This window comes from Paramormyrops kingsleyae, chromosome 3 (genome assembly GCF_048594095.1).
Source record: "Paramormyrops kingsleyae isolate MSU_618 chromosome 3, PKINGS_0.4, whole genome shotgun sequence".
Lineage (NCBI taxonomy): Eukaryota > Metazoa > Chordata > Actinopteri > Osteoglossiformes > Mormyridae > Paramormyrops > Paramormyrops kingsleyae.
Genome location: NC_132799.1, coordinates 13,619,468 through 13,724,357, shown reverse-complemented (window position 1 = coordinate 13,724,357; position 104,890 = coordinate 13,619,468). Strand labels below are relative to the sequence as shown.

The 104,890-nt window shown below is 45.9% G+C and overlaps 6 protein-coding genes and 6 long non-coding RNA genes across 23 annotated transcripts in view; 3 read left to right on the top strand and 9 right to left on the bottom strand.

The window, feature by feature from the left end:
* Positions 1–979: 979 nt before the first annotated feature.
* Positions 980–10,107, bottom strand: LOC111849569 (protein O-GlcNAcase-like). 4 transcript variants are annotated; one of them, XM_023822554.2, is made up of 17 exons: positions 9,680–10,107; positions 8,471–8,522; positions 8,277–8,374; positions 7,937–8,067; positions 7,638–7,809; positions 7,194–7,292; positions 6,718–7,002; positions 6,381–6,539; positions 5,870–6,303; positions 5,422–5,596; positions 4,620–4,673; positions 4,212–4,297; positions 3,708–3,812; positions 3,539–3,630; positions 2,684–2,876; positions 2,411–2,570; positions 980–2,312 (listed from the first exon to the last, which is right to left on the bottom strand). In XM_023822554.2, exons 1-17 carry the CDS (start codon positions 9,768–9,770, stop codon positions 2,176–2,178), a joined length of 2,523 nt encoding a protein of 840 aa, XP_023678322.2. In that variant the 5' UTR covers positions 9,771–10,107; the 3' UTR covers positions 980–2,175. The 4 variants fall into 4 exon arrangements, with proteins under 4 accessions (XP_023678322.2, XP_023678323.2, XP_023678324.2 ...); XM_023822555.2 differs by having other exon boundaries at positions 6,381–6,536; XM_023822556.2 differs by having other exon boundaries at positions 9,645–9,767.
* A 2,441-nt stretch (positions 10,108–12,548) lies between these two features.
* On the top strand, positions 12,549–25,442 carry LOC111849570 (LIM domain-binding protein 1-like). Of its 5 annotated transcripts, none has more exons than XM_072709655.1 (12): positions 12,549–12,719; positions 13,608–13,708; positions 17,580–17,682; positions 18,094–18,138; positions 18,259–18,334; positions 18,413–18,515; positions 18,600–18,772; positions 20,526–20,648; positions 20,735–20,818; positions 21,853–21,976; positions 22,080–22,228; positions 22,832–25,442. In XM_072709655.1, exons 2-12 carry the CDS (start codon positions 13,681–13,683, stop codon positions 23,060–23,062), a joined length of 1,239 nt encoding a protein of 412 aa, XP_072565756.1. In that variant the 5' UTR covers positions 12,549–12,719; positions 13,608–13,680; the 3' UTR covers positions 23,063–25,442. The 5 variants fall into 5 exon arrangements, with proteins under 5 accessions (XP_072565756.1, XP_072565757.1, XP_072565759.1 ...); XM_072709656.1 differs by having other exon boundaries at positions 12,550–12,719; positions 22,080–22,222; XM_072709658.1 differs by having other exon boundaries at positions 12,550–12,719; positions 23,709–25,442.
* Positions 25,443–26,655: 1,213 nt separating this feature from the next.
* On the top strand, positions 26,656–36,799 carry prom2 (prominin 2). 2 transcript variants are annotated; one of them, XM_023822605.2, is made up of 24 exons: positions 26,657–26,922; positions 28,057–28,298; positions 30,216–30,277; positions 30,421–30,626; positions 30,734–30,854; positions 30,948–31,011; positions 31,107–31,196; positions 31,449–31,636; positions 32,055–32,129; positions 32,202–32,265; positions 32,348–32,504; positions 32,586–32,738; positions 32,911–33,034; positions 33,165–33,253; positions 33,372–33,456; positions 33,534–33,677; positions 33,969–34,034; positions 34,115–34,207; positions 35,191–35,244; positions 35,412–35,492; positions 35,609–35,677; positions 35,842–35,931; positions 36,035–36,147; positions 36,241–36,799. In XM_023822605.2, exons 2-24 carry the CDS (start codon positions 28,076–28,078, stop codon positions 36,284–36,286), a joined length of 2,457 nt encoding a protein of 818 aa, XP_023678373.2. In that variant the 5' UTR covers positions 26,657–26,922; positions 28,057–28,075; the 3' UTR covers positions 36,287–36,799. The 2 variants fall into 2 exon arrangements, 1 of the variants encoding a protein (XP_023678373.2); XR_011989486.1 differs by having other exon boundaries at positions 26,656–26,922; positions 35,609–35,931; positions 36,241–36,268.
* Positions 36,800–36,951: 152 nt separating this feature from the next.
* hps6 (HPS6 biogenesis of lysosomal organelles complex 2 subunit 3) lies at positions 36,952–41,532 on the bottom strand. The gene has a single exon (XM_023822606.2). The coding sequence runs from the start codon at positions 41,036–41,038 to the stop codon at positions 38,513–38,515; it is 2,526 nt and encodes an 841-aa protein (XP_023678374.2). The 5' UTR covers positions 41,039–41,532; the 3' UTR covers positions 36,952–38,512.
* Positions 41,533–46,700: 5,168 nt separating this feature from the next.
* Positions 46,701–76,294, top strand: LOC111849548 (A-type potassium channel modulatory protein KCNIP2). 4 transcript variants are annotated; one of them, XM_023822514.2, is made up of 9 exons: positions 46,701–46,794; positions 47,324–47,379; positions 73,784–73,908; positions 74,014–74,083; positions 74,342–74,412; positions 74,530–74,637; positions 74,739–74,843; positions 75,061–75,123; positions 75,242–76,294. In XM_023822514.2, exons 2-9 carry the CDS (start codon positions 47,352–47,354, stop codon positions 75,287–75,289), a joined length of 618 nt encoding a protein of 205 aa, XP_023678282.1. In that variant the 5' UTR covers positions 46,701–46,794; positions 47,324–47,351; the 3' UTR covers positions 75,290–76,294. The 4 variants fall into 4 exon arrangements, with proteins under 4 accessions (XP_023678282.1, XP_072565755.1, XP_023678281.1 ...); XM_072709654.1 differs by lacking the exons at positions 46,701–46,794; positions 47,324–47,379 and adding exons at positions 47,979–48,642; positions 72,536–72,638 and having other exon boundaries at positions 73,788–73,908; XM_023822513.2 differs by lacking the exons at positions 46,701–46,794; positions 47,324–47,379 and adding an exon at positions 47,984–48,642.
* Positions 76,295–76,817: 523 nt separating this feature from the next.
* On the bottom strand, positions 76,818–81,156 carry cox15 (cytochrome c oxidase assembly homolog 15 (yeast)). The gene is made up of 9 exons (XM_023822521.2): positions 79,919–81,156; positions 79,488–79,642; positions 79,221–79,343; positions 78,703–78,889; positions 78,279–78,446; positions 78,100–78,181; positions 77,698–77,852; positions 77,504–77,617; positions 76,818–77,397 (listed from the first exon to the last, which is right to left on the bottom strand). Exons 1-9 carry the CDS (start codon positions 79,991–79,993, stop codon positions 77,266–77,268), a joined length of 1,191 nt encoding a protein of 396 aa, XP_023678289.1. The 5' UTR covers positions 79,994–81,156; the 3' UTR covers positions 76,818–77,265.
* A 3,419-nt stretch (positions 81,157–84,575) lies between these two features.
* Positions 84,576–86,111, bottom strand: LOC140588360 (uncharacterized). The gene is made up of 3 exons (XR_011989714.1): positions 85,955–86,111; positions 85,070–85,647; positions 84,576–84,754 (listed from the first exon to the last, which is right to left on the bottom strand). It is a non-coding gene; the product is annotated as an uncharacterized lncRNA (long non-coding RNA).
* Positions 86,112–88,428: 2,317 nt separating this feature from the next.
* On the bottom strand, positions 88,429–89,113 carry LOC140588359 (uncharacterized). Its single transcript, XR_011989713.1, has 3 exons — positions 89,075–89,113; positions 88,760–88,918; positions 88,429–88,474 (listed from the first exon to the last, which is right to left on the bottom strand). It is a non-coding gene; the product is annotated as an uncharacterized lncRNA (long non-coding RNA).
* A 2,169-nt stretch (positions 89,114–91,282) lies between these two features.
* Positions 91,283–92,861, bottom strand: LOC140588358 (uncharacterized). The gene is made up of 3 exons (XR_011989712.1): positions 92,661–92,861; positions 91,776–92,353; positions 91,283–91,461 (listed from the first exon to the last, which is right to left on the bottom strand). It is a non-coding gene; the product is annotated as an uncharacterized lncRNA (long non-coding RNA).
* A 2,209-nt stretch (positions 92,862–95,070) lies between these two features.
* On the bottom strand, positions 95,071–95,831 carry LOC140588357 (uncharacterized). Its single transcript, XR_011989711.1, has 3 exons — positions 95,780–95,831; positions 95,465–95,623; positions 95,071–95,179 (listed from the first exon to the last, which is right to left on the bottom strand). It is a non-coding gene; the product is annotated as an uncharacterized lncRNA (long non-coding RNA).
* Positions 95,832–97,987: 2,156 nt separating this feature from the next.
* Positions 97,988–99,569, bottom strand: LOC140588356 (uncharacterized). The gene is made up of 3 exons (XR_011989710.1): positions 99,366–99,569; positions 98,481–99,058; positions 97,988–98,166 (listed from the first exon to the last, which is right to left on the bottom strand). It is a non-coding gene; the product is annotated as an uncharacterized lncRNA (long non-coding RNA).
* A 5,125-nt stretch (positions 99,570–104,694) lies between these two features.
* The window catches only part of LOC140588355 (uncharacterized), a 1,085-nt gene continuing 889 nt past the window's right edge, over positions 104,695–104,890 (bottom strand). Inside the window, exon 2 of the long non-coding RNA XR_011989709.1 lies at positions 104,695–104,873. This is a non-coding gene — a long non-coding RNA (uncharacterized lncRNA). The remainder of the gene's footprint in view (positions 104,874–104,890) is intronic.

Sequence of the window (104,890 nt, the reverse complement as noted above, 5' to 3'; positions counted from 1 at the left end):
GCCCATTACATGGGTAACTAATTTTGATAAGCAGTGGGGGACTGGTAGGGAACCGCAAATGCTTCAGGCCGCTTTGTGAAGCAGTCCGTGGCCATGAGTGTGTAGTGATTCCCAGCCTAAGTACAGGTAAACGGGCCCAGGATGTCCACCCCCACGCGCTCCATGGGGGCGCCCACCAGGTTTGGCTGCAGGGCAGCCTGAGTTTTGCTGGCTAGGAGCCTGTAGAGCTCTGCTGGCATCACAGCAGTGCGAGTGTCTTTTTTGCTCCAACACTCTGTGCTCCAACCTCAGCATGACGGGGTTCCGGCTCCAGAACAGCAGCAGGTCCCCTGTGCCATCTTCCAATTTCCAGCGCCTGAACAGCAGACTCTCGTTCTCCTCCAGGGTGGCCCAATGGGAGTTGTAGGCCTTGGTCTTCGAGCCAGAAGCTAAGATTACCCGCCAGTCTGGTTATAGCATCAAGCTAAATGTAAACTTTTTTTTTATAATTAAATAAACACAATTAAAAAAAAAAAAAAAAAAACATTCATGAACAGATGTTATTGGTGTGAACGCCTGCTGCAGCAGTGTGGGTGAAATTGAACCGTAAGGGGTAACTTAAAAATGCATCATCACGATTGCGTCATCAACCAAACACCTCCGGTATGTCACGGGGAAGAGATTTGGCATGACGGCTGTCCGTGAGATGAGCCTTGGGGTGATCTGTAACTTAAGCCCACTTGCCTTACCCGGTTTCACTTGTTGCCTAGCAATAGATACTGGACTACGTCACAATGGTGCTGCTTTTTAGAACCAGAACCTAGGTGTCTCTCGAACGCTTTTCGTTCCGGCATACATTGCTAAAACCCTCTTCTGGATCCGGACCCAGCTCTGCTCCTGAACCAAACTCTGGCCCCTGGCTGAGCTCTGCCCCTGGACCCAGCTGTGCCTTTCACCCCAGCCTGGCCCATGGCCATGCCCTGGTTACAGACCTTCACAGTAGGCTTTACCATTTATTACGTAATTTACCATTAAATTATACAACCCAAAAGGCAAGAAGTACTGGGGATTTCTGACAATACAGTGGATTCTTATTTCTTTATCTTGAAATCAATGGTATGTTTAAGGTAATGCTAAGTAAATGAATGTATTCACTTTCTGTGTGGCTGCAGCATAAGAATACCATTGTACTATACAGACATGGACACAGTGAAAGTCAAGCGCTTCATTACAAGTGTAAAAAAAATATGAATGTTTTACAATACAAACACTGGATTCTGCACACTTACTTAAATCTTTAATTTCATCAAAATATTCACAAAAACCTCATCTTTATACTGTGCAACATTTGTTTTCCAAAACCGAGCTGTATTTTAAATTTAAGGATATTTTTGGGGAAAAAAAGTCTTTCCAAAGAGGGACAAAGTCTTCGACACAGATGTCCTGCTTTACATTGTCTGTTCAGAAGAACAATTGAATCAAGCTCTTAAATCATAACTTTGAAGGCGTTTTCATGGCATCCCTAATCGGACAGTGCAGTTTGAGGGCAGTGCAGTTTGAGGGCAGTGCAGTTTGAGGGCAGTGCTGCACAGATGTGCGGAAAGACCGACCTGCAGCAGCAGCTGGACAAAGGTAGCGTGTGGTAATACAGCTTAAATTTATTATTTATGTGAGGTGATGAATCAACCACTAAATTAAGAAATGAGACTGTTTTAACTGATTTGCACAAAGAGATCCACCTCAGGACTGAATTCTGGATTGATTCCGCCCCTTTGCCATATATGAGAACAGCTGGTGAGCTGCAGGATGCATGCTGCAGTGTCTCCCTGGCAGCTATATCCTTTAGCATATGCATCCAGGGCAGGCCAGGCCTTCCCGAGTCTGGACGCATGGCTGTAGGCACCATGAGGGGCAGAGGTAGCTGCCCAGCTGGCCCTGCTCCAGTAGAGGGCAGCAGTGTGCATCTCTCATTACCCCAGGCCACAAGACCAGTGGCCTGAAGCCGTACTCCAACTGTTGAAGCAGGGAAGGTATACAGGGGATTGAAACGACTCTCCAGCTATCCTAAAAGGCTACAGCAGCGAACCCAAAGGCAGTGAAGATGGATACATGTTCTCCTGGCTCTTATAAGGTAATAAACACGTTCGGCGGGCATCTACTGTATGAGCACATCACTCCTCCTGAGTTCCACCATATTCACAGTGTCCGACCCATGATGATCACATCTTTTGGAAATCCCTCCATGCTGGCCACTTCAAAGAAGCCCAGTTTGCTGTAGAAGCTCACCATTTTTGTTTCCGCCTCTCTCACCTCACAAAAGGCACCGTGGGAGCCTGGGGGCGGGAGAGATATTGTAATGAATTTTTCATTGACGGCCTGCGAGGCTGCAACCCCCATCCCCATCCCCAGTGAGTGACAGGGTGCTCCCTACCATTAGCTTTTAGTGAGGAGAGCAGACATCCCATCATGCATTTGGCCACGCTGGGGTCAGTCACTTTGGAGTGGACAACCAGCTTGATGAGAGAGGGGAAACTGCTGAGGAAGGACTCTGGCATGCTCTCCCCTTCCTCATGGAAGCTCAGCTTCATTTTCTATAGGGCGGGGAGGAGAAGCATTATTTACTGTCCAGTCACTAGCAGAAACCACACAAACCGGCAATGTAGGTCACAGGCTTCCGGCACTGGACCCGCCTGCTGTCACTCGCCTGCGCCTCTGACAGCTGCTCCTCACAGTTGGGTTTGCTGTACTTCTCCTGCATGCTGGGAATCCAGCACATCTTGTACTTCTTAATGAAGGGTTTGATGTGCACGGCGCCCAGGGCATAGCCCCAGATGCCTTCCTTATCCTCCAGCACAAAGCAGTATTCTGGGCTCAGGGACAAGAAGCCTCCTACCAGCCTTGGGGATTGGCAAGCATGTTTCCCGGAAAAACATTCAATTAAAAAATGAGAAGGTAACCCACTTACTAACAGAATATTACACTGGAGCAGGACTATGGATCAAACTTGTCACCACCAGGTCTGTGTTATGGCTCCCCCTGCAGGCCGGTGACAGGTGTAGATGGGGTGTTTCTGAGTGTGTGCCCTTGTGATCAATTAGCATCCTGTCCCTAGTGTCTGCTGCCTCAAGATGTAGACACATCTGCCTAATGCTGAACAGTGACTGAGCCACCAGATGAACCACTGCCTGTCACACATATATAATGCTTTCATTTCTATTTGATCATACAGAACTTCCTGTATTTTTCTTGTCAGTTTTGCAGTCCAGCAGTGGAGCTCATGGGAGTTTTACTTACACAAAATTGTTTTGAGGGCAGAACAAAAAGCGAGAGAGAACCAATCGGATTGTACAGCAGGTGGATCTAAGCAACTAGAAGAAGCGGGACCAAGACATCTGACTGGTTGGTCCCACCCACTCTAAAATCTGATTGGTTATCTCTAAACCAATATTTTTTATTTTTTTGTAAGTAAAACTCCCACGAGCACCAGTGGACCAGGCCTCATAGTGTATGCGCAGGGTGATCATACCTGCGTGCTAAGTGTGTCATACCTGTGTCATACCTGTCACCGATGAGATCTGGCTCGTGCTCTGAGAAAGCCTGGTCCCCCGCTGCTTCTCTGTACACCTCACTGCAGATCCGGTACACCACAGGCTGAAAGAGAGCCCAGGGAGACAACGTCACGGCACCACCAGCTGCATCAGCAGAGCGGCCAGCAGAGCACAGCTCACCTCGTCCCTGGGAGCATAGGGCCTGATGCTGTACGTCTTGGAGATGGGCACAGGGGGTGGCGGCTGATAAAACAGGTCAATTGCCCCATCGATCGGCAACAGCCTCTGCAAAGATAAAGCCTTCACTCCCTCACACTGCTGGATGTAATAACACTGTATTGGGTACAGAGGGCGCTCTGCTGTCAGTGACTGGCATAGGGAGCGACACGTGACCAGGTGCGGAGCTCTGGACTGAGCATGAGCACCCAAATGGCAAGCAGGGTCTGTGTAACAGGATGAGCCTCTCTCTCCTGAACAGGGTGGGGGGACACTAGCTTGAGGGGTAGACAACTGCTGACAGAGGGCTGGGAGTCAACTCCAAGCATCCTGTAGCTTCCTTTATAGAGCGACTGCTTTGATTAACATATTGACACAGGGGGATACTCAGGGGTATAAGCAGCTTCTGACTGTAACCAACACCAGGCAGCTTCTTAATGAGATCACACATGTGCCTGGATGTGATACCTGGAACTCCCCCGCCAGGCCGCCACTGAAGGCCCAGGTCTCCTGGTCTCCCCCTAAAAGAACTTCAGGTGGCTGATTGTGACACCCTGCAGGAAACAGAAGTGAGCAGAGATTTACTGAATATCCACCGATATAACCGGCAGGTAAAGCACCCTGATATACTGCCCATCCAGCTCGATGTGGGGGATGTCCTGAATTAACTTGGCTAGTTTATTCATGGGACAGCAGGGCGGCGCTCTGTTTACAACCCGGGAGTTTGAAGTATGAAGATGAATGATTAGGGGTCGGTTTCACTGAGCCTGATGAAGGATATTTATGGTAGACAAGCTGCCAGAGACAAGTGAGTGTTACCGCCATGGTAACCATGTAAGGAAAAACAGGAGTAAAAAAGGCCTGGATGGGGCTTACATCGGCCATGGTCCATCCAGTAGCAGTAGAAACTTGTGCTGAGGATTCTCCCATCTGTACACAGTGGAGAAGGAGAGTCATCAGTAAGCCGTTCTCTGCGTTCAGAATCGCCCTTCAGAAGCTGGTAGCTTCCTGTGGGCCCATGTACAATCCAGCTGCCCAGCCTTCAAACCAGTCGAGCCAGCAGTCAGTAGACACCAGAGCAACAGGCATCAGGGCCCAAGGTGATTGATGGCAAGCTCTTTGGGCAGCAGAGGTTTATGTGGGATTTGGGTCTGGTGCTAATGGCTAACAAAGACAGCACACGGGTGATTAAGTAAGGGATAAACCACGGCAAGGTATACAAAAATAATCGACGACATCTTGGTGTAATTCGATCCGATGCAAACCAAGTTGGAGTTTATTTTCCTATAACCGCACACCTCCGAGTGATTAACCAAACCATACTACTGTTAACCAAAAATACTAATAATAGAATAACCTAGTCAATTTTTCAGAATAAAATTATTCCAAGTGGAATTTAATAATGTTCCAATGTGCTGTTAAAAATATAGTCCCTATAAGGATAGAACATCCGGTCGGGCTACTCACTGGAAGCGGCAAGTCTGTTAAGTTACCATAGAAACCATCAACAGACAGGCGCTTACGGTTTTAAAACCAAGGAAAATTATGCTTATAAGAGTGACTGCTTATTTATAACTAAAAAGTCACACAGGTTTTTATATTAACATGTTTAATAAAACATTGACTTGCGTTAATACGGAACATAGCAGCTTTGGGGGAAAAAAGAACCTTCACCTACCTAACCATAGAACAAAAGCTTTCACCACAGATATGATGTTCTTTATGTCCCAGATGTAGGGATACAGATCATAGAGGATTGTCCTGCTGGCACAGCTGGATAGCCTGGTAAACATCTGGATGACAGAGCTGCACATACCCTCGAACATCTTCGCTCGAGTCCTCCACTCTGCCACCTGCCCAGATGACACCCGTAAGATGACCTTGCAGTCCTCACAGCAGCTGCCTTAGCAGCACAGTGGTGAGAATACAACAGTATCTACCATCTACCATTCAGCACTTATGCGCTTCAGTGAAAGTTTATGGTGCCACCTAGTGGCTATAAGAGAAGCACATATGGTTTGACAGGCAGAATGACACGAAGTGTATGAGGTAATCAGTATTGTGTGTGATGTGTACTTTAGAGGCTGTACGCCCTGTGCTGAGCACGCACCGCTGCTGTGGCTGACCTTGTGGGGCTCCTTGCACTTTGAGCTGACGCTGACCACACTACAGTTGGCTCTCAGCCAGTTGAACTCCCTGAGCATTCGCATGGCCTGGGGTCCATGCTCATAAGGCAGGTAGAAGAGATCCACAAGAAGCTGCAGGTCTTCCAGGGTGGGTGGGTCGGCCAGGGACATCGCCTGCTCCGTGGGACCCAGCTGCATGTCCACCAGGTCACCCTCCGTCTCCCGGGGCACAGGGCCAACCTCCACTGCCATCAAGACTCTGTCCATCTCCTCCTGTTTCTCCTCTACCATCTCCATGGGCTCCTCGTCAGACTCCTTCTTCTGGCTGGCCAGTGGCCCCAGGCTCATGATGGGCTGCTGGAAGATGGTAGTGACAATGGTGGAGGCAGCGTGAGCCCCGGAGGGCTTTGTGTCGCTCTGGGGTCCATGGCACCCTGAAACACGGGGCATGGGATTTCAGACAAAGCAGATCCACCAGCTGCCACCACCGTGGAAAGTACAGCCTGCTTACCGTAGTATTTGTGAGGCTGTGCAAACTCTGTAAGCCACGCAGTGAGGGCCAGCTGCAGGGCCAGCTCTGGGCTATAGGGAATGTCTGTCTCTAGGCTCTCATCTCCACCCTGCTTCTCCAGCTGAACCGGGACCGATGCAGCACTGTCCTCACCCTCTGCTGGAGCCCAAGGGGAAAGAGAGGGAATGGAAACTGCAAGGTAAGCTGAGGTAGATTCTATCCAGTGGTGTCTACACCAGAACCATCCTCCTGTGCTGTTCACCTGTAACTGTCCTGATGATCTCAGGACAGGTGAGTCAAACTCAATTAAACACACACAGTACGTATCAAGACTTACCCATGACGACATCTCTGTGACCATCATCTGTCCTCGATTTATACCACGTGGCCAGTGTATGGATGGCTATAAAATTGCACTCGAATTCACAGTTGGGGTTAGTGAGCACGCCCTGCAGATGGGGTATGAGCTCCGTAGGGCGGCCCTTAAAAGGGCCCAGGAAGAGACGCTTCTGGTCATAGTCGTTAGCATGGATGTTGTCCCAGAGCACTGGGGGTCTCTTCAGGACCTGGGAAACCTCCTCGATGGAGTGCAATGAGATATCTTTCGAGACGACCTCGGGACCTTCCAGAGAGACACCAAGAAGCACATAGAACATGGTGAGCAGAAACTGAAAACCCACATTCTAAACTGGGGTCAGAAAAACCCATATGTGTCTCACCCATGTTGCTCTGAAACTCAGCTGAATGGCCACAACCTTGCAGGAGGTCTTCTGTACCTCACACTTCCCAAAAATAAACCCAAGAGAAGCGTACCTGTCCAGAGCACCTGGATGCCTGCGTGCAGGTTCTCTCCAATGCTGCGCAGGTATGGGGACTGAGAGACACTGGGGTAGCACAGAGTTCCACAGTACTCTGGGACAGGCACGCAACAACAAGATCGAATCATTATGGCAACACAGATGCAAATATGTATCCATGATAAGAACGACATATAATTACATGTAATCCCAATACTGTCACAACAACGTTGCTGAGTAAGTATCAGCTTTACTAATGAAGTCATTCAACGTTTGAATAGTTTCACTTTAAAAACATGCTGTAGCATGATATGTCAAGATGCTCTTTAGTGAGTTTGGGATCTGAGTGGAGGAGGTCCTTCACCAGTTGTTGGGTTATGGTGGCACTGGTACTGAACGCTAGCCTGGCACACAGAGCGTCCTATTATGGTAAAACGTGGCGCCCATCACAGTAGCCCACCTGTAGGGCAGAAGAGAAAGGGGCGTGGCTTGCCCAGGAAGTGGAAGACCTCATTGGTGATGGACGCCTGAGCCTGTGCAATGGAGCTGAATGCGTCCTTGTCTGCTGGACACATGTTGTGGTCGATATCATCGAAGAGGAGGGCGAAGGATGTGCAGCCAAAGTGAGACACCTGGAGCAGAGACGCAGATGGCTCTAAGAAAAGCTTGATAACCATACTGCGTCTATCCTTCACGACTGGGATTGAGCAAAACCTGCAGCTTCTGCACATAACAGCCCACAGTACAGACTTTATTTACCTGATCTAGCTTTCGCTTCAAACTGGAAACATCCTTCTGGCTAGAAAAGGTGATGTCCAGCCCAGGAGAGATGGCGTAGATGAACTCGATGCCATGCTCTTTTGCAGACGAGATCAGAGTCACGAGTTGTTCTGGAAAAAGATGAATATGAAGGGTGACCACAGTACACATTAAATGAAACTGATATTCCCATCTGTGTCCTGCAGAGACATCCTTTGGGACAGATACTGTTCCTTGTGATGCGTTCAGAAAATGAGAAAAGGAGCTAAATGACACAGCTAACCTGATTCCACCACTTAAGTGACAAAAGCCTCAGGGATAGGGGCCCATTTACACTCACCAGCTTCTTCTACAGAATACAGCTCTCTCCAGAAGACCCTGTGCTTGTAGTCATCTTTTGGTGCATAGAGGTATGTTTTTAATCCCCATTTCCTTTGTCTAAGAAATAAACATATTTGACAGCCATGTAGTGGCTGTGATCCACATTCAAAGCACACTTATGTCAACTTGAAGGAAGGGGGAGCAATCCGTTACCTCCTGAAAAGGCCTTCCCGTTGTGCCATCATCCACGGTCGCCCATAGAAGCCTGAGCAAAACAATGGCACAGTTCACACAGTGAGCAAGGAGGACAACTACATCGCAGATCATGAATTGTGATATCGGACAAGGTCCACTTTTAGGACCTTTCAAAGACGACTTAAAGCCCATGATATTCCTTTTTCTTAATCCAGGTGTAGAGTGCATGTTTGGTGTTGAGGCCAGCTAATACCTAAATAAATGAATTAACATCTATCTGGTGGCAGGTTGTAAAAAAACTGCACCACATGGACTTGCATTCATACACATCTACATGCCCTATTTTACCTGCTTATATAGTATATATAGTATGATTGGTTAATGTATTGTCTTTCACTAAAAGTACCAGAATTAGCTGCCTTGATCAGTACAGGCAGTTCTCCACTGACGTGAGTAATCTGCTCCACGAACCTTACGTAAGTCGGATTTAATTTCCAATACCATTCAGGACATCTTATAGCCAAAAGCACAAACCAAAAGTATAGCAGTAATACGTACCAAAGAAATACATTAAGTAAATGAAAAAGTATATTTACATACAGGCGTATGTCGTCTTTTGCGTTAGCGCTTCCGTGAACCGTATCTCAAATATATTACTGTTTCACGTAAATCGAGAGCTACCTGTAATGCCTAATACACAACTGTTTGTACTGTATGCTAATTCATATAACATTTTATTCAGCAGACTACTGACATGAAGTGAGGATCACGCCTCAGGGTGAGTCCTGGAGCATTTGGGCTTAAGGGCCCTGCTCAAGGGCTCAACGATAATACAGAGAACTAACTCACAAAGCCTCTCTTCGCAAAGGCTTTATATTTACGAGATTTTGCTTGGCAAAGAATAAGTGAATCAGTTGATGTAGGCTGGAAATACGGATTTCTGTAGCATTATGGGACCCAAGTAACAGCGTAGTTTAACGCGTTGGTAAGAACTATAAACCACCGTTGCAAGCTCTGATCGTCCTACACATTAAGTCTATATCTTAGAATTGAATTTCTGTATTTTCATTGTACATGTACATCTTAGGTTAAGAAATAACCTGTGTATGAAGATAGAATGTGCATTAAAATGATCCGATGACATCCTAGGTAGCGAACAACGGCCGTGGATCAATGATGCTGGTCCCACTACCTGCTCATGCACCAGTAAAGCCACCGCTCCGTTACCTTCCACAACACCGATGATGAAGCCGCCGCCAGCGCCCGGTTCCGGGGACACGACGGTTTCGCCCGGGGGCTGCGCACTGTTCTCAACCATTGCACTGAAAAGCCAAGACAGTCCGAGAGTCCTGTTCGGACCCAGTCACACCGGTCCCCTCTCCAGGCTTGCCGAGGCGCCGAGATTAAGCAGCGCAAATAAGTTAAACTTTTTTAATAAACCCAAATACAAAGTGACTTAACTTCGCGTAGCCGAGCCAGAAAAGAAACATAACAAGACGAACAACTTTCTTTTTTGGCTCAGTGCAATTTTCAGGCAGCAAAAATCAAAAGCAATGCGTGGAGTTGCGTATGGATGTTTATTGTATTTCTGATTTTAAACGGTGCTTGTTTACACCGGCAGCCCTGCCCACATGCAGCACCTTCTTCCTGTTTACTCGCACTGCGCAGACTCCGCAGACCAGCTGGAACCGGCCACAACCGGCGCCGCTCGCACACGGCGGCTGCGACCGCCCCTATCGGGGCATGTTCTGCACGTTAAGCGTGTGCACGATTCCACGGAATCACGTTCCGTAGGAATGGTGCTAGTTGGTTTCCTGCAGCTTTTATAAATCACAGGCTGATCTCTAGTCACTGATACAACTGCAAGCACTTTAGCATTAATAGCAGCTACTGACTAAATACGTCAGTCACGCTATTTACTATTTACACCTTCAGACTATGACAGTTTATGCATTTTGGAGGGGTGTCTTACTTAAGAGTACAAAGTAAGATAATTAAGCAGCAAAGGTTATTAATTATCTCTTGCAAAATATTCATACTAGTGATACAAAGCATCTACGGTGTTAGGGCTCTGCAGGTTGTGAGCCATTATGAATGCAGGATAACATTTTGAGGGACCCAAGTGGATCCAAATGGATCAGAAGTATCAAAGACTAAGAAGGAAGATGTAGTAATCAGGAACTTTGGAGCGCTGTACTTCAGGTGTGCATGCTCTGATAGTACCCCAAGCTGTCACAGAGCCACCCACATAAGGCACTGATGCACTGATACACTCCACCGGTGCCCCTACCAAAGAAATTATGAAGTGGTCACCCAACAAACTGCACTTTACTTAAGCTTTGCACATATATCTTATGCTGGGCTGATAACCACCGGCCACTGTACACTGCACATTCCCTGTGAATATCATTTCATGTGTGTTTATCATATATACACCTCTGGAAAAAAATGACACCACAGCGCCGTATTTTGTTTCACTCATTTCTCAATTTATGGGTGTGCATGAGTGAAATTAAAATATATATTTGCAAACTGCTTCCTGGTTCTTTTCTGTTTCTCATTAATGAGGGGCTTCTTTTTTGCTTTTTGGGACTTCAGTCCTGTTTCTAGAAGCCTGTTACAAACTGTCCTAGCAGTGCACTTCACACCTGCACTTAATGTTTCCTACTCCTTTTGAAGGTCACTTGATGTCATCCTATGATTCATGCGGCACTGTCGGAGACATGAACAGTCATCTCTGGCATTGCAAAGTTGCTACCGCTCTTTACCCAGCTGGTTTCTGGTCGTTCCCAGTGTCTCCTGCTTCACCTTATTCTTGTGTGCTGCTGTCTTTGAAATGTTGAACCTAGAAGCAAACTGCCTCGCACTGTCACCTTATATATATATATATATATATATGTGTGTGTGTGTGTGTATATATACAGTATATTTATATATATATATATATGTTTCTGCATTATATATAAGCATTGTCAACTAAAAATTTTACGTAAATATTTTTCATTATGGTGGATATGTATATGTCATTATATATATATAAAAAATTATATCCTTATCAACTTACATATATCCTTGTCTGCTGTGCTATATGTTTTCTGTTATTGTTTTTTGCAGCAGCAGTAATAAGGATTAAGAATTTCATTTTGTAGACACTGCACCTATGACACTATAAACTGCTTGAATCTGTGGATGACAAGCCTTGGGACGGGCAGAGATTCATCGTTAAGGAGGACCTCATTAAGGCAGGCCTGCAAGCTATGTCAGGCAGACTTGGGCTGACATTCAAAGCGTTCACTGCCTTTTTGCTTCTTTGGAAAGTCCTGGGTTTGTTATTTTTGCACACAGACTCAAGATGGACTGTCAGTTCAGAGCATTACGATGCTGCTGGGCTCTTCATATTCGCTCCTCCCCAGGCCACCTGCCAAGCATACCCAGAAACCTACATTATATTAGCCTAGTTTTGCTGTCATCTGGAGAAGAATCTGGTTGATTCATCAGTTTGTGTACTTTTTTTTTTTTTTAAAGAAAAAAAAAAACAATAGAATAAAAGAAAAGGAGAAGACTTGTTATCCAGAATTTTTGAGTATACCTGTATACAGATGATCGCCAAACAGCAGCAGCCTTGTGCTACAGTTGTTGCCATCATCGCTAGATATAGGTCACATTTAGAATATGGGTCAGTTTTCCTCAGGAAGCTGCAGATAGATATTTTTGATCCCCTATGAGGTATCAGAGATGATGTGTTCATCTACCCCAGAACCTTCAGGTTCACCGGCAGACCCGACCTCACACAGGAGGCTGGTCCACTATGCAGGGAAACTTTCATTCCTTCAGTGCTGTAGCCTCTTCTCTGGGAGCAGTAACCACAACAGGGGCATTTACGGTTAGCCAGACCCCTGGGGGCGCCCATCCCCCCCCCCCCCCCCCCCCCCCCCGCCGCCCCCAGGCCTGGTCTAGGCGACCCTGGGGACCTGCGGAGCGAAGCCCTCTGCTGTCGCTAGCTCAGACAGCATAATGCCCTGCCTTGTGTGCCCTGCGCCCTGGCTGCTCTGCCGTTACCATGGCGACAGTGCCCTCTCTGGGTACGTTGGCTGAGAAGTTGCTCTATTGCTGCGTCATATCTGTTCCAGTGGGTCTGGGAGCCATCTCCCTCTCATCCTCTATTTCTTGCCTTGTGAAGGGTTTCATCACTCTGCTCGACGGGAGCAACCGGACCACTGGAGATACAGGAGCACCGGGGACAGAGGGGTCCTGACATCACTCCGAGGTTTGTAGCTATCACGCATTTAAATGACACTTATTTTGTGTGCTTTGTATATAGTGAACTGCTTTGTCTGATGCGTGGAGGTGTGTGCGTAAGAGAGAGAGAGAAAGAGAGAGAGATAAATCTCTCATCCCTCGGACCCCGCTGATGAACGGTGTAGGTAAAAGGCAGAGGGTGTGTGGCCGTGTTTATGTACGTGTGTGTGAGCCCGGGAAAGCGAGCGGGAACGCTATTCAGCCTGACGGTGAGCGAGAGTAGGGCCATCTTTGTTGTCAGAGGTGCACTTACATGCTTGAGCGTGTGAGAGAATCTGCGAGGCATCTTACTGGAGTCTCAGTGATGACACGCTCCCTTCCTCCAAGCACAATTCTCTTCCTCCTGCTTTTAGCAGGCAGGCAGAAGCACCAAAGATAGTAACAGATAGTCGCTGGGTATAAGGGTTTCCCTAGACACTACAGAGAGGACATTCCCCCTTTCCTGGAGAGCCTTTTGTCTTCCTTTCTTGCTGATGAGCAGCAGGCAGAGGCACTAATGAGAGGCTAGAGCCTGGCCTTGCAGAGAGAAGGCGGTGACAGAAGATCCCAGGTGTGACTGGAGTAGAGACGTGAGCCGCACTGGGACTTTGAGTTCAACGTGAAAACACTGCTGGGATTTCACAAGCTGAACATTGTGTGTAATCTCCCTGTGCATGCTCTGTCTTTCCCTGTTTACATCTGTCAGCTCTCCCTCTCTTCTTATTTCATCCTTCTATCATTGTCACATTTTTCATATTAATGGGTCAGACAACAGAAACACAAATCCTTCTGTGGAATTCTCAGATGGTTTCCATTTCCTAACCCTGTCTTCATGTTTTAGTGACTGCCCTGCCTCCTGTCTGACTCTGTCCCTCAGAGCAAGTTCATGCTAACGGATCGAGGGGGGGGAGCCGCTATTCCATTCTGACCAGGGCCCATCATGTGAGAAGATGTCAGGAGGTAGCTGCTCATGCCCCGGTGAGTGTCTCTCCCCTACACTGCGCATCAGTGCACCAGCTATCTACTGCCCTCTGGAAATGCCCGGGACTCAGGGGGGCTGTGGGGTAGCGTGACTGCCCAGCAGAACATCGAATGCATCCCCTGCATTAGCTTTTATGGCTCTTGCAGACAGTGCTCCATTCAGAAAGCAAACAGAAAGCTGAAGTCCAGAACAAAGAGGGAGGAATGTGAGCTTATGTGAGAACTGGTGCAGCGTCAGAGGGGGAGGGGATCTCTGGCTAGGGAGAGTGCTAAGACCACCTTTTGACAGTTTAGTGTTGACCTTGTGGGTTTGATCCTCTACATACAGCCTTTGTGAACAGGCTGGTATATTTTTGTATGTTTTCATGCTTTTATTTCACTTAGTTTAGTCACAGTGTTTACCTTGGGTGTATGATGTGTGTACACAGGTATCCTGTGTCCTTCTGTGTCCGACATAGACTGTGTTTAGGAGGGATGCCTCAAATGCTGCCATGCAAAGCAGTTAGGGTTGGGGTTAGCCCAGTGAGCTGGGTAAGGGCATGAAGGTTATCCCAAGACTTGATTTACTAACTCTGATCTGCCTGAAGTCTGTGTACCAAGTATAGTCAGCATGAGAACAGGACATATTCATTCTCCCATAACAATAACAACACAGCTAATTCGGTAGTGTCTTCATTTTCCCTTTTGTCTGTAACTAGTAACAGGTCTTCCCAGCTATCAGCTACAGGTCCTCACTATGATACTGAGAACTCCCGAAGAAGATGCTTGTTTTAACAAAACTGGTGGGGCAGGTTCACTGACCGTGACTTGATATTACAAGCAGCCAGAAGGTGGAACTGCTGCTGCAACCGGCGCAGGTCTGAAAAGCTGCCTCTGTAACTTTCATTTGGCATAGAGTTAGCGCTGCAGCCCTGGACTCCACTTGGGGCCTTGTTGCCCCCCCCCCCAAATGCTTTTGGGAATCCAGGAATGGGGGGAGGACTGGGGCAGTAACAGAATATGTCCCAGCTGATTAATTGGGTTGCACGTTGGTGGACAGTGGTGCATGTGTGGCCCCATAGGCACATTTTACAGAACGGCACCAGGTTTTCTGTACATGTCCTGCCTCCGGAAAGGCTTGAAGATGATGCACTTTTGAACACTTGAGCACCAGAGCCTTAGCAGCTGTTTGCTTTTCTGATTTTTGGACTCTAGTGATTGTCTGAGGAGACATGATATTATCTATCTCTAGGAATAAATTGCTTCAGTGCCAGGGATACCAGAAATGTGAGGACCAGATCGGAAACGGAGATTTGCATGAAGACTTTGAGCAAAACTTCACTGTACTTTATAAACCTAGTTTTTATGTGCCAGCTGGATCAGTCTGCGTGAAGATGCTGTGATAGTTTCAATGTGTGTCAGCCAGGATTGCCAACTTTGGTCAGCTGGCCGGAATTAAATTTTCAATTCGATTCAAGTCTGCACTTATGCAGTCCTATTTACATTTGTGCAACAGTATTATTACCTTGCAATAGTCTGTTGGGTTTGCAAACTACTAAACACTTTGATGTAGCTAATTTTAGGTTTAAAATGGAATAATATAGATTTGCCATAAGATGTCTTGCCTGAGCCTGATAATCTGAAAGCATGAGATGTGAGTGCGTTGGCAACCCAGGCATTACACACACATAGGTGTGCGTTTGACACAAATAATGGCTGTGAGGGGCAGCTCTAAATACCAGTAAATATTTTCCATGTTTTCCAGAAAACACTTTTCATTTGTGAAACACTGATCGCGAGTAGTTTGACGGCGAGTAGGCAGCACGCCACCGGCCTCTCTGTGCCTTTGGCTGTAATGTAAGCCGCCCGTCCCGCTGGGTTAGTGTGGAAGGGCTGGCGGCCGTCTCCTGTCTCCGGAACACGGGGGAGGGTAGGGGCTCCGAGCGACTGGTGAGAGAGGGGAGCAGGGAGCTGCAGCGGCTTTCAGAGAGGGGAGCCACTGAGAGCAGCAGGGACAGGAGGAGGGCCTACCGCCATTGTTCATGTCTGTCCGGGAACAAAGAGCTGGCCGAGCTGCGCACCGCTGTACGCCGTGGCTTCGGGCTGGGAGGACGGACCGCGGACTGCGAGCACGCGTCGGCGTCCCTGCAGCTTCATAAATAAATACTTACATAGAAAGTAAAACAGAGAAGGGAGGTTTCGGGTGGACGCCGCTGGACCAGGCTGGGAACCGAGCGCCGTAATCCCGCTTCTCCACAGGTACCGCGTCCGGTTCGCCGTCCCGTCTGTCGGCCTCACGCTGTTCCTGTGTTTATAATTATAAATGGCCTATTATGAATTTCTGCAATGAGAAGCGGCGATTTTTTGTTAGCACGGTAGCTAAACGACATATTTATAGATGAAGCCTTGGATTGTATCAGGCCTAAGTCGGGTTTGGACTTGATTATTGTCGCTTCCCCCCGCGATCTGAGCCACAGTCCGGTGTTATAGGTACTTCGGTTACTCTGTTATCCGTATTACAGTCCCTGTGTTATCTGCATCTTGGTCCCCTCTATCGCTGTTATAGTCCCCGTTTCATCGGTCCCTCGGTACCCCGCTATCCGTGCCAAAACTCCAGTTTTACTTCTGTCCAGCTATCGGTACATACCCTCCGAATTAACTGTATCGGTTCATACACCTCATGTTACCTGTATTTCAGTCCCTCGCTATCGGTTCATACACCCCGTGTTACCTGTATCTCAGCCCCTCGCTATCGGTTCATACACCCCATGTTACCTGTATCTCAGTCCCCAGCTATCAGTGCATACACCTCACGTTACCTGTACCTCGCCCCCCCCCTCTCGGTGCATACACCCCACATTACTTATATCTCAGTCCCCCACTGTTGGTTCATACACCCTGTGTTACCTGTATCTCAGTCCCCCCCTGTCGGTTCATACACCCCACATTACCTGTATCTCAGTCCCTCGCTATCGGTTCATACACCCCATGTTAGCAGTATCTCAGTCCCCAGCTATCAGTGCATACACCTCACGTTACCTGTATCTCAGTCCCCAGCTATCAGTGCATACACCTCACGTTACCTGTATCTCAGTCCCCAGCTATCAGTGCATACACTCCACATTACCTGTATCTCAGTCCTCCGCTATCAGTGCATACACTCCACATCACCTGTATCTCAGTCCCCAGCTATCAGTGCATACACCTCACATTACCTGTATCTCAGTCCCCAGCTATCGGTGCATACACCTCACGTTACCTGTATCTCAGTCCCCAGCTATCAGTGCATACACCTCACGTTACCTGTACCTTGGCACCCACTATCGGTGCATACACCTCACGTTACCTGTATCTCAGTCCCCAGCTATCAGTGCATACACCTCACGTTACCTGTACCTTGGCACCCACTATCGGTGCATACACCCCACGTTACCTATATCTCAGTCCCCCGCTATCGGTGCAGGCACCCTATGTTACCTGTATCTCGCCCCCCCAGCTATTGGTGCATACACCCCACGTTACACGTCACGTTACCTTTATCTTGGTCCGCCCACTATCGGTGCTACAGTCCCCGTTTTATCTGTACCTCAGTTTTACTTGTACCCCGCAATCAGTGAATACAAGGAGTGACAGTCCCTGTGTTGTTAACAAGTACTTCTCTGTATTGTCCCTGGTGTGGCTTCGGTATGATTATTGTTGCTACTGTACTATACTATAATAATCAGAATGCTATCATTATTCACTAATTGCGCTTGAGACTGCCTATGATACCCTGTGCCGTGGTGGTGTGGATGACTGAAGGCCCTGTGGTGAATGTGGCACACAGTCCTCATCAGTCAAGCATCCCCCTAACTCAATGTCCTGTTTCTCTGTCACACTTTGACTACAGGCTGTTCCTCAAAGTCATTCAAGCTGTACTCTCCAAAGGAGCCCCCGAACGGCACTGCCTTTCCACCCTTTCACCCAGGCAGCATGCTGGACCGGGACGTGGGGTATGTCTCCTCTTCCACTGGGATACTGGAAAGCAGCAGAGCCAGAGCACAGGCTTGTCTGCAATATAACCATGAGCAGCAGGTGGCCTAGAGCAGTGTTTCCCAACCTGGTCCTTAGGGACCCCCAGACAGTCCCGTGAGCTGGGAGGGAGCAAAAATATGAACTTCCAGGCCAGGGAGCTGGGAGGGAGCAAAAATATGGGGGTCCCCGAGGAGCAGGTTGGGAAACACGGGGATCGAGATTCAGGTGGTTCTAAAGATGTTAGTTAAATGCATGGCATGCAATGCTGGATGAGTTCATGAAAAGAAACACATCCCAGCAGACATGGACATGAGACAGTGATCCTGTGCTGGAGATACGATGTATGGCTTCTCATGCCTGCTAATGACTGTGGTTGCTTCTCTTTGCAGTCCCACCCCAATGTACCCTCCCGCATACCTGGAACCGGGCTTAGGGTGAGTTTGCTACCTATGAAATGATGGCCGTGAACTGCTGGCTGCTCATATTGTTACTGTGCTTGTAGTCATTGACACAGTGCAGGTCCTGAGTGATGACCAAGACCTATTCTCCCATAGGAGGCACACGCCTTATGGCAACCAGACAGACTGCAGGATGTTCGAGCTCAACAAGAGGCTCCAGAACTGGACAGAGGTGAGGATTCGGGCCCTGCTTTGGTCTCCCTGAGCTCCACTGCTAGGGGACTTCATGGCTGTCTGCTTCTTACTGCAGGAATGTGATAACCTGTGGTGGGACGCCTTCACGACAGAGTTCTTTGAGGACGATGCCATGCTGACCATCACCTTCTGCTTGGAGGATGGCCTAAAACGATACAGTAAGATCCCTCGCCTCATCTCCCCGTCCTTGGATCTGGTCCCCGCAGCTCATGGGTCACAGCTGTCCTCTCTTTCCCCCTCAGCCATCGGCAGGACGCTGATCCCGCGTTATTTCCGCAGCATTTTCGAAGGCGGTGCCACTGAGCTCTACTATGTCCTGAAACACCCCAAGGAGTCATTTCACAACAGTTTTGTGTCTCTGGACTGTGACCAGTGCACCATGGTGACACAGAATGGCAAGCCTATGTTCACGCAGGTGAGGCATTCACAGCCGGTTTGACTGGCTCCCTGTGTGCAGGGCGAGTTTGTTGTTTCTGGAGCCCAACTTAAAAAGTCACCCACCCCCCCAGTTTAGTCACTGTTTGTGGCCAACAGGGGGGCCCCAAACCCCGGGGACTCCATGCACACATTGATTGATGGTAAACATCGTTGCAGCGCGTATGATTGGCCAGTAATCAATCATCCTCCAGCTTAGCACAGGCCTCCCTTACGTGTACCTACATCTTTTAGATTTTAAGCACAAATATGTTAGGTCAATATAAGCACAGCAGGCAGGATTGCATATGGAAGAATGTAGAGGAGTCACAATTACTCGATTATTAAAAAGCCTTGACTAAAATGTTCATTCTCGATTACTTGGCAATACGAGGGAAGGAAGACGGAGCATATAGGATGAGGGACCAAATAAAGAGCAAAAGCATCATTTGTGTGCAAGCACCTTACATTAATAGTGAATGATGCAGTGGTTTGTCAGCATTGCAAAGCAGAACTTAAATATCACCTCACACAGGACTGCAATGCAAATACATCTTAAAAGAAATTCAGGTTTGATGGACTCACCCAATAATACAGGGTTAGCCATGGGTATGTCTAGCCTCTTGAAGTAGCCTAGCCTGTCTTGTCATCACTTTGACTTAAATTATTTTGCTTATTGTGATTCCTGTATGTAAAAATAATCGCTGCTAAAATGAAGGTTAGCCTTGTCGCTTAGCCACATCATTTTACATAATCCATAATAACCATTTAATTATTTTTGATAACATTTTGTTTTGAATAGTGCTGACCAATACTAGAAAAAAATTACATTGCGATATTTAGAAGTTGAAAATTAACTATATAGCCAAATAGATCTTATCTACCAATGGTTAGTCAAATAGGTTGGTGGCTTTGCCGTGAGTTGTGCCAACAGACACAAAGCAGAGCCGACAGATTTGCTTTTGTTCAATATTGTCTCTATGGAATTCAAAATATTTAAGAATAATGTATAAGAAGAATTGTCTTTTTGTGTCCAGTTCTTGTTTGCTTTTTTCCTCTTTACTCAATTTTGTTTAATTTCTCACAAATGCACTGTACAGTCTGTGAGCGGTTCAAACAGCAAGGACGGGAACGGCTATGACTGTCTCGGAGATTGCGTGCAGTGCTCAAGCGAAAGCAGCGGCGATTAACTTTAGACTGTTTTTCTGTAAACTTATGCTAGATAATGCTGAAAAGGAACCATCATTAAAATTGCAAAGCTTGCCAAGTTTGGTTTCCTCAGACCAAGTAGAAATATTTTAGTGGAGCTTATTTATGGCTTGAACCCACAGATCATCGTGGTCCTTGCAGTGTGATGATTGCATGTGCATGAAATGCCATGTTGATATAAACATCGCATATCATTCAAGCCTAGTGGTAGAGTGGCGCACTGGGTAGTACTGTCGCCGCACCCCACCGCTTTGTGTGTGTGGAGTTTGCATGTTCACCCTGCGTGTGGCTGCCTTTTCAGCAGATCCACTGATTTCCTTATACTGTCTAAAAGCATTACACTTAAGTGAACTGGAGCGTGTGACTGAGTGTGCACCCTGCAATGTGCGGTCGGTTCCTGCTTTGTGCCAGTTGCAATGTCTAATATTATACTTAAATGATTATTTAATGAATTGTCAGCTTAATCTGTAGATTACCTGATTATTGATATAATCGGCAGTGACAGTCCAAGATGTATGTTAATCTTTGTGTGGCGCCCCCTGCAGGTGTGTGTGGAGGGCCGCCTCTACCTGGAGTTCATGTTTGACGACATGATGAGGATCAAGACGTGGCACTTCAGCATCCGCCAGCACAGAGAGATAGTGCCCCGCAGTGTCCTGGCCATGCACGTGAGAGAGGCCGCCCCTGCCACCACACACTCGGACACTGTGAGGCCCGGCACACCCCCGTAACCCGGCTGTGATCTTTGCCACAGGCCCAGGACCCTCAGATGCTGGACCAGCTGTCTAAAAACATCACGCGCTGCGGCTTGTCCAACTCCACGCTCAATTACCTCCGGGTGAGTTTAAACCTACAGGAGAAGACCCACCTGTATGTCTCACATGCAGAAATCTTTCATCTGTTAGACACTTTTTATTCAATTATCATTCTTTTAACTCTCTTAGGCAAAGATGCCATTTTACTGATTCTTTAAAAGATGTTTTTAATAAAGCTTAGCCGGAAGCTTTAGACTTTTTATCAAAAGCTACTCTTAAGAATCTTATTTGCACTGTAATATTTTGTAGTTATTTATGTAGTAAGTACTTTTTGGGTTATTTAATCTGTTGTAATATTCCTATACACTCACCATGAATATAGCCCTAGTTGCTGGCACGGTGTTAAAAGTCAATAAGTAACCTGTAGGGGAGTTGGTCCTGCTTCTGTCCACACCGAGTGATGAATGGTCCTTACATTGCCCATTTGAATAATGTCACATGTTCATTACATCTGAACCTGAGACCTGGAAGCGTGCTGGGTATCTACTGTTGTGTTGCTCTAGTTAAGGTGAAACATTTAGTTCACAGTGCTGCCATTATCCTTCCACACTGTGGTAATACTGTGAAACTCTATCTGTGTGTGTCTGCGTACATCTGCATACATTTCTATGTGTTCGTTTTTGGATGTTGCATCTTGTGTCTGCATTTGTCTGTGTGCATTTGCGTCCAATTGCCTTTCTGTCTGCTTGTCTTCATTTGCATTCATCTGCATCCGTTTCTGTTTGTCTGCTATTGGATGTCTGTATGTGCATCTGTGTGTTTGTTGGCATGCATCTTCATTCCCATGTGTCTGTGTCTGCACATGTCTGCATATATCTGTGCACTTATGCATCTGCATTTGTATGTGTGTATGTGCGCATCTGCATTTGTATTGCTTTTCTGGCTACGTGTCTGCGTATGTCTTCATTTGCATTCACCTGCGTGTGCATATGTCTTTATATGTCTGCGTCTGCATTCGCCTTGGCTGTGTATGCATACATTTGCGTCCGTGTGCTTTCCGTGTCGGTATTTCGCTTTGTGCGTGCGTGTGTCTGCGTGTGCATGCGTGTCCCCGCAGCTCTGTGTGATCCTGGAGCCCATGCAGGAGCTGATGTCTCGACACAAGACGTACAGCCTGAGCCCCCGGGATTGTTTGAAGACCTGCCTGTTCCAGAAGTGGCAGAGGATGGTGGCCCCCCCAGGTGAGAGAGGCAGGTGGGCGAGCAAGAAGAAGGGAGGAGGGAGGCCCGGCATAGAGCTCCGTGAGAATGAGCGAGGGTCCTGACGGCTGTATTGTGCCCGCAGCGGAGCCGGCCAGGCAGCCCCCCAGCAAGCGCAGGAAGCGTAAGATGTCCGGGGGCAGCACTGTCAGTGGAGGAGGGGCAGCCAACAGCAACAGCGGCGGCAAGAAGAAGAGCCCAGGAGGGGGCTTTCCGCTGTCCAGCCAGGTACCTGTAAGCATCGCCTTCCCCCATCTTGGCCGGCAGGGCCACACACGGCATGGCGGGGGGGCGCGGGAGGGGGGGGGGCGGTCTGGCCCGAGCTCTGAGCATCATGGCGACCTGATGGCTTCTTGCCTCGACTCAGTGATGCGTCCTTAGGGATGATGTCAGGATATCAGCCGTTGATGGGTGACCGCTGGTCACATGACTACCGTGGTGGGGCTGCTGCTTCCATCCGGTGAGGGTGAGCCTGCTCCCGTGGCAGCTCGGGGGGAGGGGGGCTCAGAGGCACAGGGGTGACCCAGTGGGAGTCACCCTGCAGAGGCACCCGACCAGGCTGTGAAATACGCGTTTGGATGTGAGCGTGTTGGACGGACCGGCCAAGAACTGTGGCAATGCGTTGGGGGTGGGGGGGGGGGGTGCCCCCTAGTGGAAGTAGGGCCTTACTTCTCCTTGAAGGGTCTCTGATGGGCTGTAGCTCCATCCTACAGCCAGGCCATCATTTCCTAACACGGAGACTCAGGTGCGGGTAGCTATAGCTAGCAGCCGCGCCTGGCCCCAGCTCCCCCCCCCCGGAGGGGTAATGTGTGCGGCCCTTCCTGTGCCCTCCTGCAGGACGTGATGGTGGTGGGGGAGCCCACTCTGATGGGGGGGGAGTTCGGGGACGAGGACGAGCGTCTGATCACTCGGCTGGAGAACACGCAGTTTGACGCAGCCAACGGCATCGACGACGAGGACAGTTTCAACAGCTCCCCCGCGCTGGGTGTCGGCAGCCCCTGGAACAGCAAGAACCCGTCCAGCCAGGAAAGCAAGAGTGACAAGCCCACGTCACAGGCGTCCCAGTAACTGGGAGCGCAGGGCCATGTAGGGACAGCTCGGTATATTCTATGACCTTCAGAATCCTACTCGAGAAGTGGTGCTCAACTCCGCCTCCCCCCGCGTTCTGTCCAGTGGTCTCTCCCTAGTCGGTATCGGGAAGTGTGATGGGGACACGGGTGGCTTCCCCGCGAAATGGTGTTCTTAGGTCTCTCCTCCAGTGGGTTTCGGCTGTTGATTCTGGTCGTTAATATCTTCTGGCTGCGTGTGATGAATTCTTACTGCAGGTTCCTTCTGACTCTGGGCTCATAGTAGTTTCGTATAGAGCGGCCCCCCCCCAGGCTGATCTCAGACCTGTGATTGGGCCTCTTTTATGGAGCTGGCTCCCATCGGGCTGATCTCAGACCTGAGATCGGGGCCTCTTGTATGGAGCTGGCTCCCATTAGGCTGATCTCAGACCTGTGATCGGGTCTCTCATACGGAGCTGGCTCCCATCAGCCTGATCTCAGAGCTGTGGCAGGTTCTTGTTCCAACCCTGAGTGTTTGCTTCCTGTTGTCACCATGGGGCTGATGCCTGCCCTCCCCCCCACCTGTTTTCTTGTGCATTTGAAAGAATTGTGTGCAACTTTAGGGTACAGACGTTCAGTTTTTAAAAATCCAATTATTTGTTTTGTAGGACCTGGTTGGAACAAAAACCTGTACAGGGGCGGAGCTTGAGGACCGGAGTTGAGCAGCACTGCCTTAAATGTTAGAAATTGGCGTGAGCAGTAGCGTGTTCAGGTGCCGGTTCGCTACCTGCCTCCACTCCATTCCGGACGCGTTACACACGGCGTGCAGGGAAGTGGGTTCATTCCTTATGTCTTATTGCTTTCTTATTTTTGTAACTCTTTTTAAAAGAATCCAACAAGCGGACAAAAAAATACCCCTTAATATTCTTTGCACTGTTTTGCTGTATCATTAATCTATTTTCCTATGAATTTTTTTTTTTCCATTTTAGTCCCGATTGTCAAATCGTGGAACGTTAGCGACTTCTAACTGGAAAATAAAACTATATAAATATGTAACTCTTAATGCGAGGATTTTGTATCATGATTATGTTGTCGTTCCTGTTATTGTTGTTATCATTTTGCAGTAACTGTCATTACTCAGATGTAAATGTGCCCCCCCTCCCCCCTCCCACCTCCCAGTTGGGATTTCCTGCTGCTTCAGTTCGGCTCCGGTTTGGACCGGCTGACGTTGCCATAGCTACGGACAGCCTGGTGTCGGGGTGGGCTGTCTCTCTGGTCTGTGTAGCAGAATGATGGCCAGGCATCGCTACCGTGTTGGTGGAATTTTAGTGTGCTGCAGTAGCCGGTAAGCTCATGGGAGTTTTACTTACGCAAAAATGTTCTGAGGGCTGAAGGAACAATAATTGGTTCAAAGAGAGATCCAATTAAATTGTAAAGGAGGTGGGTCCAAGCAACTACAGGAGGAGGGACCAGGACATCTGATTGGTTGGTCCCACCTCCTCTAGTAGCTTCTACCCACCTCCTTTACAATTTAATTGGATCTCTCTTTCTGAACCACTCATTGTTCCTTCTGCCCTCAGAACATTTATGTGTAAGTAAAACTCCCATGAGCAGCCTGTAAGTGCAGCCTACACACAGCAGCATAAATGGCTGTCTAGTTGCCACCTTCATGACACTTTCCTGTTATCCTGTTTGTTTCTTCAGTCTCCTCAGAGAGCCCCTTACATTACTTAGGACTTCCTGATGCTGTGTGTGTATATTTATTGTTTTTTTTTTTAGTACTGTAACTCACTGTGTTTCTGCATAGAGCGCCGTGGCCCCCCCTGTACCACCAGGAAGGCGCCACACAGTCGCAAGGGTACAGCCCCTGTTCATGTTGTACGTTTAACATCCGTTTAATCAGCCCTTTACATGTGTCGTTCTGTATGTATCTGGGTTTTGTGTGTCACTGGTTTAGCAATTTCTCCTTATTAGGGACCTTGTCTGCTACTTGGCCCAGAGTATTTGAATATCATGTCCATGTAAGCATCGATGTACATTAGCATTTTTATGGTTGAGTTTTTGCAATAATTAACTCAAGTCTTTGTTCACTTCTTTGTAAGTTAATTGTATGCGGGCGGTGCACTGTTCAGCCTGGTGAGTACTGCCGCAGGACACCAGAGGGCACATAAAACCCAGCCTGCGGATACAAATATTTATGGGTCACTGAATTCAGAGGAATAATCTCACCTGTGTTTGAGACTCTTTTACAGAGTGCTGAGTTTCCCTTTTACAAATGTGTAGGTATTATTGTACCACATTTTAAGCTCAAACTGCCCTTTGCTATAGTCTATATTATTTTGCTTAGGTTCTGCCATTGGTAATTTATGTATGGTACCAATAAATATTTCCCTTTTACTACACATATTCTCTGCAGTTTGATTCTTTTTGTGTTAATACTTTTGCCTAAGGTGTGTGCGTGTGCGTGTGTGTGTGTGTCTGTCTGGTGGGATACGATGCAGGTGAGTTACCTGGTGTCTGGATGTGTGTAGATCACTGTTTCCCAATCTGGTCCTCTGGGACCCACAGCCGATCCACATTTTTGCTCCCTCCAAGCTCCTGGTAGGTGGAATGTCTGTGGGTCCCCGAGGTTTATGAAACACTGGTGTAGAAGACAGACAGCCACAGATGGTATAGTTCACAGTTTACTTCAGTATTGGATGGAGTCGGAACTGAGACTGACACACTGCTGTGTGCGGAGATGGCCGGATTATTCCACGTTTTACTGCTTAGAGTTTAGGCCTGTTCTTTTAGGTAAACCTCACATTAGAAATTGAGGCCCTACGTCACTGTGGGGAGGAAGCTGAGTAGTGGAAGTTTCAGCATGGCCCAGTCTCTGCTAAGGTGACTAACCTTCATCATGGTGAGGAGACTCTACCAGGAACTCCAACTGGGATCAGAACCTTGTGACCCTGAATCATTCATTAACTTTTTGTATAAGGCCGGTTAAACCGCTACTGCTCGTCAGGAAATATGCTTCAAGAAATGCATGCCTAACATACCCAAACACTGATCGTCTGGGTGTGCTGTGGGGGTGGATCATTGGTGTTTGGGGAAGTACTCTGGGACTGATTAGATGACCCTGAGCTGGCCTGGCCCTGGTCCAGTGCTACAAAACAATTGTGATACGGAGCGATGTGTGGCTGAGCCGGCTTGGACCTTGTGCGAGACCATGATCAGAAGGTCCATCAGAAGGCCCGTGAGTTTAACCCTCAGCCCCAGTTGCTCCTAGGCCTGGGCGACCTTGCTCTATGAATTGTATGTTGCTTTAAGCAAAAGCATCTGCTCAATAAATGTAAATAGATTTTTTAAATCACAGCGTACACATAGAAAGGCCGAACCCTCCCACACTTCTCACATCCACATATATGTGCCATGTCAGTGCATGTTTACCAAGTCCTTGCATCCAGGTAAAATGGTAAAATAACACAAATGTTGACTCAAGAAGCAGGATCTGGGGCTCATACATCAGTTTTACAGCTTGTGCTTTGGGCAGAGCGGTACGTCTCCATGCTTGGTTTGGGAGGGTCCCATGGAGGCTGTGGGAGGCGCCTGCCTTGGGACGAGGTGACTGCCACTATTTAGGTCTGTCACCGACTCTGCTGCCTGCATCCACGTCTCTCCCTTTCCAGCCCCTGCCCAACCCTCACCCCCCTGCTTCTCTCTTTCATACAGCTGTGACCCTCCCTCTATCCCTCCCTTCAGTTAATCCACGCTGGTCTAAAAAGAGGCGAATTACACTTCTCTTAATACTGTCTCAGATTTCTGGTAGGCAGAGCACGCACACCTGTGGGATCCCGGACACCCTTCTCCTCCAACCGGTCTCCTCGCAAGGGGAAGCAGGTAAGACGCTGTGCGGAGCCGGGTTTGCATAGCGAGTTAGCGGTCTCTCTTTTAAACTGTCCTGCGGTCGTGTGTGGTTCTGTTGTGGCCCAGGGCAGTCGCCGTCTGGCTGGCAATAAGGGTATAAATTTCCCAGGCTTCAGGGAAAATTTTTCCAATAAACAACATGCGTCGTTCCAGGTTATGAAGTAAATATTTTAACTGATTAGTCACTTTTTATGGCCCTATGTATAATTTTGTGTTAGATGGTCTGATTATGATTCTGAAGTAGTAAAAATGTAAACTGTAATGCAGGCACTCAGGTTTACAGTATTACGACTATCCCGGTTTGTGTGGTGAGTAGCGCACATTTTTATGGTTCTTATGCCTCTGGTAATTCATGGGAATGAAGGACCTACCGTGACTAGAAATGTTGTAGAAAAAATTCAGATTAAATGATTTCTGAACAACTAAATCAAGCACATTCATTCATTGTATTTAGTGAAAAATCATCATGAGAAGTGAAGGTGTATAAACATGTTTAAACATTCCAGCTAATCCTGTTTAATTAGCCAACAGTGTCAGGAAAAGTACCCTGGAAGGTCCTTTCTGTCCAGAAACAAACACAGCCTGCTTCAGTTGGTGTCTCGACATCTCCCGTGTGGCCTTCAGGGGGCAATGTTTGCACAGCTGCTTGCGCGTGTAGACAGTGATCATTGGCAGCCGTTGATGTGCCCATCCATCCACCTCTGACCTGCGCCTCGTCCACTCAGGGGCTCATTAAGGGTCGCCTTGGAGATCTAGCTCACCCCCCCGCTGGTTTACCAAGTCATCTGAATGACTCTTGGGGCGACAAGTGTGGCTGATGAGAGTAACCAGACGGTCATCTCGTCCCAGTACCAATTTCATGTTTTCTGACTACTTTTGAGGGCTCATGTAAGCTTAGATGAAAGGGCAGCATACGTTTGTATTGTTAAACCAACATGAGGCCAAATCAATAAAGATAAATAAAATAAATACAGGCGTGAGTGTCCCTGAAGCCTGGGAACGTATCATTAATGGGAGCAGAGTGTAGCTGATTAGCTGAGAATCAGGGCTGCATGCTGCTGACTGTGTGTGTGTGTGTGTGTGTGTGTGTGTGTGTGTGTCACAAAGGCCCAGATCAGTGTCCCTGATGGCACCGACACCAAGTGTGCTGTGGTGTCTGCTGGGAGTTCTCATCCCACAGCAATGCCTGGCACAGTGGCTCCCCGCCAGTTGCCCCACCGTGCCCAGGCACAGGACGCTAGATGGTGTCCAATACCTGCCGGAGGTCAGGCCAGACCCCCGCATCAGCTTCATGGATGGATTCGTCCACAGCTTCCTTGGCACGGTCCAGCCAAACCGCTTCCCCACAGGTGAGCTCTGGGCCGCATCGCTTCATAGAGTCTCCAAAGCGAAACGTGGGTCAAAAGGGTCTCTCTCCTGCCTCCAGACCCTGTGAGGGGGGGCATGGACAGGCAGGACGCGTGTGTCAGCTCTGAGGACAGCGCGACCTCGCAGTTGGCCTGCCAGCATAATCCAGAAAGGCAGTACGTGCAGGTGCATCCTGACACGCAGCTTTCTGTGACACGTCACGGCTGGATGGTTTTCACACTGCTTTCGGTGGTTAGGTTCTGCTGCCAACGAAACACAAGCACCTGAACCACGCTGAGCACATCACGGCAGGGAGCCTGCCAAAGCGAGCCCAGCGTCCGGCTCTCTGACGAAAATCAGGCCATTGCTTCGTCTCCCTCTCTGACGTGCAGAGAACCTGCTTCCTGCATCACACAGGCCGCTGCTTTGCCAGAACTTCCACACCCTCCTTCAATATCACAGCTGAGGGATTTAGGGCTCTTCACTCATTTGTGAAATTAAGTTTAGCATTTCATTGTGCTGCTTTGCAGGCCAAAAACATGCTGAGGTTGATTGGAGTTACCAAATTGCCCTTAGGTGTGATTGTGTGGGTGCGCGGTGTGTGAATGTGCCCTGTGATGGGCGGGGGCCCCATCCTGAGGTGTCTCCTCCCTTGCGCCCGTAGCCTGTGGAATAGGCTCCGGACCACCGGCAACCTGGAATAGGACATATGGTCTCAGAAAATGGATGGATGGATAGATAGATGTGCTGCTTACAATTCTTTACTGTCTATCGAAAGCTTCAGCCTGTTTTAAGTTTAATGCCCATAGGCCAATTTGCAAGCAGATTGAAATGCTTTTCCATCCATCTTCCAGCTGTTCATCTTAGTTCCTCATAGGCCACATGGTATCATTCGTGTTGTGGGTTTTATGATTGTATTTGTATTTTTAAATTGGCAATGCAAAATAAAATAGGGGAGGGCTGGGGGGGCTGCCAGTGATGTGTGTGACCCTGCCAGCCACGATTCTGCATGCAGGCCTCAGATGCGGCTCCAAGGAAGCCCAGCACTGCCAATAACAGCTGTGTACAGGTAGCTGGGATCATAGAACTTCCTCATGTAAATGGACACCCAGGAATGTCGAGCTTGGACACAATAGGGCATTGTGCATACTGTGGTAACACCCAGACCCATGCATAGAGCCCTCTTTGCCCTCTGGGTCAGATGCTGGCCCGGTTTGCCTCAGATCCATTAGACAGGGTGGAATGAACAGTGACCAGTATATACCGGGAGGCTGTTGGCGATGTCATGTGATGTGATGTCATGTGATGTGACGTCATGTGATCACAGTGATGTCATGTGATGCCTGAAGACTGAAATGTATCTGGACAATGGGGAAAAGATCATGTTTGAAGCTGGGCTTGCGCTGCGTGTGAAGTATCTGTAGCTGACAAAAGGGTTTCTCACCATCAGCTGTGGAGTGAAATTGAGTCTGTTCAGGCCTATGACTGGGGTAGCTCGATGGGAATCCACCATGCTTTTATGGATGGAGGAGAATCCTGGGGCCACCAGCTGTACTGACGTGTATAAAGAGATGTTGGGTGGGATCTCCAGCGCAGAGCTGCTCCGTACAGGATGGCTCATGGGAATCTTACTTACACAAAAATGTTCTGAGGGCAGAGCAATAAAAATGATTGGTTCAAAGAGATAACCAATCAGATTGTAGAGGAGGAGGGTCCAAGCAACTAGAGGGGGCGGGACCAAGCAATCAGATAATTTTTCTTTCTGTCCTCAGAACATTTTTGTGTAAGTAAAATTCCCATGAGTTGCATGATACCTTCATAGTCATCTTGCTGAGGCAGATAAGTCTCCATTTCTATAGTGATGTCAAGGAGGGGGAATTGGGCTGCTGGACGCTGACACTGTATCTTCCTGTTCTCAGAACTGCTCCGGATCGCGCTGAACGATCACAGCAAGTTGCAGAATCAGGAGACCATCAGACAGGTGGGTCTGGCTGGACCCATCTTGGGGGCGCCCGTTGTCAAACACATACGACACTCTCAGGGTCGCCCTCAGTCAGGCATCACGGGACTGGCGAGGGCCAGGGTGAGGGTGTGATGCTCACTGTCGTGGGTCTCAACCCCCAGGTTCTACGCTACGAGGCAGGCTTCCTCATCTGCGTCGCCATTGGCCTCCTCTACGTCTTCCTGATGCCTCTGGCCGGCTTGTGCTTGGCCTGCTGCCGTTGCTATGGTAACTGTGGAGGTCACATGTATCAAGAGCAGAGTCCGGACATCAACAAATGGAGGAGGGGCCTGTACAGGGCCACACTGTTCACTACTGTCATCATCCTGTGAGCATTACACTGATGAGTATGTGCGTGCGTGTGTGTGTATGAGAGACGGAGAGAGAGAGCGATACTGCCCCCTGCTGGCTCTCTGACGACCTGTTTCTGCTCAGGGCAGGAAACGTCTGCATGTTCTACAGTAACCATTCCATGTCCGTTGCCATGAGCCGTGCTCCGTCAGGCATCAAGGGTGCCATGAGCAACGTCCAGACCTACCTGTCTGCTCTCCTGCAGGTTCTTCCATTGTCTCGCCGAAACAGCAGGGGGCGGTAAGCAGCACGCAGGTAAGTGATACTTTACTCACCTGTCTCTGTCTTTGTGAACCAGCAAATTAACACCGTGGTGAATGAGAGCCTCGCAACCCTGGACGAGATGGGGGCCAACCTGACCGGTATGTGTGCTGGGCTGCTGAAGGACCCATGACCGCCTTGGGGTGGCGCTGTGTCACCCCTCATCACCTCTCTTCATTTGATCCCCAAAACCCAGACCTTGGTCCGTCACTGGGAACAGATATCCAGCAGAGCTTCAGGGAGCATCTGTCCGGCGCTCTGCTCTCTGTGCGCCAGATGTCTCAAGGTACCGGCATGAGAAAGCTGCCTTATTGGGTGTTCTTGGTACAATCTATGTATATATCTATATATATATGTGTGTGTGTGTAAATTCTGTTTCTAAAAACACTGAACATCTTATGTGTATCACAAGCAGCATCCGTAACAGACAGGAACTGTCTACCATCACGTTCAGAGGAACTGTGATCTCGGTGACACACACTCCCTGGTGTCACCGCCAGTCTTTGTCTGTCCCCTCTCTCTGGCCCTGTTGTCACAGCGGTGAACGTGACCAGCCACAGCTTGGCCCGACTCAGCGGCACACTGCAGGAGCTCCAGCCCAAAGTGCGCCACCTGCAGGCCAGCCTGCGGACTGTGGGGAGCAGCATCAACTTGACTCTGCACAACGCCAACTTCACCGGCCTGCTGCCCCGGCTGGGCGCCATCAGCGTGGACGTCAGCTTCGCGGTGAGCCCTGCTGCCGCCCCCATTTCAGGAAGCCCCCCTCCCCTGAACACACACACAAAACAGGAAACGCCTGCAGTGGTGATCTGCCCCGGTTGGATGGGCTCTGCTGGGCTATTCTTTGTGGCACAGGGGGGGGGGTCCGTGTCCTCTGGGCCACAAAGCCTCTGAGGCAGTAATTAAAGGCCCAGGGAGCCCCCGGGGACCATGGGGGGTGGGGCACAGTGTCATGCGCGCTCGTCTATTTGCTTTCGACAAACTCAGATATAACCTTTTCTTTAAAATCATTTTGTCTTATAAAAGTTTTAGTGGTTTGCATTAAATTAATTGTAGGTTTTTTTGTTTAGTGACCGATCATCACTTCATTCCTAATGATGCTCAATGCTCTGCTTCTCTGACCCCCGGTCTGCATCTTCTCCAGACGCCGAACCTGACAAAGCTCCAGTCTGTCATGGACCACTTGCTCAGCATGAACATGGATGCCGGGTTTAACGCTGTAAGTACATCATGCGCCCTCAGTAATGGCCGCCGTGTTACGCCCTAAACGGTATGCTGCTCCATGTCTCAGGGAGAGGACTTCCTGCGAGGGATTCCCCAGCGGGTGTCCAATGTGACCAGAACCTCAGTTCAGAGTGAGTCGAGCCACCTCCCCTCGCCCCCCCTCCCCACCCACCCAGCCTGGTCACCTGACACGGGCTCCATCACTTCACATAGGTGTGAAGCGCCAGTTGGAGAACATCAAAGATCAGATCTCCCAGATGTCCAAGAGGTTCCCCACGCAGGTCTTGTCGGACGTGTCCGTGCTGCTACAGGCCACCACCCACTCCATCGAGACCGCCACCCCTGTCGTGCAGACGGCAGATAAATACAGGTCCATGCTCGGTCACGTGGCGCCCCGAGTCTCCCTGCCGCTGGCTTCAGCTGTTGACCCCTGCTGTGGCCTTGTCTGCAGGTGGATCACATGCCTGGTTCTCTGCTGTGTGGTTCTGCTGGTGGTGGTGTGTAACGCACTCGGGCTGCTGCTGGGTCCGCTGGGACTGCGGCCTAAAGTGGACCCGACTGAACGCTCCAGTACGGCCAACTGTGCGGGGCTCTTCTTCATGGCGTGAGTGGCTGACATCTCCACAAATCCACAAAGCTCTCTGCCTCAAGCATAGCCACTGGCACTGGGAGGCCCACAGAGGGCAGGCTGATGGATGGGCGATGGAGGAGTGATGGACGGGTGATGGGTGGATGATGGGTGGGTGACAGGACTGACAGGTTCCTTGCTGTTGCAGAGGTGCGGGCCTCAGCTTCCTGTTTGGCTGGATCCTAATGCTGGTGGTCACCATCCCCTTCCTGATAGGGGGGAATGTGTACGCATTGCTGTGTGTTCCCATCCACAACCAGGAGCTGTTCCAGGTAACACCCCGTCTATGTGTGTGACCCTCAGTCTGTGCCTATAACCCTCCTGTGCATGTCACCCTCCCCAATCTGTGTGTGTGACTCCCCCAGTCTTTGTATAGGTAATTCCCCCATCTTTTTTACACAGATCATTGAGACTCCAGGGCTGATTCCAAGGGTCCCCCTATCTCAGCTGCAAGACCTAAAAACCAACGTCTCCCTCAGTGACGTCTACAGGTGAGACCGGGCATCTGGGCAGGTTCTGCATCTCAGTGAGGCCTTTTGTGGATTAATAAGATCCCTTCAGATTGCCGGGTGAAGCTGTGTAGCTGAACCCTCGTCTTCCTGCTTCCAGCGACTGCCATCAGAACAGCTCCCTGTGGAACGCCTTGCGCCTACAGGACGTGTTCGATCTCGACGATATCTTCAACGTGACCGAGGTGAGAGCCTGAGTCCTAACCCATGCCCGGGACGCCTGCTGCCCATGTCACATGGCTGTGCCCCCCCTCCCTGACAGTACGCCGAGCAAATCAAGAGGCAGTTTTTCGAAAGGAACATCACCTTGAACAGTGTCAGCTTCCTGAAGCCGGATCTGCGGAAGCAGCTGTTTGGCTTGTCCACTGTGTCAGAGGCTGTGGACCCGGGGGCCATCTCCCAGCAGGTGCGCCGTGGTCACAGGGAGCACCCCCCCCCCCCCCTTCCCCCCCCCCCCGAATAGGCTGACACTATATCCCAGTCTCCCAATGGCTCTTGGGAGCTTTACTTATACAAAAAGCAACTAGAGGAGGCAGAACCAACCAATCAGATGTCTTGGTCCCACCTTCTGTACAATCTGATTGGTTATCTCTCTCTAAACCAATCATTTTGCGGTCTGCTGTTAGAACATTTTTGCATAGGTAAAAGTTCCATGAGCCTCCTAGTGACCAACTTCCTCAACATGTTTCCTTTGCAGATTGATTTCCTTTCCAACATATCCCTGAACAAGATTGCAGACATGCTGGATCAGTTACGTAACACTGTGAGTGATATGCATCTTGCCTCCTAGGAGCAGGGGGGCCAGCCCTGATCCTAACACCCCCTCCTTCTCTCTCCCTGCAGTCAGGCAGCACTGTGAGCATGGAGCTGCTGGAAGAGGCCTCTAGGCTGAGAGAGATCCAGTTCAGCATCAGCGAGGACATCATGCCAGACGCGGTGTGTTGATGGGTCTAGAAGGGCAGCACATGGTTGCCTGTCCTCTGACAATGCCTGGGGACTGTTTGGTGATATGACCACACCCATACGGACATGGCCGCCCCCACATGCATGTGACCACACCCATACGGACATGGCCGCCCCCACATGCATGTGACCACACCCATACGGACATGGCCGCCCCCACATGCATGTGACCACACCCATACGGACATGGCCGCCCCCACATGCATGTGACCACACCCATACGGACATGGCCGCCCCCACATGCATGTGACCACACCCATACGGACATGGCCGCCCCCACATGGATGTGACCACACCCATACGGACATGGCCGCCCCCACATGGATGTGACCACACCCATACGGACATGGCCGCCCCCACATGGATGTGACCACACCCATACGGACATGGCCGCCCCCACATGGATGTGACCACACCCATACGGACATGGCCGCCCCCACATGGATGTGACCACACCCATACGGACATGACCGCCCCGACATGCATGTGACCACACCCATACGGACATGGCCGCCCCCACATGGATGTGACCACACCCATACGGACATGGCTGCCCCTACATGGATTTGACCACACCCATACGGACATGGCTGCCCCTACATGGATGTGACCACACCCATACGGACATGGCTGCCCCTACATGGATGTGACCACACCCATACGGACATGGCTGCCCCGACATGCTTGTGACCACACCCATGCATGCCCCCAGATGGGCACCATTTCTATTATTGTTTATCAGTTAATACTTTGGGAAACTAAAGCAGGGTGTATCTTAATATGGCTCTGGGTCTAAAGCTGCCTATCAGGACACAGCAATCAGAAAGCCTGGCACCAGATTGGGCCTTTATATCAGGAGCAGCCTGGAGGTTATTAGGATGCAGATTCCCCAGAGACTCTGCTTCTGTGTTAAAAGTCTGAAGACCATGACCAGTCCATGCATTTCTACCTTCCAGAGGGATCTCAACTCCACCCTCCATGGTCTCTTGGCCACCTGTGCACAAGTAAATGTGAGTGTGACCCTCCATCTTTGTTCTACTTCTGTGGGCTATATGAACAATGTGACAGGTGTGAGATGTTCTTTGCTTAGCTGTACCTACAGGGGTCGGCCATCAGGGGGCAGACTGCTTTTCCCCAGAGGGTTCACGCCTGCCCCTTTCTCGCCCATTTCCCTAAGAGCACCATGGAAACTGGTCTGGTTGAACTGGAAAATGCTCAGAAATTCCTGGACATCAACGCCTCAGTGATAGTAAACGCTGTGAGTGTGCTAAGACGCTAAAAATAAACTCCTTCAGGAGTTGATCGGGTAATAGATCAGCTTTATTTATGATGGTCAACAGGCTGAATTTTGACTTGATTTTTTTTTTTGTGAAGAACTGCCGCAGATTCCTGGATTGTCAGATGCAATATTTTACAGCATTTGCTGACTGGGCAAAAACAACAGTAGGTCACCCCTCTCTAACCTGGATCTGTCATGTTAAGGCCTTTCTCTGCTCCAGAACCGCCACCTGGCTTATTTGGATCGTAGGTAATCCAGCTTGTACCAGGAGCACTTCATGGTGCAGTCTGGAGGTGGAATTGCTGTCCCTGGGTCGTTTTGTCCTCAGGTCACCCAGGAAGTGGGCTGCTGTGGGCCAGTGGCTGGGGCTCTGGACTCCTTGGAGGTGGTGGCTTGTTCCTACCTGGTGGATTCTCTGGTAAGAGCACATGGGGTGACCTCTGGAGAACCGGGACATGCTGTTAGCTGTGGCAAATCCTTCTGTGCTCAGATAAACGTCTACCTGACCCCCCCCCCCCCAGAATGCCTTCTGGTTTAGCCTGGGCTGGTGCCTGATCTTCCTCATTTCCAGCATCATCTTCTCTATAAAGCTGGCCAAGTTCTACAGGAGGATGAAATACACCGACACATTTGAGTGAGTATCAGGGTCTGCACCTTCAGGTCTGTAGGCCGGTGTCTGCATCTCGGTTCTCACAGCCGCCCCACCCCATATTCCCTGTGCCCCCAGGGATGACATCCAGCTGACACAAATCCCCCAGGCCCCGTACAGCTGATGGGCCCACCTGATGCTGCAGGGGTCCAGTCATGGTCTGGGACCACAGGCACCACCTGGTGAATACTGCCTAAGACCAGGAGACTCACAAGCACTGATATGTTGCCACAGCCCCCAGGCTCCCAGACCTCTGTACACGTTTCTTATGGCTCCCTGCAAGGCCAGTAGACAGACCTCATTATGGGTTAATTCTAGCGTTGAGGTTGGCCCAGTCCCCAATTTTACCTTGTTTACTTGTGCAATATCTTGCTAGGGTTAGCATTCTCTATAAGAAGATTTGTATCAAACAGGAGTAGAATATTAGAAAATGATTAAAGCATTTCTGTGGTTTTTCCATGGTGTATGCAATATTTTTTATAAATACCAGAAATAAAAATGCAACCACCCTTTTTCTTACCTTTAATTAAATACGATTTGTTTTAGAGTGACCATGTTTGCACAGCCAGCTAAAATCACGGCCATTGTTTTGTATAGCATTAAAATGCTGCGCTATTAAAGTGAGATGTGAAAGGTGTGCCCCTAGTGGAGATCCGAGGTATTTACAACACTGGTCTGATTGGTCCGTCACCGGTGAAGTACGGGACCTGTCTGGTGTCACTTCCCGAGCCCCTCCTATTATATACAATCATGTGCACCATGCAATTTTCACAAGCATTGACCAGCAGCGAGAGCACAAACAACACTTTAATTAGCAGTCATATGTTATATTTGTACAAAAATCATGCTGGAGTCTTATTTGCCCATTACTCTAATCGCACACCTACGTGCAGCTTTCATTGACCTGTTGGGCTGAGCGAATTGGCATTCATGACTTCTGAAAGACTACAAACTTAGGACAGTAAAGTATGATCTCACTGGATTCGGCCACAGTTTAGTGTTTACACAGCTTGATGCTATTCTCCATTTCAGGATGCTATTCTCCATTTCAGGATTTTTTACTGTGCTTTCAGTAAAATTCAAACTTCCATAAAGAGACTTTTATATTAAAATGTTTGTAAAAAAAAAAAAAAATCATGGACTAAAGAGAAGTTAGTCAGGAATGTTACATAAATATCTCACTCAGTTACTTTTAGGCACTGAAATAAAACAGGAAAATACTCAAATGAGGTTTCTCCAAAAAGCTCAAACTATCATCTTACTTTTATGCGGGATGGAGTGATATTGCCATATGTTAATGAATCTGCATTTTTTTTTCACCATCACACTGGGAGAAGCAGCTGGACGTTCATCCTCTAAGGATGGGAGGTGGAGGCGGAGCCTACACCCTTCAGGGAGGCCCCTCCCCCCAGGAAGCACAAGCAGGGTGTACGGTAGGAGCCAGGTGTGCAGTGTCCAGAGGGCCTTACGACTGCACTGTTCCCCCAGTGAGACACAGGAAGCTGAGGGCAGGCTCACGTACACCAGAAAAACAGAACTGAAAGCTCTTCTGCGCACATCTCAGGCGAACAACATTTACTACACAGCACCATCTGTCATACTGCCCGATTTCTCCTGTATCCTACTATCACAGTTCATTAAGGCTGGCTAATGGCTGAGCTTGCAGAGTCAGGGCTGTCGATGGTACAGAGGGCCTGTCCCTTTAAAAGGCCGTGCTGAGGATGAGAGCAGAGCAGCCTCAGTCCACAAAACCACCTGGACAGAGAACCCCTTTAGTGCGAGACACGTCTGCTGCACCATCCCATGCGAACATGTAGAACCTGTACACCTCAGTGCCCCGTCTATATAACTACAAGTATTCCAATTACAGCTGCAATGATACCAATATATACGTGAGGAAAGGAAATGTATTTTCAGCAGGACACGTATGTTAGTTAATGATTAGGCAGCCGTCCGGCTAATTGCTAGCAAATGTCTCCTTGCATTTTCAGTCTCAGGCAAATGCAGAATGGCTTTGCTTATAAAATGACTAACATGATTGTATCAACATGCACAGCTTACTGCATTGTGACCTAATATACAGGCAGGACAATGGAATGTCTACAGATTTACATACATCGGGCAATTACAGAAGCGCCCCCCCCCCCCCCCCCCCTATTTTCCAAGGGTCATGCAGCCTCATATAGTGTTATACACCCTTGACTGTATGTTAAAATGTGTCCCAGCTTTGCAGTCCCTCTTGCCTACTCCAGGAAGCATGTTTTGGATGCCTAACCTTTGGTTGTTATGGGGAGAATGTCCACAGAGGTGCTGACCGCTCCCACGTTCCTCCTCGGTAGCGCATGGGAGGTCACATGTGATGGGGCGGTGATGTCATCCTGACCACACAGGCGGCCGTCTGGCCGTGGTCTAGGTGGCTGACGCCGCTGTCTGTGGCGGACCTGGGGAGCCCCCTGGCCTGCCGGGGGGGTGTCGGGGGAGGGAAGGAAGGGGACTGCAGGATGTCTGCGTACCGGTGGCTGGGCTTGGTGTCCCTCTGGAGAACGCGGCTGAGCAGAGGGCGGAGGAGCCCGATGGTGAGCTGGGCACCGTGAGTCTGGAAGGGGTCAGTTCCGGGGTCTGTAGGGGGGAGGCTCTTCAGCACTGTGTTCAGGATGCTGGTCGCTGACATATCCTCAGGACAGAGGGCCCACAGCAGCTCCAGGTAGGGATCCAGCTCACGGTGCTGGGATACTTCGCACAGCAGACTGATGAAGATCTCCTTGTTGAGCAGCGGACTCTGCTGGCTGAAGCGCTGAGCCACCTGGGTGACACGCTGCCAGTCGCGGCGGCCCATCAGGATGCGCAGGGCCTGCAGGACGGCGTGCGGCCTCTGGCTGCACAGCAGCAGCTCCAGTTCCAGGTCGTGCTGGTCGCCGGCCCTGGGCAGCACAGCCAGGGCCCGCCGGTACAGCGGCTGGCTCTCCGCGTTCTCCGGCACGCCGTGGCTCCGGCCGGCCTGCTGCTGCGCCAGCTCCAGGAAACGGGGCAGCCAGCTGGGCTGGAAGTGGTACACGGCCCTGCAGAGCAGCTCGAACACGGGCATGGCCACGTTGGCCGGGGCCACCGGGGAGCGAGCGGCCGCCTGGATGGGACTCAGGACGGTCTTCCACACCTCTGGGGGTGCTGAGCTGGAGAGGGATCCTTCACCATTATACTGCAGCTGGAGGACCTTCTGCACCGTCTGCCATGACTCCAAGGGAAAGGTGCCAACGATGGCGTTGAGGTAGAGGAGACTCTCCCTGTCCATCTCGGAGCACAGGAGTCTGCGGACCTCGTCATGCACCAAGGTCTCGCAGTATTTGGCCACGTCTGCCTTTGAGGCTGTCAGCATGGACAGCTTGGCTTCCTCCAGGACCAGCAGGCTTCTGAGCTCAGCTTCCAGGGCACCGAGCAACTTGCCATGGCAGCTGTCACTTGGGGCCATATCTCTGCTCTTCTGGCCATTCAGGTAATCTTTGAGGATGGAGGACAAGGTGATGGGTGCCTGGAACATGCCTCCACTCCTGAGCTTCTCCACGGTCAGCTGGGCACTGCTCAGACTCCTCTGTTGGTAATACTTACAGGCCTCCTCAAAGACAGCCTCCACCAGTACAGAGCCCACCTCAAGGCTTTCTGGGTGGCCCAGCTGCTCATGCCCAGGTTCGCACTCCTTGCGCTGGACCACGAACAGCCCCCCCTCCGACAGCAGGTGTGGGGTTTCCCGCTCCTGGCTGTTTACAAAAAGTACTGCCTCTCTCTCCAGTGGTATCTTCTCCAACTCCAGACCACATGCAGCGTCAATCAAATACAGCATCCTTGCCACAGTCAAGGCCAGCAGACCACTGTATATGTTCAAGCTACTTTGCACCTCATAACCGATTAAACAATTATCCGGCAGTTTGTAAATATGGCGTAGAGTGCCATCTGTGGATAACTTGCAGATCCATCCCGAGCTAAGGAGCAATATCACCCCCCCACATACAGTCGGGGAAAAGGCACGTATTTCTGGCGGGTTCATAATGGACAGCATACCAGCACCGTCACAAATTAACTTACTGAAATCGGTTTCCTTACTAGACGAAAAGTCCTGCCACATGAGCCGCCCACTGCAAGTAGTACCAATGGTCACAGCATCACACTGCAGCGACCAGATAAAGAAGAATCTGGAGACGTTCGCTGGAGAAGTGTCGATTCCATCGGGAAGCAGGTAAACATTGTCACCCGCCACCGTGACAATGTAAGGAGGGCTGTTATGCAGAGCGATTTTCACCCCCCCTAAAGAGACACCACCACCACCCAGCACCTCGTAAGTTCGTCTGCACAAGCAGTACCTGAATTTACTGCGGGCTGCGCCGGGAGAGCTCTCCGAAGGTGGTCGCTCCTCGCACCATATTATGCATTTGGCACTTACGCAGACAGAAATCACTTTGGCGCTGGGGCTGTTGCACAGGTCCGATGTCTGCTGTAAGATCCAGCCGGATTTGTGGTCGCAGTATTTCCAAAATTCGACTTTGCCATTCTCCAATACCACAGCCAGTACAGCCGAAGAGCCGTCTTTGCCATTCTGTTCGAGGTACACCACATCCACGACGGGCTCGGATGGCGTCGAAGCCAAATCCAGGCGATTTTGGCTTGGAATCAGCTGAGGTCTTTGGCTTTTATCAAAAGTCATAAGACCGGTGTTTGGCTTGCGGAGAATGGCATGTATGTGCTGTCCGTCCGGACTAATGCGTACATCCTGCAAATAGCTGTTAAAACCACAAGTCGAATGGTTCTGTGCTAAGAACTCACGCAAATCTTTACCTCTGTTAAAATCACCAAAATCCGAAAGTTGTTCTAAAGAATGCCGCTTCATGTTAGTAGAGGGTGAAGGACGGCTGGCGGGTACTAAATTCAACCAGGCTTTGCTGAAGTCCCGAAAGTAGGGAAAAATAAAACTATGACCATGTCATTCTGCTATCTATTCGGATAATTAGGCTTGCTATTTACTTGTTATCCTACCCATAGATCTACACTTCTTACCCATTTAATTAAGAAAAAATCTTTAGCTGGAAAGCTGCACAAATCCCCATACAACTCCTGGCATCACGAGTTCGCAAATTTCCGGAAACCCTGGCCGGTTTATCCGAGGGGGGAATGAAAGAGGGTGTGTGTCCTCACAGCTATTCTATAAATATCGAGATATATAACTTTGGCCGACTTCGTATTTATGTGCGCGCACAGAACACTGTGGTGTGGTTTGGTGTTTACGCTAGCTTTTAAACCAATACAGCGTATCAGTTTACACGAATATATGTATTAACAATTTTGCGTTCCGAATAGAAGTAGGAAGGCAGTACTCACTTTGCTGAAGACGAAAATACGTATGAAGTAATGTATCTCCACCCTTGCTCTCATCGTTTTGTCACTTCCGTCCATTACCTATGACGTGTCCAATGGCTGGATGCCGGCTAGCGGGTTAGCTGGCTAATGCTGATAGACTGAGTTGTTGCCTACCGCTACTTTCTTGTACAATATGCTTTATCTATTCATATAATAACAATAATGATAATATTACACCACTTTGTCAGGCACATTGAGAGAGCCCACAGCTAGGGGCCGGAGATTGCAGCTGCACAAGCTGCGTGCTATGAGTTCTCAAAAAGTCAAAGAAAGTGAATGCGATTAAATTGGAACATCTAATTACTTGCCTACACCTCAGTAAAAGGTAGGGTTTGGTATTGCAGAAAGTAGTGTTTTAATTTTGACGTGTTATACCACATCATTAGATCAATAGCAGGAAAGTTAAATTGATTTCGAATATGTGTAATTCTCCGATGACTGGTAGTGTTTTAAATGCTGCTTTTTGTTGTTAATTTTTACTGCCAACATTTCAAATATAATAGAAATTTCTGGAACTGGTCCATAGCCAGAAGTGAATTTCGAGGGGGTTTCGAGCACGTTATTTTACTACTCGGGTAGGTGCTTGTGCTTGGCATTGTTTTTGCCGTGGTCCAGCCCCAAATCATATCCGACTCGGAACCCGAGTTCCGAGGGCAAATGGAACACACCATTAGTATTTCACTTCCCGTTAAATGGTGTTAGTATAAAAAGCCCGTTTGTTCAGCTTCCGTAACCCAATGCCCACCATGAGCAGAACAGAGAACCGCGCCCACAGACCAAATAGAAAACCACACGTTATGTGTAATTATAAACTTCCTTTAAAAAATAACGACGCAGAAATAATGACTTGGAAGCAATGTTTCAGAATAATGTGTAAAATACAAACATAGCAGTGCATGGCTCTTTATAAAAAAATCATTTATATCCTTTGCATTATATGCAACCAATTTCTCAAGCACTACATGCAAACTCTAGAGACGGAGTGTCACATTCTACAAGGAGTGCACCTTGACACATTCTAGACAAGTCAGGGCAAATTCCATCCAAAATGTTACTGATGACAGCAGACTGTGGTTTTACGTCTAAAACACCCAGTCTGACCCTAGCATCTCTTCATGTGGTGCTGAATAGACATTTTCTGAAGCTCTCAATATTTTCTATTTTAAACTTGTTTTTTAAAATAGAACTTCTTTTTAAAAGTCTTTTTACTAAAACATTTCACAATAATAATGATGATGTCATGAATCCCCATATATTTGCCCGGGTCCAGGGGGTTGTATTGGCTGGGTTTGATGGGGGGGTTACAACCCCCCCATCCCCCCATAATTTACACCCATGGGTGAGGCGCTGCATGAGTGCAGGTGTACTGAATGTCTAGAACAGGAGGGAGCAGTTGAACTGTAGTTCTCAGTGTAAGGTGGGCACTTGTCAGGAGGGTGGTGACCATGGGCTGGGCTGCTCCTGGGAACCTTCCGTGTTTTCCTACCATTTGCTACACTTATCATTTTGCGTGTTTTTTAACAGCTGTCCCGTTTGGAAACATTTGTAACCTTTGCTCATTGCAGTTTATGTCTTTCTCCACTGGGCGGCAGTGTACTCATTGGTGATGCACAAGAGAAGGTAACTGACTTCAGTAACAGCTGAAAGAAATAGACGTATAGCTTCCTGTTGGAGCCACGGCTTCTGCTGACTCCCTCACAGTCCTGATTAAGATGAGTTTGGAGGCTGATGCCAGGTTGTCACCCACAGGTATCTTTTTGTCCTTCACCAAAGCATTGTGGTCTGGATACTCTGTTCTTGGCAATAAACACACAACGCCTGCTTTACACACTATGCTTGTTGCAGCTCTATGATCTGAATGTTACTTTGTTTGGTTGGACTTGCTTGCCGAACTTGCTGACCAGTGTCATCTCCAGGCAGTTCCCGCTCCTTCCACACCCAGCTTCCCTCTGGGCATCATTCTGCCCCCCCCCCCCCCCCGGGCAGCGAGTACCACCCTTTGACCATTAGTCATGTAGCTGGGCAGTTGAAAAGCTGCTTTGCTTCAGTCATCCAATCCCTCATCTGAGGTGATTTTTGCATTCCCCCTGTATCCTGCACTGAGGGCTGGTCACATGGCCAGAGGGCTGGACACATGGCCAGGGAGTGGAAAGAGGCCGGTGCCTGTTGTTCAGAAAACTCTTGATGTTCCTGTTGGCTCATGCGTCCAAGTCTGAGCTGCACTACAATCATCCCAAGTGTCTATAAAGTGAAGTGATCAGTCAGGCAGACAGGGTAACTGTTCCTGTTCTTGTAGCAGCCCCTCCGCCGCAGCATCACTGGGTCTCTCCAGGGCCGCCTGTCATCTCTGTGTCTCCCATCATAACCACTGTGTCCTCTCCTTCGGTCCTCTCAGATGATGGCAGGCTCCACCTTACTAGACTTCTTGTTAACATTTTTTCTTGAATTGCACAGGAATATACATCCAACTCCTAATTATTCTGTTGTATCTACTCTGCAGGGGGTGCAGCGGTTACATCAGGATGAATTTGGATTAATTCATTCAGTGTGATTAGCTTGAATTGCTTAACTGAGTATTTCATTAGAACTGAGCACAATGAGTTCAAATAAGATTGACAGCAATGCTGCAGATGAGTGACTCATGCCTCAGTCCAGCAAGCATGACATTCGTAGATGTCACCATGGAGCTGCGTGATTGGCTCGTGCGGGTGACAGTGCATGCCCTTAAGGGTCTTCGCAGTGACCTTTTGATTTGATTTCAATGCTCCTTTCAAAGGCATTTATGGGGCAGAAACTGCTGAAAATGTTTCATATATCCCCTCATTTAGATGTTTTTTTTTTTTATGGGTTCGCTCTCGTGGGGTGGCCCCTATTTATAGTGCTTGGTACCATTTATATAGATAGGGTAGAATCCCCCAAAATGCGTTGGACATGTCCCTCTCAGCAGGGCTGGTGTGCATAATTCCTGGGTACAAGACAGTTATTACAATGAGCCACCCTACATGAGGGTCACTTTCTTCTCTGGGTCCCTCCTCAGTGCAGACCCCAGGACACCTTCCCCGGTCGTCCCCTCCAGATGCCGGGCCTTTCCCTTGGCACAGCCCATGAAGTTCATTTCTGGCTACAAGCCTGCTTGGTACTGTAAGATTTCCACATTGTACTCATCATGGCAAATATTTAGTAGGCCAGTCATCAGCAGTATGATTCCTGTCACATAATCTCTTCACTCTGTTTTATGCCATGTGACAGCATTCTGTGGGGGTGTGTCCTTTGAAAAGTCAGAGCGTTTGCTCCATTTCTCCAGTGTCCTTTCAGGTAGAAATGCATTCTGTTTTGTTGTAAATACCCTTCACTTGTCTATCTGCTGTGAGCGAAAAGCCCTGTATAAGTGTGCGCAGCCACAGGTGTGTCTCAGACAGGCTCAAATGATCCACAGAGTGTGAGATAGGCGTCTTCCTCAACCAGTGACCATGATGGGAGGAAGGATGGAACGTGAGCCCCTGTTTGGTACGTCTCGTTTACTCAGTTTGGCACCACTTAAGTCACTGGGGGGTTATTTGTAATGTGGATTGATAATACAGTGATGCCTCATCATACATCGGTTCGCTTTACGTCGAATTCGACTCTACGTTAAAAATACAGTATGTAGAAAAAATACAAATCATCTTAAGTTGGTCAGGCAATGTTAAAATATGTAAAATATATTGTATTAAATCAAATAAAAGCTTATAAATTAAAACGTATTGTCTTATTTGACTGGTATTTGGTGCCAATAACTCCAAGTTCCGCTGCGTTTATACATTTAAGGGAAATGCTTATTGGGTGCTGATATGGGGTCTAAATAGTTTTTTAGGGGTTTTTCATGTTAAGTAATTTTTCAACTTAAGTCATGCCTTTTGGAACCGATTTCTGACTTAAAGTGAGGTATTACTATGCACATACGCTTATTCTCAGATGTTTGATAGCATATGACACATGCATGATAGGGCATCATTATCTAGCAAACTGTAAGACCGTACATATGATGTGTGGAGTAGCTGAGCCCTTCAGCTCAGCATAATCTCATCTGTGAGCAATGAACCTCTTTCAAACATGTCCTGCTTCATACCCATGTACACACACACTGGTTAGGGCTTGAAGCGTTGAGACTGAGAGTGCAGAACGTTAAGTGGCCCAGGGCTGAATGTGTCACATAGCTTATGAACTTCACTAATTCATATTTCAGATGGTTGCATCACATAACTACACAAACACTGCTTAAACCCTGATATTTGTAATAATTTATGTAGAAAATCCAAGCACATACCCAAAACGAATACCATGTCCATCCATCCATTCGCTATACCTGCTTCTCCTATGCAGGATCGTGGGGGTCTGGAGCCTGTCCCAGAAGCTACAGGCACAAGGCAGGGGGCAACCCAGGATGGGGCACCTACTCATCAGAATCAGCTTATTCGCCAAATGTACAGAGTACACTGCAGTTTGTTATGCATCACCATGGGGCACACACACCACTCACACCCATATTCATACCTATGGACAATATGGCAATTTTAGTTCACCTTAGCAAGGAGGAAACCCCAATGACATCATGGAGAGAACAACTTGGAGAGAACCCTGGACGCCGCTACGGGTGACTGCCCTTCGCGGACAACTTACTCTACAAAAAATAAAAAAAAAAGCAAGTTGAGGTATGCGTAAAGACAATTTCCCCGCGGGGATCAATAAAGTAATTATTATTATTATATACAGGTAGATCCAGGGCAGGGACTTGAACTGTGGTCCTCGAGGTCTGTGGCGAAGGCACTATAGTCACTAATGCCGCAAAATCCATGTAGAATTTGTTATTCCATGTTTTTTACTTCCATTGCACATGGGAAGCGGAACTGCATGGGCAGCTGATTGTGTTCCTTGTGGTTCCTATCTAGAAGATCTGGTCTGTAGGCTTTGTGGGACAGATGATGTTCAACTTTGCGTTAATGGTGCCCTCATCAATTAGTTCTGGGGAATATTAGCTAACTGCAGTGACGTGCTCGGACTTTTCAAGTGCAGGGGCACTGAATGGGGGGTGGCTGACTTGTACATTTTGTGGGAGGGAGGGGTGAGGGGGGTTTCCCCGCGGATCGATTTTCGCGATTGGGAGGAGGGGAAAGTCAAAAGGGGGACACTTTCAGTCCTTTACGGAAATAGTGGATCTCCGCCCTCGCCGCTGCGTTTGCCTGCTAATTGGTAATTCACCAGAGCTATAATTTAATAACAAAGATCCTTCTGAGCAGCAATCAATGGTTTGTTTAAGAGCATATTTTGCATTAAAATAGTAACATGCCACACAGGTTTTCTCATTTGGAATGATTACGCAATTATTTACCGGCGCATGGTGCTGTCAGATGCGTACCCGTCTTAAAGGGGTCATAGTGGTAATACTTCTGGATGGTTGGAACTCTGATTCCCACAGCTGCATGTTATACCTGCTATTTTGGTCCAATGAATGACTCATGCAGCGTGAAGCATTTCTTCTGACAGAATAGAGTGATATTCGATGAGAAATCCTAGGTTGCAATTAAGAAATGGTGAAAAAAATACATATTAATAGGATGATGAGATTGTAGGCTCCTAAAATTCACCTGCTAGAGCTCTGCTTACTGTATCATGACTTGCCTTCCTTGTCAGAACAGATTACGTTCACTGCTCAGTTTGCATTCTTCACTATGTTGTTCACAGGGCAAAATGTTTATATAAGCTATGTATGTCATTGCAGACCCCCGTGTTTGTCCTCTGGCCAGTTAATGATGCATATTCTACAATTTTCAGTAGGTGAGATACATGTCTCCAAATAGGAAAATGTGGATTGGCAATGAGCTCTGAAGTATTTTGGCTTAACACACAAAGAAATTTGCTTGTTTTTGGTTTTCAAGTCCGCTCTTTTTTAGGCTCAGCGGAATCTCAGTCATATAATACTCTGCCTTTCATACACATTTTCTTCGTTTTCAACAATTATGAAATGATACCATTTAAAGAAAAGGCACCAGGCACACCGAGCAGAGGTTGGGTTCAAATCCCCAGTCCCCGAATTATGAGGCAGCCGTGTTATTTACTCGAATGCTGAGCCACCGCGCTGCCCCATCGTAAAATCCCTCATAAAATTTCAAGATTAATTGTTTTGGGAAACCCGTGATCTTGTCATTGTGAAGGATATGTATACCCTCAGCATTTCATTGTTTTGTAATTTGACTTGTTTTCATTTAGTTGGATTCAGTTTAAAGTGCATTACAATACATTTAAGTTGACTAAAATCTTTTTATGAAAATTAATCTGATCAAACGACAGAACTAAATTGTACTGAATATTTGGGGTGATTTATGTATTTAGTCACATCGCAATACACTTATCAAAATGAATTGTTCGCCATATGGCCATCGTTAATTAGACTGGCCGACTGGAACAGAGGGTTACCTTCCGAACACGGAAACATTTCCGAGACCGTAAAGCCAACAGCGGTCTGTACGGGGAGGTCGCTCGTAGTATAGGAGGACCTGAAGGCGATCGCTGCAATCGGTGATTCGGGAAATATACATATTTTAATTCTGCTCTGACGACATTTCTACGCCTGGTGTTTAGACTGAATGGAAGGACACTTTGATGATATTGTTCCCGGATTGTGTGATGCGTACCTGAGAGCAGAGGTGAGTTAAACCATGCACAACCTCGTACGAGCTGATAGTTCTTTGACCGCTACACACCGTTATAAACCGCTTGAGCTGAACTGTATGCTAGTGTCCTTACAAGGTTAATAAGCGTGATAAGGCAACAGTAATATTTCATCATATTTTGGCATCTCTACATCTGTCGGAACACGTACGAGCATTTGATACGGCAGCACTAACACGGCGAGGAGTTGCGTTTGGTTCTTGGATAGAAATCTTTTCCCGCTGCGCTGCATTTTCTGTATTGCTTCAAGTAAGTACAGACCTATAATCAGCTAGAACAAATTAGTTTAGTCCGCAATGAAGGAAAAAAGTTTGGATCAAAGCTTCTCGGACTCAAGGGAACTGGATGGCTCATTTGACCCTCTCACAGGTAAGTAAATGGATGTTATATTTTTAACCGTAGTTATACAATGAAAGGTGCAATGTGTTTGTTACATGTGGAAGAGTGTTGGATATGGAAATTTACTATGTCTGCATTGTAAATCCCTCGCATATTTTGTTGCAAAGTAACCTTGAACATCATAACTATTTGAATAACAATTTAGAAAAAAAAAATTGGCCAGCTAAAATTAAGACAGTAAAGTAATTAAGCCGCGTGTATATATTCTCCCACACATTGATCATGTGCTTGCTGGAACATTGCATCTTTAATTGGATTTAGTTGGTATGCATGTCTGAGTGTCGTCCGTGCAGCTTGCTTGCCTGGCTTATTTTGGACATCATCCTTATCGTGGCACAACAAATAATAATTTGCCTTTTGTTATTCTATCAGATGTGTTCCACGTCTCAGCAGCTATTGAAATTAATTATATGCCAGATGGTAGCAGGAAGTTTGATATGAGATCGTTTGTTTATTGCAATAGACTTTGGTAAAGGGAGATATATTAATACCAAGCGTTAATGTTACAGAATGAAAAGTACATATCTTACAAGGTTAATACGTTTTATAGTTGGACGGTAACTTAAGTATAACAACAAAACGTGTTTGTGCTATCTGCTTTTTAATTACCCTAATGTGACTGTTGAGCATTACATGGAAGTTGGTATATTAAGCGATTCACGCAGAAGATTGTTTCCAGAGCGACTCTTTGCTCATGGATGACACCCCCTTTAGGAGTTAACGTTAGTAAGGTCATGCAAACCGGAAGTGTGTTATCCTCGTGCCCTCAACATTGTAACATTGTGCATATGTCATGTGACAATGTAATGTTATTGTAATTTAATCAAGAATGTTTTTCAGAAATCTGGTGTGCATATAAAACAAAATTACTTTGACTATATCTTTCTGCGCGTGTGTGTGTGTGTGTGTGTGTGTGTGTGTGTGTGTATGTGTGTGTATATATATATACATGTGATTAAGCTGGGCACAGATTAGATGTCAAGGCTTCTCCTTGCTGTTATTGGCCTATTCAAGTAGCACTTGCCTACTGCCTGGCTGGAGATGCTGAGACCACATGTTTGGTGATTTCTCTTATTCTTAAATGTGGACATTCAGGGCATGACTTCCTACTAGCGCTAACACTACCGCTGCATGTGGTGCAAGACGGCCAGTCTCAGTAGGAGTTTCGTCAGACTGAACTCCATCTATCAGCATGCAACATACTGAGCTGTTGGGACTTTTGGGACCGTTGAATTCCTGAACACACACACAGATTGTTCGAACACATAAATCAGGAACTCAGATCTCTTAAAATGCTGCTTTTTCTGTGCATTACTTTGTTTCCTGTCACTGAGCACTTTACCACCATTTTTTTGTCACACTGTGCAATAATGCAACAACATGAAATATAACGTGCAATATTTCTTATAATGTGGAATAAACTGTCTGCTGTCCACTGTGTTTATCTGCTGTTGTATAGCGTGCACGCGTCTTATGTCTATTTATACATTGCGCCAGGGAAAAAGCAGTTTCCTTCAGTTGTACACTCTTTGCTTTATAGTCTGAATGACAATAAAGTTCAGTTCAGTTCAGTACTATGCCAGCAAGCACTGTCATGTTCAGATATTGCTGACTGCTAATGGCTTACTAAGATGACCCGAGCTTCTCGTCTAATGGGTGAAGTGTGGGGCATGATGGTTAATGTAATCTCCAGTCACTCTGGGTTATCACAGACCAGCAGGCAGTGAGCGGCGGTGCGGACTTGCCAGCTTCAGCTCAGCGTGCTGCTGGCTGGGGCAGAGAAATCGCAAGGCTGAGGTCACGGAAAATACTGGAGGCCCTGACTTCCAGCCTGAAGGTTAGCATCCCCCCCCCCCCCCCCCCCCCCTGTTGAGCTGAATCCTTAGACCGACTCACTCGCAGTCTCACCTCGTCTTTGGGATACACCTGAGCTTCCATAGGGACTGACAAGGGTTTGTTCTTTCCAGGAAGCTGCATAGCAAAAATGAACTCATCGTTGATTCTCATCCCATGTGGAGGTGATGCCGTACACCAGGGGCGGCACTGACAGTTCCAAAGATGCCTCCTTATTCATAAGCATTTTTCCAGCTTGGGCCAAATCTGCTCAGACAGATGCTGGTCGTCAGTACACAATGTTATGCGGTCTCTCGCCTAATATTTATGCTAAAGATGTAGCATTACAAATAGGCTGCCTGTGTGACTAGAGAGGGTTCGGGGTAAGGTGGAGGCGCAGAGCCTGGCTTGCTGGCCGTGTTTGCACCTGATCTTTGTCGACTTGTGGACGGAGTGGCCTTCACTCGCTGTCCCATATAGCTCTGTGTCTCCCAGTCGTCCGCCACAAGGAGCTCCACTGTGCGCCACAGAAGGCTGGACCTGGCCGGTGGCTGTTACTGTTCAGGCCCGTTTCTGCCCTGCATTCATCCTATTGTGGATCCCCAGCATGTGGGAGACAGTTTGTACTATTTCTGGAGGCTCCCTGCCGTGGGCATTTGTGTTCCCAGTCAATGCTGGATCTGCTGGAGCTCCCTGCACATCGCTTTTCAGAAAAGTTTTGTCAAATTACATAATCTTTGTCTTATAGAATAACTCATCATTTTAGAGATGAGTAGGACTTTGGTCTTGACATGCATTGTGGGTCTTCCTGTTTCGAAGGCTGTGAATTGCGTGAGGAGCTTGGTCTCTTCGGGTGGTTGCATTTGCTTAACCAAGCTTTTATTACACCCTGGGACTTTGCTTGGAAATAAGATGGATGAACAGATGCATGCCTGCATTTAGCCCAGCAGCCTGCAAACACTTCTGTCCTCCATTTATAAATGGTAAGTATGCTTTTCCCAGACCAATCGTGTCCCTAGTGGGCGGGGCTTTTCTTTGGTTCAACCCACCGGCCTCAGCCATCCAGATCCCAGGGTTGCCAACTTCGGTCAGCTGGCTGGTGTGGGATTTTCAGTTTGAGACAAGTTTGCACACACATTTACATGTATGTAACAGTTTTATTATCTTGTAAACAGCCTGTAGGGTTTGCAAACTGCCCCAACACTTTTGATGTAGCTAAGTTTAGGTTTTATAATGGAATAATATAGATTTGCCGTAAGAAGGATGAGTGTCATGCCAGATGCCCAAGAGCCGGCATCCCTGAGATCCACAGTGGCCTTTGGTGCTGACAGGGGCCAGTCTGCTGTGCTTCCACACCTCCACAAGCTGGTAGTGCCACCCTTAGTGTGAAGGCAAGGCCACTGCCTGCCTCAGGTTCGCCCCCCAGTGGCCGGTGCTTATACATGTGTGAACAGTGTAAGTGATAAGCGGGTGCTGATTCCTCAGTGCCTTTCTGTCCTCCTGTCCTCCATGCTGGCAACCCACAGCACACCTGACCTGTGCAGTGCTCTGTTAGCGTGGGGGTGCTCAGCATTAGCGTTAGCGTGGGCGCTAACAGTCCTGTAAAAAGAGCTGCTCTCTCATCTGAGCTCGTTGCGGTTCTCCGGAAATAGCTTTCCGACTGTTTCCCACACCTTGATTGCGATGTGGGGGGATCTGAATCTGACAGATCAAAGGATAATTACGGAAGCTGTCTCTTCTTGTTTGGTGAAGTACTAAAACTTTTCTGGCTATAACCCTCCACTGCTGAATACTTTATTCATTCTCGATGTGGCTCCAGTGCTGTGAAATTGATTTTGACTGAGCTGTCATGAAGGAGTCCCTGTTTATTCTGTGTGGGGAAAAGGCGAGAGCGAGCTGATGTACCAGCACAGAATTCCCCAGAGAATCATCTCGAACTTCTCCTAAAGTGCCCATCTTGCATATTCCTCCATGCAGTACAGTGTCACACCATTTAGGGGAGGTTATGCTCTAAAAGACAGTGATATGTGTTTGCGGGGAATAGAATGAGCATCTCAGAATGCCAAAGCCCAAAGGGCACATTGTAGCAAATAGGAAGATATGAAGCATCCCTAGATAAAAAGCACCCCCCCCCCCCCCCCATTCTCCATACTCAGGGGCATTGCTAAAGATTTGGCCCTATGAAAGCACATCTCACTGGGCTCCCCAGTCCAGACCAGTCCAGTTTTTCCAAATTTATTAGGGCCTCTGTCACTCCGGGGCCCTTGGAATTGTCCTAACTCCCCCCCACCCCCCCCGCTTACAGCACTCCTGTCTATACTGAATGGTACAATTCGGCTAAGTCCATAGAGTATTTGTCATGAAAGTGGTCTGTCATAACCAGGAGCTAAGTTTTTTATCTGAATTAAATTGTCTCTCTCAGTTTTTCCTGAGCAGGAAGTGTGGTGGTTCAACACATCCTGCTGCTCGAAGCTGGGTCAGACAGAGGCTCCATGGAGAGAAACCATTTTTACCATCTGCCTTGGATGGGATATCAAAGACCATTCTCAGCTGTAATATATATTTGGGAATCAGTCTCTGGAACACGGCAGAAAAGGAACCTAAGTATCAGTCAGTCGGTGAATGCTTTGCCCCTGCCCCGTGTACGGAAATGTGGGCAGCTTACTTCACGTTGGCAGCCCTGTCTATCCTAAGTGGATTTTACTGAGCTTTCCAATGCACACTTCAGGCCCCGAGTGGCGCTCTAATGTCATGCTTTTCACTGTTGGAATTTCATGAGGTTTAAATGAGGCCCTGAGACACAGCGGAGAGGCGTCGGGGCTTATTGTGATCGACGGCAGAAACGGCTGACATGACAGCGACGCAGTCATTATCGAGCAGCCGGGGGGGGATCAGCCATGGGCTGGTCTCTCCTGGGGGGGGGAGGCAGACAGTGTCAGAACCGGCAGGGCGGGGGTGGAGCGGCCGAGACGGCCAGGTTCGACAGTGACTCACTCAGCCGTGTACCCTGGAAGATGAAGCGGAAGGCAGGGCCCGAAGGCAGGGCTCCTCCTGTAAATCGCCGTGTGTTCTGCCTCTTGGAGGCTTAGCTGAACTCCTCTGCCCACTAGGGGGCACTGTGCATCAGACACATCCAGGGTCAATGATTCTCTTCCTCACTCCCCATACATGGTAGGCTAACATTCTGAGTCTGCATTGAATACAGCATGCATATTTCACCTCAAACTCTAATGAATATATAATTAAGGGGCTGAATTATGAACCCTTACTGTACCTACTCTTCTAGCTGACTTCACCCATTCCGTGAGATAGTGATGATTCTTCCTCTTATTGTTCTGGTTGATTAAACAATGGAAAGCTTCGCAGTCGAAGCACCTCTGGCAAGCGGCCCAAGGTCATTCTCATTAACTATTAGTTGTCAATCGAGTTATTCTTTATTGAGTCACAGGAGAGCCATGTAAAAGAATAAGGAAATAAATGTTGAGTAAGAAAGTAATAAAAATAAAAGAGAAGAAAAATGCTTTATTGCTTTTTCCCCATTGTTTTTGCTTTTTCTCAATGGGCCAAGCTCTCAGTCAGCTGGCTTTGGCCGGGCCTTTCCGCCGGAACATGCCCCTTCACACACGGCTGATTTTAGTCAGAGAAACTGTGAAACATGATCTTTTGTTTAAATCAAAGGCAGTGGGACTTGACAGGGATCCGTCCAACTTCCCAAAGGACCAGTGGATCATGGACATTTATACATCGCCAGTAATCAGGTTTTCTGGCAATATATTTTGTAGAAACTTTTGAAGTTACCTGGCTACTGTATCTGTCTAAACTTCTTTTGTGGAGTTTTATAAGGAAAACCTGGGTTTATCTTGGTTAGCTAACACTGACTAAACATCCCCTACTTGATGTTGAGCCTTGTGATCTAAAAACATTAATGTTTTTAAATAAAATTTTACAGTTACACATAATATAAATGAACGATGCTAAATGAAATATTTAATTGAGTAGTCAATACATTATATATCTTTAGTTATGATTTTACTCAAATTCAACATAATTGATAAAAATAACACTGCAAATCCACGTTTTGGAGCCTGGATTCCAGGTGTTTCTGTGAATTACAGCTATTCATTATTGTCACGCCGGCGGGGAGGCGAACAAGGAAGCAGGCGAATCGCAGCAAGGAGTTAGGGAAACGTGGGTTTTAATGGAGGGACGGACAGGCACGGACACCACAACGAGACACTACAATGACAGATCTAGGGAATACAGACTGAGACTCGGACTAAATACACAAGACTAGGTAACAGAACGAGCTACAGGTGGGAACAATTAGGGCGAAACAGGAGGTAATGAGATGGGCGTGGCACACATCGGGAGCGGACGGAGCGGGGCGTGACATAACCCCCCCCCAAAGGCGCGCACACCGGGCGCGCCAGGGAGGAGGCGACGGACGGGACGAGGGAACAGGACCTGAAAGACAAAACAGAACGTCAACCAAACCCAGGAAACAGGACGGAGACGCAAAAGACGAACAGGGACGAAACGAAGGACAGGACCCGACAGAGAACAGGGAAGGCGGAGAGACAGACCCAGAAGGGAGACACAGGGGGAACACCCACAGGCGACACGAAAGGGCCAGGGGTGCCAAAAGGAGGGACAAAGGGACCAGAAGGAGAAACAGGCGGGACGAACGGAAAGGGAGGAGGAACAAGGGGAGCACGAAAAGGCCCAAGCGGGCGACGGGCAGCGGCCGGAGGGGCCGCAGGGGAGAGGGAGAATGGAGCAGGAGGGGACCACCCAGGGACCAAGGGGACGGGACGAGGGAGTGACGGAGGGGACCAGGAGGGAGCAGGAGGGAACACCAGGAAAGGCAGGCAGGAGGGGGAAGCCGCGGCAGGCGGAGGCGCAGCCGGAGCCGGCGAAGGCGCCGTCCGACGCCAAGCCGGAGCAGGGGGGCCCGGAGGCGGCCGACCGGGAGCCGGAGGCGGGACCGAGGACCGGCACCCAGGAACCAGGGGGGGACCCGGCGGCGATCGCCGACCCCGAGGCGCAGGACCCGCAGGCAGCCACCGAGCCACAGCTAGGGGCCGAACGGGCGAGCCAGGGGGCAGGGCGGGCGGGACCCAGGCCCGACGCCTGTGTCCCCGTCCCTTACGGGACACTGACAGGCGGGGTCCTGGGTGGTGTCGGTCTTGCCGGGGTAAGGGAGAGGGAGTCTCAATGGAGGTCCATAGGGCAATCCCAGAGGGATCCCATTCCAGGCCTTCCTCCTCCCCGGAGGAAGGAGCGGCAGCCAAGCAGTGTGGGACCTCCTCGGGGACACTGAGCAGGTCTGGGGGAAGTCGAGGCAGGGCCTCAGGTGAGGTCACGGGCAAGACAGGAACGGCGGCCTCAGGTGGGGCCGCGGGCAGGACTGGAACGGCGGCCTCAGGCGGGGCCGCGGGCAGGACGGGAACGGCGGCCAGCTGGACAGGCGCCGCAGGAGGAGCGGCTGCCTCAGGGTTTCTTCTACCCCGGCTAGCTGTGGGAGTGGGGAGTCAGGGGCTGCCCTGGCAAACTCCCTGCGGAGTTGCTCCAGGAGCGGAGCTGCCTCCGGGGAGTCTTTTCTGGCGGGTTCGCCCACCACCCGCCAGTACTGTTCCTGCAGGACTCGAAACCTGCTGCTCTCCTCCAGACAGGGCTGTGGTTCCGGGACCCTGTGGGATGCTGCAGCAGGCAGATCCGGTGCCGGCAGAACAGGCAGTTCAGGTGCCGGCAGGATGGGCGTTGCCCTCCCGCGGCCAGCAGGGGGCGCCGTCGCGGGGCAGAACCCCCCCCCAAAGGCGCGCACTCCGGGCGCGCCAGAGAGGGACACCCCGGCGGGCGCCACCAGCACGCGGCCAGCAGGGGGCGCCTCGGCGGGCGCAGCCTCCACGCGGCCAGCAGGGGGCGCCTCGGCGGGCGCCACCAGCACGCGGCCAGCAGGGGGCGCCTCGGCGGGCGCAGCCTCCACGCGGCCAGCAGGGGGCGCCTCGGCGGGCGCCACCAGCACGCGGCCAGCAGGGGGCGCCTCGGCGGGCGTAGCCTCCACACGGCCAGCCACCGGGACTGTAGGTAAGCCAGGCAGGACAAGCGGGTCCAATGGGACAGACGGGTCAGGCAGAACAGGAGGTGCCGCTGACAAGGCGGCGGAAGCTGCAGCAGGCGGTGCCGCAGGCAGAGCGGCGGCAGCTGCAGCAGGGAAGACAGGCAGGATGAGTGGCGCCGCTGACGAAGCGGCGGAAGCTGCAGCAGGCGGTGCCGCCGGCAGAGCAGCGGCAGCTGCAGCAGAGAAGACAGGCAGGACTGGCAAGTCGAGCGGTGCTGCTGGCATCGCGGCGGCTGCCGCAGGCGGGGTTGCAGGCAGCACAGCCGCGGGCAGATCGGCGGCGGCAGCAGGCAGCGCAGCCGCGGGCAGATCGGCGGCGGCAGCAGGCAGCGCAGCCGCGGGCAGATCGGCGGCGGCAGCAGGCAGCGCAGCCGCGGGCGGATCGGCGGAGGCATCAGCAGCAGGTGATGCCGCGGGCAGATCCGGAACACGCAGGTCCGGAGCCGGCAGGAAGGGTGCTGAGCTTGTGGGCGCCCTCCCTTTCAGGGCTTTGGGAACCCGGGGAATGCCGTCCAGTACGGCGCGAATTCCGCCTGGCCCCAGACGCTCCGGATGCGAGCCGGCCAGGCTCGTAGCAACGGTGTCCTCAAAGGCGGGGAGGAGATAGCAGGCTCCTATGAAGAGCGACGGAGTCTCTTCCTGGTGCTTCTCCCTTTGCTTGGCGAGCCGGCGTTGTAGCCGACGGAGGTACTTCCGGGCTTTGGTCAGGGGGTAGTCCTGCCCTGACGGGCGCTCCTCCCGGAGCAGGTCCCGACCCCGGCTAGCCAGCTCCAGGGCTACCGGGTCCTGCTGTACCTCGGGCTGGGCATGCCAGTATACGAAGTCCTGCAGCAGTCCGAGCCGGCGGTGCTCGGACTGCTGCTTCGTATCTTCCGAGAGATCTGTCATTCTGTCACGCCGGCGGGGAGGCGAACAAGGAAGCAGGCGAATCGCAGCAAGGAGTTAGGGAAACGTGGGTTTTAATGGAGGGACGGACAGGCACGGACACCACAACGAGACACTACAATGACAGATCTAGGGAATACAGACTGAGACTCGGACTAAATACACAAGACTAGGTAACAGAACGAGCTACAGGTGGGAACAATTAGGGCGAAACAGGAGGTAATGAGATGGGCGTGGCACACATCGGGAGCGGACGGAGCGGGGCGTGACAATTATCTTTTTTTCTTTAGTTTTTAGAGGTCTGTAAAAATATTTTTTTGTTTGTTAAATTGTTTTGTACAATGAACAGTTCTTCGCCATTTTAGACGTGTTTTCGTGGCTCTAATGATGCCCAAGTGCCGCAGTGTTTTGGCCACTCAGTGGATGTAACCAGAGTATATCCTGCCTACTGTGACGTCACATGCATACCCCCTATTGACCACTCAGTCGGGGCAGGAAGGCCCACCCAAAGCCAATAGATTGATAGCTTGGTCCTTCGAGAAAAAGCAAAAACAGTATGGAAAAGCAATTTCAAAAAACAGTATGACTCCGTAATTCATTGACTTTTGCAGGATATTATAAGATTCAATTTTATGTAAACATCAAATTGGTAAAAACACCAAGAGCACAGATCATAAACACGTTCTGATTTTAGTCCTTCGAGATGTTTTTTATGTGATGCTTTTGAAAGCTCACCTCTGCACTGTGGCTCCTTACTGCCCTCTTCTGGTGGGCTCGCAGGCTTTGCTGGCCCTGTGTCCATTTTTACTTTTAAATGTTTCTGAAGTTTTTCGATGACTGTGCCAGGAAGAGATGGGCATTAACGTGACTAATTCAGTCTTCTGTTTGTGGTGACCTTCTATAAGTGCACTGCAAGGTTAGTTTGATGGAAGCTGGAATCCAGTATGATGAATCATATACAACTGTGTAGGGTAGGATCCGGACATAATCTAGTCAGATGAAGGCATCTTCCAGCTTTGCAAAGTGCAGCCCAGTGCTGTCTTCATCCAGGCCCGTCTCTGGGGGTGGGGGGCAGCTTCTCTTTCTTAATTGCCTCCGAACACAGCATGAACTGAGGGCCTTGGCTGTTCATGATCTGCGGCTGCTCTGAAATTGCTTTAAGCTTCCGTGTGTCTCGTAGACACCCTGTGGTCACACATCCCCTCTGACTTGAGCAGCAGATGAGCATGTAGACTGGACAGCGAAAGGCTGTGGGTCCACAGCAGACGTCCTTCGTTGGGTTTTGGTCGCTGTCGTCTCTTTATAGCAGATGCTTAGTTGTACTGACATTAATTAATATTTGTGGTCTCATTATTATGTTGGCCTGTGTCATTAATCTTCGCCCTGCCCCCCATCCAGGCCACCTGTTGGCTGAATCTGCAGTGCTGACTCTGGGTATCTCTGTCATGCAGTTCTAAGCTCGTCCCTTCACCCTCACCGAGTCGCCTTATGCGTCAAACTGTAGATACCCTCAGCTTCACCGGTCAGATTTGGACCATTGTCAGATGTTTTCCTGACTACCTTGGTGCAATCTAGCTAATGCATCAGGCGGAGGTGCACGATGACCCAGGTCTTCAAGGACAACTGGGGATTCTGTAAACACCTCGCGTGTGTGCTGAGTTGTGCTGGATTGCATGGCTGGCCAGCCTGAGGAACACTGCCCATGCTAGTCTGGGATCCTTGTTAAAGGCAAATAGATGTTCCAGTGCATGTTTCTGCAAGCCTATTGCCAGCTGTGTTGGTTTGGGGGTCTATGCAGGCCAGATGTTTGTAGTGGGACCGAATTGGGTTATGCTGTCGTACCAGGAGACAAGGCTGGTGTCCTGCTGCGAATCATAATCAGATCATGGGCACTAGTGTTGTAATGTATCCGTGACCTGTACACATCGCCCCCCCCCTGCATTTCTAGCAGAATCCACACCCTTTCTCTTGACAAACACTTTTTGAGTGACTATTTACAATTTTTATTTTCCTGAGAACTCAGGAAAACTTTGACTATGTCAACATCATAAGAAAAATAAGTCATGATCTTGACATGAGGGAAGAAGATAATGATTGATGGCCTCTACTGATTTCTGTACAATGCAGAGTTGCAGTGAAAAGATGCAGACAAAACAGTGTAGGTTTATGTGAACTCAAAGTTCCATGCTTTAAGTGTTTTTTAAATAAAGTTTTATGTAAGGAGTTTGATGTGATTTATTTATTTTAGAAAAATATAATATACCTAAAATAAATTATACCCAAATAGACCTTATCTACCAATGCAGTCTGTCACAATGATGAAAATGATTGTGATTATCTCAGAATGCATGCAGAGCTCCTGCAAAAGCTGTGATGGTAAATTTTACACTGATTCTTTTTTTTAACATATACTAGATAATCTTGGAAAGGAATCATCATTACAATTGCAAAGCTCACTAAGCTTTGTTTCCTGTGACCGTAAAAATGTTTTAGTGCAACCTATTGATGGTCTCCACCTAGCTGACTATCACGGTCATGATCAATTGCATGTGCATGACATGCGATGTTGAGGATAACTTCACAGTTTGTGATGTTTGTTTACCCCACGTAACCCATTCATGTTTATAAAATAATTGAGTCATTGTGTATCTTGCCCATGGTTTCACACATTGTGTGGGGAGTGTCTTCTTTACAGATGAACACCCACCAGCCTGTTCTTGTCAGAAGATCTCCTGCCCTGGATGCACGTGTCTGTGTGTTTATCGCAGCTTGAGTCCCTGTGCCAGCCGAAGAGTGCAGTGAAGGATTAAGCCATTACTGTAGCAATAATGGGAGGAGCAGCCGTGTGGCGTCGCAGCTGGTGGCCGGCGAGACCAGTCTGTCAGCAGGCCGTCAGAGAGCTGCTCGCTCTGCCTTAGTGTTGTCAGGTAGAATAAATTACCTATCGAGTCTGACTGAATGAGTGTGTGAACATGTGTGTCTTTTGAAATGTCCCTACCTTGTGCCCTGTGATCACATGGCATCTTGTTCAGGGTGTACACCATCCTTGTGCCCCGGTCAAAATATTTATAGCTATGTATCTGGGTAGTAAGTGTATAATTGCTAAAACAATACTCAGATTAACATTAGAATTTATGAAAATGATCGGTATCACATTTAAAAAAAAAAGCAAGAATTTCTCCTGTTCTGCTAAAAGTTACCGATGACTTGTTGAATGGATAGACGAATGCAGTTTAGCTTCCCAAACCTCAGGCGGCACCAAGCACACGGGTTTGCTAGATGGTTACTGCAAATACTGGGGTGACTGTTGGAAAGGCTTTGAAATGGCTAAGCTGACACAGTATGACAGACATATCGTTGCTTTACACCAAAATGAAGATCATTTAAAAATAATTTTCTTTGACTGCATAAGGCTTTTGTGCAGTACTGTACTTTTGTGATTTATTAAAACAATATTTCATGCCTTTTTTCTTGTACGTTAGAGTTCTGCATGTTGAATTATTAGTACTGTAACCAGAAATATATTTTTTTATGCATTTTACCCTTTTTTTCGTATTGCATACAGTGGTGTTTGTGTGCCCTCTGCTGTTAGAAACACAAGCTTAACTCCAAGCTAGAGCACAAAGGACAATGCAGGTACATGAGAGAGAGAGAGAATACGGCTTCTTTCAAAAAGATTTATGACCTAAAGGTCAAAAGGTTACGGGTCAAAAGTTCACTGGGGGGGCGGGTTGGGGCGTGGTTGGGGCGGAGCCAGGTGACACAACGACTAGTGACATTGTTAATTTCCATATGTTGGGAGAGAGGTTTTTATTTGTAATAATTTATACATTTTTATTATTATTTAATTATTTATTATTTATTTTATTATTATTATTTTTAATTATTTATTTTATTTTGACTATTGCGGGGAGTGAAATGACGTTTCAGCTGTGAATTGTGTGCTTATGAGTGTGATTTGTCTGAACAGCCCCGTGTTATGAAGGTGATGGCTGACGGTGCCGAACACGGAGCTGAGCGCGTAGCTGAACGGGTCGGTTACCTGATGGAGTGTGAGCGTACGCTGGGGCTGCCTGTGGAGCGGTACTGTGTGAAGGTCCCGGTCAGTCCGGAGCGTGTAAATGTTGCGGATAAGGACTTTGGAGATTCTGCAAAGGACTCGGAGATTGTGAGAGCGATGTTGGAGCTTATCCCTGTGTTGCGCGAGGCTGAAAGAAAATGAGAAAGTTGGAGCTAAGAATGAGAAGAGGAGGAGGTGGGTCTGACGCTATCCTCCAATAAACGCTTAACAGCAGCAGTTTGGCCGTGTGTCTGTGTGAAAGTGGTAGGGAGTTACAGTGTCCCCCTTTTTTTTTCTTGTTTGAAGTTTGGGTTTTTCTGATGCACCCATTATTTACATCCCCGTAGGTCATCCCGGTCAACTGCAATTGGGCCACACATCAAATTTGACATTTTGTCTTGCAGTATATTTTGTTTGAAGTTTTGGTTTTTCTGATTCGTAGTGCGCACTTTGAAGTGTGCACTACGAAGTGTACTACGAAGTTTACTGCAAAGTGTACATTTCAAAGTGCACACTACGAAGTGCACACTTCAAAATGCGCACTACGAAGTGTACTACGAAGTTTGTACTGAGCATGGCCTATCAAGTGCACACAGCAAAGTGTAGACTACGAAGTGCGCACTACAAAGTGTGCACTGGAAAGGGCATACTCAGTCCCTTGTAGTGTACTTCGTAGTGCATACTCTAATCCAACTGTAACCCTACTGAGTATGCCGTATCGAGTGCACACAACAAGTAGACCTACTAGTAAGTGCGCACTGGAAAGGGCATACTCAGTCCTTTCCAGTTGTGTGCACTCAATAGGGCATACTCAGTCCCTCGTAGTGTACTTCGTAGTGTGCACTCTAATCCAACTGTAACCCTAGTGAGTATGCCCTATCGAGTGCGCACTTTGTAGTCTACACTTTGCTGTGTGCACTTGATAGGGCATGCTCAGTACAAACTTCGTAGTGTGCACTTTGAAGTGCGCACTACGAAGTGCGCACTACGAAGTTTACTGCAAAGTGTACATTTCAAAGCGCACACTACGAAGTGTACACTTCAAAATGCGCACTACGAAGTGTACTACGAAGTTTGTACTGAGCAACCTTAAAGGTTCAATATGGAGCCTTTTGTTTTAAGAGTATGCATAAATATATGTGCTGCTTTTATGCATTTTAAACTTAAAAATGGGTCGGAGCCGACCCTAACAGCACAGGAAGGATAACACGTATCAGTGCATAGATACACAGCTCAGATTGACTTGTTTCAGCTCTCTCACCCGTGGTCGGAGCTCTCATCTCCGGTTGGCTCTATCATCCACAGTTGGTTTCTCTTTTAAGAGATGTTTTCTCTTAAAAGAGAAAAAATATGTAAAAAATATAAAATATGTTTGATGCCTTTTTGAATTTTGAATATTCTGCAGTATCTGTTTGTACCCACTAGGTGGCAGTAAATGCTTCATTATATTTTATGTTAAAGTTCCAATCTTTTTGAATTCTTGCTGGTGAAATGCTGGTGGTTAATACTTAATGTCTGCCACTGAAACGCAACCTTATTAATCTAACGCAAATTAAAAAATGCACAGGTGATCCTTGACTTACGATGCGGTCACATTCTGATGTATCCATCGTAAGTAGAAAATTATTGTAAGCCGAATATATGATGAATAATTTAAAAAATCTATTGTCACTGAAAAAGTAAATAAATGATTACAGTAACTTATTAAATAGCAGTAATCGAAAAGTAAATAACGGAATGCAAATTTATTTGGTTGCACGAAAAAAAACACTAATACGTTGTTAAACACTATATGAGATGTTTATGCTCGCGATCACTAGACTTAAAGCATGGCTATGTGGATATTGCCATCTCCCAGCATCAGTAGAAAATATCGTACAGCGTATCACCAGCCCAGGAACAGGCCAAGATTCAAAGCTGATTACTGTATGTACATCAGTATCGCACCATCGCAAGTCGAAACATCGCAAAGCGTGGAGCATCTGTAATAAACTCCTTTCTTTAAAGTTTTTTTTTTTTTTTGGTAAAACTGAAAAGACCCTGACATCCCAAAATGGGTTTTATTGGGGGCTGATGGATCAGTGGAATCTCTTTGGTATCCTGATGTTTCAGCTCTCTATGGGGGAGAAGATGTGACGGACTTGTCAAATTCCGAGCTGAGCATAGTCACCTGTAATTCACGCCATCCAGGAAAATACAGGAGCCAACCAAGAGGGGGTGAGTGAGAGAGAGCCAGAGGGAGGGAAGGAAGGGAAGAGAAAGAAGGAAGCAGGGAGATGGGGGGGCGGTGACGGGCTGCGTCATCTCACACGAGGGGCCTCCGTCTTCGGAAACTTCACAAAGACGAAGGGAAGTTAGGAGCGACTTTGGTGTTAAGTTCCCCCCTTAATTATGGCTTATTTGCCCGGGAAGCCGGGGCCCCCTGGGCAGCTGTGGAGCAGCAGAGTGGCAGGCAGTGAGCTCATGCTGGTGCCGCTCAACACGCTATTTACTCTGCTGCAGAAAAAGCCTGAAAGCAGATGTGTGTGGTGATGCAGTGCTGCTGTCTGTATTGACATCTCTGATGCTGTCGGTTGAGGAGTTAGCATGGCTGAGCAGAGCGTTTGTTAAGGGAGGTGCAGAGAGGAGGCTGAGAGGAGCTGAGCAGAGACATTAACGTCGGCATGGGACGACTCCTTTGCCCTGTTCTGTTGCCCTGACACTCGGCACATCAGACTGGATCCCATAACTCTCTTTCTTTTATGAATGTCTGTCATTGTGAGCATGAGTGCTGTCACCAGCAGCACAGCGGTAACCTTTACTACACCCACGCTTCAGCTGGCCTTAGCATTACATACTAAACCATAAATAAGTAATTGGAGTAACTTTTGCGAATACTGTTAAATTGATAAAACTTAGGCAACGAATCACTTTGCCTGTACAAAAATTATACGCAGATATGATTTACGTTTCAGTTATGAAAAACTTTTAAACTTTTAAACTGCCCCCGAGTGGCTCTCAGGTGAATGTACTGAATTTCTTATCCCAGTAGCACGGGCTTTCATCAGTCCATAGCAGCTATTTCAGCAGAGCTCCCGGGAAGGACCCCTGGGTCCCCGAGGACCCGACAGGGAAACACTATTGTAAACCCCCGGATCAGCCATGTGTGGTTTTTCCTCATCAGTTATTCTGCTTACCTCAGCCATCATTCTTTATGTCCTCAGTATGCCTGAATCCTTCTTAGTTTTACCTTTAAGTCAGCAGGAGCTGATGGACTCTGTTTTTGAGGTTCTCCCGTGAGCCATTTAGCCGTCTGCCGAAGGCCTGTTCACGGAGAGGACTGGGGGTGTCCTGTCATCGCTGTATTTGATGTAATATTTGGTAAGCAGACGTCCTGATGTCAGGGGTGAGTTCCCCTGTTATGCTGCGTGGGCTGTACCTGCATTTGGAAGATGGCCGCGGCCAGGAGGTGGACGGGACGCACTGTCAGAGGTGTGATGACGATAATGTGACTGCTGCTCAGCCGCAGCGATAGGCATCAGCAGCACAATGGTGTGTTTAGTAGACGGCGCTCGGCCTATTCTGGGGCCAACAAAGAGGGTAAGAAAATGAAAACAAGCAGCGAACAGCTGGGGCTTGGGGGTGGGGGCAGACCGATGAGGGCTTCCCCGCGTGGCAGGCATGCTGTACCAGAGGCAGGGTGCTGTCAGACGCCAAGGCGAACTCCCACACGCGTCCACGTCCGTCATGGATCTGGCCGAGATGCCGGAACTACTCCACGACCCGCAGATGCTCCTCATCCTTGCTCTTATGGTCTTCCTGCCCTTCTCCTTCAGACTCCTCAGGTGTGGTGAGTGTGAGACCTGGTACTCAGAGGCAGATGCGGCTCTTCGGGCAGAACAGGGTGCAAGATGTGCACAGTTTTGCAGACTTCAGACTTTTCTTTAGTTCTGGACATCAGTAGCAAACAACTAGGACAGTGACTGGGTGTTACTTGGGGATTTACATGAAGCTGTATCGGTGTGAGGGTCCTCTGGGTGCTCTGGTTTCCTCCCGTGGTCCAAAAACATACTGGGTTTAACTGGATGGATGGATGTGTGTGTGTATATATATATATTGATGAAATAGACCTCAACAACCAAGTAAACAGATATAAACAAAAAAAATAGGGTCATGACATGACTGAGGTCCTGAGGCTAAAGTTCAGTACTAGCCATTGTAATCGCATTGTAATGCCGTTCATATATACGACATGTAACAATGCATAATAGAACAGATTACATATCTTCTTTATCTTGTGCCTCAAAGCACAAACACTGCTAATCACTGCACGACTCAAAGTTTGTATCCAAATGATCCACGTTAATCAGCAGGACCTCATAAAATTGTATGGAGCCAAACGCAACCCAAAGGTAAAAATAACCGCAGACCATTGTCTTATTGCGGAAATCTTTAACCGACTACAAAAAACGTTTTAACCTATATGAAAAATGTACGTCGCTACTCTACTGAAAACCGTAACAGGCTTATACAGATTAATATTTCATTAATTCAGAAATAAGATACCCATCTCTCAGGACTCTTTGTATTGCACTTTATGTCAGTCCTTTCGATATTTAGCTGAATTTGTGGCGTTCGCCCCCTTTGTCAGTATTCTGCAGTGGCACAGCTTGCATACAAACCTGCCTTGCATATGTCCTGTGCTTCAGCACCTTCATTTGTCTCAAAGTATTTCCAGCCGCCACTCCGGCTGCATTGTTTATAGATTTTAAGTACAATGGTGAAAGCTCTGATGCTTTCCTACTCAGGTGTAGGAATGGTAGCCTATGAACCTCAGTGGTCAGAGTGAACTAAAAGTGCAGGCTGTAGAATCGATACCATGAAAAATTTCTATTGAAACCATTTAATACACAATATAATTGATACTTTTATGTACTTTTGATACTTTTGCAAACCTCATTGGGTGGTGGCATGGCCTGGGCTGTGTCTGCCTCCTCAGCTTTAGTTTGATGCCCCCCCCCCCCTCCACAGAACCCTGTGCTAGTCATGGTGGTCAGGGATAAGGGTCTGCTGCACAGCATCGTGAGGGTGCCCCAGACCGTTGGACAGACCTATCCATAACCTCACTCTAACCCTAGGCTTTGTAAGGGCCCTGCCTGCTGAGGGAACCTTCATAGGGTTTTCCCCAAGTTCTGAGCACTTGCTGCATCCTCATTGGCCGGAGGGCCTTGCATGATTAGAGCTGTGTAAACGGTCCGCTAACTCCCTGCCAGTGATGCTGAAATGGCTGGCAGTTTGGAAAAATCAATAATGAGGGCTGTGGGGATCCCTGGAGTGCTATTCGGGAAAACTGAGAAGGTGAAGCTGACTCTATGGTAGCCTTCTGGGGCACTAAGTATATGTGGCTATATTAGTGCATATATGGCCAACATATATACAGACACACCCCCTCCTCCCCTCTGTATGTGGCTTTGTTATTCAATAGAGTGATTTCTCTATGTGTTGTTCGCAAAGAACTTCACAGTCCAGATTGCCGAAATGCATCCATCTTCCAACCAGTGCAGAGTCACACAGGGGTGGAGTCTTTCCAAGGCAACACGGGGCACAGGACTAGGGTACAGCCAGGATGGGATGCTCATTGGGCCCTACAGCTATAATCTGTGCAGCAGAATGTCTCCTATGCATGTGTATTGATGGACCTTGTCCATCTCCAGCATGTGACTGAAGGAACTTGAGAAACTGAAGGCCGAGAGGAGTGACGAGTGACGGTACCCCACTGGGCAGCAGTGGATCTGGAATTCAGATTGTTCCTCTTAGTGGCAAACCACACCTACGCGTTACAGTGACGCTGTGATGTTGGGGAATTTTGTCAGCTGAGGACGGAAGAGTGTTTCACAGAGGAGAGAAAAGATGACGGCCAGAGGAGAATCAGGGGACTTGGCACTGAACGCTTCACTGCCTGAGGCGGGCAGTTACTTAGTCTCCTGCTGTATCAGTGACTTCCAGCACTGAAAAAGACATGTAGTGGTTGGGAATCTGGGAAAAAAAACTTTGAAAATCAGTTTTGCTCACTCATTCTTCAGTTTGTAGCCTTCTGATCATATTGGAACCACCCCAGGGGAGAGAGACACTGCATTCTGTGGCAAGACAGGTACTGCATTTGTTGTGGAGATTAAGGAAAGTGCCCACATAGTGTAATTGATGTTTCCTGGCTTTGGAAAGAGCAGTGTGACACTGTTGTTGTGTATTTGACTGTGTCATGGTCATGATAGAAGCTGCCTCTCTTCCTCAGTTAGTATAACAAGAAAAGTTCAGTAGCTGTGGAAATCACGCCAGCGTGTGACCCCCAGGGCATTAGCAGTGAGAATAGGAGTGCATCCTCTGCTGAGAGTGCTGTGTGGCACCCCTAACGAGAGCTTGGTGCAGGAAACTCCCGCAGAAGCGAAAGTGCCTCTCTGCCTTGCACATGAGAAGCCTTTTCGCAAGTGAGCTGCAGCAGCCATGTGAGACGTGTGAAATCTGCACCCCGTGACCAAGGAGCCGGAACTGACCACCTAAACGGAGGTGGCGTCCACGGGCCGGTACGACACTCCGCCCCCCTCTCTTTCCCTCTCTCCCGTTCTGCCTCCTGCTCCCTCTATCACTGACTCCCCCTCCCTCCTTCCCGTTCATGCTGGATTGCCTCAGTCCAGAGTTGCTGGCTTTTAGCCCCGGCGAGCAGCTGTGGCTCTCGGCTTGGTTGCCCTCGGGGCCACACCCACATGCAGGAACTCCCCAGCACCTTCTCCGGCTGCACCCCTGCTGGCCCGTGGGGGACTCGAACTTAGGGGGGGCCCAGGCGAGGCAAGAGCTGGTGGTGATTTGGTTCGATCCGTCCGTGAGCCCCGGGTGAAGAGCCATGTTGTCGCCCGCGATGTGACCGCCCTAACATGATGACCCTGGATGGCCTGGAGATCATCGCGGTGCTGGTGGTCGCCGCGCTCTTCGTCAAGGTGCTGGAGCAGTTCGGACTCTTCGAACCCGTAGGAGGGGAAGGTAACATCATTTCGGTGCCCGTTTTCAGTCCTGTGAGAGCCACTCGTGCCTATAGGCGAGAGACTCATCCAGCTGCACGTCTGTCTGGTTCTGGGCATCTTCTCGTCTGCAGTTGTGATAGATGTGCTGCAGTTTGGAAGGAAGTCTGCGTTGAGGAGAGTTGGGTTGGGAGGACACTGCAGACTCCTAATTGCTGATTACCGATGGTGATGTATGGGGATTTCGAATTTGATAGACGGTCTTAAAGTGGACCAGCGAGAGGTTTCGGGTTTCTGGTCTTGCAGCCAGTGGTGCACTGATGGCACGATAACGACGTGCGAGGCTCCATTACAGGTATTGCCCCGGTGTCTGTCGCGGTGAGCGGAATAGCCACGTCTGGGAGAGCCCTGTGCCCCTGCAGTGGGCTCCTGTGGTCCGAGGCCAGCCTGTATGGGGGGGGGGGGGTATCAGGGTACAGAGGGATTGTGTCGTGAATAATTTATTACTGTGTGTGAGTGTAAGTTACAGAGCTGAGCACCAAGGCGTCTGCTAGCAGGACGGTCCAAAGGGTGTTGGTGCTTTTATAGCTTACAGCACTCGGACCATCAGCCGCTGCCGCGTCGTGTCACTGCGCTCGCCTGCGGCTGCTTCCTGGGCCAGTGCTTCCGTCCAGTGGCTGCCAGTCTCCCATCATTCCCTGCTGTCTTGAGGCACGTATTTATAATTGTTGTAAAGTGGCATTCGCATGGTGGACGTGACATATTAGCGCCCAGGCTGAGTGGAAAGCATGCGGCGTGCTTTGTGGTTGTCATTCCCCCACATGACCCGTCCTTAGCTTTGTCTCACACTGAGATTGCTGCCAGTGAAGGGCAGTGGTTGTGGGGTAGCCGCTTTGTGCCCCCCAGTGGACCAGCAAGGATGTCCCCCAGCTCTAAGCATCCCCATGAACAGAGGGCTTGGTGCTAAACATGTGACTCAGGTCCATAGGTCATGTGATCTCTACTAGGCCTGCACTGGACGCTCTGGCCAGCAGGACACATCCTCGATACATACTTAGGCTGAATCATCAATCATATATGACTCTAATAGTCTTATTTTTACAAACAGTGATTTAGCAAAAGGCAAATTAGGTTGATCTAAACTGAATTAAACTATAACGGTGGCTAACATCATAAGGGATTAAAAGTTGTGAGGAAAAAGTAATGACCTGACAAGGATGAAGGACCAGAAAGTCCTGAGGGGGCATATAGAAGAATGTAAACCTGCTGGAAGCCTGTGAGTTGTGGTCCGGGGTGGTGCCCTGTCTCGCTGCCCCTAGGTGCTGGGTATCTGGGTTTGGTGAGCCCTTCAAAAAGCCGGAGCACACAGAGGCTGCTTCTGTTCCAAGTTTCAATGGGGCTGTTGGATGTCCACCAAGTGGTAACACTGCTACTTCGGTGCCCCCTGCTGTTTGGGTCCCTGCAGTGCATTTTGTCTTATTTCTTTAATGATCCATCAATGTGATTATATGGATGAGATCTCCACCAGCAAAAATGCTTGCATAATAATGTTGTGTAATGTCTTAAACCCGTAGGAATGTGGAAGGTTTTCAAAGCTGGTACTTAATGCCCATGCAGAACACCGCAGCAGCATTTTGTAACACACTCCATGTTTCTGCGTGTCAGTGTGTTTTTGGTAGTTCTTCCTCTTTGTGTGTGTGTGTGTGTGTGTGTGTGTGTTGCCTTTAGAGGGTGCCGGGTGCTCCGGGACTCACAGGACTTTGTGGGAGATTGACTCTTTCACGGGGGGGGTTTTAATACGCTGCCACACTCATGACGTGGATTTGAGTTTGTGCGGTTAACCTTTCCGGGTGGTTTGGGGGAGGTTTCTGTCCCGTCCCAGTGGGCAGCCGGCCGGGTCATCCAGTAGGGAAACAGATGCTCGGTGTGACATGTTCATGTGAAGGTGAATGACAGCCTAAGGGCTGTGTGTGTGTGTGTGTGTGTGTGAGAGAGAGAGAGAGAGAGAGAGACCATATATATAATAGATTGTGTAGACCAAATGTCCCCACAATGTGATAAAAACCTGTTATTCTGACTACAGTATGTGTGGATATTTTTTTCAGTCCCCACAAGGGGAAATTCAATTTTATAAAAACCCGTGACTACAATTTTATTTGATTAATGTTAAGGTTTGGGCTGGGTATGGGTTAAGGTTTTCAGTTGGGATTAGGGATATGCCCATAGGAATGAATGGAGAGTCCCCACAATATAGATACCTAATGTGTGTATGTGTGTGAGGCCTGAGGGTGTTGCAGTGTGATCCCGGAGTCAGGAGGCACTCAGAGCGGCTTTCTGTCCTCCACCCCAGGGGACGCTTAGTCCAGCTTGGTCAGCGTCATCACCGTGGTTCTGCTCCTTCCCTCACCCGCTCACTCCCGGCTGCAGAAGTTCATACGACTCCACAGCATTTCACTATCTTCCTTTCAGCTTTTTAAACCAGCCTTAAACCCATATTGTGACTTTTAAAATGTTGTTCTGTCCATCTTACCACCAACACAATGTTGGGTCTCCGGTTTGCTGATAGCCACAGTCAGCGGAGAGACAGACCTTCAGAAAAGTCGGCCCAGAGGAAGTGCTCTCTTCTCCAAGGAGAGCTGTGAGGCCCTGGGGAGGTAGGGACATGGATTTGGGGACAGCGAGCGGCCGGTGGGCGGCTAGGCAGACAGCCATATGCGGGACATGCCTGTGCATGTGAAGCCGGGCAATGGGCCGAGCCCCCCCCCCCCCCCCCAGCCAGGTACAGCCAGAAAGCGGCGTAATCAGTGAATGCGACTAGACTGTGACTTGATCCACCCTATTTTCGGCATGCCCGTTCTGTTGCTCTTATTGTGCGGAATCTGATCTTAACTAGATTACACCCAGATAACGGGATTTTCCCAGGAAAAGAGACGCGGCAATTGATTTTGTCTGTTTTTGTGTCCGAGGTCTATTTCCAATCATATGTTTTAGGTGTAACTGGATATGCAGTGATGGACCGAACACACACACACACACACACACACACACAAAAAAATCTACTGTTTGCAAGAAAACATGCTGCATGGCTGGGCCTCCGGGTCGAGTCCCGGAGGAATCAGAAACCTGTTGGGTTTATTAACATTCACAGATTAAAGAGGCAGCATGACCACCCTGCTGGGCACTTTGTGTATCTTTCAGTCCCTCAGGGATGCTGACTTTGAAGCTGGGGTGCAGCACCCCTCTCAGTGGGAGTCTGTGAGTAGCGCTTTTGCTTTCTGTAACTGGAGGAGAGCACACATCGTCATGGAAGAGCCACAGAGAGTCATGTGATGTTGGTGCTTCTGTGATATCATCACACAGCTGGAGTGCAATTCCTCACGCTTGCCATGACTGGGTTCATGGTTTTAATAGGAAAAAAAAAAGGTATTGGTGCTGCTTGGTTTGTCCCCGTTTGTCCTCATTAGACACCAGCCCGATTCCAGAAACACGGTCGTAAACCAAAGCAGCTTCTGCAGTTTGCCATTTTTCTCAGAGTAGATATACTGAAGTGGGTCAGCTGACTGAGGTCACTCTCCACCGAGGGTACACGGTGTTGTACTTCCCGAACAGCCTTTGATTCCGTTCTTGATTCGGTTTGCATTCCTCAGCCGGTGGCCTCCATTGCTGATTATAACATGTTGAAAGCCGGGATGGCAAACATCTCTTTCTGCTGCATGTCCTGCTTTCCCCGCCCGCTGCTGCACTTGTTCTTTCTCTGATGCATGTCTGTGTCGGGTCTCCATGATGCCTCAAAGGGGGCTTGTGTAAAGGCTGGGCTGCGTATGTCTGTGCTGTGCAGGTCTGTGCTGTCCTCCTGCCTCCCAGTGTCCAGGCATGTGTGAGTGCTGCTTGCTCCTGCTTGCTCCTGCTTGCTCCTGCTTGCTCCTGCTCCCGATCTTTTCTAACTTCTCTGCTGTGGTTGGTGACTTGCAGGTCATCCACCCTCCAGCCAAAGCAAAAAAGCCATAAAGCAGAGATTCCTCAAACTGCTGCCCTGCTGCAGGCCCAGTTCCACCCCCACAGTCAGTCAATGCAAGTGTTTCTCTGCTTCCTTTCCCTCGTCTGTCTCTGGTTCACTCCTGCACACTTCCTCCCTCCCCAGTTTATAGAGCGCACCATACAGGTGCCCACTTGTGTTAGATTGATAGTGTGCGGGGGCCAATGAGCATCGCTGGTGAAAGGTGTGATGGGAAGTAAAGGTGCTTTGAATGACCACATCTGGGTGGGTGTTTTAAAGGTGGCCGGGGCAGTGGCCCAGGGGAGGTCCGGCAGTGTTAACTGAGTAGTTGGATACAAGTTGTTGGGGACATTGGTTATCATGGCAGTATTAATGTTACTACAGCCCAGATAAGAAGATCAAGCTTGTGCACTCGGCCCCACCCCAAACTTCATTTTGGCACTTCATTTACTCCCTCGTGATCTCCAAGTTCATGCCTTACTTCAGTGTTTCCCAACTCAGTCCTCGGGGAACCCTGGACAGTCCACGTTTTTGCTTCGTCTCAGCTCCCAGCGCACTTGTACCAGATATTCGGTGTTCCTGATTGGCTGGGAGCTGGGAGGGAGCAAAAATGTGGACTGTCTGGGGTTCCCTGAGGACTGGGTTGGGAAACACTGCCTTACCCTTTTAGTAAAAAAATAAGTGATCAAATGTGATGTATCGGGCAAGTGCCATTTTGAAGTAGAAATGTGCTTCTGTGGTCATGGGCAAGTTCTTTTAGTCATTTGCTTACGGTACATGTGGCTGAAGAGCAGACCACTAAAAGGGAGCAGGCTGGCTCAGAAAACCATCAGGACAAGTCTACCTCTTGCCTCTGTAGTTTTACAGATGGTTATGTGATGGTTATTGTGATGTGTCATAGTTTAACAAAAGCTTGACTGCCCCGATGGCCAAAGTGTAGTTTTTAGTAATGTAATTCTCTTGTAGTTCGGACCACAGCATTGTATTTCACATCTAAAGGATGATAAATTAGAAGAAACCAAGCTCACTTATGCTGGACGTTCACAGTTGTGGCTATGATTGCGGCCGGACTAGGGGAGGAAGTGTCAACAGGGTTTGCTAATGGCCTAATGACCGGATGTCATGATGCCTCCCGATGGTTCCTCTGTAAACGTGACCTAGTGTCTTAGACAACATGGTGAGACTCTTTGATGGTGTGTTAAGGTGCTCTCCTGCCCCCACAGACAGCCTTGAGGACGACTTTGAGCTCTCCACCGTGTGCCACCGACCTGAGGATCTAGAGAAGCTGCAGGAGCTGACGAGGTTCACCAAGAAGGAGCTTCAAGTCCTCTACCGGGGCTTCAAGAATGTGAGCGTCTCCTCCGCACTTTCACCGCCTCCCTTAGCTGCGCAATTCCGCAGAAGCGATGATGGCGTTTCCAGGGAGTGTGACCTTGTGCCATGTGCCCCGCAGGAGTGTCCCAGCGGAGTGGTCAACGAGGACACCTTCAAGCTCATCTACTCCCAGTTCTTCCCCCAGGGTGGTGAGTGTCCCCTGAACCAGCTGTGGCTGCTGTAGCCCAGCCTGTGTGCTCCAGCCTCCAGATGGGAATGAGCAAGATGCCGCAATGCTATGCAGCGCCACCTTCTGATGGGCGGAAAATATCACATTGACTTGTGAATAAGCATAATTGCCAGGAATGGGGAAGAACTACTCTAGTTATGTTGCTTGGGCTCTTTGTACTCAGTGATTTCTTGGCTTATTTCTTGCATTATATGGACAATATGCTCCTTTCTTCTAGATTCCAGTACATATGCACACTTCCTGTTTGAAGCCTTTGACACTAACAAGAATGGGTCCGTCAGTTTTGAGGTGAGACCTTTTCAGAAGGCGTTGCAGTTTTATTGCCATAGTTCATCATGCTTGTGTGATTGCATTTGTGGCTCCTCCTAAGCGGATATCCCTGCTGTTCTGTCTTCTCTCTCCCAGGACTTTGTCACAGGCCTGTCCATTATCCTTAGAGGATCTATCAACGACCGTCTCGGCTGGGCTTTCAACCTGTATGATCTCGATAAAGATGGCTGCATCACCAAAGAGGTACCTTTCCTCGCAAGCAGACACACACACACGTGGCGGCCCGGGGGTTAGTCTGGGTTCAGTTGGGACCGTGGGTTTACTGGTGTGCTGCCACTTCACAGGAGATGATGTACGTCATGAGGTCCATCTATGACATGATGGGGAAGTATACCTACCCCTGTTTGCATGCGGACACCCCCAGGGAGCACGTGGAGAGTTTCTTTAAGGTGAGAGCCTGCTGCCCACACAGACACTGAAAATCTCTGGTAGGGCCTGTAAGGTTGTCCCTCGTGGCCGCACTGTGCCATAGCTCTTGCGTTGCTTCTCCCTTCGGTTTTTATAGATATTCAAACCGCCGCTGATGCTTTGCGCATGGTGCCTCGAAAGCTCTTTGCCGGTTTCACCGAGAATAACCTGTGACACTTTGGTATGTTTCCCTCTCAGAAAATGGACCGCAATAATGACGGAGTAGTAACCATCGAGGAGTTCATCGAGTCGTGCCGGAAGGTAGACGCTCGGAGCTTGGGGCCCTGCTGTTTTAGACTGATTATGCATTGTCCTTTCGGACCCTCCTCGTTGGGGGCCCCTCTCACTTTTGCCTGTCTCTGTGTCCCCCACTCTTTAGGATGACAACATCATGCAGTCTATGCAGCTTTTCGACAGCATCATCTAGATCCCGTCACCATGGCGATGGCTGAAGCATGTGGGCAGGCGAGCCCCATGCATACGGACTGACCCACAGCACCTCATACAGCCATAGCTAGAACCCCCTCCCCCCCTTCCATGGGTCAAGGGCATTTTTCCATTCAGTTCATCTCATCGCCAGAGAGACAGGCGAGCCGAGGCCAGCAGTTGGGAAACGCTCTTGTGTGTGGGATTCTCTTTTCTTTCTGATACCTGTCCATGTTAGGAATGCTGGCCTGGCAGCAGGACCCCAGTGCAGAAGTATCAATCAGCAGCAAACAGCGCTATAAATTATCTCCGATAAGGAATTCCCAGCTTACCCTGAATTGCATGCTGTTTGTGATCACACACCATGGTGCAGCGCATTGACCTTTTCACCCCAGATTCTTATGTAAGAGGCCCAGGGGACGATGAAGGATTCACCTCTATGGTCTGGTCCAGATGTGTCAAAACTGCACGTTATTCCTAACTCTAACCCGTACGGGACCGCCATAATGTGCGAGATGGGAGTCACCCTTTTTTGGCCATGGGATTGGTGTCTGTGTAAGGGCCATGCATTCAGACGGCAAGACTCTCGTAGTGAGTGAAGGACCGTTTGTGTGGAAGTGACAGCTTATCCTGCAGCCCGCCCTAAGGGTGGTGTTCTGGGGTTAGGGGGCAAGCTGCGAGGTCCAGTCAGACACACTCTGGATCACAAACGGCTTCTTATTTAGGGATCAGGTCCAAGCCAGAGGGCACTGTTCATCGTGCTGTTTTTGAGATTTTGGAAAACCCATCTAACCAAGTAAGACAGGTAAACAGTCACCGCTTTTTTCTGTATTAGCACAGGGGAAGGTACGCCAAATGCTTGCTAACTAACTTCACGACTGACCAAAAGTGGCCCCTGTATATATCTGCATGTAAGCTAGACAAAGGCCAGCTGCATTTACTGTGTCCAATGAGCCTAAGAGGATGCTTGGTGTTTCTTGGCCATATTTTGTACAGATATAAAAATAAAATCACAGCTGCTATGCTTCTGCGTGACTGTGTCCCTTAGAGGCAAGCTGCTCTCTGTCGTGCTAGGACTGAACGATTCATCAATTTCAAATCGAAATTGCGATTTGAAACAACATGATTGTTGATGAAGGGCTGTGATTTAGGGTATGCAGCATATAGCAAGTCCGACCCAGGGTTTAAAATTGCCATGAGAGTTTTACAAATCTATGCCGTCCTCCTTGTGTGACAGTCATTCTTACCAATCAGAAGTGGCCCAAGGCGACTGTGTATACGCCCACAAACGGCAAATACATGAAACTCGAGGAAAACCTTACATTCGTGGTGCGAAAAATATTGATTCCTCTGCTGAGCTGTAAGTGAATTACCTGCCTGTTTCAGGGTCAGAGATTGTTTACAGAAAGGTCCTATTATTAGGAGTCCAAGCAGCATTAGCAGCAGATCTATATATTTTTTCTTACTGGAACTGTTTTGTTTTCATTAGTTTATTTAATACAAGAGCAGGAAAAGTAACATGTGCAAAATTCTAAGTGCAAATTTTTTATTTCTCACGTTCACAGAATAAGTAATAATTTAGCTCTTCAGCAGTGTTTATACAGATTTCTAACTGTAGTCTCTGAAAACCTTTACTAGGCCTGAGAGGACGGAGCTGCAGTCAGATTGATGGGCTAAATGTTAGATCTGAGGGCCCAAGACAACGGGGAGATCCCACCCCCCGACTGAAATCATCACCACCCGTCATAAAAGCACTGCGCCCGTGGCCCTTATTTCAGAATAAGTCCTGCATGGATAGAGGTGTTCCACACCCAGCTGCAGTTAACAGACTGAAGAAGGATCTGAGATGGCAATTTAAATACCAAAGGTGGAGTGATTCATTATGTGAGGAAAATGGCTGAAAACAAGAATGGGGGGGTGGGTCCATCCTGGTCACAGCAGTCGGTGGCAGCCCAGCACCAAGGGCGAGTCAGGCATTCACTTGACCACCCTGCGCAGCTCAGCAAGGACCCAGATGGCCAGCGTCAGCAATGCCAGCGAGCCGGACTGGTGAGTCACTGCCAAAGGTGTGGGCACATACAGGAGCAGAGTGCTGATGCCCAAGCCAACCTGAGAACACGTTGGGCAGAGTGCACACGTGAGCCCCCTTTAACAATTATACGGCACAGCACTGCTGTAATCAAATCTTCCCAATGGGGCATTTGTGCAAACCCACCTGGGCGTAGGCCACGGCCAGCAGGCAGCTGAGGGCCATCTTAGCCCTTCGGGGCAGCAGCAGCTTCCTGGAGAATAAGTAGAGACCCGTAATGGCTGTCACCGTGGCGATGCCCTACAACCAAACACAGAGACACCTTCTGGTCAACAGCCTCCCCTCCCGGTGTTCGAGGGCTGCAGAAGCCAGACACTGACCAAGACACGGTGGTCAAACTGCACGGTGGTGGGGTTCTCAAAGAAGTTCCTGAGCGTGGGGGAGAAGGCCAGCAGGTCGTCGGGGATCCAGCGATCAGCCATCTTGGGGAAGGAGTTGTAGACCAGGCCAGCATCCAGGCCAGCCACAAATGCCCCTGGAAACGGTGGCACTGTCAGTCACTAACCGGTGCAAGATGACCACTGCCTTTGGTTCATAGGCATTTGGTTCAGCAGCGACAGGTTAGCTATAGCTGTCACATTTTACAATTAAATGTCAAATATTTAACACTGACTGGAGAATCATGGCTGGTTAATCCAGACACAGAAGTAAAAGACCAGCAAGAGGGATGCAGGCTCAGGCACCACCATGCGGATTCCCATGAGTTTCCAGAACCTCCTCACCTGATAGGGCTGTGAGGAAGACCAGCCCTCCTGTCCCACGGGCAAGCCGACGGAGCGTGGTAAGATGGCGCGAGTCTGGCAGCTTCCAGGAGCGGGACAGACATCAGTGTTAGGTTTTAGATTTACAAGTGTGGATGACCAGGCCTCAGAATGAATGGGGCGGAGGGGAGGGGAGGTACCTTCTGCGCGGGCAGCATCAGGGACAGCCCTGTCCAGAGACTGGCACAGTACAGCAGGAGCGCCGAGCCCAGGTGAGCCGCTAGCCGGTACTGGCTCACACGTGGCACATCGTAGGACTCTGGTTTATCCTCCAAGCCACTCTTCACCATGTACCAGCCCAGCAGGCCCTGGATGTCGGCGAACACCACGATCAGTAGGACCCTCCTGCCTGACAGGAGCAGGTGTGTCACACCCTGTCAGGCCACTTCATTGCTAGTTAACTGGAATAACCTCTCTCCGTGTCCAGTGTTAAAACCCAGTGAGCAGCTATTTAAATTAACTAACACCGTTTGCCGACAATCCACAAGCACAGAGCAGGTCTGGTTCACTGGAACTCATGCACAGCTGCTGCCCCCACCACGCCAACGGGACGCCCAGCCATACCTGGAATGTGACCAGACCAGAGAGGCCCAGCACGCAGCCCTTCATAGAGCGTGTGAAGTAGCCCCTCCTCCAGAAATACACCATGGGCAGGATGTAGGCCAGCCCCACCAGCCGGCCCCACATCCGATGTCCCCACTCCATGTAGAAGATAGCCTTGAACTCTGATAGGGTCATGTCATGGTTCAGTCTGCACAAAGACAAGGACCAGCTGACCACCCTCTCTGTGTACTTACTCCATGTAGACCAGGGTTATTCAACTCATGGTCCTCGAGGTCCGAACACTGCTGGTTTTCCAGCCTTCCTTTACCTGTCAGTCAGGTGTGAAGCCTCTGACCAATCAGAATCAGTAATTATTAAACAACTACCTGGGGGAACTGAAAACATGGCCTGGATTTGGAATCGAGGTCCAGAGTTGAAGAACCCTGATGTAGACCACAGCTTTGCTGTTATCCATGCACAGGTGTAATGAGTACAGACTTGGGAGCTAAGAGAGGATAATTTTCACATTCTCCACTCACATTTTAAACTCTGGGTACTGCTGGTACTTCTGGAACTCTGCCTCCCACTCGGCATTTGTCTGTGGGGGCTTCATCTCTTTCACCAGGTGCCAGTCCACCATGGACAGACCGGATTCGGTCAGCCTGGTGACAGGAGCAAGCACAGTAGATAAGCAGATTTATGTTCAATGACACCTCCCTACATCAGTCAAGCAGCACGGTAAAACACGAGTTGATAAACAGTGGTACTAAACACGGGGAATGTAGATGGGAAAATTCAAAACTAACCTGGTGACTCCACCAAGGACCACGGCTCCAACCACCAGGCCGCTGCAACCCACCAGCCATCTCCCGACAATGCGATTAGTGGCTGCGTTGGGCACCGAAGCAGCCGTTGGCAGAACCTGGGCTGTCACAGAGGAGCGTCCCCTTTGAAGAAGACGCTGCCAAAACAGAGCCAGCATCAGCCTATCGCAGCGGGCTGATCTGCTACCCACTCCAAGTTCGATAATATAACATGGGCTGACACCAGAGACGCAACTATGTCAGTCAACGAAACAGTGGTTTTGGAATTAAATCAATGCGTCTTAGCGCGGGAAAAGAATGGAATCTGTTGAGAGCTAGTGCCGTATAATGTAGTAAAAGTAGCATCTTCATTTACGACACGATAGACGGAAATTTCAAATAAAGCAGACATATATAGAATTATACGTATTTACCTGCAGCGGTATACCCTTCAAGGTAGGTCGGCAACATTGACGTGACACAACCGTTCGCAAAAATGGAAGAAACATACTGAGAAACTGCTAATAGTAACGAATTATAGGACGGACATGTTTCAGACCAAAGTCAGAGCAGCATGGACTGGCTTCCGCTGCACGTCGCCGCGTAACCCCGCCCCCAACAGCCACGCTTCCGCTGAGCGTCGCCGCGTAACTCCGCCCCCTCAACGCCAACGTCAGTGTAGGTGCCCGTTGAAATCCCTGTAAAAGAATCTGTATACCTATTTAGGAATTAACATTACAAAAGATGTGAGGTTCATTTTCAACCTCTCATTGAAAAGACGAAAAAAATACTAAACCAGTGGCTTCAGAGAGATTTGCCCGTTCTTTTCTTTGCAAAAAAGGTTTGTCTAGGTTAGTAGGCTTATATATGTAAATTAGTAGACACTAACTTTTTATGGAAAAACAAAATCCATTACATTAAAAATCCGCTGTTATGAATAGCTATGATAAAGGTGGTCTTAATTTTCTAGCTTTTGATAGTCTAAATAATACCTTTAAAATCAATTGGATAAAAACAGTTTCTACGCAATCATACCTACATTTGGAACCATATTCCTGCTTATATTTTCTCTCAAGTTGGTGGCTTAAAATTCTTGTTACTATCATACTATGTGATTACAAACCAGAAAAACTTCCTCTTAAACTTTTACAGTTCTATAAACAGCTGTTGTTGTCTTGGTCTTCAATTCACAAACACAATTTTTCTCCTCATGATTACTTTATTTGGAATAAGTTCCACATGTTGGCTTTCAAAAACAAATCTCTGTTCTATCTACAATGGTTTAATGATGATATTCTCACAGTCAGACAACTTTTCAGTTCAAATGGTTCTTTCATGCACTACAAGTTTCTATCCACTTTTAAACTTTCATGTTCACAAAGAGAATTTAATATTGTTAGAGATGCAATTACAGATGGGTTAATTACCCGGCCAGTCAGCACAAGTATGTCGGCGATATGTCGCTGATATGTTTTTTGAAAGGTCGATCGGTATCTTGTAGCATTTCAGTCGTTTGCACATTGGCACTACGTAGCGGTGATGAAACAGCTCAGTCCAGGCGATGTAATCGCGACGTTTTCCGTCTCAACAGCGAGGAAAACAATACGTCTAACTGGAACTCCGCGATGATTCCCCGACCCTCTTATTATCCTACGATTGCCAATAATTCTAACAGGTTTGGATGCTGTTCAACCGAATAGTTACTTCAGCATTAGTTCAAATACAAGAGCTCGTGGCCATAGGTGGAAATTAGCGGGAGAACATTTCAAACTGGCACTTCTTTACACAGCGTGTAGTCAGAGTATGGAATAGTCTTCCTGATAACGTAGTGCAAGCTGAATCCTTGGGTTCCTTTAAATCAGAGCTAGATAAGATTTTAACAACTCTGAGCTATTAGTTAAGTTCTCCCCAAGCGAGCTCGATGGGCCGAATGGCCTCCTCTCGTTTGTATAGTTCTTATGTTCTTAATTATTTCAAAGTTTGCTTTAGTGTTGAACACGTATTGATACTAATATATATTTATTTATAATATATATAAAAAATACAAAGATGTTCGTTAAGAGGTTATATTTAAAAAAAAAAAATATATATATATATAAAATGCACACGTTACAAAAATAAAAAATACAGAAAAATTAAAAAACTGAAGAAAAAGAGCTATCGGACAGGCCTGGTCAGCCTGTCCCGAGCCATTCTTTGATGGTCGTTTCAGCTTCAGCCTCATTTGGACTAGACACCAGTGGGTTTCGTAATGCAGACTCTAAAAAACAGAACAGACACAATTCACTTACATTAGACCTTATTAAATGGAAATGTCAATCATGAACAGGTGAGTTTATTGTTATTTCTTTACGTTGTGATTGTTCACTTTTTATCTGCAGTCTGAAAAAAGCAACTTTGGGCATTAAAACCAATGAAAACTATGGGAAAGAATTATGTAACGTGCATGGGGAGGTTAAATCCATATTGTGTTTAAACCTTTAGGATAAAAACTTTATCCTGAAAGGTCAAATTTTACTTTTGCTTAAACATTAGTTTTACTTACGGATAATCACATCTATGATGTTTGTATTCCTCATCGGTGTTTTGTCCCCTCTGCCACACCAGTTTAAATGAACTGCCAACTGGGGAGCAAACACCTTTCCACAGATCTTCCAGACTGTTTTCTTTAGTGTTTGACCCCAGCCAGTGACAGTTTGGAAACCTGGAGGTGACAACAGATGTTTGGTCATACAAAATTTATTACATACATTTGGGTAGTGTGTATATATATATATAATATGATATAAGTATATATTATATTTCTTAGTATCCATGTATTAGCTATGTATAAGGTAGTTTTCTAAAACCATAATCATACCAGTTTGTTCTTAAAGTCAACATTTCGCAACTGCATTTCAATGTTCTTCAGCTCCTCAATGTCTTGCAGTGGAAGTCCACCATCCTCTGCACACTGAAAAAATAATAGATTCTTATAGAAAGACCTGTAAAAAGTATTTTAAAAATCTTTGTAATTAAGTTAATAGTAATTCACTTAGAAATATAATTGGTATGAAATATAAACTTAAATACACCGTGAAACTTTATTATTTAGACTAGGGAAAAAAATAAACATTTCCAAAATCAATCTAAAATAATTTAATTCAAATAGATCATAAAGCAATTTTGTACAGTGCACTTGCCATTGTTAATGGTGTGTCTGCAGGACTGTTACCCAAAAATGGAGGTCTTTGGGTAACAATCTCTGTCGGGTGTTGGACCTGGCTCTGCAACCCCCAACATTTGCAGAAGGATCCTCTCTGTTGCTGTAAGGTCAACAATAGAGTCTGTGCAATACACAGCCTCTGTGTGACAAAAGCACAGACTGTCAATAGCAGTAAAATTGATTCCACATATGTCAATGGCGAAATACGAGTCAAATCACTGCCATAAACACCTTTAAAAAATGAACAATTATAACATTTAATCCAAAACACACAAAAAGCGCACAGGCTAGATACCAAATTAAATTATTAGCTGCAAATGTACCCCAGAGGAGTAAAAATTTGAAAATTTCAGCAGCAATGTATGTCTCTTACCAGAAATCACACTTTGTAGTAAGCAGTACCCTAACATACTGTTTGGAGTAATTTCGTACCTTAGAGGGGTTTAAAACTCCATTTAACTGTACTAAATAGCAACATATCATGTTGAAATTAACAAAACTAAAAGCTGTTCAGATTAATTATAATTGTATAATTGTTATTCTGATATTCTAATTATTGCCATACAGTCACATGACCTTTCACCACGTGCAGATTCATTTCATTTCCACCACGCTGTCTGGGTACTTAACTTTTTTAGTTATTTTTTTTTTTTAAATCTGTGTTGATAAAATTTGATCAAATTTGGATGGCATCTGGTTTGTGTTAATATTTCGTTTATTTTTACTCTAAAATATAATAAAAACATTGACGTATGAGCTGAAGAGGAAAAAGTGTGGACAAAAAAAAGTGTATTCTCGGGTAAGTAAAAGCATACAGTAAATCGCTTGCTTATTATTCATCATATATTATTGTATACACTCGGCTATCTTAATATTGTTCTATTACGTTAAGCCATTACTTTGTTCTGTGTCGTAATGTTGACGTTACAGTGCTGTGCCTGGTTTTCTTATTACAACGAATTTGATTTGATTGCACATAAGTGAATGTTTTATAAGTAAATTGCAGATGGAATTATTTGCTGTTGTATTATATTTACTGACTAGGTCAACCACTCCCAGAGAACCTGCATTACTTCCACAAGAACTGTGTTTCTTGTCAAGAAAGTTGGAGAAGTGACATAGCCCTCATCCACATTTCTACTGTTTTTCAGCTAAAATAAATGATTTTTTTTAGCCAACATAGTAGTGATTGGTTTACTTTATTTGTTTTGGGAAGGATATCTTCCAGGTAGGACAACGATCAGAAGGATGTTTATGTCTAGAGAGGCAAATAACATTTATTTGTTTGTAAAATAAAAGTGATGGACAAAATAAAACAGTTTCCCAACAGCAGCCCTGCCTTACATTCCAGCTCTGAGAAGCTCACAACTTCCTTGTGTTTGCTGGGTTAGTCTCTAGACCAGGGGTCACCAGCCTTTTTGAAACTGAGAGCTACTTCACGGGTACTGAGCCATACGAAGGACTACCAGTTTGAAACACCCTCCTAAACTTATCTAAACTTCATGTATAATAAACATGTTTTAAATGCTTTTTTTTATATATCGTAATTTTCAAATCTATATGACTGCAAATGTGACTGAAGAAGAATAGCAACAGGATAAAATTCAATTTTAGACACTGCTCACTGGTGAGTTGTGAATTTTTAGTCCACGGGCGACTCATGTGGTCCTTGGGGGCATCCTGGTGCCCGTGGTCACCATGTTGGTGACCCCTGCTCTAGACAAAGTGCAAACCTGTGCAAGGTCTCAGTGTGGAAGACAAAAGGATGGACCTCAGATAATGGTGAATCCAACTGTTCATGCTGAATCCAATGAAACATTCAAATATAGTTTAGGATTATTTAGAACACTTTACAGTGGTAAGCAAGGAGGCATAGAACACAGAGGTTATTATTTACAGTTTATTATTTATTATTTATATGTTCATATTTCTATATACAATTATACAAGTAAAAAACAAAACAAAAAATATTTAAGGGCCCAGGAGAGAGGCCGTCGCTTTGAGGAGGTGGGGTGGGTCACAATCCACGGACACCATGTTTATATGGCCTCCAGGGTGGAGCGCTCTGAAAAGCAGAAATAAAAATGTCCTTGGTTAGTGTGACACATAAAGGAATACAACATCCACATACACCCCCCGTGTGGCCATTGGGAAATCAACGTCGATCCCTCACTGCTGCTGCTGCCACCCCGTACCTGCTGCCCCCCCTGCCTGGCCTGAGACCATATACACACCTATACAGCACTGGCTGCCCAACCTCCCCATACAGCTAGATGTGCTCCTTTAAGCTCATTCTCTTCCACTGTGCCTCTAAGGCCTGCCATGACTTCTGCTTTAGTTTCCACTCAAAGTCCCCCTCTAGCACCTCCCGCTCCCTTACCTGTCCATAGTTTAGACTTCCCTCTTGGCAGTACATCTGAGAGCTCTGACGTCTCTGTCTTGAGCTGACTGTACCCTCTCATTTTGTTGCTCCAGCGCTGAAACATTGTTATCGGCCATCCTAAAATGTCAGTCCTTCTCCTCTCGGTCTTTTGCAACTTTACTGGCTGACACTTCTTCAGTAACCTCAGTGTCTTCTTAAAAAAGCCAATCCCCTTCCTCCTTATTTTGTCCTCCTCAAGGTCAACTATCAGTGGGATTTTCATTGATCCCTTCCTCTTGTATGAGTAGACCTCACTCTCCATCTCCATCTGTTCTCCTAGTTCACACCTCTTCTCCTCCTCTCTCCTTCCACTCATGTTCTCATTTTTTGCCTTGTCTTTCTTCTCTTTCTCTCTCATGGCCACAATCTCTTCTTGTGTGCACTTATTCAAAAACCGCTGGATTTCCACTTCCAGCTCAGAACCAGAATTTTCTAAATCTTCTAATTTATCCAGTATGAAATCCACCATCTCTCTCAGTTTCTCCTCTCGTCTTTCCTCCAAGAAATCACTCAGAGTTTTCACTTCCATTATGAATCTGAGGGTACAAGACAAGCAGCCATTTACGACCTGTCCTAAACCGAAGACTCTGCTAATTAGGCACCCTCACAAATGAGTGTGCAAACTGCAAACATGCAGAGCCACCACAGGACGCCACAACCTTGGAGGTGTGAAGCTATCCAGTGAGCCAATGCACCTTTCATATGCCATTCATATTTTGCATATTAATTACGCACAATATATTGAGTTATTGAAACGTAGTATATTTAAGTATTATTTAAAACATTATTGACCATATCAATCTGCTTCTCTAAAAGATTTTCTTCTCAGTTAAACAGTATTACCATATAAGTTGGACTGTACTCAACGCTGTCTTCGGATCAGACTGAATAATTCTTCACAGGTGCGCTTTATGTAGACCGGAGTCTCTGTTGAAGCGTACTAGAGATTTAAAAAAATATCACGGCTGTCCAGGAGTTCTAGAACGATCGTGACGTGGCCCAGTGGCCACGTGCCATCTGAAGCCGCGTTATATAAAAGCAATAAAAAAAAAAAAAAAAAAAAAAACGACAGTTGAGGAAACAATAAATAGAAAATAAAGTTATTTGTAGTAATAATAAAAAAAAAAAGCCGCGTTATTTTTTAAATCTCTAATACGCTTCAATAGTTCCGAACAACCCCGCGCTGTCTAGTTCTCTATTAATTGAGAGGAGCGAATGCAGTTTTAATCGGCGAATATTAAAATATTTATGCAATGACACGATTGCGCCTCTAGGTGGGGCTCATTTAGCGACGGTTACCTTCAGAACTTCGTTTGGCTTTCGATTCGTATTAACTGAACACAATTCTACTTGTTGCTACTTTGAGGAAAGTACATATCTGGGCAGTTTCAGTAATAGTATGTGTGTATTTTATCAGAAAATGGGACAAACGCAAACGTATTTCCACTTCCAATCAGGCCCGGAAATATACCCAGTCAGGCAAATATCAACTTCTAAGTACACGTCATGTATCCCACTATATTAGTATATAGGAAAAGTGACATTGTCCTGGCCCAGACTGATTTAATACTTTAAATATCAGATGGAAACAAGTAATGTCATACTATAGCGCACAAAGGTATGAATGAGAAGGCAGGTTTCCATGCCCATTTTAATACCTTAAACCTATATAATGCTTCAATTCTAACTGAAAAGAAGTAAAAGAGGGTTTCCTATGAAGACATTTACTTTTATGAATGTGAAACTTGGCTAATAAAAGAATGAGATTCATCAAGTACTCATGTGGACTGTGAAGATTCTTGATGATCACAAATAATACGTCTCCACAAAACAGCAAAATCAACCATAATAGCCACAGAAATAACAAACATTTTGCCAAAAAGAATTTACATAACGACATTTCCAACATGAATGAACAAGAGTCTCTGGACAATCGTTGCAAAATGTACAATCTATATACATTTTTTTGTTAAATCTAGAAAAAAAAATATTTAACTGGGTAAATTTTATGGATAAGCTTAAATTACACTTCTTTTACTTTATTTGTAATTAAAAAACGACGAGGAATACGCCACACTTTTTTCCATTCAATATTATCTACTAGTCTGATACATTCATTGTGACCACATCTTTTTGAAATAAAGATGTAACAGATTTATTAGTTTTAGATGGATAGGAGGAGAAATTTTACCAACAGGAGAGTTTATTGGAGTAAGGGATGGAAGTTGTGTGTTATTTAATCGTGTCTGATGTTTATATAATGCACATACCCCTGATGGAATAGCACCAAGGACTTTTGCATATTACCCGGGTGTTACAGCAATACCATAACAATTAAGATAAAAACTCATCATACGAAAAAGCCATTAACATTAAATAACTGATCCACTAATATAATGCCATTGGAAAACCAATGTTCTACAAAAAGAGACTTATACTATATAGAATTTGCTGATTGTTCCATATGAAGTATGTATGGGGTGAGAAATTGTCTTTGTAAATTAAAGTCCATGTTAAAAAGGCCTGACAGTGAAAGTCTTAATGTTTAATAGGGATTTTATTGACATTGTAATTACAATTAAATTAAAAATCTCCCAATTTAGATGAAATATGAAATGGAATGATATTCCAAATAGAGTTTGCATTTCTTAACAGTTGGTTAATCCAGTTAATTTTGAGTGTGTTATTTAAAGAAGGGAAATATAACAAATTAAGTCCACCATTCATAATAACTGGTCTTTTTAATGTAAATTGTCTTATTCCTCCATAAAAATTAAGCAACAGTTTGTCAATTTCTTTACATACATTCCTGTCAAGATATAAAGAACTCATGGCCATAGGTGGAAATTAGCGGGAGAACATTTCAAACTGGATTTAAGGAAGCACTTCTTTACACAGCGTGTAGTCAGAGTATGGAATAGTCTTCCTGATAACGTAGTGCAAGCTGAATCCTTGGGTTCCTTTAAATCAGAGCTAGATAAGATTTTAACAACTCTGAGCTATTAGTTAAGTTCTCCCCAAGCGAGCTCGATGGGCCGAATGGCCTCCTCTCGTTTGTATAGTTCTTATGTTCTTAATTATTTCAATGTTTGCTTTAGTGTTGAACACGTATTGATACTAATATATTTTATTTATAATATATATAAAAAAAACAAAGATGTTCGTTAAGAGCTTTTATTTAAAAAAAAATATATATATATAAAATGCACACGTTACAAAAATTAAAAATACAGAAAAATAAAAAAACTGAAGAAAAAGAGCTATCGGACAGGCCTGGTCAGCCTGTCACGAGCCATTCTTTGATGGTCGTTTCAGCTTCAGCCTCATTTGGACTAGACACCAGTGGGTTTCGTAATGCAGACTCTAAAAAACAGAACAGACACAATTCACTTACATTAGACCTTATTAAATGGAAATGTCAATCATGAACAGGTGAGTTTATTGTTATTTCTTTACGTTGTGATTGTTCACTTTTTATCTGCAGTCTGAAAAAAGCAACTTTGGGCATTAAAACCAATGAAAACTATGGGAAAGAATTATGTAACGTGCATGGGGAGGTTAAATCCATATTGTGTTTAAACCTTTAGGATAAAAACTTTATCCTGAAAGGTCAAATTTTACTTTTGCTTAAACATTAGTTTTACTTACGAATAATCACATCTATGATGTTTGTATTCCTCATCGGTGTTTTGTCCCCTCTGCCACACCAGTTTAAATGAACTGCCAACTGGGGAGCAAACACCTTTCCACAGATCTTCCAGACTGTTTTCTTTAGTGTTTGACCCCAGCCAGTGACAGTTTGGAAACCTGGAGGTGACAACAGATGTTTGGTCATACAAAATGTATTACATACATTTGGGTAGTGTGTATATATATATATAATATGATATAAGTATATATTATATTTCTTAGTATCCATGTATTAGCTATGTATAAGGTAGTTTTCTAAAACCATAATCATACCAGTTTGTTCTTAAAGTCAACATTTCACAACTGCATTTCAATGTTCTTCAGCTCCTCAATGTCATACAGTGGAAGTCCACCATCCTCTGCACACTGAAAAAATAATAGATTCTTATAGAAAGACCTGTAAAAAGTATTTTAAAAATCTTTGTAATTAAGTTAATAGTAATTCACTTAGAAATATAATTGGTATGAAATATAAACTTAAATACACCTTGAAACTTTATTATTTAGACTAGGAAAAAAAATAAACATTTCCAAAATCAATCTAAAATAATTTAATTCAAATAGATCATAAAGCAATTTTGTACAGTGCACTTGCCATTGTTAATGGTGTGTCTGCAGGACTGTTACCCAAAAAGGGAGGTCTTTGGGTAACAATCTCTGTCGGGTGTTGGACCTGGCTCTGCAACCCCCAACATTTGCAGAAGGATCCTCTCTGTTGCTGTAAGGTCAACAATAGAGTCTGTGCAATACACAGCCTCTGTGTGACAAAAGCACAGACTGTCAATAGCAGTAAAATTGATTCCACATATGTCAATGGCGAAATACGAGTCAAATCACTGCCATAAACACCTTTAAAAAATGAACAATTATAACATTTAATCCAAAACACACAAAAAGCGCACAGGCTAGATACCAAATTAAATTATTAGCTGCAAATGTACCCCAGAGGAGTAAAAATTTGAAAATTTCAGCAGCAATGTACGTCTCTTACCAGAAATCACACTTTGTAGTAAGGAGTACCCTAACACACTGTTTGGAGTAATTTCGTACCTTAGAGGGGTTTAAAACTCCATTTAACTGTACTAAATAGCAACATATCATGGCGAAATCAACAATACTAAAAGCTGTTCAGATTAATTATAATTGTATAATTGTTAATCTGATATTCTAATTATTGCCATACAGTCACATGACCTTTCACCACGTGCAGATTCATTTCATTTCCACCACTCTGTCTGGGTACTTAACTTTTTTAGTTTTTTTTTTTTTTTTAAATCTGTGTTGATAAAATTTGATTAAATTTGGATGGCATCTGGTTTGTGTTAATATTTCGTTTATTTTTACTCTAAAATATAATAAAAACATTGATGTATGAGCTGAAGAGGAAAAAGTGTGGACAAAAAAAAGTGTATTCTCGGGTAAGTAAAAGCATACAGTAAATCGCTTGCTTATTATTCATCATATATTATTGTATACACTCGGCTATCTTAATATTGTTCTATTACGTTAAGCCATTACTTTGTTCTGTGTCGTAATGTTGACGTTACAGTGCTGTGCCTGGTTTTCTTATTACAACAAATTTGATTTGATTGCACATAAGTAAATGTTTTATAAGTAAATTGCAGATGGAATTATTTGCTGTTGTATTATATTTACTGACTAGGTCAACCACTCCCAGAGAACCTGCATTACTTCCACAAGAACTGTGTTTCTTGTCAAGAAAGTTGGAGAGGTGACATAGCCCTCATCCACATTTCTACTGTTTTTCAGCTAAAATAGTAGTGATTGGTTTACTTTATTTGTTTTGGGAAGGATATCTTCCAGGTAGGACAACGATCAGAAGGATGTTTATGTCTAGAGAGGCAAATAACATTTATTTGTTTGTAAAATAAAAGTGATGGACAAAATAAAGCAGTTTCCCAACAGCATCCCTGCCTTACATTCCAGCTCTGAGAAGCTCACAACTTCCTTGTGTTTGCTGGGTTAGTCTCTAGACCAGGGGTCACCAACCTTTTTGAAACTGAGAGCTACTTCACGGGTACTGAGCCATACGAAGGACTACCAGTTTGAAACACCCTCCTAAACTTATCTAAACTTCATGTATAATAAACATGTTTTAAATGCTTTTTTTTATATATCGTAATTTTCAAATCTATATGACTGCAAATGTGACTGAAGAAGAATAGCAACAGGATAAATTCAATTTTAGACACTGCTCACTGGTGAGTTGTGAATTTTTAGTCCACGGGCGACTCATGTGGTCCTTGGGGGCATCCTGGTGCCCGTGGTCACCATGTTGGTGACCCCTGCTCTAGACAAAGTGCAAACCTGTGCAAGGTCTCAGTGTGGAAGACAAAAGGATGGACCTCAGATAATGGTGAATCCAACTGTTCATGCTGAATCCAATGAAACATTCAAATATAGTTTAGGATTATTTAGAACACTTTACAGTGGTAAGCAAGGAGGCATAGAACACAGAGGTTATTATTTACAGTTTATTATTTATTATTTATATGTTCATATTTCTATATACAATTATACAAGTAAAAAACAAAACAAAAAATATTTAAGGGCCCAGGAGAGAGGCCGTCGCTTTGAGGAGGTGGGGTGGGTCACAATCCACGGACACCATGTTTATATGGCCTCCAGGGTGGAGCGCTCTGAAAAGCAGAAATAAAAATGTCCTTGTTAGTGTGACACATAAAGGAATACAACATCCACATACACCCCCCGTGTGGCCATTGGGAAATCAACGTCGATCCCTCACTGCTGCTGCTGCCACCCCGTACCTGCTGCCCCCCCTGCCTGGCCTGAGACCATATACACACCTATACAGCACTGGCTGCCCAACCTCCCCATACAGCTAGGTGTGCTCCTTTAAGCTCATTCTCTTCCACTGTGCCTCTAAGGCCTGCCATGACTTCTGCTTTAGTTTCCACTCAAAGTCCCCCTCTAGCACCTCCCGCTCCCTTACCTGTCCATAGTTTAGACTTCCCTCTTGGCAGTACATCTGAGAGCTCTGGCGTCTCTGTCTTGAGCTGACCGTACCCTCTCCTTTTGTTGCTCCAGCGCTGAAACATTGTTATCGGCCATCCTAAAATGTCAGTCCTTCTCTTCTCGGTCTTTTGCACCTTTACTGACTGACACTTCTTCAGTAACCTCAGTGTCTTCTTAAAAAAGCCGATCCCCTTCCTCCTCATTTTTTCCTCCTCAAGGTCAACTATCAGTGGGATTTTCATTGATCCCTTCCTCTTGTATGAGTAGACCTCACTCTCCATCTCCATCTGTTCTCCTAATTCACACCTCTTCTCCTCCTCTCTCCTTCCACTCATGTTCTCATTTTTTGCCTTGTCTTTCTTCTCTTTCTCTCTCATGGCCACAATCTCTTCTTGTGTGCACTTATTCAAAAACCGCTGGATTTCCACTTCCAGCTCAGAACCAGAATTTTCTAAGTCTTCCAATTCATCCAGTATGAAATCCACCATCTCTCTCAGTTTCTCCTCTCGCCTTTCCTCCAAGAAATCACTCAGAGTTTTCACTTCCATTATGAATCTGAGGGTACAAGACAAGCAGCCATTTACGACCTGTCCTAAACCGAAGACTCTGCTAATTAGGCACCCTCACAAATGAGTGTGCAAACTGCAAACATGCAGAGCCACCACAGGACGCCACAACCTTGGAGGTGTGAAGCTATCCAGTGAGCCAATGCACCTTTCATATGCCATTCATATTTTGCATATTAATTACGCACAATATATTGAGTTATTGAAACGTAGTATATTTAAGTATTATTTAAAACATTATTGACCATATCAATCTGCTTCTCTAAAAGATTTTCTTCTCAGTTAAACAGTATTACCATATAAGTTGGACTGTACTCAACGCTGTCTTCGGATCAGACTGAATAATTCTTCACAGGTGCGCTTTATGTAGACCGGAGTCTCTGTTGAAGCGTACTAGAGATTTAAAAAAATATCACGGCTGTCCAGGAGTTCTAGAACGATCGTGACGTGGCCCAGTGGCCACGTGCCATCTGAAGCCGCGTTATATAAAAGCAATAAAAAAAATAAAAATAAAAAAAACGACAGTTGAGGAAACAATAAATAGAAAATAAAGTTATTTGTAGTAATAAAAAAAAAAAAAGCCGCGTTATTTTTTAAATCTCTAATACGCTTCAATAGTTCCGAACAACCCCGCGCTGTCTAGTTCTCTATTAATTGAGAGGAGCGAATGCAGTTTTAATCGGCGAATATTAAAATATTAATGCAATGACACGATTGCGCCTGTAGGTGGGGCTCATTTAGCGACGGTTACCTTCAGAACTTCGTTTGGCTTTCGATTCGTATTAACTGAACACAATTCTACTTGTTGCCACTTTGAGGAAAGTACATATCTGGGCAGTTTCAGTAATAGTATGTGTGTATTTTATCAGAAAATGGGACAAGCGCAAACGTATTTCCACTTCCAATCAGGCCCGGAAATATACCCAGTCAGGCAAATATCAACTTCTAAGTACACGTCATGTATCCCACTATATTAGTATATAGGAAAAGTGACATTGTCCTGGCCCAGACTGATTTAATACTTTAAATATCAGATGGAAACAAGTAATGTCATACTATAGCGCACAAAGGTATGAATGAGAAGGCAGGTTTCCATGCCCATTTTAATACCTTAAACCTATATAATGCTTCAATTCTAACTGAAAAGAAGTAAAAGAGGGTTTCCTATGAAGACATTTACTTTTATGAATGTGAAACTTGGCTAATAAAAGAATGAGATTCATCAAGTACTCATGTGGACTGTGAAGATTCTTGATGATCACAAATAATACGTCTCCACAAAACAGCAAAATCAACCATAATAGCCACAGAAATAACAAACATTTTGCCAAAAAGAATTTACATAACGACATTTCCAACATGAATGAACAAGAGTCTCTGGACAATCGTTGCAAAATGTACAATCTATATACATTTTTTTGTTAAATCTAGAAAAAAAAATATTTAACTGGGTAAATTTTATGGATAAGCTTAAATTACACTTCTTTTACTTTATTTGTAATTAAAAAACGACGAGGAATACGCCACACTTTTTTCCATTCAATATTATCTACTAGTCTGATACATTCATTGTGACCACATCTTTTTGAAATAAAGATGTAACAGATTTATTAGTTTTAGATGGATAGGAGGAGAAATTTTACCAACAGGAGAGTTTATTGGAGTAAGGGATGGAAGTTGTGTGTTATTTAATCGTGTCTGATGTTTATATAATGCACATACCCCTGATGGAATAGCACCAAGGACTTTTGCATATTACCCGGGTGTTACAGCAATACCATAACAATTAAGATAAAAACTCATCATACGAAAAAGCCATTAACATTAAATAACTGATCCACTAATATAATGCCATTGGAAAACCAATGTTCTACAAAAAGAGACTTATACTATATAGAATTTGCTGATTGTTCCATATGAAGTATGTATGGGGTGAGAAATTGTCTTTGTAAATTAAAGTCCATGTTAAAAAGGCCTGACAGTGAAAGTCTTAATGTTTAATAGGGATTTTATTGACATTGTAATTACAATTAAATTAAAAATCTCCCAATTTAGATGAAATATGAAATGGAATGATATTCCAAATAGAGTTTGCATTTCTTAACAGTTGGTTAATCCAGTTAATTTTGAGTGTGTTATTTAAAGAAGGGAAATATAACAAATTAAGTCCACCATTCATAATAACTGGTCTTTTTAATGTAAATTGTCTTATTCCTCCATAAAAATTAAGCAACAGTTTGTCAATTTCTTTACATACATTCCTGTCAAGATATAAAGAACTCATGGCCATAGGTGGAAATTAGCGGGAGAACATTTCAAACTGGATTTAAGGAAGCACTTCTTTACACAGCGTGTAGTCAGAGTATGGAATAGTCTTCCTGATAACGTAGTGCAAGCTGAATCCTTGGGTTCCTTTAAATCAGAGCTAGATAAGATTTTAACAACTCTGAGCTATTAGTTAAGTTCTCCCCAAGCGAGCTCGATGGGCCGAATGGCCTCCTCTCGTTTGTATAGTTCTTATGTTCTTAATTATTTCAATGTTTGCTTTAGTGTTGAACACGTATTGATACTAATATATTTTATTTATAATATATATAAAAAAAACAAAGATGTTCGTTAAGAGCTTTTATTTAAAAAAAAATATATATATATAAAATGCACACGTTACAAAAATTAAAAATACAGAAAAATAAAAAAACTGAAGAAAAAGAGCTATCGGACAGGCCTGGTCAGCCTGTCACGAGCCATTCTTTGATGGTCGTTTCAGCTTCAGCCTCATTTGGACTAGACACCAGTGGGTTTCGTAATGCAGACTCTAAAAAACAGAACAGACACAATTCACTTACATTAGACCTTATTAAATGGAAATGTCAATCATGAACAGGTGAGTTTATTGTTATTTCTTTACGTTGTGATTGTTCACTTTTTATCTGCAGTCTGAAAAAAGCAACTTTGGGCATTAAAACCAATGAAAACTATGGGAAAGAATTATGTAACGTGCATGGGGAGGTTAAATCCATATTGTGTTTAAACCTTTAGGATAAAAACTTTATCCTGAAAGGTCAAATTTTACTTTTGCTTAAACATTAGTTTTACTTACGGATAATCACATCTATGATGTTTGTATTCCTCATCGGTGTTTTGTCCCCTCTGCCACACCAGTTTAAATGAACTGCCAACTGGGGAGCAAACACCTTTCCACAGATCTTCCAGACTGTTTTCTTTAGTGTTTGACCCCAGCCAGTGACAGTTTGGAAACCTGGAGGTGACAACAGATGTTTGGTCATACAAAATGTATTACATACATTTGGGTAGTGTGTATATATATATATAATATGATATAAGTATATATTATATTTCTTAGTATCCATGTATTAGCTATGTATAAGGTAGTTTTCTAAAACCATAATCATACCAGTTTGTTCTTAAAGTCAACATTTCACAACTGCATTTCAATGTTCTTCAGCTCCTCAATGTCATACAGTGGAAGTCCACCATCCTCTGCACACTGAAAAAATAATAGATTCTTATAGAAAGACCTGTAAAAAGTATTTTAAAAATCTTTGTAATTAAGTTAATAGTAATTCACTTAGAAATATAATTGGTATGAAATATAAACTTAAATACACCTTGAAACTTTATTATTTAGACTAGGAAAAAAAATAAACATTTCCAAAATCAATCTAAAATAATTTAATTCAAATAGATCATAAAGCAATTTTGTACAGTGCACTTGCCATTGTTAATGGTGTGTCTGCAGGACTGTTACCCAAAAAGGGAGGTCTTTGGGTAACAATCTCTGTCGGGTGTTGGACCTGGCTCTGCAACCCCCAACATTTGCAGAAGGATCCTCTCTGTTGCTGTAAGGTCAACAATAGAGTCTGTGCAATACACAGCCTCTGTGTGACAAAAGCACAGACTGTCAATAGCAGTAAAATTGATTCCACATATGTCAATGGCGAAATACGAGTCAAATCACTGCCATAAACACCTTTAAAAAATGAACAATTATAACATTTAATCCAAAACACACAAAAAGCGCACAGGCTAGATACCAAATTAAATTATTAGCTGCAAATGTACCCCAGAGGAGTAAAAATTTGAAAATTTCAGCAGCAATGTACGTCTCTTACCAGAAATCACACTTTGTAGTAAGGAGTACCCTAACACACTGTTTGGAGTAATTTCGTACCTTAGAGGGGTTTAAAACTCCATTTAACTGTACTAAATAGCAACATATCATGGCGAAATCAACAATACTAAAAGCTGTTCAGATTAATTATAATTGTATAATTGTTAATCTGATATTCTAATTATTGCCATACAGTCACATGACCTTTCACCACGTGCAGATTCATTTCATTTCCACCACTCTGTCTGGGTACTTAACTTTTTTAGTTTTTTTTTTTTTTTTAAATCTGTGTTGATAAAATTTGATTAAATTTGGATGGCATCTGGTTTGTGTTAATATTTCGTTTATTTTTACTCTAAAATATAATAAAAACATTGATGTATGAGCTGAAGAGGAAAAAGTGTGGACAAAAAAAAGTGTATTCTCGGGTAAGTAAAAGCATACAGTAAATCGCTTGCTTATTATTCATCATATATTATTGTATACACTCGGCTATCTTAATATTGTTCTATTACGTTAAGCCATTACTTTGTTCTGTGTCGTAATGTTGACGTTACAGTGCTGTGCCTGGTTTTCTTATTACAACAAATTTGATTTGATTGCACATAAGTAAATGTTTTATAAGTAAATTGCAGATGGAATTATTTGCTGTTGTATTATATTTACTGACTAGGTCAACCACTCCCAGAGAACCTGCATTACTTCCACAAGAACTGTGTTTCTTGTCAAGAAAGTTGGAGAGGTGACATAGCCCTCATCCACATTTCTACTGTTTTTCAGCTAAAATAGTAGTGATTGGTTTACTTTATTTGTTTTGGGAAGGATATCTTCCAGGTAGGACAACGATCAGAAGGATGTTTATGTCTAGAGAGGCAAATAACATTTATTTGTTTGTAAAATAAAAGTGATGGACAAAATAAAGCAGTTTCCCAACAGCATCCCTGCCTTACATTCCAGCTCTGAGAAGCTCACAACTTCCTTGTGTTTGCTGGGTTAGTCTCTAGACCAGGGGTCACCAGCCTTTTTGAAACTGAGAGCTACTTCACGGGTACTGAGCCATACGAAGGACTACCAGTTTGAAACACCCTCCTAAACTTATCTAAACTTCATGTATAATAAACATGTTTTAAATGCTTTTTTTTATATATCGTAATTTTCAAATCTATATGACTGCAAATGTGACTGAAGAAGAATAGCAACAGGATAAATTCAATTTTAGACACTGCTCACTGGTGAGTTGTGAATTTTTAGTCCACGGGCGACTCATGTGGTCCTTGGGGGCATCCTGGTGCCCGTGGTCACCATGTTGGTGACCCCTGCTCTAGACAAAGTGCAAACCTGTGCAAGGTCTCAGTGTGGAAGACAAAAGGATGGACCTCAGATAATGGTGAATCCAACTGTTCATGCTGAATCCAATGAAACATTCAAATATAGTTTAGGATTATTTAGAACACTTTACAGTGGTAAGCAAGGAGGCATAGAACACAGAGGTTATTATTTACAGTTTATTATTTATTATTTATATGTTCATATTTCTATATACAATTATACAAGTAAAAAACAAAACAAAAAATATTTAAGGGCCCAGGAGAGAGGCCGTCGCTTTGAGGAGGTGGGGTGGGTCACAATCCACGGACACCATGTTTATATGGCCTCCAGGGTGGAGCGCTCTGAAAAGCAGAAATAAAAATGTCCTTGTTAGTGTGACACATAAAGGAATACAACATCCACATACACCCCCCGTGTGGCCATTGGGAAATCAACGTCGATCCCTCACTGCTGCTGCTGCCACCCCGTACCTGCTGCCCCCCCTGCCTGGCCTGAGACCATATACACACCTATACAGCACTGGCTGCCCAACCTCCCCATACAGCTAGGTGTGCTCCTTTAAGCTCATTCTCTTCCACTGTGCCTCTAAGGCCTGCCATGACTTCTGCTTTAGTTTCCACTCAAAGTCCCCCTCTAGCACCTCCCGCTCCCTTACCTGTCCATAGTTTAGACTTCCCTCTTGGCAGTACATCTGAGAGCTCTGGCGTCTCTGTCTTGAGCTGACCGTACCCTCTCCTTTTGTTGCTCCAGCGCTGAAACATTGTTATCGGCCATCCTAAAATGTCAGTCCTTCTCTTCTCGGTCTTTTGCACCTTTACTGACTGACACTTCTTCAGTAACCTCAGTGTCTTCTTAAAAAAGCCGATCCCCTTCCTCCTCATTTTTTCCTCCTCAAGGTCAACTATCAGTGGGATTTTCATTGATCCCTTCCTCTTGTATGAGTAGACCTCACTCTCCATCTCCATCTGTTCTCCTAATTCACACCTCTTCTCCTCCTCTCTCCTTCCACTCATGTTCTCATTTTTTGCCTTGTCTTTCTTCTCTTTCTCTCTCATGGCCACAATCTCTTCTTGTGTGCACTTATTCAAAAACCGCTGGATTTCCACTTCCAGCTCAGAACCAGAATTTTCTAAGTCTTCCAATTCATCCAGTATGAAATCCACCATCTCTCTCAGTTTCTCCTCTCGCCTTTCCTCCAAGAAATCACTCAGAGTTTTCACTTCCATTATGAATCTGAGGGTACAAGACAAGCAGCCATTTACGACCTGTCCTAAACCGAAGACTCTGCTAATTAGGCACCCTCACAAATGAGTGTGCAAACTGCAAACATGCAGAGCCACCACAGGACGCCACAACCTTGGAGGTGTGAAGCTATCCAGTGAGCCAATGCACCTTTCATATGCCATTCATATTTTGCATATTAATTACGCACAATATATTGAGTTATTGAAACGTAGTATATTTAAGTATTATTTAAAACATTATTGACCATATCAATCTGCTTCTCTAAAAGATTTTCTTCTCAGTTAAACAGTATTACCATATAAGTTGGACTGTACTCAACGCTGTCTTCGGATCAGACTGAATAATTCTTCACAGGTGCGCTTTATGTAGACCGGAGTCTCTGTTGAAGCGTACTAGAGATTTAAAAAAATATCACGGCTGTCCAGGAGTTCTAGAACGATCGTGACGTGGCCCAGTGGCCACGTGCCATCTGAAGCCGCGTTATATAAAAGCAATAAAAAAAATAAAAATAAAAAAAACGACAGTTGAGGAAACAATAAATAGAAAATAAAGTTATTTGTAGTAATAAAAAAAAAAAAAGCCGCGTTATTTTTTAAATCTCTAATACGCTTCAATAGTTCCGAACAACCCCGCGCTGTCTAGTTCTCTATTAATTGAGAGGAGCGAATGCAGTTTTAATCGGCGAATATTAAAATATTAATGCAATGACACGATTGCGCCTGTAGGTGGGGCTCATTTAGCGACGGTTACCTTCAGAACTTCGTTTGGCTTTCGATTCGTATTAACTGAACACAATTCTACTTGTTGCCACTTTGAGGAAAGTACATATCTGGGCAGTTTCAGTAATAGTATGTGTGTATTTTATCAGAAAATGGGACAAGCGCAAACGTATTTCCACTTCCAATCAGGCCCGGAAATATACCCAGTCAGGCAAATATCAACTTCTAAGTACACGTCATGTATCCCACTATATTAGTATATAGGAAAAGTGACATTGTCCTGGCCCAGACTGATTTAATACTTTAAATATCAGATGGAAACAAGTAATGTCATACTATAGCGCACAAAGGTATGAATGAGAAGGCAGGTTTCCATGCCCATTTTAATACCTTAAACCTATATAATGCTTCAATTCTAACTGAAAAGAAGTAAAAGAGGGTTTCCTATGAAGACATTTACTTTTATGAATGTGAAACTTGGCTAATAAAAGAATGAGATTCATCAAGTACTCATGTGGACTGTGAAGATTCTTGATGATCACAAATAATACGTCTCCACAAAACAGCAAAATCAACCATAATAGCCACAGAAATAACAAACATTTTGCCAAAAAGAATTTACATAACGACATTTCCAACATGAATGAACAAGAGTCTCTGGACAATCGTTGCAAAATGTACAATCTATATAAATTTTTTTGTTAAATCTAGAAAAAAAAATATTTAACTGGGTAAATTTTATGGATAAGCTTAAATTACACTTCTTTTACTTTATTTGTAATTAAAAAACGACGAGGAATACGCCACACTTTTTTCCATTCAATATTATCTACTAGTCTGATACATTCATTGTGACCACATCTTTTTGAAATAAAGATGTAACAGATTTATTAGTTTTAGATGGATAGGAGGAGAAATTTTACCAACAGGAGAGTGTATTGGAGTAAGGGATGGAAGTTGTGTGTTATTTAATCGTGTCTGATGTTTATATAATGCACATACCCCTGATGGAATAGCACCAAGGACTTTTGCATATTACCCGGGTGTTACAGCAATACCATAACAATTAAGATAAAAACTCATCATACGAAAAAGCCATTAACATTAAATAACTGATCCACTAATATAATGCCATTGGAAAACCAATGTTCTACAAAAAGAGACTTATACTATATAGAATATGCTGATTGTTCCATATGAAGTATGTATGGGGTGAGAAATTGTCTTTGTAAATTAAAGTCCATGTTAAAAAGGCCTGACAGTGAAAGTCTTAATGTTTAATAGGGATTTTATTGACATTGTAATTACAATTAAATTAAAAATCTCCCAATTTAGATGAAATATGAAATGGAATGATATTCCAAATAGAGTTTGCATTTCTTAACAGTTGGTTAATCCAGTTAATTTTGAGTGTGTTATTTAAAGAAGGGAAATATAACAAATTAAGTCCACCATTCATAATAACTGGTCTTTTTAATGTAAATTGTCTTATTCCTCCATAAAAATTAAGCAACAGTTTGTCAATTTCTTTACATACATTCCTGTCAAGATATAAAGAACTCATGGCCATAGGTGGAAATTAGCGGGAGAACATTTCAAACTGGATTTAAGGAAGCACTTCTTTACACAGCGTGTAGTCAGAGTATGGAATAGTCTTCCTGATAACGTAGTGCAAGCTGAATCCTTTGGTTCCTTTAAATCAGAGCTAGATAAGATTTTAACAACTCTGAGCTATTAGTTAAGTTCTCCCCAAGCGAGCTCGATGGGCCGAATGGCCTCCTCTCGTTTGTATAGTTCTTATGTTCTTAATTATTTCAATGTTTGCTTTAGTGTTGAACACGTATTGATACTAATATATTTTATTTATAATATATATAAAAAAAACAAAGATGTTCGTTAAGAGCTTTTATTTAAAATATATATATATATATATAAAATGCACACGTTACAAAAATTAAAAATACAGAAAAATAAAAAAACTGAAGAAAAAGAGCTATCGGACAGGCCTGGTCAGCCTGTCACGAGCCATTCTTTGATGGTCGTTTCAGCTTCAGCCTCATTTGGACTAGACACCAGTGGGTTTCGGAATGCAGACTCTAAAAAACAGAACAGACACAATTCACTTACATTAGACCTTATTAAATGGAAATGTCAATCATGAACAGGTGAGTTTATTGTTATTTCTTTACGTTGTGATTGTTCACTTTTTATCTGCAGTCTGAAAAAAAGCAACTTTGGGCATTAAAACCAATGAAAACTATGGGAAAGAATTATGTAACGTGCATGGGGAGGTTAAATCCATATTGTGTTTAAACCTTTAGGATAAAAACTTTATCCTGAAAGGTCTAATTTTACTTTTGCTTAAACATTAGTTTTACTTGCGGATAATCACATCTATGACGTTTGTATTCCTCATCGGTGTTTTGTCCCCTCTGCCACACCAGTTTAAATGAACTGCCAACTGGGGAGCAAACACCTTTCCACAGATCTTCCAGACTGTTTTCTTTAGTGTTTGACCCCAGCCAGTGACAGTTTGGAAACCTGGAGGTGACAACAGATGTTTGGTCATACAAAATGTATTACATACTTTTGGGTAGTGTGTGTATATATATATAATATGATATAAGTATATATTATATTTCTTAGTATCCATGTATTAGCTATGTATAAGGTAGTTTTCTAAAACCATAATCATACCAGTTTGTTCTTAAAGTCAACGTTTCGCAACTGCATTTCAATGTTCTTCAGCTCCTCAATGTCTTGCAGTGGAAGTCCACCATCCTCTGCACACTGAAAAAATAATAGATTCTTATAGAAAGACCTGTAAAAAGTATTTTAAAAATCTTTGTAATTGAGTTAATAGTAATTCACTTAGAAATATAATTGGTATGAAATATAAACTTAAATACACCTTGAAACTTTATTATTTAGACTAGGAAAAAAAATAAACGTTTCCAAAATCAATCTAAAATAATTTAATTCAAATAGATCATAAAGCAATTTTGTACAGTGCACTTGCCATTGTTAATGGTGTGTCTGCAGGACTGTTACCCAAAAAGGGAGGTCTTTGGGTAACAATCTCTGTCGGGTGTTGGACCTGGCTCTGCAACCCCCAACATTTGCAGAAGGATCCTCTCTGTTGCTGTAAGGTCAACAATAGAGTCTGTGCAATACACAGCCTCTGTGTGACAAAAGCACAGACTGTCAATAGCAGTAAAATTGATTCCACATATGTCAATGGCGAAATACGAGTCAAATCACTGCCATAAACACCTTTAAAAAATGAACAATTATAACATTTAATCCAAAACACACAAAAAGCGCACAGGCTAGATACCAAATTAAATTATTAGCTGCAAATGTACCCCAGAGGAGTAAAAATTTGAAAATTTCAGCAGCAATGTATGTCTCTTACCAGAAATCACACTTTGTAGTAAGCAGTACCCTAACACACTGTTTGGAGTAATTTCGTACCTTAGAGGGGTTTAAAACTCCATTTAACTGTACTAAATAGCAACATATCATGTTGAAATCAACAAAACTAAAAGCTGTTCAGATTAATTATAATTGTATAATTGTTAATCTGATATTCTAATTATTGCCATACAGTCACATGACCTTTCACCACGTGCAGATTCATTTCATTTCCACCACGCTGTCTGGGTACTTAACTTTTTTAGTTATTTTTTTTTTTTAAATCTGTGTTGATAAAATTTGATCAAATTTGGATGGCATCTGGTTTGTGTTAATATTTCGTTTATTTTTACTCTAAAATATAATAAAAACATTGACGTATGAGCTGAAGAGGAAAAAGTGTGGACAAAAAAAAGTGTATTCTCGGGTAAGTAAAAGCATACAGTAAATCGCTTGCTTATTATTCATCATATATTATTGTATACACTCGGCTATCTTAATATTGTTCTATTACGTTAAGCCATTACTTTGTTCTGTGTCGTAATGTTGACGTTACAGTGCTGTGCCTGGTTTTCTTATTACAACAAATTTGATTTGATTGCACATAAGTGAATGTTTTATAAGTAAATTGCAGATGGAATTATTTGCTGTTGTATTATATTTACTGACTAGGTCAACCACTCCCAGAGAACCTGCATTACTTCCACAAGAACTGTGTTTCTTGTCAAGAAAGTTGGAGAGGTGACATAGCCCTCATCCACATTTCTACTGTTTTTCAGCTAAAATAGTAGTGATTGGTTTACTTTATTTGTTTTGGGAAGGATATCTTCCAGGTAGGACAACGATCAGAAGGATGTTTATGTCTAGAGAGGCAAATAACATTTATTTGTTTGTAAAATAAAAGTGATGGACAAAATAAAGCAGTTTCCCAACAGCAGCCCTGCCTTACATTCCAGCTCTGAGAAGCTCACAACTTCCTTGTGTTTGCTGGGTTAGTCTCTAGACCAGGGGTCACCAGCCTTTTTGAAACTGAGAGCTACTTCACGGGTACTGAGCCATACGAAGGACTACCAGTTTGAAACACCCTCCTAAACTTATCTAAACTTCATGTATAATAAACATGTTTTAAATGCTTTTTTTTAGATATAGTAATTTTCAAATCTATATGACTGCAAATGTGACTGAAGAAGAATAGCAACAGGATAAAATTCAATTTTAGACACTGCTCACTGGTGAGTTGTGAATTTTTAGTCCACGGGCGACTCATGTGGTCCTTGGGGGCATCCTGGTGCCCGTGGTCACCATGTTGGTGACCCCTGCTCTAGACAAAGTGCAAACCTGTGCAAGGTCTCAGTGTGGAAGACAAAAGGATGGACCTCAGATAATGGTGAATCCAACTGTTCATGCTGAATCCAATGAAACATTCAAATATAGTTTAGGATTATTTAGAACACTTTACAGTGGTAAGCAAGGAGGCATAGAACACAGAGGTTATTATTTACAGTTTATTATTTATTATTTATATGTTCATATATCTATATACAATTATACAAGTAAAAAACAAAACAAAAAATATTTAAGGGCCCAGGAGAGAGGCCGTCGCTTTGAGGAGGTGGGGTGGGTCACAATCCACGGACACCATGTTTATATGGCCTCCAGGGTGGAGCGCTCTGAAAAGCAGAAATAA

Coding starts and splice junctions, on each gene's coding strand:
- LOC111849569 (XM_023822554.2), bottom strand. CDS start 9,770: ATGGTTGAGAACAGTGCGCAGCCCCCGGGCGAAACCGTCGTGTCCCCG. Junction 6,540..6,717: donor TCACAGAGATGTCGTCATGG/GTAAGTCTTGAT, acceptor CTTGGGCTCCAG/CAGAGGGTGAGGACAGTGCT. Junction 4,674..5,421: donor AGCTTTTGTTCTATGGTTAG/GTAGGTGAAGGT, acceptor CACTGTGTACAG/ATGGGAGAATCCTCAGCACA.
- LOC111849570 (XM_072709655.1), top strand. CDS start 13,681: ATGTCAGGAGGTAGCTGCTCATGCCCCG. Junction 17,683..18,093: donor ATGCTGGACCGGGACGTGGG/GTATGTCTCCTC, acceptor TTCTCTTTGCAG/TCCCACCCCAATGTACCCTC. Junction 20,819..21,852: donor CCACGCTCAATTACCTCCGG/GTGAGTTTAAAC, acceptor GTGTCCCCGCAG/CTCTGTGTGATCCTGGAGCC.
- prom2 (XM_023822605.2), top strand. CDS start 28,076: ATGGCACCGACACCAAGTGTGCTGTGGTGTCTGCTGGGAGTTCTCATC. Junction 30,855..30,947: donor ACCTGTCTGCTCTCCTGCAG/GTTCTTCCATTG, acceptor TTTGTGAACCAG/CAAATTAACACCGTGGTGAA. Junction 33,254..33,371: donor TCCCTCAGTGACGTCTACAG/GTGAGACCGGGC, acceptor TCCTGCTTCCAG/CGACTGCCATCAGAACAGCT.
- hps6 (XM_023822606.2), bottom strand. CDS start 41,038: ATGAAGCGGCATTCTTTAGAACAACTTTCGGATTTTGGTGATTTTAAC.
- LOC111849548 (XM_072709654.1), top strand. CDS start 48,570: ATGAAGGAAAAAAGTTTGGATCAAAGCTTCTCGGACTCAAGGGAACTG. Junction 74,413..74,529: donor ATGGGTCCGTCAGTTTTGAG/GTGAGACCTTTT, acceptor TCTCTCTCCCAG/GACTTTGTCACAGGCCTGTC. Junction 74,844..75,060: donor ACGTGGAGAGTTTCTTTAAG/GTGAGAGCCTGC, acceptor TTTCCCTCTCAG/AAAATGGACCGCAATAATGA.
- cox15 (XM_023822521.2), bottom strand. CDS start 79,993: ATGTTTCTTCCATTTTTGCGAACGGTTGTGTCACGTCAATGTTGCCGA. Junction 79,643..79,918: donor TGAAGGGTATACCGCTGCAG/GTAAATACGTAT, acceptor CTGTTTTGGCAG/CGTCTTCTTCAAAGGGGACG. Junction 77,853..78,099: donor CTTCCTCACAGCCCTATCAG/GTGAGGAGGTTC, acceptor CACCGTTTCCAG/GGGCATTTGTGGCTGGCCTG.